At 49.8% G+C, this 117,807-nt stretch overlaps 2 protein-coding genes across 4 annotated transcripts; both read left to right on the forward strand.

The window, feature by feature from the left end:
- The first annotated feature begins 6,905 nt into the window (after window positions 1-6,905).
- LOC122392263 (C-factor-like) lies at window positions 6,906-34,619 on the forward strand. Of its 3 annotated transcripts, XM_043386935.1 has the most exons (7): window positions 6,906-6,922; window positions 29,761-29,845; window positions 30,663-30,775; window positions 31,241-31,415; window positions 31,743-31,923; window positions 32,205-32,288; window positions 33,465-34,619. In XM_043386935.1, exons 3-7 carry the CDS (start codon window positions 30,680-30,682, stop codon window positions 33,664-33,666), a joined length of 738 nt encoding a protein of 245 aa, XP_043242870.1. In that variant the 5' UTR covers window positions 6,906-6,922; window positions 29,761-29,845; window positions 30,663-30,679; the 3' UTR covers window positions 33,667-34,619. The 3 variants fall into 3 exon arrangements, with proteins under 3 accessions (XP_043242870.1, XP_043242891.1, XP_043242881.1); XM_043386956.1 differs by lacking the exon at window positions 6,906-6,922 and having other exon boundaries at window positions 29,533-29,845; XM_043386946.1 differs by lacking the exons at window positions 6,906-6,922; window positions 29,761-29,845 and adding an exon at window positions 30,049-30,113.
- Window positions 34,620-35,575: 956 nt separating this feature from the next.
- LOC122391412 (serine/threonine-protein kinase SMG1-like) lies at window positions 35,576-111,854 on the forward strand. The gene is made up of 60 exons (XM_043385290.1): window positions 35,576-35,678; window positions 43,413-43,671; window positions 47,145-47,234; window positions 47,594-47,694; window positions 48,110-48,282; window positions 48,786-48,867; window positions 49,430-49,600; window positions 50,001-50,171; window positions 50,696-50,811; window positions 62,387-62,532; window positions 64,863-65,014; window positions 65,454-65,555; window positions 66,116-66,214; window positions 66,537-66,705; window positions 67,256-67,412; window positions 67,819-67,954; window positions 68,454-68,675; window positions 69,047-69,160; window positions 69,574-69,722; window positions 70,203-70,389; window positions 70,832-70,984; window positions 71,415-71,530; window positions 71,624-73,088; window positions 73,540-73,848; window positions 74,239-74,386; window positions 74,814-74,914; window positions 75,386-75,613; window positions 75,946-76,030; window positions 76,409-76,576; window positions 77,104-77,242; window positions 77,568-77,666; window positions 78,037-78,182; window positions 78,685-78,862; window positions 79,326-79,479; window positions 81,052-81,172; window positions 81,664-81,798; window positions 82,548-82,674; window positions 83,087-83,239; window positions 83,744-83,864; window positions 87,157-87,291; window positions 87,654-87,847; window positions 88,350-88,485; window positions 88,874-88,921; window positions 89,079-89,253; window positions 90,003-90,199; window positions 90,562-90,703; window positions 91,093-91,227; window positions 91,553-91,686; window positions 92,225-92,342; window positions 92,886-93,056; window positions 93,633-93,807; window positions 96,378-96,539; window positions 101,795-101,897; window positions 102,372-102,536; window positions 103,039-103,186; window positions 104,281-104,441; window positions 107,093-107,255; window positions 109,813-109,935; window positions 110,343-110,449; window positions 111,638-111,854. Exons 6-60 carry the CDS (start codon window positions 48,835-48,837, stop codon window positions 111,713-111,715), a joined length of 9,240 nt encoding a protein of 3,079 aa, XP_043241225.1. The 5' UTR covers window positions 35,576-35,678; window positions 43,413-43,671; window positions 47,145-47,234; window positions 47,594-47,694; window positions 48,110-48,282; window positions 48,786-48,834; the 3' UTR covers window positions 111,716-111,854.
- Window positions 111,855-117,807: the final 5,953 nt, after the last annotated feature.

Genomic DNA, 117,807 nt, shown 5'->3' on the forward strand with positions numbered 1-117,807 from the left:
ATGGCCTTGGTCTGGGAAGCCCTTATATTCACACTAGGCAGAGGAGGCCCCTGAGACTGATGGTATGAGAGGCCCTCATATTCACACCAGTCAGAAGAGGCCCCCGAGGCTGATGGCTGTGAGGCCCTTCTGTTCATATAACTGGCCACTGGAGGCCCCTGAAACCGATGGTCTGGGAGGGCCCTCTATCCACACTAGTCAGAAGAGGCCCCTGAGACCGATGGTCTGAGAGGCTCTTATATTCATACTGGCCACGAGAGGCCCCTGAGACTGGTAGTCAGAGAGGTCCACTCCTAATGAATCTAAGGGGGCCCTCTATCCACATTTACACTTTTCTAGGGAGGCCCCCGAGACTGATGGTCTGAGAGGCCCTTTTATTTATACTGTCCACAGGAGCCCCCAGAGATTAATGGTCTGATAGGCTCTTCCATTTATGCTAACCAGAGGAGGCCCCTAGGATTGATGGTCTAACAGGTCCTTCTATTTATACTAGCCAGAGGAGGCCCATGAGACTGATGGTCTGAGAGGCCCTTCTATTCAAACTAGGCAGATGAGGCCCCTGAGAATGATAGTCCGAAGAGCCATGCGGCGGCAACTGACCGTGGCCATATTTCGGCTCGGTAGGGCCCCACAGAGCTCATGAGAGCACCTCAAGGGCTCCTAAGTAGACACGCTTATCCCCATAAGGGTGGCATAAGGGCTTCTGAAGGCTCCTTGTAGGCATCTAAGGGCCCTTTCCGACCTCTAACGGCTCCACCCGCCTGTGATGGCTCCCCACCAGTGTTTATGAGCGCCACACAGCGGCGCCTTTGAGGGTAATACTATAGTGTCTCCTAGGGCCCTACATCGGTGGCTCTCGGGGCCCCACACCGGCGCCTCTGTGGGCCACCACACCTGTGCAATGTGCATCTCAAGGCTCTACAGGTACAGGTCTCGCGGGTTTTAGCGGTAGGTTTTGCACCTAAAAAAAATTAGTGTACTTCAGGCTATATCTTCGTCGTCTTAAGCTATTAAGTGTTGAAGATGCGATCGACTTGTTGGGTAACAAGCCGGCCATGACCGTGTAAAATGGCTTCATCGTAGATCGATTAGTTTCTGAGATATAACCGGAAATGTGAAAGTGCAAAACCTACCGCTTAATCTCGCGAGACCTGTACATCTGAAGGACCCACACCGACACCTCTGAGGGCCCCACACCAGTGTCTCGGAGCTCTGAAGGCCCCACACCGGTGACTCTGAGGACTCACCGGCTCCTGAGAGCACCATGTTGATGTCTAACGGCTCCACAAGGCCACTGAAGGCACCACACAAGCTCTCACTGAGCCCTAATGTCCATGTACCTACCGGCCTCTGAGGGATTTAAAGGGACCCTCCCACCTTAACATTAGATTTGAGTTGAGATAGCCAAAATGGGGTCCCTGGCTCACAATTACCGGTTTCGGCACTCACAACATCGAGAAATGCCTTAAATCGGAAATATTGAATTTCAAAATTGCAGCATTTTGATTCAGAGGGGCTAATGCTTAGGAATACCCCTCTGAATGTGTGACGTCAGCGCAGATATCTAACGATTTTTAAATGTTTGACTAAAACGTTTTGTAGCACGCGGTTGGTATATGCTATTTGCGCGCAACATCTGCCGCAAACGCCGCACTTCTAAAATAAAGTCGCTAGAAACAGCGGAGATCCCAAAAAAAGTAAACAAAAGTAAAAGTCTAATATCTTGAAAACCGGTGAATATTTTTCGGTGAAATTTGGTAGATACTCGTTTTCGCTCTTTCTGAACCGAGCGACATCACTTTCATGCCAATTCATAAACTTTTTTGAAGGTGGGAGGGTCCCTTTAAGCAAGCGCATTCATAGCTCCACACCAGCAATTGTAAGGGCTTCACACTGAAGTATCTGAGTGTTCCACACCGGTGTCTCTAAGGGCCACCTACCGGCATCTCTGAGGGCCCCTTACCGGCGTCTCCGAGGGTCCACATCTGGCGGGCACCCATCAGCGACTAAAGGTCCCACACTGTCGACTCCGAGAGCCCCATCTGCGTCTGGGAGCACCATGCCGTCTCTAATAAGAACCACAGCGGCTCCTCCGTACGAAAGATGGGCGTCTGCATGCCAAATGGAAGCGGTTCGGAGACAGAAGGGCACCTACGTGCAATAGAGGGGCGCCTATGAAGCCCAAATGCGAAACAGGGGCGGCTCTGAGGCCTACATATATGGGCGTCCACATGCAATAGAGGTCTGCAAGACTGCAACTGATCAATGCCATGGGGGTGCATTCATAAGAAACAGGGGCGCCGGCATGGCAAAGAGAGGCGCCTTCAAGTGTCCATAAAAGAGAGACGCCTATGATAAGCACATATTGTATGCGACAACGGGGACAACGACAACGGACTGTGGGACATATAGGGATGTCTCTGATGACTATACATAGGGCGCTTATATGCCAAAGAGGGCGCCTATGGAGCTAATGGGGGCACCTGGGAAACGAGGAAGACATTTGTGTAAGGGTTTTCAGGGGTTATGCGCCGTTTGCGGCAAATAGATTCTAAAAAAAATCGGAGGGGGGATAAGTTTTAAAAATGGTGCGGACTTTCCGCACTGTTCGCTTAAGCGGTTACGCCCCTGGGTACATCTGCCCGATCTCAGAAGCTAGATTTGGAGGTCATACTTGAAAGCAGCCAGCAGGACGAGGCAAAAGTTGGAGGCCCCTGAAAATAGGAGGCCCCCTGGAAAAGGAGGCCCCTTGACAGGGTGGCCCGCCCACTTTTCATGACGTTCCTACGCCCGTGAGTGTATTGGTGATAATTTTGTTCTTGCGAGACATGTAAGTATGATTTTTGGATTCAGCACGTCAAAATACGTAGGAATGTGAAACAATTATCATTGATATGTGCTTAGGACGTAAACTTGACATATACCCAAAAATCTACTGCCACAACTCACATCTCCTGCCTTAGTTTATCATTGTTGTTTTAACTTGCTTTCAAGAGAAACAGAAGCCAGTATCTGATATCACTTCAGATGATTGTTTCAAGATCTGAGTTCAAATGGAAATAAAAGCAAGATCAAGATGAAACAGGGATTATTGCTGTTAAAGTAGTTTGGCCATGACACAACAAGCACATAAATCCAGGGTTACTTTTACAGGAAAAATTGAGAGGGGGAATTAAGTTCGGGGCAAAGGCGGATCCAGGGGCATCTGAATGGGGGGGGGCGGCAATGCCATTAGGTTTTCGTTAGGATGGAGCCCGCAGAACCTTACCTACCCCCAAATCCTATTCTTTCCCCGGATTTCAGCCACTTTATTTTGGAAGGTTGCCAAAAAATAATTTTGCTAAAAAATATACACACCTACCTTGGCTGTAAGGGGCGGGGGAGGTCCCAACTTGACTGCGCCCTTGCAAATGCCCATCAGTAGTATCAACCTATCAGTAGTATCAATAAGTAGTATACCCCGGCCAAACATTAAGTAACGCCTTTCTAAAGAGAGAGGTTAACCCGCGCCCTGATTGGGGGTCATTTTGGCCCCCACGTGGGTTTTCTTGAAAAGCGAAAAACGGCGGCGCGCGGCGCCGCTAAATTTTTAGTACCTACCTTACCGGGCATCAATTTGAAACCTTCACACAAAATTTCAAGTCTTAGGTCACCTTAGGTCAGGAGTAATTGATGTCAAACTGTTCGAGCAAAAATGAGCAAAAAACATTGAATTTTTAAACGCTCACAAAAGCTACGAGCAATTCCAAACTTCTTTATGTGGTCGGTCGTGATGTAGAGAAACGACGGCGCTACAAAACTGCTATCTCTTCAACTGCAAGGTGGGCAGTGATATCCGAACAAAAACTAATGAAGCACAAAACTTGAATTATTACTATTAGTATTAGTGAGCAGTGAAAATTTCATTGGGAAAGCCGGCCGTGATGAGGTACATTTTTTGCGCCCTGCTCTGCATGCAAAGCAGATTAACGTGAATGCTGCATAAAGAGAAAACAGTTATTTATTACTCAAAGCTTTGATGCCTATGGGACAAAAATAACGTTGTTTTTCCTTCAATGATTCCGGTTTGGAGGATGGTTAAACACGGCCATTGTCATAATGGGACAAAAATTTTGGATGTCTGGCCTTGAAAACGATGAAAAAGTGAAAATAATCATGGATAAACGGGTCGTTTCTGAGAAAGAACACGGATAAAAGGGGGTCCAAAAGATATGTTGGCCCCATCTTTTTGCGTCAAAGGAGGGGCCATGGCCCGTTGCCCTCCCCCCCCCCTGTATCCGCCCTTGGTTCGGAGAGGTCATCCCGTCCCCCGCCGGTTTCTATGCCGACGCCTGTACCGATATGTCAGTGAGTGCGATTGCGACAAGACAAGAGATGGTAGGTACCACCGACCATCCGATCGGTTTCGGATCAAATCTGGAGTTCCCGTTGCACTAAACGTAAAATGGTTGGATGGAACCGAAAATTGAAAATTAATAATTATCTAAGCGCCAGCAACGTTGATTGATGAGAATCTGATTAACGATGACTATAGAATCTGAATAGCGAATTGATTGAAAATGGGCTCAAAAATAAATTTGAAAGGGGGAAATTCACCCTTCCCTCCCTAGCCGTTCAGACACGATTTGAAAGGGGGAGCGAAATTTTCGAAGGGGGGAAATTCCCCTCTTCCCCCCCTTTAAAAGTAACCCTGCATAAATCATTAGCCAAATCAAATACTGGTTGGTTTGTCAAGATGTTTGTTGTCTGTCGTCTGTCGAGCTGCTATGAACACTGAACGCTCTCACTCTTACTTTAAAGAGAGTAGTTTAAGTTGAATGGTAGTGAGCTGTAATTAGACAAAGCAGCTATTCAGTGCTCACATCAAGCCAGGCTAGGAAATGGCATCAACTGTGGTGGGAGGAAGCAGGTTCGGCAGCCCTATGTTGTAAACTTCTGTTATGTCTTGTGTTTGATCAACTGATGTTTTCTGCTCTGTTTTGTGCAGTGATAGTAGCAGGTAACTGCATGCTTGTCAAATTATGTGAATAAACGAATTCATAACATTGCATTTTTCTCTCCATGCAAGGAACAAGTAAGATGTTGTAGAAAATGTAATAGAGGGCTGCATTGCTGATTTTGCACTTTATCAGAGCTTTATTTAGAATTGCTTTCCTGAAAGCTACACACAGGCCACAGTGCTGAAATTCACAATGTCATAGCTTTTGGCAGAAAAAAGAAAAGACTTACCTAGGTAAAATTGGCTGAAAGTATGGCAGAGCAGGTCTTGATGCGTATGCCCATCCGTGTGCTTGCCGAAGCCGAACTGACTGCAGCACATTTAATTCTGACCCACCATGGTGGCTGGCATATCCTGAACTTTCACCACTCTAAACAAGACAACTTTCAGCCCTCAGCATTGTATTAAAACACTGTACAAAACACTCAAAATTTGTTTCAGTGCCATCCACGGACAACATCAGTCGCCATTCACCAGGCCAGTAAAAACAGAATAGATAATAGCTTCAAACCCATGTAGTCAGAGTTACTAGGTCTGCACCTCAAAACAAAATCCAGGTGACATTCACCACGCCAGTAAAAAACAGGTACTTAGGTAACGTAACAGCTTCAAATCTGGTAACATGTTGGTCGGACTTTACACTACCATATTTACATGGAATAATATGATACCAAACAATAGTGCAACCATTCTGGACAACAAAAGTGTATGATAAAATTAATTTAGAATACTCTGGCAGCATGATTTACGAGCACAGGCAGGTGTTACCTACCAGCCTTCTCAATGCTCGTAAAACCAACATTGTAGTTTTGATTTTACCTTACACGATAACACACTTGGCTGCAATGGCACATTTAATTTAATACTGTGAAAAGACCAGTTATAACCACTTCACAAGCACAATTGCACCTCATGCCGACATCCTTTTCCAAAGACAGTCAGCAGCGTCTTTCGTCAAAACTGGAAGATAAATCCCCTTTCAACTGTTAACATCAAAAATATTTCTTCATGGTGTGACTGTGATCTCCATATGGAAACCTTGCAGGAAAAGAATTAATGTCAATTGTCAGCTCTTCAAATTTCTTTGGACTTGAACTTGCAGTACCATATCCAGTTTGCTTTGATATTTTGTTTTTTATTCCATGTTGAAGTTGAACATCAAGCTCCAAATATAGCAGGCAGCTTGATCATCTTCGGCCTTGGTATAATATCAGTCCAAGTTCCAGTGGTGGGTATCTTCTAATATTCAAATTAAAATGAAAAGCAATAGGCTTTCTCAGCGCCGACGACGGATTTCACGTTGATAAAAAAGGGAGCTCAAGGTCAGCAAAACTCGGGTTCAAGGAATGGCGGGCGTTGAAATGACTGCTGACGTCATCAACAAACCGCTAATGGTTAAGAGATCGGGCCCTGTTTCACCGGTGATAGCAGCAAGCTGCTATCACGTTTCGCGAGCTGACGTCATGTCGTGACGCCATACTGTTGTAATGGGTAGTTCCGGCGCACGATTGCCGCGACCTTGGCGGCGGCATTAAGGCCGCGTTCGATGTCTCCTCGGACGAAGAACATTCTACGCAGAATATTCTATTTTGCGTTCGATGAAGCACACAGGCGGACGACGAGACCGGCCATTTTGTGCGCCACTTACACAATGTGCGTCAGTTTCGAATAAGGCCCAAGTTTACGTTTCCATAGAGACCGCGCATAAATGTCAACAACTTCTGCAAACAGCTGCTGCGCCGCTTTTGAAATACGCGCCATCATTGCCTCTCTGCCCACCGTAGTACGCTCAAAAGATTCTGCGCGGACGACGAAGATTCTACGTGACGTCACGTAGAATCTTTGCCGTCCGTGCGACATCGAACGCCATTTCGGGCCCGGACGGCATAGAATCTTTGCCGTCCGGGAGACATCGAACGCGGGGTAAGTGACGTATGAGCCTAAAAGTAAGAGTTTACGCAGTCATGATAGTATATATATTTTTGGTAGGGTAAGGTGCCTAATTAGCGACCCTTTCCTAATTACGACCTACCTCCCTAGAGAATAACTGGCAGGGGAAAACGGGGTAAAAACATTGTCAAAAGGTCGGCTATACTTTGGTTATCAAATTAAATTATTTTCCGGTTGTCGGTGTTTCTGGTGGGACGTTTCAAGTGAGTGTAAATAAAAATGACGAGTTTCTTATCCAAAACGTGTGTATTTCGGCCCTCTCTGATGAAAAGCGATGCACAATAGGATGATGTACCTTTATTATCCTGAATCAACAATCCTTTTTCAATTGATTGCCGTTTTCCCGTAGTGAATTGCTTAGCTGTGCACTGCATGGCGGTTAAAAATGTGTCGCAACTCATGTTTCCTATTTGCGCCCGACATGGTCGCAAATAGCTCAAGAAGGGAAATAAAGGGGAACGGAGAGAAATGAAAATGAGGTGTTGCTGAAGCTTGCAATATGAGGCAGGGGATGCCAAATGTCGTCACCGACTGCAGAGGTGCCGAATCCAGCGCGGACCTCGAATATCATACGAGATAGCCCGTAAAATTTGGGTTTTCGCCTTCTTTTCGCCTTCGTTGCATCACGTGATCAGTTTTTACTTACGTAAACGTGTTGGATAAACGTTCCTGTTCGAGTGATTGAGTGCTTTGCGTATAGGTTACCTTTTTGGGATCATATTTTATCTTTTCAGGCGTCGCATTTTTTGCCATTTTTAATATGGGAAAACCCATAGACTTATTAGCGACCCTCCCCGGTCGCTAATCGGGAAGAGTTCCCTATTAGCGTTTTTTGCAATGGTTTGCCAAAATGCTCACTACAAATAAATAAGTGGATCTTGGGGCAGAAAATGACTATATTTTAATAGAAAAATGAACGATCTCTCCGAAAATCAAGCCAGTAATACAGTGACACCCATAGAGCGTGAGCAATGACGGTTCAAATTAAGGGGGTCGCTAATTAGGCACCTTACCCTATATATTTTTTCAATATGATGTATTTAAAAGAAGTTGGGTTTAGGAAAAATTTTGACATTAACTTCGAACATTTAGCTGATGACGTAAAACAATATTGCGGCAATCGTGCGCCAGAATTGCCCCTTACGTCAGCAGTATGACGTCATCACATTACGTCAGCTCGCGCAATTTGATAGTAGCTTGCTGCTATCACCGGTGAAACAGGGCCCGGGACTAAGCTGGTCCCACCCTGCAAGTATGTAACGGAAGTTGGCACAGATTCAGCACAGATTCAGCACAGCACAGATTCGGTAGGGGGAAAAAAGGCCCATGTAGAGGGAAACCTTTATGACCCGTTTTCCCCTAGAAATGACGTCACAAAGAGGTAAAAATGGGTATCAATCGAAAGCTCTCGTTCACCCAGACACAGTCCTGCAGAAAAATTTCACTTTTTCCCCATAGGAAAGTTTTTACGGGAAAATCAAAATTTTGGGTCAATGGGGGGTCCCCCCCGATTTCGTTCAAAATCGGCACACAGGTGCCCCACCACCAGCCGAGAAACTTTCCCCAAAACGGTCCCCGTTGCATTGACGTTTAAGGCCCGTAAAGCCCCCTAGACTCGTAAAATATCCGTAAAATCGCCTTTGTACGGACAAAAAAGTGGTGCTATGGTAAAAATGGGTATCAATCGAAAGCTCTCGTTTACCCAGACACAGTCCTGCAGGAAAATTCCTATTTTTCCCCATAGGAAAGTTTTTACGGGAAAATCAAAATTTTTGGTCAATGGGGGGTCCCCCCCGATTTCGTTAAAAATCGGCACACAGGTGCCCCACCACCAGCCGAGAAACTTTCCCCAAAACGGTCCCCGTTGCATTGACGTTTAAGGCCCGTAAAGCCCCCTAGACTCGTAAAATATCCGTAAAATCGCCTTTGTACGGACAAAAAAAGTGGTGCTATGGTAAAAATGGGTACCATTCGAAAGCTCTCGTTTACCCAGACACAGTCCTGCAGGAAAATTTCACTTTTTCCCCATAGGAAAGTTTTTACGGGAAAATCAAAATTTTGGGTCAATGGGGGGTCCCCCCCGATTTCGTTCAAAATCGGCACACAGGTGCCCCACCACCAGCCGAGAAACTTTCCCCAAAACGGTCCCCGTTGCATTGACGTTTAAGGCCCGTAAAGCCCCCTAGACTCGTAAAATATCCGTAAAATCGCCTTTGTACGGACAAAAAAGTGGTGCTATGGTAAAAATGGGTATCAATCGAAAGCTCTCGTTTACCCAGACACAGTTCTGCAGAAAAATTTCACTTTTTTCCATAGGAAAGTTTTTACGGGAAAATCAAAATTTTGGGGCACTGGGGGGTCCCCCCCGATTTCGTTCAAAATCGGCACACAGGTGCCCCACCACCAGCCGAGCATGGTGTGTCGTTTCGGGAACTAGCGACCCGCGGCCGGGCGCCGCGGAGACGTGCCCGCCATAGGGTTTTGGGGCTATTTTTTCACGTTTCGGTCTGAATCGTGCAAAGTACTGGTCGAAGCAAATATGTTCCCTGGTTTCTGAATTTTCAGCTCACGTGGAATGCGATAGGACAAAAGTCATTTTCGTACAGACAAAACTGTGCCCGCGTTTTTTGGTCAAAGTAAAAATGTTCAGCAGCTTTTAACACGTGGGCCGCCGCAAAACAGGGTACACCGGAGGACTTACGATTCAATATCTCCTAAGCCATCACAGATAGCAAATATGTTCCCTGGATCTATGTAGATAATACTTTAGAGAACACTTCAGCCCAAAAATTGTTTCTCGACAACTTACACCCAGCCCGCGTTTTTGGCTTAAATGCAATGCAACACGGCAGCCGACCTTGAGGGCTCAGTTAGCGAGTTCATTTTTTAGCGAGCACTTCGCGCATTTCAGCGTTCGATGAAATGACATATCTTTTCAACGCAGTCGTTTCTTCATTTGCATCTAAACGCGACCTATATGATAACGTGACTGTATCGTCACACTAGAAGGTGTAATTCATGGTAATTTATAGGGCTAATTCTCGGCGCACAGCAGCAGACGGACACCGACTGACCCACCATCTAAAGGCAGTTTGGCGAAGCAGTATCGTGAATCACAGCCGCGAGATGTCCTTAGCGTAGAACACCGTCTGTTTGCCCAGTTTAAATACGTGATGTTTGCCCTCTGTCAACCCCTCAGTCATGGGGCTGGGGTCGCGGATGAATGGGCGACCGCCCGCCGCGCGGGGAGGGGGCTGCTCCCCTGACCCGGACCGCCACGGCATGGGGACGGTCCCGCACTTGCGTGCCTCACGTCGCCGCCTCACACCGGTCTGAATTACGCTGGTTTTGAGGAACCGCCCATTGTGGTGGTGGGTGATCCAACGCAGACCATGCCAGAACCCCACTGAGGGGGTGTCACCCGTGTCAGCTGGCTCAGACCCACGATATCCCCATACCGAAAGCGACGTTCCAAAGAGCAATATGCCTTTAGTGGGTATTATTGATGTTTAATTCGAGAATGTATGCATGCATGTAAGCACATACCTACATGGTGTGTTAAAGTACCTACTCCAACTGTACAACTTTGGCCTCTCAGCTCGAGGAATAAACTTTTTTACTTTAAAGACAAATTTGTAGTGACTTAACTCGCACTTACATGTAGCGGGGTCGAACGGACCCACTCCCGGTTTTTCGCGAATAATTCGCGCATAAAGCGGCCGATCGCGACGAAACTTCCAGTACCCTCGATTTAATCAATTTTACACATACTCTTAAGATTTAATGACCCTGACCCCAATGACCTTTGACCTGTGGTCTGATTCTCGAGACCATGTTCGACCGGAATTGCGAATTGGCGTATGTCGGCTGAGGCTCACATTATCCGCGCAATTTCCAATCTTTTTTTTGTGTGGGTTTTAAGGTCCCGTGAAGGTCAGGTCAAAGTCGTTGACCTTTGATGACCTTGCTTCACTATTTCGAGTTTTACATGTTTCTAGGGTAGTTTCTGGGGCTGATTTCGAATTCCCATTTGGAGATTTATGAAATAGTTTTGGTGCCCTCGTATGCTACGAAGCTGTCAATAGTGGTCAACACCTGCTATGGATGGCCGGCAGGTCACCTAATGGTTGACCTGACCTGACCTGACCCGACCTCGCCTAAATACATTATCCCGGCAGTTGCTGGGGTATTTCGCCACCCACCGTTTGCTGGGGGGGGGGGGGGCGTTAAACGCCCCCAGCCGATAACTCGAGAACCTAGGCGCAGCGAAACGCACGAGGAGGCGGCAAACGAAAGAACGCGACAAGACGCTTCAGATGAGTGCTTTAAAGTTGAATTTTGAGGTCACAGGTCGGGTCAAGGTCAGGTCAAACACCTAAAATCGGGCTTTCAGTAGCATGGACTTCAGTACTTCGCAATGGGCGCCTCTCGTCAGTAATTCTGTCAAAACGGTGCACAATCCATCATATAAGGCCTACAAGAGTGTCGGCTTCATGTAGGGGTCAGTCAAGCATAGGTCAGGGTCAAGGTCAGGTCAACCGGGTAGGCACATACCTATCCCCGAAAATCAAAACTGATATTCGCAGCCCGTGACACATGTTATATGGGTAATTTTGTGCGTAGAACACGAATGTGACATTCATTTTATCATATCTGTACGTGTTTGGCTCAAAAAGTTCAATTTAAGAAATGCATGTATCATGGTCGTGAAGAAGTCACGAGAAATTGCCAAGATTTAGTTCAAGATTTTGGAAATGCGGAACGATAATCAATAATCGAAGATAGCCATTTGATTGTTCATGGTATTGGCAGTCTAATGGCGTTTACGGCATGTCTATGTCTATTTTGTGATTTTATATGATTTTTTGAACATATGCCGTTTTTGGTCGAAAGCTCAGAAATCATAACGTCACTAAAACCTCGATATCTAAAACAATTTCCGACCGATTTTTTTAAAAACTTTGTCACAATAAACTTCAATCAATTTCCTACAGGTACCCAAAATTTGGCGCGCCTGCGGCGCGTCGTTTTTATGCTATAGCCCGGCGAAAAAAGTGGGGGCGTTTAACGCCCCCCCCCCCCCCCAGCAACTCGCGGGTTCTAACCCTCGCCAGGCGAGGGCTTTTTCCATAACACGGACGGCGAGGGGGGGTTGGTACGACCCCCCCTCTCGCGATTGGCTCCTATAGCACTTAGAAACGCCAAATTTACAGGGTAGGTGGGTCCATAGAAGATCTCGCCCCTGTGAAAGGTTGGTGACTCTAAGTCAATATTTAGGGGGGTTTTGGGGGGTATGAGTGCAAAAATTTTGCTAAAACATGTTAACCCTCGCCCGACGAGGGGGGGTTGATGCAACCCCCCTAAGGTTTTTCGCAAATAACGTAAAAACGGCGGCGCGTAGCGCCGCCAAATTTGGCATACCGTCTGGGACAACATTTTGGCACCTTCCCTGAAAATTTCAGGTCTCTGCCGTTTCAGGTCAGGTCACCAGGTCAGAAAAACCGGTACAAGGTCATGGTCAAATTTCCATTTTCTTTATGCACCTGTCCAACTCACAGTTTTTGACTGATTTCCTTCAAACTTTCAGGATGTCCTAAGTTCACCGAGTTGTATAACATATATTACGTTTTTTTTTTCATGTCACTGACCTGAGGTCAGTTAGAGGTCATTACGTCGTAATGTTAAGCCTATGGGAAAATATTCAATTAGGAAAATACTGGCGATATCCGCTTCGTTCTATCACTTTAGTGCTTTGAAACAACAGTACTTAACATTATGTCACTTGGTGCTTCTTTGTTTGGTGTACTTATCCATGGGTCAGGTCAAATGAGGTCAACTGAGGTCAAATGACGTTTGTGCCAATAACTTGTCACACAATAAAGATGCAGCTTTCAAAATGGCATCATTCTGTTCCTCTTTAACAGCCGAGTCGAATGATATGCAACATTAAGCATTTCGACCATTCTTAAGACTTAAGATGTACTTAAGATGTGCTGAACTTTTTAAGTACACTTAGGCAAGCAAACAAGTATATCATTCGACGCGCCTTGACGTGCTGAGTTCACTGGTGCTTTTCTTTTTTATCTATCTTGATTAGATCAAAAGTTATAAGCGAAAAATTTTTGGCCTGTTTTAGCAAACATTTTACACTCATACCCCCCCAAAAACCCCCTAAATATTGACCTAGAGCAACCAAATTTGCACAGGGGCGAGACCTCTCATAGACCCATCTACTCTGTAAATTTGGTGTTTCTAAGTGCCATAGGAGCCAATCGCCAGGGGGGTCGTACCAACCAACCCCCCTCGCCGTCCTTGTTATGGAAAAGGCCCTCACCGGGCGAGGGTTAAAAGTTTTTCGCTTATAACTTTTTACCTAGTCAATATAGAGCAAAAATAAAAGCACCAGTGAACTCAGGACGTCCGTGCGCATCGAATGATATACTTTGTTACCAATTTTAGTGAACTCTGGAATTCAGTTGCCGCTAAGCTAGTCCAATTTCCCCCTGACCTTGTACCGGTTTTGTGACCTGGTGACCTGACCTAAAAAGACTGGGACTTCAAATTTTCAGGAAAGGTGCGAAATGTTGCCCCAGAGGGCAACATTTCGCCAAATTTGGCGGCGCTACGCGCCGCCGTTTTTACGTTATTTGCGAAAAACCTTAGGGGGGGTTGCATCAACACCCCCCCCCCTCGTCGGGCGAGGGTTAAGACATCAAAGGTATGTGAGCAAAACTAACATGAACTACGTGTTCAGCACCCCACAAAATCCCTTTTTCAACCTCACTTTACGAACTTCCAGCAAGTCCCGATTTCCCCGATTTTTGGGTCATTGACCTGACCTGGAAGGTCAACCAGTGACATTAAATAAGACCATAAAATTGGGTATCATCGGCTTACTTTCGTTGCGGGCAACGCGCTCGTTTTTTTTTTCTGCGAAGCTCTAGCTCCATCAGAGGCCAAACGGCAAGGAGAATCCAACGGACCCCCCCCCCCCCCCCCATATACGTTAGACGCTGGCAAACACGAATACGGGCGAGGGTTAAAACGAAGGAGAAATATACGAGTGAACGGACCGCGCAAGCGAAGCGAAATCTTTTTAACCCTCGCCGGCACAGGCCATTTTGCGTCCTTCGACGGCACCAGGGGGGGGGGGGTACGACTCCCCTCGCGTTTGCCCCTGATCGAGCTAGAGCTTCGTGGAAAAAAACGAGCGTGTTGCCCGTAACGAGAGGAAGCCGGTGATATCCTATTATAAGGTCCTAGGTCATCGGGCGACCTTCCAGGTCAAGTCAATGACCCGAAAATCGGGAAAATCGGGGCCTGTTAGAAAGTCGTAATGTGTGGCTGCTATGTGGTTTTCCGGGGTGCTAATCACGAATATCGTGTTAGTTTTGATCAGAGATGATGTTTCTAAGCATTTAAACCACGGGGACGGGTATTCGTAATACGTGTCAACCGCCTCTGACAGCTTTGTAACATGTTACGGAGGCACCAACACTACTTCGTAAATGTTCAAATGGTTGCTAAATTCGAATTCAGCTCCAAAAACTAGCCTGGAAACATGTAAAACTCGAAAAAGTGGACCGAGGTCACCAAAGGTCAATGGCCTGACCTGACCTTCAGGTGACCTTGACATCCATCCAAATGCATGGGAGCAACATCAAATAACATGTTTGAACGTTCGAAACCACGAAAAGCTTGCAAACGCGCGTCTAATGCGAGCCGGCATACACCTAATCGCGATTCCGGCCAAACATGGTCTCGGAAAATAGGTCACAGGTCAAAGGTCATTTGGGTCAAGGTCATGAAATTTTCAGGGTAGGTGTAAAATTGATCAATGTGAGGGACTGAAAGTTTCGTCGCGATCGGCCGCTTTTTACGCGAGTTATTCGCGAAAAACCTTAGTGGATAGTTGCATACCCCCCCCCCCCCTGTGGCGGCGTCCGGCGAGGGTTAACCCTCGCCGGCCGAGAGGGGGGGGGGGGGCGGGTGCCGCCCCCCATAGGGTTTTTTCGCGATAGCTCCAAACACGCTGGCGATAGAGAGCTGAAACATGGCATACCTGACATTTGATTCAAGCCGGACCTTTTGACATCAACCGCATTTTTGGGTCAGGTCAGGTCACTGACCTATGACGTCATAAGTGAACCTCTGCACGGTCTTCAGATGTCGCAACTTCGCAACGCCCTCACTGCCAGAGGAGATGTCACAGGGAAATGAAACTTGCAGGCTAGTATCCATTATGAGTCTCACAACTTGTATATCTCGGATTTTTCCTAAAGGTCATATGAGGTCAGGTCATTTTCGTGACCTCACCATTGTCAATGGGGAAAATGAAAACTGCTATTCTGGCGCCGGGAACGATCTCCAAGTATCTCAAGCACACAGAATCGTGATTTGATGCACTCCTTGCAAGGTCATATGCGTCACTTTTGCAATGTTGACCTAGTGTGACGTCATCTATGACGTCATCAAGGTCAGATTAGTTTTTCGTCAATAACTCTTGATCAAATTGAACTAGCGAGTCGGGAAGACCACCAATGGACTCAGGAAGACCTGCCGAATCGAATGATATGCGACATGACCTCTTTCGACCAACTTCGTGACCTGGGGGTGCTGACCTGACCTTGACCTGAGGTCAATACCCCAAGTTGACCTTACCCGGACAAAAAGTATATCATTCGACGCGCCTGAGCGAAACGAACACGATTCTGCCAAAATCGCGGTTCTGCGGCCGTTTTTTTGCGAAGTTATTCACCAAAAACTGAACCGTATCTTGGGCACTTGACCTGACCTCAGAGGTCACCGGTTGACCTAGGACCTTAAAATCGGGTACCAATCTCTGCGTCTCGTAACGGCGCACACGCTCGTTTTTTTCCGCGACACGCTAGCTCCACCAGGGGCGAAACGGCGAGGGGGGGGGGTTCGCACCCGCCCCCTCCCTCGGCCGGCGCGTATGTAGAAAGCCAATAGGTCCGGCGAGGGTTAAGCAGTCGAAACAAGCACTTTTGGACAACTGACATGTGAATGAGACGTGGAAAGGCAGTAAAAACAGCTGCAATGCGTTCAGTTTTACAATAGGCAATCGATTGGGATGCTACATGAGTTTTACCGGTCAGGTCATGAGCTCGACCTTAAAAAATGTTCATCTTTGGATGATGTCGAGGTCAAATTACACACCATTCTATACACCATTGGACGAGAGAGACATGATGCTAGCCGAGCTGATTGTTTTTAATGCCTATGTACCCACAACAATGACAACAATGCACCGCTGGGCTACGTTTCGCTTGCGTTCCAGGACCGTAGTGACGTCACAGGAAGGGACGCGGGCGGACCGCTGATGACCCGCCCGCTGTCAAAGGGCGGGCTGGGTTTGACGGGCGCACAATAGCGGCCGCGCGCGTGTTCCTGAAAGCGATAGCGAAGGCACGGGCGCCGGAAGGGTTGGACGCTTTGACCCTCTCCCAGACCTCCCGCTGTTACTGCCAAGGTTACTGCTACTGAGAAGGAAAATAAGTGACGGTGGTATTCACACAGGCTTTTCACTAACCCATTAATGCCGGAATTTTTATATTTTGATTCTTAACCCTATTCCTGGCGGGGGGGGGGGCCTCAGGAGCCCCCCCCCCTGAGGTTTTTTGGTTATTTCTCCCAAACGCGTTGAGCTAGGAAGCTCAAATTTTCTGACTTTTCCTAAAAGGCTTCTACGCAACATGTCTGAAAATTTTGAGTTGATCTGACCTCAGGTCAGGTCACCAGAGGCGGTTTGGTGACCCTACCTCAGAAAAGTTTGCAATCACGCCAGAGCTAGAGTTTTTGACCGATCAATTTCTTCTCTTCAGGCTTTAGTTAGGGTAACAGTATGTGCAATTTGTATATCTCGGAATTTTGATATCGGTGACCTAAGGTCAGGTCAGTTTCGCGACCTCCCCATTATAAGTCAATGGGGGAAAAATCAACTCCCTGTTTTTACCACTAAAACGGGTCGGAATGGCCCCATATACCATACATGACTTCATATACGATCAACCTTCACTACCTTGAGGTCTGTTTTGCTGTTGGGCAGCTGTGAGGTCATGTGACGTCATCAAAGGTCACCAAAGCTTTTTGGCCAATAACTCCGTACAGGAACAAGATACAGACGCGTGGATGGTCTCATTGTGTTCAGCTCGTCAAGACGCATCGAATGATATACATGATGACCTCGAGGTCACGTGACCTGAGGTCAACCTTTGACCTTGACCTTTCGAGGTCAAAATATATATCATTCGATGCGGATTGACGAGAGGATCACGATGATGCCCTTAGTTTGTTCCTATCTTGACTAATTCGAAAGTTATTCGAGAAAAACTCTCTCCATATCTAGCGCCGCCATTTTGACTTTTTCGACCCCTGTGACGTCATCTTTGACCTGACCTGAAAATGACCTTTGTAAAAATTGTAGACCTTGTCCATGCGTATCCGATGCCGTTTACCGCTTGTTGCTATCTTGCTTCGTTCTCGAGATCTCAGGGGGGGGCCGAATCGCCCCCCCCCCCCCCCCCCCCGCCAGTTTCTTGTCCCGGCGGAGCCCGCCAGGAATAGGGTTAAGTTGTCCTTAACAAATGTTAGCCACACGGGTCCCAGCAAGAAAAATGTGCAAGCTTTAACCCTCGCCCGCACATGCCATTTTCCCATCCTAGAACGCACATGGGGGGGGGGGGGTTGCCACCCCCCGCGCCATTTCGTTCCTGTTGGAGATAAAGCTTAGCGGTATAGACCAAAAAGATTCTTTGGGAAGAGACGAATCCAATGATTTCCAGTTCTACCTTCTCAGGTCAGTCATTGACCTTCCAGGTCAGGTCAAACTAAAAAATGTTGCTGTTTTGGGTCACCGTTTGATATCAAGTGCGCTGCTTATCATATACCGAATTTCTTTGCGCCTATGGGTGACATATGTAATACCTGTTTGGTGTCCATGATCCATTCATTTTTGACGGGCTGGTCCGGGCTGGACGGGCTAGACCGGGCTGGGCTTCAACAATTTTACTATGCATGGGTTCGCGCTGGGCCGGGCTGTCAACCCATGGGCCAGGGTCGGGCTGGACTGGGATTTTGCGGCCCGTGGCGAACACTGTTATATGAACTAAATCTACAAAAATATCTTTAACAGCAAATATGTTCATATCATGACTTTATTATAGTGTTTTAACCCTCGCATGTGGGGCGTTCCACGACAAATCGACAAGAGCCCTGCACCCTCATATTTTATTTTTTGCTTAAAATTGGTCTAATGGGTTGTGATGGTGGGGGGGGGGGAGGAAGCCAGTTGTGGCAAGGATTTTTTTCTTCGAACAACGGTTTCGGAGATATAGGCAATTCCTGGAGGTCGCGCTGCAGCCCTACGTTTGGCGGCCTATAACTCAGAAACTATTGGTTTTCTACGATAAAAACTTGATATGGTTGAACTCACAATCAACCAACAAACATTTTAGCTATCTCGGATTTTCAATTTTTGAAAATTTTGATCACGTGACCTTTTGACCTATTTTTCGAAGAGTGACCTTGATATTTTTCTCACTGAAAGTTGCAATTTCGTCTGATGACGATTAAAGCCTTATCAATTGTCATTCATATGCGATAATAAAAAAGTGGTTATCGCCCTGCGTTGACCTCAGGTCAAGTCATTTTTATGACCTGTCCATTATTACGAGCGGGAGCGACAGCGAGATCTCGAGAATAAAGCAAGATAGCGACAAGCGGTAAACGGTACAGGGTACACACGGATAAGGTCTATAATTTTTACTGAGGTCATTTTCAAGTCAGGTCAAATATGACGTCACAGGAGCAAAAAGGAAGTCAAAATAGCGGCACTACATATATATGAAGTTTTTCTCAAATAACTTTCAAGGTATCCCAGCTAGGAACAAACTAATAGCACCATCGTGATCCTCTCGTCGATCCGCATCGAAACATATGTATGTTGACCTCGAAAGGTCGAAAGGTCAAAAGTTGACCTTGAGTCAAAAATTGAAAATCCGAGATGCCTAAAATGTTTGTTGGTTGATGGTGAGTTGAATCATATAAAGTTTTTATCATAGAAAACCAATAGTTTCTGAGTTATAAGCCGCCAAACATAGGGTTGCAGCGTGACCTCCAGGAATTGCCCGAGGCTATATCTCGGAAACCGTTGTTCGAAGAAAAAATCCTTGCCACAGCTGGCTTCCCCGCCCATCACAACCTCACACACCAGTTTTCAACGAAAAATGAAATATGAGGGTGCAAATTTATTTTTTTTATTTGTCGATTTGTCGTGGAACGCCCCATGTGTAGGGGTAGTTGGATGGACCCGCGTTCCGCCCCCTCAGTTTTTCGCGAATAATTCGCTCAAAAAGCGGACGATCGCGACAAAACTTACAGTACCCCAGAGTTGATCAATTTTACACATACCCTTTTTCTTTCATTATTTTAACCCAAATGACCTTTGACCCCTGGCCTTTTTCTCGAGACCATGTTTGACCGAAATCGCGATTCAGCGTATGTCAGATCACATTATCCGCGCGTTTCCAGTCTTTTTTTGTGTTGTAAACGTCCAAACATGTCAAATGATGTTCGTCCCATGCGGCATGCATTACGGTGGGTGCCAAGGTCACGTAAAGGTCAGGTCAGGGTCATTGATCATTGAGGACCTTGATACACTTTTTCGATTCCTGGCATCCGTTTGAACATTTACTTAGTAGTTACGAGCGAGCGAGCGTAGCGAGCGAAGCGAGTCTTTTCAATATAACGGAAAAATCTCAGTATGAGCGGCCCGGCCCGGCCCGGCCTGTAACGCTTTTGAGAGGCTTATATCTCAGCAGCCGCTAGACCGATTGGCCTGCGGCATTTTTTGCTGGGTAGCCCCATCCCTTTTACCCCGCAAGGCCGTATACTACCCCGTAATTGACTACTTTTGATACATCTCATTGACCGTCGTGGCACGTGCCACGTGAAAAGTCAAGGGTGTTCATTTGTTCAAGCTGTTTTGCAAAAGTAGTGATTTTGAGAGGCTCGTATCTCAGCAGCCGCTTGAGCGATTGTCTTGCGGTAATTTTTGTAGGGTAGCTGCATCCCTTCTACCAAAGGTCGGATACTGTTGATCTATGTGAGTGACCCCCACTGCACGTGCAAAATACAAAAAGAAGAGGTGCCAAATTTGTTCCCATTTCAATAACTCGGTAATTACTGGGGCGATTTCGCTGAAACTTGGCATACAGGTAGGCAGCCACCAGGCTATGCATTCCCACGTGTTGCGGTTAAGGTGCTACTGCACGACGTGCAGTGCACGTGTGCACGTGCAGGGGGCGCTTCCAGATCTCGAGAACGGCTGGGCCGATTATTTCAACATTTTTTCTTCAAAAAGCGGCGCACAACTCGGGAACCAATAGAGCTGCTACCCGACTCAAGAACCAATAGACGCAGCAAAACGGACGAGAAGGTAAACGAAAGAACGCGACGAGACACTTACGATGAGCACCTGAAAGTTGAATTTCAAGGTCACAGGACCGGGTCAAGGTCAGGTCAAACACATGAAATTGGGCTTTCAGTAGCATGGGTCCAAAACACCTCTGGTGACCTGACCTTTGACCTGACCGAAAAAATGACCTAAGTATAAATTTCGTCATAATTCCTTACGCTTTTTCGAACGTCGCTTTCCCCGTATCGCTACATGGCCCAGGAGCCGAGCTAAAAGGGGGGTGTTCAAACACCCCCGCCCACCAGCAGGGCGTGTAATTCCAGGACCCCCAGCGGGGTGCGGGTTATGAAATGCATTCATCATGGTCGTGAAGCAGTCTACAAGAAATTGCCAAGATTCCATTCAAGATTTTGGAAACCGTAGAACGATAGGTAATCAAAAATCGAAGATGGCAATTTGATTGTTCATGGTAGGTATTGGCAGTCCAATGACGTTTACGGCATGTCTGTAGGTATGTCTATTCTGTGATTTTATACCCATGATTTTTTTAAACATGTGTCGTTTTTGTCGAAAACTCAAATCATGACGTCACTAAAACCTTGATATAAAAAATTGGACCGATTTTTTGGAAACTTTGTCACAATAAATTTCTATAAATTCCCTATATGTACCTACCTACACAAAATTTGGCACAAAAAAAAAACATCGTCCCCATTCTTAAATTCTGCACCAGCAACATTCCAAGTGTTCGTGCTTACAAACGAGCCAATTGTCTATATGGAGTCATGGACTCTCAGCTGCTCCCGGGTCATGCGCAGCGCCTCGCCGACTGAGCGTATGCCAGGCTGAGGCGACGAGCCAGCCCCTCACAGCAAGAACGGCGCTGCCTCCCTCCCCCTCCTCCCGACCCCGTCCCCCGACCGGCGCGGCATTCCTCAGGCCACAATAGTGACTCCCCTCCCTCAGCTGACCCGTCCTCAGGTGCGGTGTACACTGGACAAATACCTCTGCCGGGGCTGACGGGGTCCATGTTTGAACAAGGGATTAAGGGAAGCCTTCAAACATCTCAGACGGAGTTTTCGCCGAAACTACCAGCTAGCGCCATCCACCGGTGAACGGCGGTACTAAACTTCATTCGCTAGTTCCCGAAACGACACACCATGGAAACTTTCCCCAAAACGGCCCCCGTTGCATTGACGTTTAAGGCCCGTAAAGCCCCCTAGACTCGTAAAATATCCGTAAAATCGCCTTTGTACGGACAAAAAAGTGGTGCTATGGTAAAAATGGGTATCAATCGAAAGCTCTCGTTTACCCAGACACAGTCCTGCAGGAAAATTTCACTTTTTTCCCATAGGAAAGTTTTTACGATAAAATCAAAATTTTGGGGCAATGGGGGGTCCCCCCCGATTTCGTTCAAAATCGGCACACAGGTGCCCCACCACCAGCCGAGAAACTTTCCCCAAAAAGGCCCCCGTTGCATTGACGTTTAAGGCCCGTAAAGCCCCCTAGACTCGTAAAATATCCGTAAAATCGCCTTTGTACGGACAAAAAAGTGGTGCTATGGTAAAAATGGGTATCAATCGAAAGCTCTCGTTTACCCAGACACAGTCCTGCAGGAAAATTCCTATTTTTCCCCATAGGAAAGTTTTTACGGGAAAATCAAAATTTTTGGTCAATGGGGGGTCCCCCCCGATTTCGTTAAAAATTGGCACACAGGTGCCCCACCACCAGCCGAGAAACTTTCCCCAAAACGGTCCCCGTTGCATTGACGTTTAAGGCCCGTAAAGCCCCCTAGACTCGTAAAATATCCGTAAAATCGCCTTTGTACGGACAAAAAAGTGGTGCTATGGTAAAAATGGGTATCAATCGAAAGCTCTCGTTTACCCAGACACAGTCCTGCAGGAAAATTTCACTTTTTCCCCATAGGAAAGTTTTTACGGGAAAATCAAAATTTTGGGTCAATGGGGGGTCCCCCCGATTTCGTTCAAAATCGGCACACAGGTGCCCCACCACCAGCCGAGAAACTTTTCCCAAAACGGTCCCCGTTGCATTGACGTTTAAGGCCCGTAAAGCCCCCTAGACTCGTGAAATATCCGTAAAATCGCCTTTGTACGGACAAAAAAGTGGTGCTATGGTAAAAATGGGTATCAATCGAAAGCTCTCGTTTACCCAGACACAGTCCTGCAGGAAAATTCCATTTTTTCCCCATAGGAAAGTTTTTACGGGAAAATCAAAATTTTTGGTCAATAGGGGGTCCCCCCCGATTTCGTTCAAAATGGGCACACAGGTGCCCCACCACCAGCCGAGAAACTTTCCCCAAAACGGTCCCCGTTGCATTGACGTTTAAGGCCCGTAAAGCCCCCTAGACTCGTAAAATATCCGTAAAATCGCCTTTGTACGGACAAAAAAGTGGTGCTATGGTAAAAATGGGTATCAATCGAAAGCTCTCGTTTACCCAGACACAGTCCTGCAGAAAAATTTCACTTTTTCCCCATAGGAAAGTTTTTACGGGAAAATCAAAATTTTGGGCCAATGGGGGGTCCCCCCCGATTTCGTTCAAAATCGGCACACAGGTGCCCCACCACCAGCCGAGAAACTTTCCCCAAAACGGTCCCCGTTGCATTGACGTTTAAGGCCCGTAAAGCCCCCTAGACTCGTAAAATATCCGTAAAATCGCCTTTGTACGGACAAAAAAGTGGTGCTATGGTAAAAATGGGTATCAATCGAAAGCTCTCGTTTACCCAGACACAGTCCTGCAGGAAAATTTCACTTTTTCCCCATAGGAAAGTTTTTACGGGAAAATCAAAATTTAGGGTCAATTGGGGGTGCCCCCCGATTTCGTTCAAAATCGGCACACAGGTGCCCCACCACCAGCCGAGAAACTTTCCCCAAAACGGTCCCCGTTGCATTGACGTTTAAGGCCCGTAAAGCCCCCTAGACTCGTAAAATATCCGTAAAATCGCCTTTCTACTGACAAAAAAGTGGTGCTGTGGTAAAAATGGGTATCAATCGAAAGCTCTCGTTTACCCAGACACAGTCCTGCAGGAAAATTTCTTTTTTTTCTCATAGGAAAGTTTTTACGGGAAAATCAAAATTTTTGGTCAATGGGGGGTCCCCCCGATTTCGTTCAAAATCGGCACACAGGTGCCCCACCACCAGCCGAGAAACTTTCCCCAAAACGGTCCCCGTTGCATTGACGTTTAAGGCCCGTAAAGCCCCCCTAGACTCGTAAAATATCCGTAAAATCACCTTTGTACGGACAAAAAAGTGGTGCTATGGTAAAAATGGGTATCAATCGAAAGCTCTCGTTTACCCAGACACAGTCCTGCAGGAAAATTCCACTTTTTCCCCATAGGAAAGTTTTTACGGGAAAATCAAAATTTTTGGTCAATGAAGGTCCCCCCCCGATTTCGTTCAAAATCGGCACACAGGTGCCCCACCACCAGCCGAGAAACTTTCCCCAAAACGGTCCCGTTGCATTGACGTTTAAGGCCCGTAAAGCCCCCTAGACTCGTAAAATATCCGTAAAATCGCCTTTGTACGGACAAAAAAGTGGTGCTGTGGTAAAAATGGGTATCAATCGAAAGCTCTCGTTTACCCAGACACAGTCCTGCAGGAAAATTTCACTTTTTTTCATAGGAAAGTTTTTACGGGAAAATCAAAATTTTGGGTAAATGGCGGGTCCCCCCGATTTCGTTCAAAATCGGCACACAGGTGCCCCACCACCAGCCGAGAAACTTTCCCCAAACGGTCCCCGTTGCATTGACGTTTAAGGCCCGTAAAGCCCCCTAGACTCGTAAAATGTCCGTAAAATCGCCTTTGTACGGACAAAAAAGTGGTGCTATGGTAAAAATGGGTATCAATCGAAAGCTCTCGTTTACCCAGACACAGACCTGCAGGAAAATTTCACTTTTTCCCCATAGGAAAGTTTTTACGGGAAAATCAAAATTTTGGGTCAATGGGGGGTCCCCCCTGATTTCGTTCAAAATCGGCACACAGGTGCCCCACCACCAGCCGAGAAACTTTCCCCAAAACGGTCCCCGTTGAATTGACGTTTAAGGCCCGTAAAGCCCCCTAGACTCGTAAAATATCCGTAAAATTGCCTTTGTACGGACAAAAAAGTGGTGCTATGGTAAAAATGGGTATCAATCGAAAGCTCTCGTTTACCCAGACACAGTCCTGCAGGAAAATTCCACTTTTTCCCCATAGTAAAGTTTTTACGAAAAAATCAAAATTTTGGGTCAATGGGGGTCCCATTGATATTTTACGGATATTTTACGAGTCTAGGGGGCTTTACGGGCCTTAAACGTCAATGCAACGGGGACCGTTTTGGGGAAAGTTTCTCGGCTGGTGGTGGGGCACCTGTGTGCCGATTTTGAACGAAATCGGGGGGACCCCCCATTGACCCAAAATTTTGATTTTCCCGTAAAAACTTTCCTATGTGGAAAAAGTGAAATTTTCCTGCAGGACTGTGTCTGGGTAAACGAGAGCTTTCGATTGATGCCCATTTTTACCATAGCACCACTTTTTTCTCCGTACAAAGGCGATTTTACGGATATTTTTACGAGTCTAGGGGGCTTTACGGGCCTTAAAGGGACCCTCCCACCTTAACATTAGTTTTGAGTTGAGATAGCCAAATTGGTGGCCATGGCCTGCAAATACCGGTTTGGGCACTCACAACATCGAGAAATGCTTTAATTCGAAGATATGGAAGTTCAAACTTGCAGTTTTCGGATTCTAAGGGGCTAATGCATTGGTATGCCCCCTTAGAATTTGTGACGTCAGCGGAGATCTAACAATTTTTAAATCTTAGACTAAAACCATCGTTAACACGTGGTGGTATACGCTGCTTTGCGCGCAACGTCTGCCGCACTTTAAGGCTGCCAAATTATTGCTTCCAAATAAAGTCGCTAGTAACAGGGAGATCCCAAAAAGTAAACAAAAGTAAAAGCCTAATATCTTGAAAACCAGTGAATATTTTTCGGTGAAATTTGGTAGATATTCGTTTTCGCTCTTTCTGAACCAAGGGACATCACTTTCATGCCAATTCATTAACTTTTTGGAAGGTGGGAGGGTCCCTTTAAACGTCAATGCAACGGTGACCGTTTTGGGGAAAGTTTCTCGGCTGGTGGTGGGGCACCTGTGTGCCGATTTTGAACGAAATCGGGGGGAACCCACCATTGACCCAAAATTTTGATTTTCCCGTAAAAACTTTCCTATGGGGAAAAAGTGAAATTTTCCTGCAGGACTGTGTCTGGGTAAACGAGAGCTTTCGATTGATACCCATTTTTACCATAGCACCACTTTTTTGTCCGTACAAAGGCGATTTTACGGATATTTTACGAGTCTAGGGGGCTTTACGGGCCTTAAACGTCAATGCAACGGGGACTGTTTTGGGGAAAGTTTCTCGGCTGGTGGTGGGGCACCTGTGTGCCGATTTTGACCCAAAATTTTGATTTTCCCGTAAAAACTTTCCTATGGGGAAAAAGTGAAATTTTCCTGCAGGACTGTGTCTGGGTAAACGAGAGCTTTCGATTGATACCCATTTTTACCATAGCACCACTTTTTTGTCCGTACAAAGGCGATTTTACGGTTATTTTACGAGTCTAGGTGGCTTTACGAGCCTTAAACGTCAATGCAACGGGGACCGTTTTGGGGAAAGTTTCTCGGCTGGTGGTGGGGCACCTGTGTGCCGATTTTGAACGAAATCGGGGGGGGACCCCCCAGTGCCCAAAAATTTTGATTTTCCCGTAAAAACTTTCCTATGGGAAAAAAGTGAAATTTTTCTGCAGAACTGTGTCTGGGTAAACGAGAGCTTTCGATTGATACCCATTTTTACCATAGCACCACTTTTTTGTCCGTACAAAGGCGATTTTACGGATATTTTACGAGTCTAGGGGGCTTTACGGGCCTTAAACGTCAATGCAACGGGGACCGTTTTGGGGAAAGTTTCTCGGCTGGTGGTGGGGCACCTGTGTGCCGATTTTGAACGAAATCGGGGGGGACCCCCCATTGACCCAAAATTTTGATTTTCCCGTAAAAACTTTCCTATGGGGAAAAAGTGGAATTTTCCTGCAGGACTGTGTCTGGGTAAACGAGAGCTTTCGATTGATACCCATTTTTACCACAGCACCACTTTTTTGTCCGTACAAAGGCGATTTTACGGATATTTTACGAGTCTAGGGGGCTTTACGGGCCTTAAACGTCAATGCAACGGGGACCGTTTTGTGAAAGTTTCTCGGCTGGTGGTGGGGCACCTGTGTGCCGATTTTGAACGAAATCGGGGGGACCCCCCATTGATCCAAAATTTTGATTTTCCCGTAAAAACTTTCCTATGGGGAAAAAGTGTAATTTTCCTGCAGGACTGTGTCTGTGTAAACTAGAGCTTTCGATTGATAACAATTTTTACCATAGCACCACTTTTTTGTCCGTACAAAGGCGATTTTACGGATATTTTACGAGTCTAGGGGGCTTTACGGGCCTTAAACGTCAATGCAACGGGGACCGTTTTGGGGAAAGTTTCTCGGCTGGTGGTGGGGCACCTGTGTACCGATTTTGAACGAAATCGGGGGGACCCCCCATTGACCCAAAATTTTGATTTTCCCGTAAAAACTTTCCTATGGGGAAAAAAGTGGAATTTTCCTGCAGGACTGTGTCTGGGTAAACGAGAGCTTTCGATTGATACCCATTTTTACCATAGCACCACTTTTTTGTCCGTACAAAGGCGATTTTACGGATATTTTACGAGTCTAGGGGGCTTTCTGGGCCTTAAACGTCAATGCAACGGGGACTGTTTTGGGGAAAGTTTCTCGGCTGGTGGTGGGGCACCTGTGTGCCGATTTTGAACGAAATCGGGGGGGACCCCCCATTGACCCAAAATTTTGATTTTCCCGTAAAAACTTTCCTATGGGGAAAAAGTGGAATTTGCCTGCAGGACTGTGTCTGGGTAAACGAGAGCTTTCGATTGATACCCATTTTTACCATAGCACCACTTTTTTGTCCGTACAAAGGCGATTTTACGGATATTTTACGAGTCTAGGGGGCTTTACGGGCCTTAAACGTCAATGCAACGGGGACCGTTTTGGGGAAAGTTTCTCGGCTGGTGGTGAGGCACCTGTGTGCCGATTTTGAACGAAATCGGGGGGGACCCCCCATTGACCCAAAATTTTGATTTTCCCGTAAAAACTTTCCTATGGGGAAAAAGTGAAATTTTCCTGCAGGACTGTGTCTGGGTAAACGAGAGCTTTCGATTGATACCCATTTTTACCACAGCACCACTTTTTTGTCCGTACAAAGGCGATTTTACGGATATTTTACGAGTCTAGAGGGCTTTACGGGCCTTAAACGTCAATGCAACGGGGACCGTTTTGGGGAAAGTTTCTCGGCTGGTGGTGGGGCACCTGTGTGCCGATTTTGAACGAAATCGGGGGGGACCCCCCATTGACCCAAAATTTTGATTTTCCCGTAAAAACTTTCCTATGGGGAAAAAGTGGAATTTTCCTGCAGGACTGTGTCTGGGTAAACGAGAGCTTTCGATTGATAACAATTTTTACCATAGCACCACTTTTTTGTCCGTACAAAGGCGATTTTACGGATATTTTACGAGTCTAGGGGGCTTTACGGGCCTTAAACGTCAATGCAACGGGGACCGTTTTGGGGAAAGTTTCTCGGCTGGTGGTGGGGCACCTGTGTGCCGATTTTGAACGAAATCGGGGGGGACCCCCCATTGACCCAAAATTTTGATTTTCCCGTAAAAACTTTCCTATGGGGAAAAAGTGGAATTTTCCTGCAGGACTGTGTCTGGGTAAACGAGAGCTTTCGATTGATACCCATTTTTACCATAGCACCACTTTTTTGTCCGTACAAAGGCGATTTTACGGATATTTTACGAGTCTAGGGGGCTTTACGGGCCTTAAACGTCAATGCAACGGGGACCGTTTTGGGGAAAGTTTCTCGGCTGGTGGTGGGGCACCTGTGTGCCGATTTTGAACGAAATCGGGGGGGGACCCCCCATTGACCCAAAATTTTGATTTTCCCGTAAAAACTTTCCTATGGGGAAAAAGTGAAATTTTCCTGCAGGACTGTGTCTGGGTAAACGAGAGCTTTCGATTGATACCCATTTTTACCACAGCACCACTTTTTTGTCCGTACAAAGGCGATTTTACGGATATTTTACGAGTCTAGGGGGCTTTACGGGCCTTAAACGTCAATGCAACGGGGACCGTTTTGGGGAAAGTTTCTCGGCTGGTGGTGGGGCACCTGTGTGCCGATTTTGAACGAAATCGGGGGGGACCCCCCATTGACCCAAAATTTTGATTTTCCCGTAAAAACTTTCCTATGGGGAAAAAGTGGAATTTTCCTGCAGGACTGTGTCTGGGTAAACGAGAGCTTTCGATTGATAACAATTTTTACCATAGCACCACTTTTTTGTCCGTACAAAGGCGATTTTACGGATATTTTACGAGTCTAGGGGGCTTTACGGGCCTTAAACGTCAATGCAACGGGGACCGTTTTGGGAATGTTTCTCGGCTGGTGGTGGGGCACCTGTGTGCCGATTTTGAACGAAATCGGGGGGGGACCCCCATTGACCCAAAATTTTGATTTTCCCGTAAAAACTTTCCTATGGGGAAAAAGTGGAATTTTCCTGCAGGACTGTGTCTGGGTAAACGAGAGCTTTCGATTGATACCCATTTTTACCATAGCACCACTTTTTTGTCCGTACAAAGGCGATTTTACGGATATTTTACGAGTCTAGGGGGCTTTACGGGCCTTAAACGTCAATGCAACGGGGACCGTTTTGGGGAAAGTTTCTCGGCTGGTGGTGGGGCACCTGTGTGCCGATTTTGAACGAAATCGGGGGGGACCCCCCATTGACCCAAAATTTTGATTTTCCCGTAAAAACTTTCCTATGGGGAAAAAGTGAAATTTTTCTGCAGGACTGTGTCTGGGTAAACGAGAGCTTTCGATTGATATCCATTTTTACCTCTTTGTGACGTCATTTCTAGGGGAAAACGGGTCATAAAGGTTTCCCTCTACCAGGGCCTTTTTTCCCCCTACCGAATCTGTGCTGTGCTGAATCTGTGCTGAATCTGTGCCAACTTCCGTTACATCCCTGCAAGTAAAGGGAAGAAATTTCTTGAACACCATAAAGCTGCGGGGGTTGCGACCAGGATAAATGGTGGTTTCTGAGCCTGGCCGCAAACTTGGCTATCTCAACTCAAAACTAATGTTAAGGTTGGATGGTCCCTTTAAGTGTCCTCGTTCGGCACTACGCTCGCCTACGAACTTGGCGACATTCTTAATATATTACTCCAACAACACATTTGATGTCAAGGCGATCTTGTGATCCTACTCTTCTTAGTTGATCTTTCAGACGCTAGATCTCAGCTCAGGGGGTCAGGTCAAGACTCAAGAGTCAGGAGAAGTACAATCTGGTATTGCACGTTTCAGTTCGCAAGGTAAGTAGGGGAAGTCTGTAAGAATATTGAGTAGAGGAGGGACCGGGGGCGATCAACGCATTTTGAATTTGATTTTATGTGGAGTTCAAAGGTGTTGTGTCTCATCATTCACCAATGTGTTACATAACTCTCTTTCTGTGAAGCTTATGTAATTTCTTGAACAATATAGGTTTATGCATGACTCATGTTTTTTTGTCAGGTCAAGGTAGTGCCAGAGCATTGTCAATAATTTCAGTATTTTGAAAAAGGCCCCATGGCATATTGCATGGTAATGACTGCTATTCATAACCTAAGAAAGGCAGACCATAAGAATTTTGAACCACATGGGGCATTGAGTAACTGTTTTACCAATACCTAATTTTCTGATAATTATGTCTGTGTCAATAAAGCTTTTTTTCTTAATGCCTTTATGAAGTATTAGGGCAGTCCTAATCTGGATGTTGTTTTCTGCTTCTACTGATTTTAATTGATAACTTGGTGAGCTTCTATCTTACACATGGATGTGCATTTTTGTATTTGGTTCAATGATCTATGGTTCAATTATCAATGTTGTATTGTGAACATATTGATATTAGTACCCATCATTGACCTGTAGCCCCTCGAAAGGCTTCTTTAGATCATTTATTTGTATTATTGAGAACTGAGCATCACAATCAGGCACTAGCAAAAAGATCAAGATGACAACAGAATTAGTTTAGTTACAATGATGCCCTATATTAAGCTGTCCAATTTCCTTTCATTGTGTTAAGCAATTGTGTGTTGCATGTGCTGGATAGGAACTTACCTGTGCTGTATTGACTAATGTTTATGTACATAGTTTCAGGTTGGACTGAGATGTCATCCAAGGGTATGCAGGTTGCAGTGGTGACAGGCTGCTCCAGGGGAATAGGCCTGGCCATGGTATCTGAACTGGTCAAGAACAACTTCAAGGTATGAAAGGGTGTTATGTGCTGACCACATGTTTAATAGAAATGTTGAGCTGTTTTGGGGCCTTGTGTTGAGCGGTGGTTATCAATAATGACCGCAGTCTCTGACTGTGACGAGACAATGGCGTAGTCTCACTGCATAAAGTTGATAGATGGCGCTACCGCTGATAAAGATTGTAGATGGCGCTGTTAACCCCCAAAAGTACGTATCGCCTTCACTCAATATACCCTGCGTATCGCCAATGTTGGTAGAGCCAAAATGTACCAACGTAGATACATAGTAGGTTAGGTAATAGGTTATGGTTTTAATTTTAGGTTATGCTGGGTTAGGTTTTATGGTGCTAGGTTAGGCTGGGTTAGGTTAGGTCAGGTTAGATTTATTTTTAGCAATGCGCACTTTTGCCGTTACGTACTTATTGGTTACGGATCGTGATCGATCCAAGCCCGACCGACCTCTGTAATCCTGCAGGTGTTCGCCACATGCCGTAACCCGGCGTCAGCCAGCCAGCTGAGTGGCCTTCTGACGTCACTGGAGCAGCCGGCCGCCGTGGCGCTCGATGTGACCGACGAGGCGTCCATTCAGGCTGCCTACGGGACTGTGAAAGAGGCGGCCGGCCGCGTGGACCTCCTCATCAACAACGCTGGTCGGTGGAGAGTGGGGTGGAATGGGAGGGAGTGATGCATCACAGGAAATGAATTGAGGTGGTGGGTGGTTAAATTTACAAAGTCAAACCAACCTCAAACCATAGACATCATCTGTGTACCAGATACATACACAAGTACACATGTCTTTGGTCAAACTTATACTTTAGTTTCTTCACTGATAGCCTGAGCATGGGGGCAGTATGCACTCAGCCTCAAAGCATCTCTAAGACCTTCAATGAACACATGTGATCCCTCCCAGCTCCTCACACCAGACAACTCCATCAGAACCCACCCCGTGGACCCCTGTGACTCCCTCTTCTCCCCAGGCATCTCTGTCAAGACGCACCCGGTGGACCCGTGTGAGACGGCGCAGCTGACTGAACTGAACCGGCTGCTGGAAACGAACGTAGGCGGCCTGGTGCGGGTGACCCAGGTGTTTTTACCGCTGCTCCGGGCCAGCCCCAGGCCACGGGTCGTCAACATTTCCTCACTGCTGGGCTCCATCGGGTGAGAGAGGAGGGGAGGGAGAGGCTGATGCCGGGAGATGCCTTGATCAGGTGTTGTGGATTGATCTGGAGCGATACACAATGTAGGTGCCCAAGTGTTTTTGAACGGTGGTTATTTATTTATTTCGTTTTATTCTATGTTACAAAAAATAAATTGAAAATATTTCTTGCTGTCAATATTTTGGACAGCAGTGACAGGACCAGGTCGAGAAAAAGTCGCGAGTGTCACCCTCAACTGTGTGTAACCTGTGCAATGAACTCTCGTGAACGCCTCGTTTTCAGCGTGTGCAAGGAGCGCGGCGCCCTGGCTCCGGACCACTTCTTCTCCTACCGCATCAGCAAGGCGGCCGGCAACATGGCTACAGTGTGAGTAACTTCGTCTGGGTCAGGTCTGGGTCACCTACTAACTGGTCCCCAACCGTGTACCAAATTTGAGCGCAATCGGCCCAGCCGTTCTCGAGATCTGGGAGCGCCCCCTGCACGTGCGCACGTGCTGTAGCACCCCAACCTTAACACATGCAGATGAATTATCTGATGGAGACCTGTGTACCGAGTTTCAATTCAATCGGCCCAACCGTTGTGCCGTTATTGAGGTTGCAATTTTGGGGGTTCTTAAAAAAATGTCCAACTTTATCACGCGCCACGTGCGGTGGTTGGCAAGAACGCATGGTGGCCATCACACCACAGAACTTTTACGTCCAAGTGACATTCAGTAAAGAAGACCGCTTGTCAATCGGATGTCCCGTTCCTAAGATATTAGCTTTTGAACAGCGTCCCCACGGCCGGCCGGCCGCTCATACTCAGGATTTTCCCTTAATTCAGTATGAGACTCCGCTCGCTTCGCTCGCTCCGTAATAACCTCTGGCATTGACTTAGGCAGACAAGGGTGGTGGCGGACGATACTCTTTATGACTGTAACATTGTCAGCCGCTATAGGCCATATGTCAGAGCTTGTACGACCGAGGCGACCCCTACTCGGAGTCGTCGACTGCGCCGGCCGCCGCCGGGTGGGCAGTCTCCGTCTGAGTCTCAGTCGTGGTCGGTCTTTAGTCTTGGTCAGTCTCTGCCGAGTCTCGGCAGCCCACCGACGATTCACGCTCGGTCACTCGCTATGTGACCCAGTCTCTCTTGCTCTCGGTCACTCTCCTGGACTGTCTCTATCTCTCTATCTCTCGTCTGTCTCGAGTCAAGAAATACAGTGAGGTGCCGAACTGAACTCTTTTTATCAAGAAAATTCCACGGCGAACATTTTAATTTGTTACGATGACGGAGCTAGGATGTTTTAGCGTTGACATAACAGCAACGTTGTGTGACATAAATATAAACAATCGTAAATCTACAAGATTATTGTTCATTGTTCGAAACATTGGTTCGCATGACTGATGTTTTGTTTTCGTCCTTGGCTGAATATTGCTACGCCTTTCTTTAATGGAAAATGGGAGGTCTAGGAACTGCTAACGACATCGGCCCTGGTAACATCTCTTCCAGCGCTGTATCACCTCCCTCACACAATATCCCCCCCCCCCCCGTCTCCGTCCACAGGGCCATGTCCACGGCGATCACCGAGGTGGAATTCCTGGCCATTCACCCGGGCTGGGTGGCCACCGACATGGGTAACTCGGGCGGTCGAACGGCCGATATCACGGTGGAGGAGAGCGCCGAGGGCGTGGTGCGCGAGGCACTGCGACCCCAGCGCCGAACCGGGGAGTTTGTCGACTGGCGCGGCAACCCAGTGCCCTGGTGAGGCGGCGGTGTGTCGGAACTCAGCGTTCGTAAGGAGCAACTCGGCAGTCTGTGTGTCAGGGGCGGTAATCGCCTTAGTCGGAAGGCTTTCTGTGTAGTGTGGGTTGTTGGGTTAGTTGGCAAGGATAGTGTTCGTTATCCAGGGTGTGATTCGGAGCGATTCTGACCATTCATCTTTTTTCGAACGTTTGACAGCACACATTGTAACGTTAAACCACTAACTGTGCAATGAATCGGTTGCATATGAGCATGTATTTTTATGACCATCTATCTTTCTCACTCTAGTGCGAAGGTGGTGCATATAGCCATTGTTTGCGTCTACATAATGCTCCCAGGGAGTATTTTGTGGCAGCATATATGATATCGTACGTAAGTTGGCGCCGCCCTGAAGTACGATCCTGTATGCCGGATCACATGGAGAATGTTGCTGGACCGTGCCGTAATGTGTTACAATCGTGAATGCTCGGCGTTTGGCAGAGACGTATTTTACGGCTAACCGTACCATTACGTAACTTCCTATATCCGTTTTCAATATGCGCATGTGTGATGTGTCTTTCTGGGAACATTAGTCTGGTAGCCATTGACTTATCACTGGTGACTGCAATCGCTCCTTATTATTGATCATGGCATCTGTTATTTTATATGTTTCAATATGACGCCTTATGATTCTCGATAGGGCGCCTGATGTATCTCGATGAGGTGCCTGGCATTGCTTGATACGGGCACTATAGTAGACAAAAAAGCGAGGGTCTATGTCACGAAATAACGGCAGTGTTTGACGGCGCGAATCGTGTGTTTATCTGCGTTTGGGTTGAGATTGTTGCTAGAATATGAATTGGGACCAAATGTATGTATGCTGTCTATGCCATGAATAATGTGTTAGGGCATTATGCATTATGTAATATGTATCCAGGAAACCTTCAGAGTAATGAATAAACCAACGTCAATGCGAACGCTCACTGTATCTTTGTCTGAGGCCCCACCCCTTGCGGGAGGAGGCCGGGCTGCTGGATGATGTGAGGGTTGACACATGTGGAGTTGAAAGGAGTAGGAGTAAGTAAACGTCATACGACGGTAAACGGATGGTGCCTGATGCGTGGGCGAACGTGGTTACGCTTACTTATTATCCCTCTATCAATAGTCCGAGCTGGGCCAGCATAAGAACCCTTAGACGGTCTTGAATCAACTGACCCGGTTGAAAGTGCCTGTATCAGTCAGTGCCCTTACCAAGTCGACTTTTGACATGGACACTGCCTCACGGCACACCGCTACCCGCTGCAGTTTTTTTTTTTATTCTACCCTGCTCTTTTATTCTACCATTTTTTATTCTACCCTGTTGATTTTTGCATGGAGACCCAATGGCCAATGCGACGATACGAGTAGTGCATTGCCGTGCCGTGAAACAGGGCGCAGGTAGCGACGGGAAGCGGCTGCTGTGGACTAGGGCAAAGATCTCTGTTAGGATTCGATTTAGACTCATTTAGCAGCATTTTAGTGATTGCAGGACACTGGAGTCTTCAAGTACGCCTCGTAACACGTCGCAGCCTTGTGTTAGCCCAACATAAAATTTTTGAAGATGTAGGAAGGTGGGGGATTTTTCCGATTACGTTTTATAGCAGCGTTTTAGCAGGCATTTGACAATGATGAAAATGACGCATGTTCAAAATTGACGCGATTTTATAAAAGTTGTTTTACACCGAATTTAAAATTATGCTTGAATACGGTTTCTTTTCTTTTTTATTTTGGTAATAATAGTGCAAACTTGAGGATTAAAAACTCATGGCTGATTTGAATAAAAATTTCTGTTTAAAAAAGGTTAAAAACCAAACATAGAATGGAAAAAAACGAAATATGATATGCAACTTGGTAGCTCTTCTCAAATGAGCGATGTAGTGGAATCGGGCCTTTACTGCTATCTTATCGAGGCTGGGTGAAAATTGTAATTGTTTTTGTGGATTTGTTGCAAGTGGTTGGTGGTCTTTCGGGCGTTCTTAAGATTACGAATACTCACCAGTAAGTTGAAAGGCTCTGTTTAAGCTGGTCTGTTTAAATGGCCCAGATACAAGTTGTGGGATTTGAGGTAAAGTTCGATCAAATTTTGAACTGACGATGATAAACATTATGTACCACGACAAATCCTCGTATGGCTTTTCTTCGTAACACACTTTTTGTCTGTGCATTTCCTCGTATCGCATTACTTCATCCCACATTTCATCATAAGCTCAAACAATTGATTTGTGTCGCATTTCTTCTGTCTTCGTATCTGTGTTGTTTCATCGTCATGTCACAGTTCCTCAATTCAGTTGGGGAAACTACGAGGAGCCAAACAAAAATTGGATTCGCCAATCAGCGGCTGGAGTGGGCGGGGTGATGACCATATATGGTCATAAAATCAGACAACTTCATCTTTTCAATGAATATTAGCATTCAAATGAAAAAAGAAGGCATAAGAATGTTTTTTAACCACACAAGACCTACACTCACCCGGTGCATAATTAACTGGCGGCTCTAAATCGCAGAGTTACAACGCAAGGTCAAACCGTGATTGGCAAACATGGCGGATTGAAACAGACGCGCCAAAAAATGTAAGCAGTACCGTGGGTTAAAAATGTCATTTTTATTATTTTGTTTATGGTTTTTCTAATTGTGGTTAAGTTATTATTTTTGAATTAAATATGTTTGTTTATTGTAGTTAAATTAAATCTTTTAACAAATTTCTTTCATAAAACCAATCCATTTATTGAATGGCCAGCTGATTGTGACGCCCAGAACCTGCAGAAAAGCTGTTTTCCTAACGCCATTTTCGAGTCAATTCGCCGAATTTAATCAAATCACGCTAATTCCTAGTGAAAAATGGAAGCCTTTTCTCTCCAATAAGTGGACACGATACCGCAAGTACCGGCTTGTTATACCGTTTTTCACCCTTAGTAGCGGGGGCTGCATTTATGCCCATATATGGTCATCAAAAGTCCATTTATTGACCAATCAATTTTTTGACATTCGCCTCGTAGTTTCCCCAACTGAATTCACATTTTTCATCCCTGGATTTCTTTTTAGTTCATCTCTGCAAATCTTCACAAATTTTTGTTTGCAAATCCCCGTTTAGTCAAATTGGTATTTATTTACAAAAGGTTTGATTGTCAAATGTCAATTGTGGCGTGGTTACGGCGAATGTGCAATGACAGAAGTTGTTGGTTGTAGGTTGTGTTTTAGGCCAGGGACTTGGTAGGCTTTAGACTCATAGGTTGTAGGTTAGTAGGTAGGTGATAATCAAGGTTAGGTCATGTTAGATTGTTTATTTTTTTCCTTTTGCACCACATGTAAGCATCATATTTGGATTCAGAATTTCAAATAATGTAATGTGTGTAAAAGTGAAATGAAGAAATGCACTGCCAAAAAATGCAGACACAACAAATTTCTCTAAGAGTATTTGCATTTTGCATATACCATGCAATGCAAGACAAATAAATGCACTGATGAAGCTTGGAGCACAAATAAATGCGGAGAAATAACTGCGTGACGAATAAAGGTTTTACAAAGATTTGTCCTGAAATCCTGATAGTCACAATCACTTCAGGGGCTTGGCTTTGCTCCCAGAGCCTTTCCCCATATCCACATTTGAAGATAATAGGGCAAGACTGAAAATACATGCCTATGTGATATACTGATAAGACCAGTATAGCGCCTTTTGGGGCGACTAACGGAGCGAGCGAGAGGGTGAGCCTTGCACGTGCGAAATTTCGAGGGGGTACCTCCAACTGACTTGTGCACGGCACCCTACTAACCGGTCTCTAGCGATGTGCCAAATTTGAGCACAATCGGCCCAGCCGTTCTCGAGATCTGGAAGCGGCACCCTGCACGTGCGCACGTGCAGAATGGGTCCCAACTGACTTGTGCACGGCACCCTACTAACTGGTCCCTAACCGTGTACCAAATTTGAGCGCCATCGGTCCAGCCGTTCTCGAGATCTGGAAACGACCCCTGCACGTGCGCACGTGCAGCAGCACCCCAACTCTGGCACATGGATATGCACTGCCTAGTGGGTGCCTACCTACATGCCAACTTTCAGCGCAATCGGCCAAGTAGTTACCGAGATATTGCAACAATTACAAAACTGACACCTCTTAGTTTTGCGCGTGGCACGTGCATAAGGGGTCACCCACATGCATCGGCAATAGTCCAATACTTGGTAGAAGGAATGAAGCTAGCCTACAAAAATTACCCCGTGTAAATCGGTCAAGTGGTTGCTGAGATATAAGCCTCGCAAAAGCGTCCGCACGGCCGGCCGGCCGGCCGCTCATACTCAGAAATTTCCGTTAATACCTTACCTTACCTTACCTTCGTGGTGATCGGGATTGAAAAGGCCACTTGGCCTGGGGATCCCGCTCTCATCGAGCTCGTGTCGGGATACAGGCTAGGCTCTCAGGGATAGGGGGTGTCGTACATGATGCCACCCCAGTGCTTGTCCAGCTGGGCCTTGAACTGGTTGACGGACTGTGCCGTGACCACCGCACTTGGTAGGGAGTTCCAGTCGTTGATGACCCTGAAGCTGAACGCGTTTCTGCGCACGAGTTTGGTGGCCCTCGGTTTCTCGAGCTTCCACTCGTGGCCCCTGGTTCGAGCTGAGTTGCTCCGGGTCAAGAAGCTTTCTGGCGATATGGCCAACCCTCCGTGCAGCAGCTGATATACGGTCACCATGTCGCCTCTGCGCCTCCGGTAGTAGAGTGATGGTAGTCCCAGTCGACGGAGTCGTTCAGGGTACGGGAGGTGCTTGATTTGTGCGACCATTCTTGTTGCACGACGTTGCACGCGTTCAAGCCTCTTCTGGTCCTCTTTCCCAAAAGGTCCCCAGATTGTGTTCCCATATTCTAGGAGGGGCCGAACCATGGTCTTGTAGAGAAGCGGCAGCGTGTGTTCGTCAATGTTGGCGAATGAGCGTCTCACGACGGCCAGAATCTGTGAGGCTTTAGCGACGGCTGACGCGGTCTGCTTGTGAAAACTGAGTTGGTTGTCGATTTCGATGCCGAGGTCTTTCTCCTCTTCAGCGTTCTGGATCAGGATGCCGTTCAAATAGTACGCGTGTTCCGGGTTCCGGTGGCCGAGGTGCATCGCCTTGCACTTTTGGGCATTGAAAGGGAGCAGCCACTTCTCAGACCAGCGGACGAGCGCATCGATGTCAGTCTGGAGGTCATTGCTGCTACCCAGGACGCGGCGGTATAGTTTCGTGTCGTCGGCGAACAGTTTGACCGAACCAGTGACCTCCGAGGGAAGATCGTTGACAAATATTGTGAACAGTACAGGTCCGAGAACCGATCCCTGTGGAATACCACTGGTCACAGGGGCCCATGAGGACTTGCATCCGTGGACCACAACCCTCTGTCGGCGATCGATCAGAAAGGCTGCGATCCAGTTGAGAAGCGGGCCCCGGACGCCGTATGCAAACAACTTGCGGATCAAACGTTGGTGCGGCACAGAGTCGAACGCCTTGGCGAAGTCCAGGTAGATGATGTCGATGTTGTCTCCGTTTTCGATGGCGGTGCTCCAGTCCTCGATTGCCTCCATCAGTTGTGTCGTACACGACCTCTTTGGGAGGAAGCCGTGCTGGGCGCTGGAGAGCAGACCGTTTTCGCGGAAATGTTGGAGGAGGGCGTCTCGGACAATTGATTCGAGGACTTTGACAGGGATGGCAGTCAGAGTGATTGGACGATAGCTCGAGGGGCGTTGGCGGTCACCCTTCTTGAAGATCGGGGTGATCTCGCCTGTCCTCCAGTCCGAGGGAAGCGACCCAGTGTCCAAGGACTTGCGGAACAGTATGCTCAGAGGGGAGGAGAGGGCCAGTGCTGACTCGCGAAGGGTTCGGGGGTGTATCCCGTCAGGCCCCGGCGCGCTGGTTGTCTTGAGGGACAGCAGCTTTCCTTCCACTTTCTGGGGAGATACTTCAACATTATCGAGGAAGGGGCCCTGCCAATCAAGGTCCGTATCCGGTGCTTCAGTATCTTCATGGGTAAAGATGCTGCTGAAGTACTTGCCCAACATGTCAGCTTTGTCTTGGTCACATGATGTCAGGTCTCCCCGTTCGTTTAGCAGGTTGTCAACTCTGCTCCTGGTGCGAAGCCTCGTGTTGGCATACCTCCAAAAGGCCTTTGGGTTCTGTTTCAGATTGCCAGCTAGCTTGGACTCGTATTCCTTGCGTAGAGTTCTGGTGAGCTTCCTGAGTTCATTTTTGCAGCGTGTGAACCTGGCGTAGTCGATGGGGTCAAGCGTGTATCGGTATGTAGTCCAGAGCGACTTCTTTTTCTTCCTCAGTTGCATGGCTCTGCAGTTCATGTAGATGTTTTTCTTATGACGCGATCTCCTCTTCCTGGAGCTTTCGGTCAGGGCCTCCGAGAGCCGCGCTTTGAACGTCTGGTATGCCTCATCCAGGTTCATGCTGTGCATATCGGACCAGTTTTGTTCACCAAGGGCAGTGGAGAGGTGTTCGTAGTCAGTTATGGTGTGATACTCGGGGAGTGAGGCGGGAGCTTCAGTGTAGCAGGAGAGAGTAAACCGAATGACCACATGGTCACTGTTTCCTAGTGGAGATTGGTACTGCATGTCTTTCACCATGCCCTCCTCGTTGGTAAAGATCAGGTCCAGCACTGACGGTGTCTCGCCCGATCGGTATCGAGTCGGGCGCTTGATGTGCTGAGAGAGAAGACAGTCATGTACCATATCTAAGAACAGGTGTGAGCAATGAGATGCAGGTGCAGATGATGTTTCAGACTCCCAGTCAATGTGGGGGAAGTTGAAATCGCCAACAATGATCAGGTGTGAAGCATGCAGTGAGCAGGCCTTCTGGAAGAGTTCTCCAAGTTGCTTTGTGCTTTCCTGCATTGCACCAGATGGGCTACGGTAGACACAGCCCACCAGAAGGCTATCACTTCCTGCGAGGCACAATCTTACCCAGGTGTTCTCCACAGATGCTTTTTCTAGATGAACCTCTGTTACCTTCAGGTGTATTGCCGTGTAAATGCATACGCCTCTAGTTCCACTCTGGCCTAGGTTTGGGGTGGATAGATCGAAACTGGAATGCATTACATAACCTGGGATATTTAACAGTGCAGGAGCAATGGGGTTTCTCTGGGCTTTGGGAATTACCTCAGAGATGAGGATAACGTCAGGCTCATCACCGCAAATCAGCAGGCACAGTTCATCTCGTTTGTTAATAAACTGGTCAGCATTTGTGTATAAAACCGTGAGATTCTTCTTGTTGCGAGAGGTTGGGTGGTTTAGTCACAAACCATTTGCTGGGTGGGCTTCTGAGCTAGGTGCTGGGGTTTGCAAAGGTGTGCCACCATTGCCATCCACTGCACCAGGTTTCTGTGCTGTGCCACTACCCTCCTGGCTGGCGGATGCCATGCCAACAGCTGGAGGCACAGCGGTTGTCTGGGCAGGTACAGGCGCGCCAGGGGCGATGTTTCCAGCCTGACGAGTTTGAGAAGGCACAGTGGTGCCACCAGGGTTCCTGCTCGTGCTGGAGGCATCGTTACTTGTTTCCTGATTGACACAGATTATCTTTCCCCCCTTGATTCTCAGGTTGTCCTCACCAGATCTCCGTCTGGATGCCAGCTCTTCCCTCAGCTTTCTGTTTGCCTCTCGTTCCTGTTGGGTCAGGTCAGGTGTGATGTAAATGTTGCCGTGCTGTGCAGAGTGGCGCAGTTGGGGAGCACCCAGCACGTCCTGCCTACAAGCTGGGTTGTCCAGGGTGACAATAAGAAGCCTTGGTTTCCCAGGAATGGCCTTTCCAACTCGGAATGACTTTGATGCTGTGATGTTTATTTTCATCACCTCCCTGATCATGGATGTGACTGCAGACTGGTCGCGTGTTGATCTCTCGTGCAGAGTGCCCTCTCCTTGTTCGGGTAGGTTATGAATGACTATGTTGGCCTTCCTCCTTTCCTTGTCCAGGTGGTTGTCAAGAACTCTAGACAGCTCAGCAGTGGTAGAAGTAGTGGTTCTCTGCTCATTTTGGTTTGGTTTAGGTAGCTGCGCAAGCTGGGTTTTTACAACATGAGCGACCTCTGAGCATGTGCTCTTTACCGCCTCAGCGTATGATGCCTTGTGTTGCTGAGCAGTTAGTTCAAGCATCTGTGATTGTTTTGACGTCTGCATCTCGAGGGATTTCACTGATTTCTCTATGAGGGATACGTGGTCTTGAACCGTTTGCTTTTGGGTCTTGATTGAGTCAGCCAAGAGCTCAGCATTTTTCTTCACTGCCTGCTCTAGTTGTTGAAGCCTTTTTTCTACGGTTTCCGATGACGAGGGATCCTTCCCTTTTTTGCTTTTGAGGTCCGATTTACACTTCACGCACATCCATGCGAGACTCTGGAATCTATCCAGTGCTCTGACTGCTGCTTTGGGCGTCCCTTGGCAGCCCGGATGAAACCACCCATGGCATCTGTCACAACAAATTCCGGGTTCCCCATCTTTCACTGGATTGCCACATACCTTACCGGGTCCCCCCAGGCAGATCGCCTCGGCGCTGCTTGTATCGCTCGAGGAGCGGGAAAGTGAGCCCACGGATTCCTGCCCAAACGCTCTGTACACACTTTGGTCAAGTTTACCAACCTGATTTTGTTTGGAAGTAGACTTATCGGACTTATCCATACCTGTGTCGAAGATTCCAGTTCCACTGGCACTTATCTCGTCGTCAACATCGGCCTCACCGACGCCGTTGCCGCCAAGGTCACCACGAACGCCGCCGACATTATCGTTGGCCGTTGGTTTTCCGACGCCGCGATCAGCTGACGCCGCCGTTTGGTTTCGGCGGGAAAGCGGAGGCGACCGATCCAGAGGCATGTTTCGAATTTTCCACTCGATTTCCTTGTCGAAGTTAATCTTTAGACGTCCAGGCGAGAGATTTTATGGTTAACTTGCACAATTCTCCCAAAAGAATGTTGGAAAAAGGAATGGAATTTGGCCTTGACCAATCACGTCGGATCCTGGAGCCTATCAGCTGGTGGGCTGGCAGGCAAGGAGGAGCTCGATGCGCACGTCCGATCGCCACGGAATCCCGACACCGAATGTTAATCTAAGGAAAGACTACGCTCGCTTCGCTCGCTCCGTAATAATTGGAAGCAAAATAATGGAAGCTGCACCTTATACCTATCTTTACAATATTATCTCAGAAAAAATATTTGTGTCCAAGAAAATTGTGTATGGCAGGCACAAGATGCCTTTTTGCAGCTTTTCATGTTAAAAAAATGCAGATATCAATATAATGTGAAAATTGTAGTAAGTACCTAGTAGGTATGGTAGTGCGGATCTGGTTGGTGTGGGCCAGTTTGTTTTTGTCATCCCAGCATCTAACAGATGGGTAAGGATCCATAGGACCTCCATAGCTGGGATCCCAGCTGTCTGACATCTGATTGAGCCAGATCTTTGTAGAAAAGGAGGGTGTCACTTATGCAAAGAGAAAGCCAATGGCACCAAATTTTAAGGTTTTAGGTCATTAGATGACCTTAGGTCAATGACCCAAATGTCTGGAAAATCAGGACCTGCTTGAAGTTTGCATGGTCCATCAGTCACCCAACCACCAAGTCCTTGCAGTACCTACCTACGCCATGTCGACAGTTGATAGCCTAGTTGCATAGCCAAGTGGTTGAATCAGGCCAGGATGGTAGTTTTCACATTTCCAGTGGATAGGTATTCCTGTTTCGCTGCGTTTGCCTTAATGTTTGCTCTAACCTCTCTCCCCTCCATTTTCAGTTTGCTGGATGACCGCCCACTCTGGCTTCCAAATCGGATGAGAGCGGCCGGCCGCCGCCGCCTTACGGCCGCGGCGGCGGGCTCAAGTTCCGAAAGCGGACAACAGGCGGCAGCACGGTCGCGGCGGCTGACTCGGGCAGGCCAGTGCGTCGCGAAAATGGCAGAAAGTATGAGGGCGAGCGGCCGGCACGGGGCAAGTTTCGGCCCGAGAGGCGCGGCGCCGGTCGCGGCAGCGCTGCTCGCGAGCTGCGAGAGCCAGGTGTGTTCCACCATCTGTGTAAACAGCGTTTTATTCCAGAGCAGGGTAGCTGAATCAATAGTGGCTTTTTCTAATTCAGTGTTGTAAGGTGTATTGAATCCGAAGCGGAATGGGTGGCGTTTGACTAATGAACGAACTCACACATTGTGTGTCTGTATTTGTTCAATCCCTGTCAAACAGAGGCGTCGTGAGTCCGGGCGTCCTAGAATTACAAATCACACACAAACAGAGAGGCTACCTTCCCCTCTATCGTTGCTATTGACACTGGAAAGCCGACACTCGAACGGGTGGACGGAAGCGTGACGTCACTGCCATTCTGCACAACGTCCAGAGCCTCCGCAGGAAGTTTGGGTGTCTCCGAGCCAGCGCCGAGGAGCTCAGGTCACATCACCTGATCGCCTTAACAGAGACGTGGCTGGATGACAGCGTGGATGACGCCGAGCTGGGTGCGTCGTTTCCTGACCATGTCTGGTTCCGTCGCGACAGGGGAGCTGTTGGAGGCGGTGTCGCATGTGGCGTGCTTGCATCGATGCTACCAACGAGACGCACGGAGCCGGACCATGGATCCGAGACACTAGTCCTGCAGCTCGGCCGTCCGAACCTAATGGTGGCTGTGTGCTACCGGCCGCCCACTGATGACGCCTCGTTGGATAAACTGTTCGACTGTATGACGTCACTCCCCGGCACCAGGCCGCTCCTGCTGCTGGGCGACTTCAATCTGCCGGAGGTTCAGTGGGAGCCGTCGCCGGGTGGGGACGGTCGGCCAGTGCTGACACGTAATTCAGCAAGAGCGTGCAAATTTGTTGACCAGTGCGATCTGCTAGGGCTGAAACAATATGTGACGTCAGCGACCAGGGTTAACAACGCATTGGATCTTGTGCTGGCTCGTGGACTGTCAGAGGTCTGTGCGGTGCCCAGGCCAAGTTCTCTGGCCTCAGACCACGACGAGGTGATCATCTCGTTTATGTGTAGTCACATGCCGGCTGTTCTGGCTACGCGCACCACTGCACTCTGTTACCGTCGAGCCGATTTTGACGGACTTAGACAAGCGCTTAGAGCAGTACCGTGGTCAATGTTAGATGGTATGCATCCGGATGAAGCCGTGTCCTTGTTTTATACGATTGTCGATGGTGCTGTACGCGATTTCATCCCTACTGTCACGATGAAAAAGCGATTTCCACCCTGGTTTGATGCTGGTGTCAGGCGAGCTCTCAAACTCAAGCAGGCTGCGTTTGAGAGACTCAAACGTCACCCGGGTGATGTTCAGATCAAAGAAGATTTTGTCAGGAAGCGATCGGAATTTAAGAGACTGTCTGGTGATGGACATGACCGATATCTGTCTAGTCTTGTTCGAGACTTTGCGACTAACCCGAAGCGTTTTTGGACATTTTTGAAGTGTTTCAGGCAGAACAGGGGCATGGCAGTGTTAGATGACCATGGCGTGAAGGTCGCGGATGACGTAGGCAGAGCCAACCTTCTAAACTCTACCTTTTCAAAAAAGTTTTCCAACCCACGCATCACCCATTTTCCAGTCATCTCGCAGGCCAGTCAGGACAATATCATGTCCTTCAACGTCTCGATGGAGACGGTGCGCGATCTCCTGAGAAACGTCCCAGTAGGTAAAGCATGTGGACCAGATGGCCTGAGTGCCCGCCTACTGCGTGAGTGCTCCGACGAGCTTGCTGTCCCCCTATGTAAAATTTTCTCGTCTTCTCTGTCTTCCGGTATTTTCCCTGAACAGTGGGCTGAGGCAAACATTGTTCCGATATTCAAAAAAGGTTCTCGCAGTTCACCCGAAAATTATCGTTCAGTATCACTTCTCCCAATTTGTGCCAAAATCTTCGAAAAGGTAGTCGGTCAGCAACTCATGCATCATGTTCAGCCACTACTTTCGTCCTATCAGCATGGCTTTATGCCGGGCCGATCTTGCGCCACAAATCTGGCTACCTTTCTGTCCAGTGGATATGACGCAATATCTGAGGGTGTCCAACTTGATGCGGTATACACAGATTTTTCAAGTGCATTCCAGAGCGTTAACCATCGTCTTTTACTGTACAAACTGGAACACATGTATGGAGTGAGAGGGTTGGCTCTGAAGTGGCTGTCGTCATATTTAGGAAGGCGGAAGCAACGAGTTGTTTTAAACGGCAAGGTGTCAGAGTGGGCCCCAGTCGTCTCAGGAACGCCGGAGGGCGGTTTGCTCAGTCCGATGCTTTTTTCGCTCCTTGTGAACGACCTGCCATCTGTCGTCAAGACAGATTGCTTGATGTTTGCCGATGATTTGAAGATTTTTCAGAAAGTTAGAAATCACGATGATGTACAAAGGCTCCAGAACGATATTGATGCTGTAACGGAATGGGCGGCGGTCTGGGGGCTCAAGCTGAATCCCTCGAAGTGTAAAACTTTTAAAATCACGCTCAAAAGAGACATATATCCATCTGTGTATCAAATCAGTGGTAGCACTCTGCAGGAAGTGACTTCGATTCGTGATTTGGGTGTGGTACTTGACCGAAAACTTACTTTTGCAGACCATACAAATGTGATTGTTTCAAAGGCAAATCGGGCACTAGGGCTACTCATGCGGAGCCTCCAGGCGACCTCTCCGCGGTGCAAACTGGACAGGAGAGCAGTGTTCGCGGCATTCAATGCAAATGTTAGGGCCATCCTAGAGTACTGTTCTGTAGTTTGGGCCGGTGCTTCCAAGTGTCATCTCGTGCGTTTGGAATGTGTCCAACACAAGTTTTTGATTTGGCTGGCAAACATGACGAACGTTCACCATGACTCGATTGAATATCATTACCTGCTGAAGCTGTTCGACGTGAGATCGCTACATGCCAGGCGCATTGAGAGTGACATTATATTTTTGTGCAAGGTATTCAAAGGTTCGGTGTCATCCTCTCATCTTCTACGGTCGTTCTCGTTACACGCTCCGCTCAGAGCGACACGCAGCGCTGTGTCGACATTGTTCCATGTGCCGCGTGGGCGAGTGAACTGCATTGCAAACGGCCTGTTTACGCGCTGTCCTCGTGCCACCAACAAATTTCTGGAAGCCCAGCCTCAAACTGATGTGTTATGTGATCCTGTTGGAAGCATCAAGAGGCGCCTCGTCCTCTATACCGGATCCGTGAGACTCTAGGGCAATGTACATGAGAATACTGTTTTTATTATGATAGTTTATTGTGCATGTTTTTTTTCGTATTTTATCTTTTGACTTCACCTATCATAGGGATCATGCCTGTTGGTGATATTATGCAATACAAGAATACAAGATACCTGTACATCGAAAGTAGGTAACAGTTTGTTTTCGCATTGTTTCAGATGTCTTCAGTTCAAGGCAAACCATGTCTATTAAACCAACTGTCAAGGAAAATAATTAGTGTGCGCTTGCACTAAAATTTGATATGGTAGTCTGTGAGAGCTGCTATAGCTTTTATGACTGTTGACTCGCACTGGCTCTGACTCTGTGTCGGCAGACGGCCGAGCCGGACAGCGGGCCGACTCTGACTCCGACTCTGGAGAGGCCGGGACGGGTGCCGAGTCGGAGCGTCCGCGGCGCACGACTGGTGAGTCGGGAGGCTGCGGTGCTCCTAGGGTCCATCGCGGGACCTTAGCGTGGCGTGCAGCATCGGACGCGGCTCGCTCCAGCGCACCTATACCTATACGAGTACCTATACGAGTGCCGCTCGTACAGGGATGTCATAACACGAGCTGGTTTGTCTGGTATTTATTACATTTATAATTTATGTAAAGGCCGTGAACAAGGATTAGACCTTTGCTTGAATCTAGTCATTGGCGATGTATTGGAGACAAGCTTTCAAACTGGACAGATGTTTTATTTCAATGTTTCTGTGTGTGAATCAGCACCCTCCTGCCCCTGTGATGCTGGTAGAGCGCTGACGTGGCGCCCCCTGGGCTCCGGCAGAGTACAGTCGCAGTGACGATAACCGGATCTCGAACCTGCTGAAGCGGCTATACCGAGACGAGGTACCCGAGAGACACCAGGCCACCGCGCGCTCACTGCAGGTATGTACCAGGGGAGGGCTGTTGTGGTCGCTGTGGGCACGTGGCTGCCCCTTGCTCACTTTAGCTACATGCCCGGTGGGAGTGCTAATACACGCTCACTGTGGCTGTACCAGGGGAGGACCACACAGACCCACGTCTACTGCAGGAGGATAGCTGATGCAGGAGGATACATCAGGGCAGCATGACAGTTTTGAGATACCAATGATTCAGTAAGTGTTAATGCAGACTTAATGGATGGAGGTGATGGCAAAGCAAATAGTGACATTCTAGACATGGTAGACTGATGGGCATAAAAGTAGACATATTTTGATATTCCTAACAAAACACGATCTTCATGCTGGCATCAGAGCTTAAATGTTATATCGTGGCGACGACTTTTGACGACTTCTGACGACCTTCCTTCTCCCGCCGCCAGGAGGCGGTGCTGGCGCCGGAGAACGCGCGCTACGTGCGCCGGGCGGCCGACTACCTGCTCAGCTGGCTACAGGATGCTCTGAAGGCGGCGCCGGGCGCCTCCGGACGCCAGCAGGTGGCCGCCGTGATAGCTCGCCTCGGGCTGGTGCTGGCCGGAGGCAATGACGCCAAACGGTGAGAGGGTAGGAGGGAGGGGGATGAACGGGGAGAGGGACCAGGAGGGAACGGAGGCAGTAAACGAGGAAAAGACGAGGACGGGAAGATGGTTGATGGGGATGAGTAGACGTGAGTGGTTGGAGGATGGGAATGAGGAGTTGAGGTGGTAAACGGGAGAGGGGTGCGCACGATGAATGGGGAAATAGAAGTACGGGATGGGATGTCCGGATGGTCGAGTGACTCGTGATGAACCTATAGCAAATGGGTTTGATAGTTGTTGCGAATTCTAGAGTGGAAACACAATGGTAATTGAGAGTACCTATATGTCTGACGATTTGCTTGATGAGTGTAGTAGTAGCTATTAGCTACCATCGAATGGGGACAATATAGAGTAGACCCAGACAAGACTTTACAATTTTCAGTGCAGATTTGTACTCGTGACTTTACAGCGGTAGCAGCGCGCGACTGTGCCCACGGCCGCTCTGTAAGCTCCGCTGACACCCATTGCTCTGTTGCGTCAGGTTTGTGACCTGGGTGCTGGACAGATACAAACAGACCGGCTCCAACAACATGAAGAAAAACTACCTGTTTGCGCTGGAAGAGGTAAGATATTGGGTCTGCGGAGATACACACACCAATTACTTAACCGTGATGGATGGTAACCTGTTCCCTGCCGATTTATAAAGCGTAATAAGAGCTACTATATCGAGATGATATGATCTAAGGTGGCTATGTGATTTCTCAGCATATGTTATAGCATTGACTTCCATGAGGAAACCTGAGTGAGGCGGTTTATTTTATATATCACTCAACATTTTTTTTTTACATGATTATGTGATTTACTTTAGCTCCTACAATAAGTCCACATTACTTTAGACCACATATGTTTAAGGATTTGCAGTTGTCATTCATAGTTCTTCATCATTCATAAGCTTATCATGTGTAATAAGTGAATGAGGACTTTACTCCACAAGAAATCGTTCGGGTCGGAGTTTTCGAATTGTATTTACAAAACTTCGTCAGCGAATCGTAATCGGGTTCGGGGGTATCGGTCGCAAAATTAGGTGTGTCAGTTTGCCATAATTTCCTCTCTGGCCCCATCTCCCAGTTTCTTTAGCCACCTTCCCATCCACCCGTGTACGCTAACACCCCTTCCCTCCGGCAGGCCTACCGTCTGGACTCTGGCCGCAGTCTGTCCACCGTCTCCGAGCTCACGGTGTCGCAGCTGCAGCTGGCCCTGGAGACGCAGGACTCTGCCGAGCTGATGCAGGCTACCGTGGCCTGTCTGACGGCTGTGCTGCAGCGCTACCCGACCGCCTTCCAGCGGCACTTCAGGGTGCGTGCTGGGAGCGGGGTTTTCTAGTATGTGTTTCGATAGGATGGGGGAGTTCCTAGTCAGGATCGGTGTTGAATAATCCAACTAGTCGCGATGCATATATAGTTAGTTACATCTGGAAAGTTTCAGGTATATTTTAATTAATGAAAAATCTTGGTGATGCAGATAAGTACATAAGAGTGATAGAGATTTACCACCACAGAAAAGATGTAGGGCCTTCATCTTTTTGTGGCATGGCTCGATATTCGTCTCTTCTCTCATCTGCCATCACCTCTCGCCAAGAAGTGACGACACTGACTCCTCTAAAGCCCAACCACCTCTGACATTCTAGAATTCCCCTCAACCCTTTAACTCCTCTGATGATACCCTTTCTGACATGCCCCTCTCCTCCCGCCGACAGGACACTGTGGACATTCTAGTGGGGTGGCATATCGACCCCACGCAGCCGGCTTGGGTCGGACAGCTCGCCTCGCGCTCCCTGTGCGACCTCAAACAGTTCTGGGCGGCCGATGCCGACTTCGGGTCGCTGCTCACCGGGCAGTTTGTCGAGGATATGGATAGCTACGCTATGGTGAGAATGGGAGGGGAGAGAGCTACGCTGTGGTGAAAATAAGGGCGAGAGCTATGCTATGATGAGAATAAGGGAGAGAGCTACGTTATTGTGGTGAGAATAAGAGAGAGCTATGTGGTGGGGAGAACAGGGGAGAGCTACGTGATTATGAGAACAGGGAGAGGGCTACGTTACGGTTAGGATGGGGGGAGCTACGTTGCGGTGAGAAAAGAGGAGATCTATGGTATGGTGACAATGGATGGCCTGAACGTTACCTGACCCAACCCGAATTGACCCGACCTGCATTGCCTTCCCTGGTGTATGGTCTTGTCCCTCTGGATGACCCATCCCAGGTCCCTGCATCTGACTTGGCCTCTCACTGACCTGTCTCTCGCTGACCTGACCTGTGCTGTTAAAACTCAGTATCAGGCCATGACCCTGTTCTCACAAGTGCTCACCTACGTTGTGGATCTGAGGAGTTGTAGCTGCAGGGTTGTAGTTGTAGTTGACGTACCTGACCTAATCTGATCCGTCTCACCCCTCAGGAGCTGGCGGAGCTGCAGGAGCGGACAGCGGGCAGGGCGGGCGCCGCTCCCGACCCCGGCGACGACCGCCAACAGCTCACCGAAGAGGCCTGCTCCAAGATCGTGGAGCTCATCAAGTAAGTCGCTCCGTCTCTCTGCTGTCTGTTCCCCACACACCGGTTGCGTGTGGCGGTAGCGGACCCCGCTGGTGTGTCGGCCTCGGTGTTGTTGGCGCTAATCTCTGCATGATCAAATCAACACCACGATGAGCTGAGTTTGCGCTGCAGGCGGGAAAACGACTGGTGTTATGTGCTGAACAGGGCTGCGGAGTCGGAGTCGAGGTCGGCCAAAGTCGACAGTTCTGCCCGGAGTCGGGGTCGGAGTCGGAGTCGATTGTTGGAAGCCGGAGTCGTAGTCGGAGTAGGAGTCACTGAAGGTCTATGCCTCTATGGACTCCGCAGCCCTGGTACTGAATGCTCTCTCCCCCGCAAAATTTCAAACATACCCAACTTGAAGGCTTCAATGAAGCCGGTGACATCAATGTTGAAAGTACCTGTTTTAAACTTCTGCGAGTAGCAGGTATCATCCCATTTGTGTTTGTTCCACTACAAAATTTGACCTACCCTTTTGACCTGACCATGACCTGACCTTGACCTGACGGTTATATCGAGGGAAAGCTGCAGTCACAGCCAAACACCGGCAAAATAATCACAACCGACTACGAAGCCCGGGCCTTTCAAGCTTGAGGAACGGTGCGGCCAACTATGAGCCAGTCGATAAAACTAGATAAACGGCGCGATCTGCGAATATTGTCGACTCCTGGCTGAATGGATTGGGCTGGGCGGCTCAGTTTGACGACATTGTAATGCCTTTTTTTAACCTTTATGTGATCGGGTTAGCTAACAAAAGCAAATAACAATTGCACTTATTTATCAATTACGCAGCGTTTAACGCCACGGCACTCCATCAGTGTTCAAAAATATTTTGCCGATATTATTCATCTCCCCAATGCCTGCACTGTGCGGTAACCAGTTTTCCCAGTCATTCTATCAGCAAATCTCATGTCCGAAAAAAGATGTTTACAGTGAAAATCAAACTCGAGAGAAACGTACGTTAGTCCTTTTATTCCCCTTTGTCAGATTTTGCAGAGGCGCGGACAGGCTATGTCCAATGATACACCACCGACCAATATTTGCCTTACCTCCCCTACCTACATTTGATAGTTGATACATACTGTCACCTTGTGATGCGCTAGAAGTTTCAACACAGTGGTTTAGTCGGTGTATCTGGGGTGAGCCTGTTTGTATGAGGTGATGCTACTTGCGTGCTGCTTTTCTCACTTGACCTAGAGTGAAACTTTTGCAGCCTGTGCGAAAAGGTTTGATAAGGTGCGTAAAAAAGGCGGGCGTCGTTTTTTAGTATTTTTAAATTTTAATGCCATGCACCGCAAATGCTAATGAACAGGCGTTCCATGCTCTCGTGACTTACCCATTTCAGCTATGTTTTTTTTTTTTTGCCCTGAGCACACCATATTGGTCCATCAAACCTGGCATTTACAAGCTGTCAGCCCCTTATTCGTGCGGCTATGCCATTGTAGCTTGGAGAAGGAACCACCTCTTTCGTAACCGGCAACGGTGCAGGGCGCGTTCCCGTGTCATCGTGAAGTCACCCGCGAGTACAACGGGTTTTGATAGTGCATGACAACATTTTTTTTTGCTGGACATTTACATAATCATATTACGTATTCGCGTCGTAGGGTTCATGGGGAATACAGGAAACGGGAAAGCGATTGCAACGATAATAGGGAATGCACCATGCGGATATGAAGTTTGAATAATTATTTGTTTATGGATCAGAATTGGGAACCACTCTTTATAATGAAGCTTTGGGATTCTTGTGGATGAAGGTTCGTCTTTTTATTTCCATGTGAAATTTTAAGGCATGATTTGTTCACTGACACATCGTGTGGTCTATTTTAGCCATATATTTCAAAAATGGCTCCCGGTCCCGTAGCTCAGTGCCGGTCCCGTAGCTCAGTTGGTAGAGCGTTGGACTCCGCTTGGTGAGAGCACGAGTTCTCGGTTACAACAGTCCGGGTTCGAAGCCCGACGGGCGCTTGACGTTTATGGGCCTCCTGACAGGTATGGTTGCGGTTGGTGGCAGGCCATAGCCAGGCGAAGTCAGTGAGTGGACCGGCCGTGCGCGGCGATGTGCGCACGTTAACCCGCGCGGGGCTGGCGTCTCCAGCCGAACGCGCGGGGCTGGGGGGTGTAAATTTTACCCCCCTGTTATCTCCCGAACTAATGGTCCGATTTGGAAAATTCAAACGCCAATCGAAAGATCTCATCACGAACAACTAAAAACATGTACTTAATTTAAAGTTTGAGGTCAAGGTCAAGGTCAGGTCAAGGGTACAAATTGCAAGTTCCTACAGTATCGGCCTTGCACCGTAGTTGCCGAAGAATGGAGTCATGGACTGAGACTGATTGCCCAAAACGTGTTCTTAGGCTACCAAGACAATATTCGTTGCATACAATACCATTCAGAGGTCAAGGTCAAGGTCAGGTCAGGTCATGTCAGGTCACCAAAAACAAAATATAGAAAAGGGCATGTGCGACACATGTTTTATGGGTGATTTTACTCATAGAATTCAATAGGCACACTCAATAAGTGATATGGACCACCTCTGGATGAATTTCAGGTCGAGGTTAGGTCAAGGCCAGGTCAAGTGAGGTCAAATTTCAAAGTTGTTAGTTAAGGCCTAAAAAGGTGTCTATCTGATGCAGTTTTCAACGGCAAATCGAATGGTGCTATTTTTGTTTCCGTACGAGGTCTAGAACTTCCAAAAAAAATCATTTTTCAAATTTTTTTGTGTGTCGTGACGTCATAAAATGTTTAATAACTCCCACATTTTTGAACCGATTCTTCTAAAAATTGGTATGTAGGTCCACATAGAACACTCATGGGCGGCGCCACCGGGGGGGACGGGGGGGACAGGTCCCCCGCTATCGAAAGTTAGGGGGGTACAGTACCCCCCTATCGGCGAGGCCCTTTCAATAGTTGATAATAATGCATTATAGAGCTATCCGTCGCATTTAATGCATCGTTGGTTAATCAAGGCAGGTTCTGAATAAAGATTGCTGTTGGGATGCATCGCAAGGGGTCCTGGCCATCTGCAAAAGGTGTGGAGCTGTGATGCCTGTAGTTATAAGGTGATCGGCAGGGCCTCGGGGATCGTGCCCCCTTTTTGGGGCGCCAGGCAGGGTTATTACTTATTACCTCCCCACCCCACTGCCAGACCCCATTGCCGATAAAACCAAGCTCACTGAAATTCCATAGATTTCCGTTACTATATGAAAATTTTCCATTCCTAATTAGTCAAATTCAAGCATGGCAGTTCTACCACAGGAACCATTTGAAATCTATGCCATTTAACCCCAGCACTTGTGGGGAGAAGTGTTCGGATAGATCACAGGCAGGACCAAAAAAGCACGCAGTAGCCCAAGACCTTATAATTGGATATAGCATCGGCTCCCTCTCGTCAAGGGGTTCGATAGCACTCGTTTTTTTTTTCTGCAAAACTAAGTTCGGTCGGCGGCCGAACGGCTGGGGGTCTTATCGAGCCCCCCATCCCTCCCCTTCTTACGTCAGCGGCTGTGAAAATGCCATTACCAGCGGTTGAAACATGGCAGTTGCTTTTGCATGAGTGCACGAAAGGGTTTTAGGTCCGTGATACGTGAAAGGTTCTACATGAAAATTGAGATACACCAGCTTATCAAATTGTGCTCACTGTGGTGCGCTCGGTTTTACCTTGGCTAGTCTTTGAATTCTGGGGTGAAACAGACCAGTCAAGAAACCTGTTCCATAAGGAGAGACACTAATGCTAAAGAGATGTGGGATGAGGTTTCCAGAGACCTTCATTACCTCCCAAAGGGGGTGCCCCGCCATTTGCCAATCCCTGCTGTAGTTGTTACGATTGGAGGGTGAATATGAGAACGATGCAGGTCGTGCCAGCTCGGTCATGACGAACACAATGGTGCCGACATCACAGCTCTACTGCCATTTTTGACGAAGTTAATCAACAAGCACCGGAATCCTACCCTGGGGCATTTCACCTGCAGAGGTCGCCGGACCTGAGACCCTTTCACTCAATTTTTTCAACGGTGCATGCGCTCGTTTTTCCCGCGAAGCTCTTGGCAAGTAAAATCCATCAGAAAGTGTGATCAAATAACGGCTGGTGACCTTCCATGACCTAGCATGACCTTTTGAGTGACCACCGATGACATGACCACTGACGGCTAGCCATTAGCTTCACCCTGCCCGTTGCATATGGATCAGGTGGTGATGTCATGATTCTGAAATTATATTGCAGTTTTGGCGCACTTGTCAGAGCAGAAGACATTCCCACTTTTCCTCCATGACTATATGATGGTGAAGCCCTGAAGCTGACCAGACGTAAGATCGAAAATTTGAAAGTACGAAACGTAAGAATAGCTGGCACTGCTACTCATACCTAAGCAATTCGTAGCTTGTAGGAAACCAGCTTTGAGTTGGCAAGACTGCAAAATTTGATTTAGAGGCAAGGATGCTTGAAAAGGTGATCGATCCTAGGTGTCCTGGATAAGTTTGGAAACGGGATGCACCATTCGATGTGTTTTGGGCCTTGCCAAGTTTCGCGGCGTTACGTGCCTCGTTTTTTTTTTTTTTTTTTTTGCATACACGATCAGTATCTACTTTTGGGATTTTCGATTTTCGGTCCCCGTCCCCCCCTATCGAAAACCCGTGGCGCCGCCCCTGAGAACACTTCTCTGACATATATTTTGTTTTTTTCGATACACTCAAAATTTTGGATTTTATTATTATTTTCCCAAAAAAGTCAGTTTTTTTGAAAATTTTGGCCAAAATCCAAAATTTTCAAAAAAAAAAACGAGATAGCCATTTGATAGAAAAAGTAGAATTACGTATAACCTTTTTTGTTACGTCTTGATTCCTTAAAAAATGAAGATGTTAACGGCGTTTGAAATTTTGCCGTTTTTGAGGCGAAAATGGCGAACATGACGTCACTAAAACGTCAATTTCTCAAAAATTTTCCGACGGATTTCGCTCAAATTTTCAGGGAACGTGTCAAATTGATGTAAGAAAAGGTACTGAAAGTTTGGCGGCGCTGCGCGCCGCCGTTTTTGAGATATTGCAAAAATTCGCGAGGGGGGGTAAAATTTACCCCCCTCCAGCCCCGCGCGGGTTAACCCGCGCGGGGCTGGGGTATCCAGCCGAACGCGCGGGGCTGGGGGGGGGGGGTGGTGTAAATTTTACCCCCCCCCCTGTTATCTCCCGACCTAATGGTCCGATTTGGAAAATTCAAACGCCAATCGAAAGATCTGATCACGAACAACTAAAAACATGTACTTAATTTAAAGTTTGAGGTCAAGGTCAAGGTCAGGTCAAGGGTACAAGTTGCAAGTTCCTACAGTATCGGCCTTGCACCGTATTTGCCGAAGAATGGAGACATGGACTGAGACTGATTGCCCAAAACGTGTTCTTAGGCTACCAAGACAATATTCGTCGCATACAATATCATTCAGAGGTCAAGGTCAAGGTCAGGTCAGGTCAGGTCAGGTCACCGAAAACAAAATATAGAAAAGGGCATGTGCGACACATGTTTTATGGGTCATTTTACTCATAGAATTCAATAGGCACACTCAATAAGTGATATGGACCACCTCTGGATGAATTTCAGGTCGAGGTCAGGTCAAGGTCAGGTCATGTGAGGTCAAATTTTGAAGTTGGTTGTTAAGGCATAAACAGGTGTCTATCTGATGCAATTACGGCGAATCGAATGGTGCTATTTTTGTTTCCGTACGAGGTCTAGAACTTAAAAAAAAATCATTTTTCAAATTTTTTGTGTGTCGTGACGTCATAATTTTTTAATAACTCCCACAATTTTGAACCGATTCTTCTAAAAATTGGTATGTAGGTGCACATAGACCACTTCTTTGACATATATTCCGGTTTTTTCGATACATTCAAAATTTTGGATTTTATAATAATTTTCCCAAAAAAAGTCATTTTTTGAGAAAAAAATGGGCCAAAATCCAAAATTTTCAAAATAAAAACGAGATAGCCATTTGATAGACAAAGTAGAATTACGTATAACCTTTTTTGCTACGTCTTGATTCCTTTAAAAATGAAGATGTTAGCGGCGTTTGAAATTTTGCCGTTTTTGAGGCGAAAATGGCGAACATGACGTCACTAAAACGTCAATTTCTCAAAAAATTTCCGACGGATTTCGCTAAAATTTTCAGGGAACGTGTCAAATTGATGTAAGAAAAGGTACTGAAAGTTTGGCCGCCGTTTTTTAGATATTGCAAAAATTCGCGAGGGTGGGTAAAATTTACCCCCCCCCCCCCAGCCCCGCGCGGGTTAAACTTTGGACTCCATTTCAGCATACACAATACACATTGCATGCCTACATATTTCTGCGACCGGTACAGCATTCACCTCGGCACACTCACACATCGGATCAAGCGGGAAAACCGTGGTGTAGGGGCAGTATTGGAACGTCAAGTTGTGATGCGTATCATATAAGACGGTGTTGTAAATATATGCGGGGCTTCGTCATGGCTGCGCGCGCAGAGGTTACCATACAGGGTGTCCCATAAGTTCGTTCTCACCTTATATTTGCATGTAAAGCAGAGTACATTGCGTTTTGATATGTTTATAATCCCTCAATGTGCTCCCCATTTCATAGGCAAACACATGAATACATGCTGCGACATGCCAACCGGCATGTTTGGCAGCATAGCAGGCTTGAAGTTAGCCCAGACTGACTTGGCATGGGCCGTGAGCTCCTCAATGCTGGAACACCGCTTCGCTTCGACGAGCCTCGATTTCAATATTCCCAACACATTTTTATGAAATTTGGATCCGATGAGTTGCCTGGGATGTGAACTTGCCACAGACGCCTATCACAGTCTCCTGGCACTGCTTCTAAGCTTTGCTTGACCTGTGCACTGATGCACTGTCTTGCTTGAAGATGGGCCTACGACCTCCCGGATGCCATTTTCTCCTCAAAAAATGTGGTCATACTTGCGGTTCGAGTTAAGCTAGAAAGCTGAAACTCCTCCTAGATCTTCTTGGAGAAGCATTCTGCGTCCCAAGACTGTTTCTGGAGTATCAATCGCAACGTGATCAGTGTCTGGACGCATATTACCCCACATTACCGTGACCATGGCCTTTTGTATAGGAATAAAGCGGGATGACACAAAGGCCTTTTCCGTCGCCCATATGGGACCGTTTTGGGATTTGGACGGGTGTTTTATCTCGAGCACGGACTAGGTAGTCCAGATGACCACATTGATGTCATCGGCCCTCCAGTTTTGTTAGCCTCAGGCATAACGAAACACATGTTTGGCCATTTTAAGACGTTTTTGACTGTTTTGAGCCCTCCGGTAAGTAGAGCTTAAGTCACCTTGAGTTAGGTACCCTGAAATGATACTCTTAGACAGCTGGTAATGCATCCTGAAAAGCATGTTTACCAATTTTCTAACGCTAAGACCCTTTTGACGGCCATTTTAGCGCCACACAGTTTTGGCCACATGGCTCACTCGTGAAAGCTGACAAAAAAAAAAAGCATAAACTTGCAGCGATTGACTCCCGACAAATCATCGACGTCACTTGTTGACTGTGCGTCCAGTTAGCGACAGACATTAAGGCTACATACTGGATGGTCTCAATCACCCTCAGCCGTTGAGAATGGCCCAGTGCGGACTAAATACCGAGACGTTCCCGTATCGGAGACCTCTATGTTGCGGCGTAAGCCGTCTCCACAGGAAGTGAACTCTGGCAAAAAATATTTTGTCTAGACGAATTAGTTACCGTGGAGCACATTCACAGTTGCCATGGCAACCCCAAAAGCTCAGTTACAAAATAAATTAAGCGTGGCTTTAAATAAGAGAGCCTCTAAAAGAAAAATTTAGGTGAGAAGGAACTTATGGGACACCCTGTACGTACAGGTGAATCGTGAAAGCCGGTGTCCTCGCGCCGCCGTACTCAGGCTAGGCACGGTAGAGCGCCGCGGAGGGTCATATCATATCGCGCTCAGCTCCCTCTGACGACGGACCAGAGGCGTTCGGTGCTCCGAGCGGCGCAGTCGGCGGCTCGGCCGGCGGTGTGGACGCCCGGGCCGGCTCCGATACCGTGCGGCGTGTAGTGCGCAGGTCGGAGACTGGACGAGTCATGGCATACGGGGCTGCTGCCGCTGCCACGACAGACGATGCGTCGTTCGAGACTCTGCTGTCGCGCGTGGCCGGTGACGAAGGCCCGTGGCAGCGGCGCACACTGGCGCGCGTCTCACTGGCCTCTCTGCTGATGGGCGCACACAGTCTGGTGGCCGTGGTACAAACAGCCACGCCGCCGTTCCACTGCGCCACGCTGCCTGACGCCCTCATCTCCACCGAGGTCACTGCCGACGGCCAGGACTCGTGCTTCATGTTCAACGCCAGTCTCACCTTCGCCGGCGGAGAAGAGGCGAATGCCAGCGGGGCCATGCCCTGCGAGCAGTTCGTCTTTGACCGAGATCGGTACGGCCAGACTGTGGTCGTTGAGTGGGAGCTGGTGTGCGAGCGCGAGCCGCTCGTTACCACCGTGCAGTTCACGTTCATGCTGTCGGTGCTGGTCGGCTATCTTCTGACAGGAGTGCTCAGTGACCTTTTTGGCCGGCGCGCCGTCGCCTGGCGTTGCAGTGTGGTGATACCGATGGCCAGTATGGCTGTAAATAGCGCGTCGTCGATAGAGTCATTCTTAGTGCTGCGAGCGCTGCTCGGTCTTCTGCTGCCGGGCACGTTTGTCTGTCTGCTAGTGCTGAGCATGGAGACGGTCGGCCCGCCGACCCGCGGCATGTACGGCATCCTCTACCAGCTGCCGTTCGACGTCGGGCTCATCCTGACGGCGCTGGCCGCCCTGGTGACGCGCACGTGGCGCGAGCTGCAGCTGCTGCTCTCGGTGCCGGCACTGCTGCTGCCGCTGCTGCTGCGCTCGCTGCCCGAGTCACCGCGCTGGCTGCTGAGTCGCGGTCGGCTGGACGAGGCTGCTGACGTGCTGGAGACGATCGCGAAGTGGAACGGCCGGCCCGCGCCGGACCGGGGTGATCTATTGCACCAGCTCGCCGTTTGTCAGAAAGCAGAGCACCTGCTCCTCGGTGGCGAACGGTCCGCCAAGACGTGGCGCAACTGCTGCGCGGCCGCGTGCGGCGACTTCCGGCAGCTGTTCGCCACGCCGCGGATGCGCACCATCAGCCTGGCGTGCTTCTGGTGCCTACTCGTGGACGGCTTGATATCCTACGGGATCGCCGAGGATGCGCCTCACCTGGGCGGTGGCGCGTACACGGCGCTACTGCTCTCTGGTGGGGTCGGCCTGCTGGCCATCGGCTGTGCGCTGCTGCTCGAATGTCGCCTGGGGCGCCGGCCGATTGTGATAGTGGCCAGCCTGTTGACGGCTCTGCCGTGCGCGGCACTGCTGGCCCTACCAGTCGATCGACACTGGGAGCGGCTGACACTCGCCATGGTCGCGCGACTGGCCATCTCGGTCGGAGAGAAAATGCAGAACCTGTACTCAACCGAACTCTTCCCGACGACTCTGCGCAGCATAGGACTGGGTGTGGGCGCCACGTGCACGCGGCTGGGCGCCGTGCTGGCGCCGCCGGTAATCACAACCGCCGGAGACTTTTACTGGGCTGTGTTCGCTGCGTGCGCCCTGCTGGCTGCCGTGGCCGGCTACCGGCTGCCCGAGATCCGCAACAGGCAGCTGCCCAACACAGTTGATGACGTGGAGTCGTGGTGATTGTGGGGAAAGAGCAGCAGAAGACAAATATTCACCGTCACAATTGACTAGAACTGCTGTGGTTATTGAAATGGGTCGCATTTTCGCGAGTGTATTTGATGATCGTTCAAAAATGTATTGTCCATATTTATGAATGCTCTGAACGTTGACCTTGTCACAAGGTCACCTGTGTCATTCAGAGACCGGTGTTTTGTTGATTACATGGCTGGCGCCGTGTTCTATCTGTTTACAACCCTCATCATCTCTGATCGACGATAGGTATCGACGACGATAGGACATGACGATAGGTGATATGAGATGATCTGACCGCATAACGAAAGGTGACTAACCCGATCCCTTCCAGCTTCTATACCGGTGAATGTGTGAGGAACAGCCACGAGGAACAGTATTTTAGAGATCATTCGATACGGCGGGGCTGCCACTCTGACATGCCCCGGTCCTTCACTGTGCCGGTCAGTCAGCCGACAGTGGTATAATCGATGTGTGGCCAAGGTCAGCCAGCGTCACCGGTCACGGGTGGCGGCTGATGGAAGCAGCGGTTAGTACAACTTTCATCCCAGCAGTATCCATCGGTGGTCACAGGGTGTCCGGAAGTTTAAAGGCAGGCAATAGCCATGCTTTCCCGTCGATATTTCTGGAGCGGATGGAAGTTTTATAAGTCTCGCACGTTTGTCGCCCCCAACAGGCGTCTCACGGTCACGGGTATGAATATTGCTATCAGTTCAATAGTCCATAGTCCATAGGTAAACAACAAGAATTGCTGATAGGCATAAACGGGGTGCCGAGGCTGCTTTTCGTCAGGCAAGTCGTAAAAACGTTTTTTTCAAAACTGGTAGACAATTTTGGTTAAAATAGGAAATATTCCTTAATGATGGTTTTCAATGTAGGCAATAGGCATAGTACATGATAGCTGATTGACTTTTTTCATGTGGGACAGACCCTTTAGAGGAGTTCTGCATTTTCAAAAGGAAGTCTCAACTCCATGTAGAAGTTCATTACGTGGTGTCGAAACATCTCTTGTCCGCTTTTCTCAATGCACTCTCATAAACGGCTTTCCTACTCCTTTGCCATTATTAGTGTAGCACCTTCTCGCACTCCCGATGTAGGCCCTTATTTGCGTTTTGGTCAGGACACGTCTGTTCCCCTTTTTCACTGTCTGCCTTTTCTACCGTTTTTTTTTCTGTCTGGGGTGCCAAACGGCTGTCGTCGCGAGAATCCCGGTCCTCTATAACTGCTTGTCAAACCGGTCACGTTTCTGAGCCATGACACCCACCATAAAACCAAGCGTTTTCGCCTCAGACAATATAGGCTTGGTCAAGGCTCCTCAGTTTGGGCTGATTGATGATTCTTCCGTCTGCCGAGTTGCTCACAGTGCCGTAAACCTCCGACGAGGGTAGCCGAAAAAGACGTGCGACAAACCTGTTATTTGAAAAGGAGCCTCTTCCATTTGTTTATCAGACAACTGGTAAACCGCTGAGGAATAATAAACATCTCAGGGGCATTCAACGAAACATCTAAAGGTGGCCATAAAGCACATGGCGCGTTCGCCATTCACAGGTAGCTAGCTCGCCCAAAATGGACAAAATCAGCGCCGAGCTGGCATAAAGAATCTGCTTTTGAAAGGCATAGCTTTATCTGAAATTGATTAGGATACGGAACGGAAATTGATGGTTGAATCATGAATGGTATTTTCAGATCAGCCGTTCGAGCCGGCTCAGGCTGGTAACGAGTTGCTCGGTGCTTTTCTTCACAACCTACAATATTTTTTTTCAATTGTGTTTAGGTTGAGAAATCGCTAGTCGTTGTCCCAAATCCTTTAAAAAATTGTCTCGTGCTTCATTTTTTTTTTTACTGTGCTGTACGCTGTGCCCCCAGGGTGTACTCTTCTGTGATGGTGGCCCGCGCGGAGGCCGGTGACTCGGAAAAGGACAGCAGCACGTGCGCGGCCCATCTGCGAGTGATTGCCGAGTGCCTCCTATCGGTGGGACGCTGCCAACATTCGGACCTCCTGGTCACCACAGGTCAGTGTGCCGCGCAGAGCACTCCCGGTCATCATCAGCATCATCGTCATCATCAACATTAACATCATCGTTATCAATCTTCATTCCAAGTTACAAGCCAGGTTTTTGTGGATGAGTAAAAATCATCTACAAAAACCTGGCTTGTCTCCTTCAACCCCAATGCGTTTATCCTTCATCGGCTTTTTGTCTTTGTCGGCCAGTTAATTGATTCTCACTTCTCAGTAAATCATATCACCGATCTACTGGAGTCAGGCGATGAAGCTTGGTTACACAAGCTTACTGAATCAGTGCTTGAGACATTAGGCCTATCGAGCGCGACAGGGCACTCCAACATGTCGGAGCGATCGCATCTGATCGTCGAGGGCTGGTGTGGACTGTAAAGTTTGACAGCGTAATGGAGGGACATGGACAAAAAGTACTCTCCGAGGCCGCCCGAGTGCGTGACGTTCGTGACTCTGCCTTTCCAGTAGTCACTGACATGGTTGTCTGTGCTGGCTTTACTGGTTCTGCTAATGTTCAGAGCCGAAACAGTTTTACTTGCACGTGTCTAGCCCATGGTTTTACATAATCCAGTCATACAGCACAGGCCACAGAGAGTTGTTATTGAGTGGCTGGAAGTACTGAAGTTTTGAAAACTGTGAACTTTTAAATGGGGGGGGGGGGGAGGATGGAGGCTGAAGCTAACGGCACTCACAATAGCTTTTACTAAGCGGCATTCATTAAGTTTAGTGAAAAGTTTCATAGTTGTGAAATTTCATTTCACATAAGTTTCATACATGTGGATTTCATACGTGTATGCTGTATAACCGAAAATGGCTAAAGAATAGCGTTTTGGGTACGTGAGCGGACAGTCTGGCACCCTTCATTAATCCGCACAGTGTTATGACCTGTCTGTATAAGTGGTGGCACTGTGTCTTATCACATTCAACCCTTGTCAATGTGGAAAGATGAGCATTTTTTTCTGCATATTTTTTAGGAGCTCCTGCAGCTTGCTTGTTATTTTTCATTTTTTTAATTTCTTTTGTTATATTTTCGTTTTTTTACAGTTGCCCGATTGTGGCATCACAGAGCCTAATGATACCGACAACAATTAACGAATTCCCTACATAATTCTAGCAGGTGCAGTCCCGTTACCAGTCTAAGTCATGCGCAGCATCCCAAAGGTATTCATCAACTCCATACGCGTTGGCCGTTTGGTATTCGCCAAAGGCTGTCGACAGTTGACGTAGGGTCGCGGGACTGACCTTGGGTGCACTGCCGACCACGGGACAGGCTGGGCGGCAGCCGGCTCACCCGTCTCCAGGCCATCCACCATTCCGGACCCCCTCTCGCTGTTAGATCTTCCCCACGTCTGCATGATGTGCTTCCAAACTACGGCATCTTGTTTTCCCGATCTGAGGCCACGCTTTGGCCGAATTCCGTCAAACATCTTGTGGAGGGGACGGGGATTTCAGCCGCTCTGTTGTACTGTTTTCTGACCGGTGTTTGGGTGAGCAGCGGTTGGCGGTCACTCCAGCTGCTGGGTACAACTCGGAGGCAGGTGACCTTATCCGACGATCCCACAACCATGTGGTCAATTAGCGATCCGTACTCGGGGCGAGTGGGACTGGCGACCAGTTGTTCCTGCTGATATCGTGTAAAACATGCAAGTTACGCTACAGCTCCGGTCAGGTTGTATGGGTTACCATCAGGGGTCAGTTACGGACAGAAAACCACCGGCTGCGGCTATTTGAGCCAAAAGTCTCCTTACCAATTCCGCCAGTAACGCGAAGTGAATATCCGCTCATGTGCAATTTTGGTATGTGAAATTTTTAAATTTGGAAATATGATGATGATGATGATGTGCTGCATAACGGATGCATATAAATTTATTTTACATGCTTTCCAATAATTCTTTTTGCGTTTCGTATATTGTTATTAAATCTGTCACATTTTTATTTCACTTATCTATTGTATATCGTAAGTTGATTGTCACAAAGATCACATGAACCTTTGCAAACAGCATAATTGATGTGGCAGTGACGTGGCCGGTGCTGTGAGATGACGGGCGTCTCTTCAGGGGTGGGTGATGGTGGTATGGGGGGGGGGGGGGGTCATGTAGAAGGGAGGAGTCATCTCGGGAGGGTCATCTGGGAGGGATAGGTAGGGTCTTCCGCCATCTAATGGTATCGCACCATTGCCCCCTGCTCCGGAGTGTCCCTAAAGTGGGCCACTAGGACCGCCACCAGACAGACTCCATCCGATCCGGGCCCGTCAGCAGGACGTACCGGGGGCGCCGCTCTCCTCAAAGTACCCTTCCTTGACATACTCCCGTGCTGCTGTGCCCCCAGGTTGCGCGGCGCTGGGTCATCTGGTCACCCTGCTCGGCCAGCGTCTGGGCGCCGACGTGCAGTACCTGTTGTCGTTTGTGACGCAGGTGTGGCCGGAAGTGGCGCACCTCTCCGACCTCAGTCTGGTGGCCGTCTGTAGACTTCTGGAGACGGTGAGTGAGGTCCGATAGCCGACCCGGCCTGCTGGCCGGGACTGAGGACTGCTCCGGTGGTTCCTGTGAGCAATATGTCAGCTTTAGAGACTGAGAGTGCTGTAGATGGGAGCTGGAATCGGTTAGATGGCGGGGACCTGCCTTGGTATTAGGCCCAGGAACGGACCTGAGGTTACATTGAACATCAACTAGGCCTTTGATCAGGTCCTAGTGGGGAGTTGATAGAGGACCTAACCTGAGATCTGATGAGTCAAGTCACGGATCAATTGCTTATCAGTTGACCGTAAGGCACCTGTAGCCTATGTATAAGATGCGTCAAACGAACTGTACTCATGGGTCTAGGAGGACTATATGCCCCTTCAGCTGTGGCCTCTGTCTTGACCTGTGACCTTAGCTGCGCCCTCTGACCTATAACCTGACCTCGGACCCCTGCCGACAGATGCTGCGCCACGGCGGCACGGTTCTGCCGTCAGACCTGATGGACCAGCTGTTTGGTCGTAACTCGCCGCTGAGACCGCTGAGACTCTCCTACTCTGAGCAGGTCAGTGACCTCTACTGAGCACCGGTCAGTGATCTGGGCTCCTCAGATCAGCTGGACAGCAGGGGAAAACAGTAGCCTGCATCAACGCCGCATACCTTATGAACCTGTGTCACGTGGGCGTGGATTATTGATGAGAGTGAATCATTCAGATTCGTTTACCTTGCAGCGTCGAGGCTGAAGCTTTGTAGTGAAATTATGCTTATGTGATAACTTCGAATGCATCTATGAATAGGGACCTGTTGAGTACTGCTCACTCTGGCCATTTATGGCCCACCGTGCAGTGCAACTGCACTGCATTGCACTGCAGCTGTTGACGTGCACTGTAACTTACCTGCGTTTGGTCATGGTTGCAGAGCTGGGCATCCAGCGTCTGATTGAACAACTGAACAGCTTCCCCCCCCCCCCCCCCGGCTCCTCGGGTCCCAACTGGCTCCTATACCCGAACTGGGTCGACCCCCACCTCTACCTCAGAGTCTGTCCCTCCCTTCCAATTACTGAGCCGATATCTCCCATCTGGCTGTGTATCTAACCCTGCCCGACCGCCCGTGTACGTTTTTCAGGTGCGCTCGGCGGTGCTGGCCACCTACCGCGCGGCGCTCGGACTTAAGAACGTGCCGCTCCTGCAGGACGTCTACCGGCACGTGCTGGCCGACCTGCACGTACGTGGCACGTGGCGCGCGCGGGGACACGGGACGCAGGCCCATATACAGCGAAGCAGCACTTGAAGCACGGGACTCAAGAGTTTTTCAATTTCTAGTCTTGAGTAACCCCAACTAAGTTTGCTAGACTGTGTTACATGTGGTGCAATATTTCAGGTGTTTCCTCTTACCAGCTACCAGTCTTTGAACTATACCGTGAAATTGATATGAGAATGGATTTCAAAATATCTTCAGTAACCCAAAAAACCAAGATCGACATCAATGACTGCAACATCATCGACAACAGCAACAACAGTCTAATTCGCTCCTTCCCTCTGCTCAGGAGAGTTTTCTAGCGGCCACCGGGGTCAATCCCGCCCTGGAATCGACCGCCTCGACCGCTGCTGCTCCTGAGGACACCTCTAAGACCTCACCGGGAACCTCTGACGTCATCGGACCAAACGACGGCCGCCAGCTGGTGGCCTTCTGTCTTCAGGCGCTGGCCGAGCTCGGTATGATGGGGGTGACGTCATTTGAGCTGGGTGATGACACCGGAGGGGTAGTGATGCCTCTTATGATGGGGGTGGTGTATCTGATAGGTGAATTGCTCCCGAAAGCTTCCTGACTAAATAAGTGAAAGTACAGCCCACCGCTAAAGTAATGTAGGGTTTTACCAATCTCAACGGTTGGCTTTGACTGGCGATTGTTTAATGCGGAGTGATCGAAAAGAAGATGTCAATAGCTAAAGTTGCAGCTGCAAGGGTGACGATGCATATAAGCTACATTCAAAGTTTCATTGTAGTCTGGTTAACAGTTCCTAAGCTTCAGAAGCAGAACATACCCATGACTGAAACCGCACATTACTTCTGCTGTGGACTGTACGTGCAGGGAAATCGCTAAGCAGAACCTAATTCCCATAAGAACTGATGATGATATTCATTTCACTTCTGTTGGAATTTGTCAACGAATTATGCCACCCTGCTGTCTGTTTCGCTCCATTTAACACCCGTCTGATGCCTCATTTCGTGTTGCTAACAATATTATAACCATGTCTGCCCGCAGCGAGCACCCGTAACTCGATAATCGGCCTGTGGGCTCTGAGTCCGAGCATCGTCGACCTTCTGGCGGTGTCGCTGCGTCCGGACGATCGTCGGGTGGCGGCCAGCCAGCCGCTCATCAAACATATGACGCTGAGCCTGCTCTACACACATTGTGACAGGTTAGGAAGGGAGGGACGGCGACTCTACCTTCACTGCGACATGTTCGAGGGTTGAGCTTTAGAGGGAAAGAATGATAGAGCACACGCCGAGTCGGAGAGGTCATGATCTGCACACATTCTTTTGAGCAGTCATTGAATCTGACGAAGTGATGGCGGGATCAACTCGTGCCATTTTCCGCGTTGCACGTAACACAGTTAAAACATCATAAAAACGAAAAATATACGTTAACCGCTTCCTATTCTACATAGTGCGAATGGATTGTCATTTGCACAGCTCACACGTTTCACAGTACCTGCACTGTCCTAACTATGTGTGCACTTATCGACGTCATATCATTGTCTGTCTCATCTCGTCCCCTGCTCACTACGGTACGACATTTGACACCGCTCGCCGTCTGTGTTTCAGGCACCGCCACTTTCTGAGCACCAGTCGCCTGACCCGCTCTGAGCGGACCACGCCGGCCCTGGTGCCGTCCGTGGCGCCGTCCACCGGCCACAACCTCACCACACTGCTGGCACTCATCACACGGCTGCTGACGCAGGTCTGTGTGTCGGCCTTTCGGTCTGTGCGCCGATGACCACAGCAGTCCGGGCGCCCTAAACCCCCAAATCATCATCTGTCTACCCGTTGTACAATTTATATCTCCTTGTCACCTTTGCGCCTTTCTCATCTTTTCTTGACTGTTATCTGAGTTGCCGCAATGATTTTTCCTGTCAGTGTTTGATGATGATGATTGGAGGATGTGCAGTTTCCAACTTGGGAGAAAGGGTAGCATTGTCCATAGATACCGAATCGAACCTTTAGCACGACTTGTTTCTTGCTTTATTAATGATCATTTTTCTCGTCTAGAAACATGTGGCTTCCTTTACTGACAGTCATTCAGTTATTCATTTTAGTTATATGTGAGACCCTAGATAGTGTCGTGCTATCCACAACTTGACACATCATGTTATGTTATGTGTTGCACCGCTGTCCAGTTGTTGTCATCACCGTTGACGTATTCTGCTCCCACCGCGGTCCCGTGTTTGTGCCCGCCGCAGCCGGAGGGTCTGTCCGACACGGAGCGGCTGCTGCTGCTGTGGGCCGGCCAGCTGGCAGAGGCAGCTGCCGCCGGCGGCTACACCGAGCAGCTGCTGCGCTCCGGCGAGCTGGCGCAGCTGGCAGCTGCTGCGGCGGAGCGGGCGCGCTCGCCGAGCCGGCAGCTGGCGCGCTGTGCCGCCGAGACGTGCCGGCGGCTGGTGGTGGCTCTCGGATGGGACACGGTGAGGGGGAGGGGGTTGAGGGATGGGGAGAGAGAGAGTAGATGAGGATGAGAGGGAGATCAGGAGGGGAGTGTGCTGAAGGTGGTGAAGGCCGGGATAGGAGCACGATGGAAGGAGATGGGAAAAGGAGTGTTGAACGGTGCTGTGGTAATTGGAAAGTGTAGAGAAGCCGGGTCTGGTATCAGAGTTAAAGCCTTACTGGGGTGTGTGATGAACAAATAGAGCTGTAATGCCGGTGCTGAGCTCTTGTATCTACTTGGCGGAGCCCCGTGTTCGGCCTCTAACACCTGCGTGTAGCCGGTGTCCCTCGGCGGAGCCCCCAGCAGCCGTGTTCCGTCCCTAACTACTCTGATCGCCCCCTGTCCCCGCAGCTACCGGCGCCGCTGCGTCAGCAGCTCTGTGAGGTGTGTGCTGTCCGCCTGGACGGTCCGAGGCCGCTGGAGGTGGACGGTGCGCCGCTTCTCACCTGCCTGCCGCCAGACCAGGTGAGGAGCGAAAAGCACGGATCATCTGAAGGCCGGAACACGATGTAGAGGGTCACCTCAGGTCACATGAGGTCAGGAAACCCGATCACGTGAGGTCATCCGAGGTCACGGTCCAGAGTGCATGGTAACTTGCTACCGCGAAGCTACGAAACGCGGTCTTGTGAGGTCACATGGGGTCACGGGAGCCGATCCCGAATTTTAGAGCATTTCGGTACGTAAGTTCATTGTTCAATGTTGTGGAAAGGATGTACAAATATGCATTTCAGGAATGTTAGCATTTTGAAATGATTATACTGAGTAGTTTTCCCCAGTCACTCTGAAGTTACCTCACGATTATGTCCATGTCCTTCTGTGGGCTGTAGTCTCCTCGTAAGTCCCTCTCTGACGTCCCTTCTCACCTCTCTCACCGGCAGCTTCTATCAGCGCTGCACGCGCAGGCCACCGACGTCACGCTGGGCCGCCAGACTGTGGTGCGCGCCCGACGGCACCTGCGCACCCGGCAGGTGGCCGTTCCCGCGCGGCCCGTCACTTGGCGACGCTTCGTCGACGGACTCGCTGACAGGTGTGAAAACAGAGGAGGAAATGGGAGGTGGCGATGGCAGGGGTTGCCGTCGTCTTCAGGCGACCAATGGTCATTAGACTGAAGGCTCTTTACAGGCTGCGGGATAGATATGCTATTGACATTAATTGTTTGCTGTTGAGACATTGCTATTCTCTCAGCTTTGTCCATAGTTTTCAGGCGAGCTTGCTATGAAAACTGTGAAATGGTGTTGACACAATAAGATATTGGTGTTCGGCGAGATTGAGCCCTACCGCAGGACTTTTTGCCTTTTGTCCCGATAACATGAAGATGAAGAGGAGATAGATCTATGACATTATGCTTAACAGTGACATTGCGGGCCCACTTCTATATGTTCTTTTCATGTCCGATTGCTCAGTGCTCATGCTAACACCTATGCTATAATTGAACTGAAGATTAACTGGGATGGTGTCTAGCTGAACCTTCGTCATCTGACCCCCCCCCCCCCGTCCCCCCCTCCAGCTCTTCCCCACTGGACTGGGTACCAGAGGCGTTCCGGTCCTGCCAGGACGCCTCGGTCGCGCACAAGGCCGACGACGCGTGGATGCTACCAGCTCGCGGCAACCTTCTGAAACTCTGGTGCGACCTGTCGGCCGCAGAGTTTTGCGTTCAGAACCGGCTCAAGACGCCGCCGCATAAGAAACCCGAGGTGAGCTGGCTAGGTGAAGCCGCGTGGTCTTGGGGCTTGCGTGTGACCGGAGCAACTGAGCGATAAGGAAACTTACGTTCAATTCTATCTCCAGAACGATAAATATGTTGTTTTTTAATCCTATATCAACAGTTCGATACATCATGATCTGAAGGTTTGATAGTAGAATGTATGTACACTTACTAGACCGAATTTACATAATAGTGACGAAAGCAAGCTTCTTGCTATTTGCCTAGCCCAGCATGTACGAGATCTAAATTCTGAGCTACGAATAACACAGTATGTAGACAGCTGTGTAGACCTACAAACCATATATGACATCCATCTCCATCGCCAGCGTCGTACCTATCCCGGGCACCGTGCTATGGCTTCCTCTCACCGTACCCACTCAGTCTCCACTCGTAACGCCCTGCCCCACCGCGCTCACCCCGCCCGCCTACAGAGGACTCTGACCGAGCTCGACGACAAAATCCGCGAGTGTGTGGCGTCCAACGGATCCGGGTTGGCGCGGCTGGTCGCCTTCCTCGAGACGTTCGACAAGTGCATCTACCTGGCCAGCGAGGGATCGGCGCTGATGCCGGCTGTCTTTAGCAAGGTGAGCGAGTGTGCGACTGCTCCCGCGGAGAGATGGGTTTAGTGTCATGTCAGTGGGGATCTGTGAACCGGATAAGACAGATATTGTTGTTACGAATGAGATGAGGACGTGCCGGAGCTCAGAGAACTTTGCGGAGGTGTCCTTTTTGTTATTCTACAAGTTGCAGAAGTTGAAGAAACATCTATGTTTCTTTGATCGTTGTCGGCGTCGTTTCATTTGATGATCATTTCGTTTCTCTAATTTGTGACACATCTTGATTTATCATAAATCGATCTAGATATCAATATTATCCATGATTGTCAGTTTCCGTGCTGCAGTTTTTACCATACGCGAACTTTGATTGCTCGCACTGACCAAAACTGTTTTGTTTTTGCCAAGCACACTGGCCGACGTGCCCGCTGACCACTCTCCCTTCCCCCACCCCCTGCAGGCGGTGCGCTCGTTTTTCCGCGCCAACGCCGCCACGTGCCGCGAGTGGCTGCTGCGCGCTCGGCGCCACCTGTTGCGCGCGCCGGCTGCGCTGGCTCGTCTGCCGGCGGCCGGCGGGCTGGCGGCCGTGGCGCCGCTTCTGGCGGTCGCCCGCGGCCGGCCGCCGGGCGCGCTGGCCGCGGCGGTGCTGGCCGCGGCGGCGGCGGGGAGTGTGCAGCTGGTGCGCGGTCTCAGGAGACTTGAGCCGGCCGGAGCTGAGGATGGCTGGATGGAGGCGGCGGAGCTGCTGGCTGCCGGGAGGCACGGCCAGGCTGCTGACGCTCTGAAGGAGTACGTACTGGAGCGAACGGCGGGTGAGACTCTCTCAGCGCAGGCGGTGGATCAAGAGCTCCTATCAGCCCTCGGAGACCGAGTCCTGGACAGCTACCTGGCCGTCGGACGGTACGACGAGGCCATCGCCTGGAGGGAGACGATGACGAAGCACCAGCTGCCCTGCTCGGACCAGGTGCTGGATAATCTGGACAACATCCGTCTATTGGCCAAGTTCGCGGACGGTGACTACAGCGGGGCGGCGGCACTGGCAGTGGACTCCCCACCGGCCGCTGGGGGACTGACGTCCGTGGTTGGGTGTCAGCTGGAGACAGCGGCGGCAGCAGCAGCGCTCTGCGCCGGCGGGGAACACTGGAAGGCCGCCGGAGAGAGACTGACTGCGGCCACAGAGCGAGTGGCTCGTGTCGTTCACGAAGGCGCGACGGAGCACCCTCCTGCAGTGGCGCCCGCAGCGCTGCTCAGTCTACAGACCCTCCATCGACTGCTGAAGGTTCGCGGTGGTGCATCGGCCAACCGCATACCACTACCTGAGCTGGCCGAGCCGGGCTGGCGGGCTCGCAGCCTCGACACACCGGCGCTGCTGCAGCTCACTCACTGGAGCCAGTGTCTGCAGACGCTCGGAGCTGTCCAACCGACCGACCCGGCCGCCGCGCGTATCCGTCTCACCGCTGTGAAGAGGCTCCGCCGCTCCGGGGACGCGGAGCCGGCGGCGCGACTGCTACTGTGCCGCTCTGTTGGGAAAGGGGACGGCGCTGCCACAGACCTAGCTGCCCGCCTGCGCCGGCTGGTGACTGATCCCGCCGAGAGCGCCGCCCTGCCGGAGGTGCGGCGAGAAGCTGCCAAACTCCTGCACGGCCTGGGTGATCCAGATTCAGCGGCGGAGGCGCTGCTTGGCACACCGGTCGGGGATATCACCTCACGCACGGACCTCCTCCTGGCCCGCTGGTTGTCTACTGCTGACGGAGGAACCCCCGTCTCACCGGATCCTACCCTCCTGGAGCGGTACCTCTCCGCCGCGCCGACGGGCGAGCTCGGTGGTGTGGACAGCCGCGTGGTGCCCCCGCAGGAGCTCCCCATCGGGAGGCTCCTCGAGGCGGGCGTCCACCGGTGTCCTGAGGACGCCAAAGCCTGGTTCCAGCTGGCCGCTTGGTGTTACACCTGGGGAAAACAGGCGGTGACGGAGTCGCAGAGCCGCAGTGCCGAGCAGCTGGACGCCGCCGGGAGCAGGGAGGCGGTCCGCGCGCTGCTGCCGGCTGCCGCCCCGGAGCTGGTGGACAGGGTGACTGATATCGTGGAGAGGAGTCACGTCTCGGCAGAGAGTCTAGACCAGGAGGACGATATCGAGGTGAGCGATAGCGCGGGTGGGAAGGACGGGTGGTAGAAGGGACTTGGCCGACATAGCTGAATGAACTATTTCGTGACGGCATTCTTCTTTTTTGTTTAGCTGATTATTTCAGCGATGTCGTCATTATGGTTTGTGTGACGCTCAATGAAATGACCAGTTCATAATGCAGACTTTTCTTTCTAGCGTATTGTAATCGCTTAGAATTTAGACAAGTTTTATCTAATTCATTTTATGGTCGCTCTTTGAATTGATGTCTCGCGCCTTCGCCGTTGTTTCGTCGCAATCTATCCATGGGTCTTGTTCTGTGCGTGCAATAGCTTTGAGAACCGTGTTTTCGTTCGGCCATCATCTCGGACCTACCCTTCCTCCATTTCCTTCAGGGGAATGTGGTGTCATTGGGTGTCTACGCAGACAGTGCCCCTCTCTGACCACCCTCCCTCTCCCCCGTCAGGAGGACATTGTATCCTCGGCGGCGTGGGCGCGCTCCCAGCTATCCGCCGTCGCTCCATCTCCGGACTGCGTGGAGCCTCTGCTGGCTCTGTGGCGGGCCGCGCAGCGTCGTGTCTACGGCCACCTCGGCCTGGCCGCTGCCGGCTACCTCCGCTTCCTGCGGCTCCAGCCGAGCGCCTGCGAGCGCAGCACTCTGGCCGCCCTGCGGCTGCTGAGGCTGATCGTCAAACACGCGGCTGAGCTCCGCGAGTCGCTGGTGGAGGGACTGGCTGATACGCCAGCCGGGCCCTGGAAGGCCATCATACCGCAGGTGAGGGACCGTGGAGCGTCATAATAGTGCTGCAGATGGGGAGCTACTGCAGAAAGGGGATTGCCATACCGCAGGTCATAGGGAAGGATCATTCATCATCAGTCGGCTATGACTGATATGCACTGTGTAGGTCATGATAACGCGTTACATTCATTCGCGCGAGTCTGACATGAAATGTAATGAATTAGCAAAGTTCCTTCTCAGGCGATGTTGAACTGCTCTCGACTTCCAGGTCCTCTCCCCTTACCCTTGGCCCGTCTCATAAGCCCTCCATCTGGCATGTGACCCTGATTCCTGACCCTTGTCCTCTGCCCCTTGACCCTGACCCTTGACCTTCCTCACCGCCCCCTGACCCGGCCTGACCTCTCCCTCTGACCCCTCTTTCCGCAGCTGTTCTCCCGTCTGGACCACCCGGAGCCGGCAGTGCGCGCCGCCATCGGCAGCCTACTCTGCGCCGTGGCCGACGACGACCCGCCTCTGATCGTCTTCCCGGCGGTGGTGGGCAGCGACACGGCACGTGCCGACGCAACGGAAACAGGTGGGACGACAGGAAGGGAGGGAGAGAGGGAGGGGATTGGAGAGAGAGAGAGAGAGAGAGAGAGAGAGAGAGAGAGAGAGAGAGAGAGAGAGAGAGAGAGAGAGAGAGAGAGAGAGAGAGAGAGAGAGAGACAGAGAGACAGAGAGACAGAGAGACAGAGAGACAGAGAGACAGAGAGACAGATAAATAAATGGATAAAGAGTGAGTGAGTGAGGAGGCAGAAAGAGGGAGTAAGGGGAGAGAGGATGATTGGTGCCTGCTTAGGTGGCCTTTAAAGGTGATTTTCGCCGCCACGGCCTCAGCCATGCCTTCCAAACCTGTCTGTACCATACCCTGGGCTTGATTCCTCCTGAGACGCGTTGACTATCGTTCTCGGCTCAGTACACAGCCGTTCGCTCTCTGACGGCCCTTCCTCGCTGTGCCGCAGCTGATGGGGAGGACCGGGACGGTGAGGAGGCAGAGGAGGACCCGGAGACGGCCCGTCGAGCCGACAGCTACTCGGCGCTGGTGGACACACTCCGAAAACGGGTCAGTGGCGCGGCCAGAGGGCTGGTCAGCCGACAGGTGCTCAGCTTTGGATCGACGGCCCAGAGGCTGGAAACTGGGGAGGGTGACGACTGCCAGGCAGCGGGGAGGGCGTTCCTCGCATAGATATCGCAACGTTTAAGATTTCTATGGATCCTCAGAGCTTGGAGACATGGGTGGACTGATGGACTCTGAAGGAACTTTTTTACTGACGGGCTAGTTTTGGCGATCGTTGGATGTTTTCGCGTTCCCTTGAAAAGGCTCCTGTATAATTATTCATTTTAAGATATTCTTTCTAACGCATTTAGGGATTACTTCGAAACTTCCGACGTTAGAACAGCTTTCGCAACATAAATCACCAGTTTCCGAAACATTACGACTATAAACATCAGCCCCCTCACTCTGAGTGCCTCCTCACATCACCTTTACATCCCGTCACGGCATCCCTAACCGTCACACCCGTCCCTCTCTCAGACTCCGGCGGCCATCGACGACGTGACGGTCCTAGTCCGAGAACTACGCCGCGTCACCCTGCTCTGGGACGAGTTGTGGGCCGGCGCGCTGGCGCAGCACCAGGCTGAGGCGACCCGTCGGCTGGCCGGGCTGGCCTCTGAGCTACAGAAGGTGGCCGAGAGGGACACGTTGACTGAACAGGAGAGGACGGCCATCGCTACCGACAAGTACAGCATCGCAGTGCGGCCGGTGAGTGAGCGATACGGGATGGAGAGAGGGAGCGAGTGGAAGGGGATTGGGGTTGGAGGGATGGGACTAGCTGATGCGACAGGACAGGACGCGTCTGTATACTCCTTGGTGCCGCCGTAACAAGTGTTTGAGGTCGACCCCAGAGTTGTACCGTCTCCATCGTGATGTGCCTGTATCCGGTATAAGTGAAGTATCTGAGTCCGGTGTCAGTCTTTCATTTTCTTTATTTATTTCCTTTATTCCACTTTTATTTCCTCTATTGCACGTTATTGTTTTACCCTCGTGGTGAAGCCAAGAGTGAGACTTAGCCACGCCTGATGCGTGCTCGGCAGATCTTGTACATGCTGGAAAAGCTGCACACCATCACTTCGGCGCCGCCGGAGACACCACATGAGAAGATGTTCCAGAAACTGTACCGTGAGTAGAGTGCGGCCACCGCTTAATTATTGCCTCCCAAATCCCGCCTAGTCTTATCTGCCTCGGTTCACGTATAGGAGCCGTTTGATTGTTCATGTTTGGATTACGTAACCATATACTTCTGCATCAACATATACTTAAATAATCATTTAGGAGACAGTAGCATTTGCCACTTGCTAGTTACGCAAAACGTATCGTGTGAAGAGATAAAGGGACGCACATATTGTATTACAAACCAGCCTCAGTTATGGTCTTAGTTCACTAATTGTAACCGTCCGTGACATTTCGGACAATATGTGCTCAGCAGAGAGGGCCGCCCGTTACCCACTCCCCTATACTCACCCCCTCTGCTCACTCTCCGCTCTCTTTCCCCACCAGAGTCCGACATTGAGGCAGCTCTGGCGGAGCTGCGCCAGCCCTCGGAGCTGTGGGCTCCGCGCTCCGCCTGGGAGCCGTTCCGACGACTGGCCGGCTCCCTGCAGCAGCGACTGAGCGGCAGGGCGGCGCAGACACTCAGTTTGCCGAGCATATCGCCCGTACTGGCAGGTAAGGGTAGTAGCTCAGCCTGCCGGAAATATCGCCCGTACTGGCAGGTAAGGGTAGTAGCTCAGCCTGCCGAGCATATCATTCGTACTAGCAGGTGAGGGACCGAGCATATCACCCGTACTGGCAGGTAAGCGGCCGCTGAGCGTTACAGATAAAATCGAGCATATCGCTCGTACTGGCAGTTAAGGGGCAAATGCTTGGCCCACGTAACACATCGCCAGCACTGTGGCAGGTAAGAATGAATTACATCTATCGCCCGTACTGGCAGGTATAGCCTGCCGAGCATACTGTCCATATTAGGAGGTAAGGGCAGCGAGGCTCAGGCTACGAAGTATATCACCAATACCGGCAGGTTAACTACTTTTTATGATTCATGGCATGCAGCATACCCCCACCACGTTATATTTCATAGGTACCCGGAGTTGAAATTATCTATTTTTTCATTTTGAAATTAACAATGGCCTGACCCTCCAGCTACACACACCCCGCTCCTCCCTATTGTGACGCGTGACGCCTCCTCCCGTCAGAGCTGCGTGACACGGCCGTTACGATGCCGGGCGTAACGGAGACGAGTCTGACGGTGACGGGTATCGATCATGCCGTCACCATCCTGCCCACCAAGACGCGGCCCAAGAAACTACACCTGCGTGGCTCGGATGGACGCAGGTGCGCGCGCAGGAGATGTGAAGGGTGTAGTGGGGGAGCGGTGGGATGGGAGATGTCTGCCGGGCAGGAGAGAATGCCATAGGCTGCTAACGCTTAAAATTGTGATGATCTTGGAGTGTTGGTGCTGTCCTAAACAAAAATGCCATGTTAATCATCGTTATTGATTCTCTCACCTCTCCCTCGCCTTTCATCCAATCCCCTGCTTGTTACCTTACCTCTCGGCCGAACGCAACTCCACGCAACGCAACTCTTGGTCGTGAGGCGTGCCCTTTCCCCCTGCAGTCGTCCGCTCGCCTTTGTTGACCTTATCTTCTCTCCCCGGCAGCTACCCATACCTGTTCAAGGGTCTGGAGGACCTTCACTTGGACGAACGGATCATGCAGCTGCTGGCCATCACTAACCAGATGCTGGCCAAGCCGACAGAGTGAGTGGAGCGCCGTCACTGCCCCGATCCTTATAGTGGGAGGAGTTCGCGATGCAGGATTGGCGTTAAACCTGAAGATCAGTGAGCCTTTGATACGCAAAGCAGCGCTGTGATCTGCTAATACCCAGAACTTAGTCATAACTGAGTCATTTAGGCAGGGATTTTCCATACTAATGGCCAAGACTTCATGTGCTGCCATAGCACACCTACCTGCGTAATATAACATTGCAAACATTTAGTGCTAAAATCATTGCGTTTGAGCGCTAAAACCATTGCGTTTGATACGCTTGTGTGAGATGGCAGCCTTGGCCTCTCCCCGTTGTACTTGGGCACCCATGTGACAGTGTCTGTACCCCGGTACCCTCTGCAGGGAGGGGCAGCGGTACCGCGCGCGCCGGTACGCCGTGGTACCTCTCGGCCCACGCTCCGGTCTCATCCAGTGGCTTGAGGGGAGCACGCCCGTGTTCGGACTGTACAAACGGTGGCAGCAGCGGGCAGCCACTGCTAACGGTACCGGTACGTATCAGAGATGCTAGTATGGGGTACGCATCGAAACACGACGTGTACCCGTGTGTTACAGTCATGTGGTGAGGGTGTTTCCGTAGGTTGTCGCTTGTATTATTGTTGGCGTACGCATTGCATTTATTTTTGCCATTGAATCAGTAGTTTATCTATTTGACGCGTCAGCTTCGTTGTCTGCGGAATCGACTCTCTCTCTCTCTCTCTCTCTCTCTCTCTCTCTCTCTCTCTCTCTCTCTCTCTCTCTCTCTCTCTCTCTCTCTCTCTCTCTCTCTCTCTCTCTCTCTCTTTCTCTCTCTCTCTCTCTCTCTCTCTCTCTCTCTCTCTCTCTCTCTCTCTCTCTCTCTCTCTCTCTCTCCCTCTCTCCCTCTCTCTCTCTATCTCTCTATCTCTCTCTCCCTCTCTCCCTCACTCCCTCTCTCCCTCTCTCCCTCTCTCTCTCTCTCTCTCTCTCTCTCTCTCTCTCTCCCTCCCTCACCCCCCCCCCTCCCGTTCTCAGCCGGCCCAGTATCAGCCTCCGTGCCGCGTCCATCGGACCTGTTCACGGCCCGTCTGCAGCCGCTGCTGCGCTCCGCCGGCCTGTCGGCCGACTCTTCCCGCCGAGACTGGCCCACGGACGTGCTGGTCACCGTGCTGGAGCAGCTGCAGGAGGACACGCCGCCCGATATACTGGCCAGGTGGGTCCTTATACCGTGGGAGATGTAACGGATTCATGATGGCGTGGATATGGGCCCTAGGGGCTGCATATAATCTTGGGTGTCGTTATCCCTGTTTCTGAGTTTGGAGACTCGGTGGATGCTATAGCTGAAAGCGTTGGCTTGATTTTATGTCTTCGTCATAGATTTGTTATATTATGTACAAGAGGAAGCCGTTTCTAGCCAGATCTTCACTGTTGAAACCGAGGTCGATGGTATCTTTTACCAAGCATTATCACGGTTCCAATAAAGGAGGCTAGGTAGTGAACGAAACCAAAGTGCAGGCTGACTGTGTAAGACTAAGTAACTGAATAATTTGCTATCAATGCCAAGGAAAACTATCAAACAATAGCCAGCTTGTGTACCATAACACACCAGTCACCACCCCTACTACATATATGAATCCTCCGTCGGCTGGATTTGAACCCGCTACCGCCGCTCCCAGGGAGCTGTGGCTGGGCGCCAGCAGCGCCGGCGCCTGGTGGTCGGCCACCCAGGCCTACACCCGCTCCATGGCCGTCATGTCGATGGCTGGCTACCTGATCGGTCTGGGGGACCGGCATCTGGACAACCTGCTGCTGGATGTCAGCACAGGAGAGGTAGGTCGGGGGAGGGGGGACTGTGGGGGCGGAGGTATAAACACGGGGAGATGGGACAGGGAAGCTGTGGTCGCTGTGGAACTGAGACACTGTGACCTGAGCACAGTGATGCAAATGGGGTTCACGAGTGGCCATAAATACCCAAAAGTCAAGTTTACCAAATCGAGTTAATTGCGATATGGCCGAGTAGACAAATGTTTGGGGCATCTGAAATCACATGGTTTTCATGTTTTTGTCAAAACCGGCCTCGTGTATAATCGTCAGAAGTCGTGACATTTTCTAGGTCGTAAAATGACGGTCAGACACTCGCAAGTTCAAACGCCGCTGGTTTGCGTTCATTTCGTACAAATTGAAAAAATTATGCATGGGAATGATCCCCAAAACCTTCTGCTTCTAATGCCGGGTCACAAAAAGCCGTATCTCATTCGCTTTGGCGGTAATCTGACTATTTATCATCATGTTGCAATCGCAGTTTTTTACTAAGAAAAAAAAGAATGATTTCGTTTCACCTACAGCACTTAACACAGTGTGTGCCCGTTAGTCCACCATACCATAGCCTTCCCTAATCATTTCTGAGTCGCATCGTGAAAAAATTAAGGTGCTAGCACAGGGCTGACCGGCGCTACAGAGGTTTTTGTCCGGGCGGTCGGGCGCTGCAGTGGGCGCGCAGTGGGCGGGTGGGTGCCGCCGCGCGGCGTCCGGGCGGAGCGGCGGCGCGGCCGCCCGGGCCGCCCGCTGCGCCGCGGCACCCGACCGTGCCGGACGAAAACTTCTGTAGCGCCGGTCAGCCCTGTGCTAGCGCCTTAATTCTTTCATTATGCGACTCAGAAATGATTAGGGAATGTCATGATATGGTGCACTAACGGACACACACTGTGTGAAGTGCTGTAGGTGAATTGAAAGCAAATATTTTTGGTTAAAAAACTGCGGTTGCAACATGATTACAAATAGTTAGCTCACCGCCAAACCAAAATAGATACGGCTTTTTATGACGTGGCATTAGAAGCAGCAGGTTTCGTGGATCATTTTTATGTATAATTTTTGCAGTTTGTACTCGTATGACATGAGCGCACGCTAGCGGCGCTTGAATTTCAAGTACCTGACAGTCATTTTACGACATCGAAAATGTCTCGACTTCTGACAATCATACACGAGGCCGGTTTTGACAAAAACATTAAAATCATACTTTTTCAGACACCTCAAACATTTGCCTACCTGACCATATTACGATTTATTCGATTAAGTGAACTTGAATTTTGGGCCTTTTTCGTATTTATGGCCACTCGTGAACCCCATTTGCATCACTCTGCTGAGGGATGGGACTGAGAAGATAAATGCGGAATTAGGACATGGCTAATTCATTTTTATAATTTCAACCGCAGCGACATAGGGAGGGTTAAAAACATTTGCTATGGCGCTTTCCTCTACATATTATTGCTGAAAAGAAATAAAAATATTTTTATTCGATTAGCAAATTTTCGAACGAGCTTTGTCAGAACAAGCATGTCAGACCTTCAATCTCATGTAGCCACACCGTGTTTACTAACCTCTTTCATCCCGCCTCCCCCTCAGGTGGTCCACATCGACTACAACGTGTGTTTCGAGAAGGGGCGCAGCCTGCGGATACCCGAGCGGGTGCCCTACAGGATGACCCAGAACTTGCGAACCGCGCTCGGCGTCACGGGGCTCGAAGGTGGGTGTTTGGGCCCTGGGTCTGCCGGGTTGGAAAGCTGGGAGCTGGTGGGTAGCGTGGTGAGACGTATATTACGTTGACGCTCTGTGTCACGAAGCCCTAAGGTAGGAGTTTGACGATGGGCCTCACGGGGTCGTAAGGTAGGGCATACACTCGGCGTCACAAGACTCCCAAAGGTTAGGACTCAGTTGCTGACGTACGAATATCTCAGCAGATTGTCAGGCTAGTATCTTCCACGTCAGTTAAAAAGTAGTTAAAGCAACTAGTTTATAATTTCTAAAGATCGAAGACTGTTCAAGACCTTAGCGCTGTTTGTCCGTTTCTCCTTGTCCGTGATCTTATGCTGTGCTTATCTCCCCGGGTTCTTCCCTCCGTTTTGTGTGATTTGTGAGCACGTACTGTACTAATCTCCCCTAATCTTCCATCAGGACCATTCTGACTGAACTGTGAACTGACATATTGTACTAATCTCCCCTATTCTTCCCCGTCAGGACCATTCCGTCTGGGCTGTGAGCACGTACTGGCCACCCTGCGCGCCGGCAGTGAGACGCTGCTGACCCTCCTAGAGGCGTTTGTGTACGACCCGCTGGTCGACTGGACGCCCGCTCACGACGCCGGCTTCACAGGTCAGTGGGGGAGCGTGTGGGATTGCAGCCCTGGTAAAATGATCTCGGAAGCAAAATGACATCAGTAGTCGACGCGCCCTAAAGCTTCAATAAACAAACAAGGATCCCTGGTATAACTGCACGCCTGGTGTGCCTTAATCGTCAGTATCTCCTACACTCTCCCTAGGTGAGGTTTACGTAGGCCGGAGGCTGGAGCTGCTTCCGTAGCTGCTCTAACACTCTCCCCCTTCCCTTGAGGTGCAGTGAACGGAGGCCAGTGGGCCGCCCAGGGCAGGCCGCCTCGCGCTAACCCCCCCCCCCCCCCCATCCCCTCCCCCTCGCTTTAAGGCTGAAACAGACTCTTTCCGCGTTCAGGAAATCGCATGCGAGAGCCTATTCAAATACATTGAAATTATTCTCGCATCAATCGATTGCGGGAGGTGCGTGCGATTGATGCGAGCGTGCTTCCATGTATTTGAATAGTCTCTCGCATGCGATTTTCTGACCTCGGAAAGAGTCTGTTTCAGGCTTTAGGTGCTATGTACGACGGCCGGCATTCCGCCCAGGACAGTCTGCTCTTCCTGCCTGTTGTAACCCCTTCATCCCCCTTCATTCAGGTCCCGCCCAGGTTCAGGACAGTCGGCTCTAACTCTAACCCCTCCCGTCTCGTCCATATAGGTGCGATGTACGGGGGGCCGACGTGCGGCCCAGGACAGGTTGCCCTTCCTGCCCGCTCTAACTCAAACCCCTCCCGTCTCTCGCCCCTTTAGGTGCCGTGTACGGAGGCCGACGAGCGGCCCAGGACAGCTCCGGTCGTCGCCGCGTGGAGCGAGCCATGACCGTCTCTCTGTTCTGTGTACAAGTGGCGGAGATGAAACCCGAGTGGACAGAGAACAAGTGAGGGTCGCAATGGGCGGAGAGGGTCCATAGAGAAACGCTGTATTGTGAAGGTGGATGTGACAAATTATTGCCCATTGGATGAGTGGCTATATCGAATATGGTATGCAACTGCATGTCCTTCCATATTTTATTCATTACAGCATATTGCAAATCCTAGCGGAGTATGCATCGATTATTCGGGTAGTAGCCTCTAGGACGACTTGGGTGTCTTTTTATGACATGATGCTTCATCAAGTGAAATTTTAGTATGACTGCTCCTCGTGGAGCGTTCAAATTCAGTATGATCGTGCTCTATAGCGCGGCCTCTTCGCAACGTATGTGCTCTAACGTGACCTTGTCATTACCCATCTTTGACTCCTCCGCGACCCCTGTGTGACCTCGGGTAACCCTGCTCTCCCTGTGCGCTCAGACGGTCGCTGACGGCCGCGCTGGAGAAGCTGCGAGACCAGTTTACCCAGTACCTGAGTCTGCACGGCGCCTTCAGTTCGCTGGAGGACAGCGGACGGTCCCTCTCAGAGCAGCAGGCACTGCTGACGGAGGCGCTCAGCAACCAGCTCAGCAGGTGGGTGCTGCGCTCAGCAATCAGCTCAGCAGGTAGGCAGTGGGCTCAGCAAGCTCAGATAAACTCAGCCGTGCTGTCACGCTCAGCAAACTCAGCGAACTCAGCGGACAATTTTGCGCCAAAGAGGTCGGTATTTAGCCTAACAGGTAACTCAGGAGGTCGCTTCTGATTTGAAATGTTCACATGCAGTTCAGCGTTTTAGTGCGGGATCTCTTTTCAATGCTGAGTGCTTGACCTGCTTGATCTGACTTTCAGTCTGTATAAGTCACTATGTAGTGTGTAGTCCCCAAGTATGTTGCTCTTCGATAATCTCTGTCCCCTACATGCCTCCATAACCCATCTCCCTACTGTGTGTCCTTATCCCCCTTTCTGAGAGATGTTTGCCATCCCCACTGGGAGCTCGTCCCTCACGTAGGGACGTGTCCCTCCCACTGGCTGCCCCATCTCCCACTAACCCCCACCCCCGCTCGTCTCTCGCTGACCGTCCCTGTCCTGTCTCTGCAGCGTATGGAGTCTGCCGGAGCGGTGGGCGCGTCACCGGAGCGTCTCTATGGCTGTGTCGGCCGCTCACAGTCGGCTGGAGGAGGGCATCAAACAGTGGACAGTGTGGGACACCGCCTACCAGGTCAGGAGGGGAACAGCGGGGTAAGGGGTGGGGGTACCAGGCCAGGTCGATAACGACTTGCTGTTGTGTGCTCACTGTAGAGTGTATCGATAACCGAAATTGGCAAGGAAACTGGCATATTATTTGGCGCAAGGACATAAAAATAATATCTGGGCGCAACATTTTCCTCAAAACTCAAAATTGACTGACCCGGAACGGTTTTTGTAAACCCCATTCCAACTGCTGCGGACGTAGGATGAAGCTTTAGTTCTCCCCTTTTGACGCTAGATGGCAGTGATTCCAGACTGTCTCTAACTTAATTTCAGACATCTGTAAACGTAAAAAAGCCATTCGGATTAAATTTTGCACATTTTTTACATCATTGGTGTTGGTATATTGCTGTTTTTTTCCATTGCAAGTGTTTTTCCATTGCAAACGCATAGCTTTCCACACATTATCACACATAACACAATACACATTACCTATGCATTAGCGCCCTGAGCTCTTAAACACGAACAAGTAAGTAGCAGATTAGGCAACTATTAGCAACTGAGCTCCTGCCGCATCGTACTTTAAGGACTACATATAGCCGGTACAATTGTGTTACCAGCGACCAAATGTCAAAGTGGACACTGGTCAGGTGCTCGGTAACTGGTGACTGGTGAGCCAGTTTGCTTTCTGTCCTATCTTACGACTAATTCACCATCATCCTTGCTTGCACTTCTCCGTGTTCCGGATTAACGGTCCGCCTAGCAGACAACCGATGGAAGTCAGCTTCGGAGTGACCATTTCAACAAATGTATGCTCTAGTCTGTCCCGTTGTGACTTGCCGTCAAAACAGTATGTCCCGACGCTGAAATGCCGTCCCAGCGGTACAGCGGACTAGTCGTCAGTGGTTGATTGAACCGATTGAGCCTTGGTTGATTGAACCTTACATTGCCCTCCCCCTCTCGTGTTTTATCATCCCAGCATAGCCTGACTCAGAGCATTGCAGCCATTATGGTGTCTTTTGACTGAGACGCTGCGGCACACAGCCGGTGCCCGATGGTCGACTTTATTCTGATATTGCTCTCTCCCCGCTAATTCATTTATTCATCATACCACGGCCCTAAAATGTTCTCGAATAGACTAACCCATAGGCTCAAACCAAGCATAACGAACAACTACCCACTTAGCAGTCTCCGAACGTCTGCTGTTAAAATTAGTAGCCAGTTGGTGAAACCGAAACCGACGAGTGGCCACGTCAAGCGGTCCCTCAGTGCCCCAAAGGTGGTCACTTTCGGGGTAGAACTTGTCACAACTCAGCCTATCCTACCGGACTGCCGTGGGCTCCTCTCTTACCGCGCGGCGAAGACGGTGAATATCGTGCGCTGGTAGTATTACATACAGCTCGCATCCCAAATAAACAGTTACTGCCGGCGAAGGCCCAACCATTCACCGCACTATGGTGCAGGTCCCGTGACTTTCCTGCCGCCCGTGTCACCGCGACCAACGGCGGCGACAGTGCCGTCGCCTGTCACCGTCCCCTCGAGACCCGGCGCGCGGCCAGCGAGTGATGCCGTCTGTATTTGTTTGTTTGTTTGTTTTGTTGGGTTAGGCTCTTTCGGTCCGACAAGACCATTTCAGAGCCGGAAGGATGATAGGAATTAGGGGGTGACATTGGTCTGGGCAGGCACCCTAGTGAGTCACCGGGGCTGATCCCGTCCAGAGAACAGGCCACCCATCCCCAAAGTACTCACTGCACCCGGCTACGGTGTGAGCTCCCTCGGGAGCCGCGGTGCCGCTCCAAGGGAGCAGCCCGCATGAGATAAAGTTGCCTGTCCAGCCCGGAGGGGGTTTCGGCGTGCAGGAGAAGGATTTCAGTATCCTGAGGATGGAAGCACGGAACGGGTGCCGTCTGTACCGGAACAGCGCACTATCTGTACCCGAACAGGTGCGTCTATGTAGGTGGAATAGGCATACTACCAAACTGAACTGCCGCATGCGAGAGATGGCTAGTCAACCAGGACTCGTGAGTCTGCGGTGTTTTAATACAGGATCACATGCAAGAGCCCGGTCACCGGCACAGATTGACTGTCAACCAGTCCGTGATATGACCCCTGCTGTAGCTAGCTCACGTTCGGGCCCTGCTCGGCGCACTTGTCGAGGCCAATGACGAGACCGACTTTTACGTCGGTCCTTCTCCGCCGCGCCAACCGAGTTAATAAAATACCTTTCACCATTGCTTTCATACATAATCCAGAATCCTATTATTTGACTCATGTGCCGTACACACTTTGCCTCTGTTGCCGCTCAGCCGTTTCAAGCGTCACAGGCACTAAATGAAGAGCTCTTTGCTAACTGACGGTGAACTGGGCTGGTGCGCGATAGGCACTGGTGTACACAATGCACTTTAGTTTTTAGGGTATTTCTATTACTTTGCTCAAAAGCAATGGCCATTTGTGACCCAGACAAACATACAGTGATCATAGAACAGGAGACATGAGAACAGCACGAAAACATAGCGTAGGAGAAAAGTGCATAGATGCGGTTTGATACTGTTAATGATAATGATACAGATATGGGCATTCAAAGTCCATTCAACTCATTCAAGCCTTCCAACGCATGTAACGCTCTCCTATACACACCAAGGTATAAGATAGGTTTCGATCTGCCCCAGACAGAACAGGACCTAGGCCGAGAGCCGAGAGCAAAACTAGGGCAAAATAGGCACATGTGTAGCTAAAACTCCACACTCCCTGTATGTTTTGTTATTTTATACTATGAAGTATGTCAAAGGAACCTCTAACTGTCATTTGAAGTTGTTGAACTAGACGTCTGAAACAAATTATTATGGGCAATTAAGAAAAACAAACGCTATTGAGTGAGTAAGATCAGCATCAGACACCACAAACTGTGTTAAAACGCCATGCCGACGCTAGCGCCACCTACAATTCTAGATGTTGCTAGTAGGTTATCCCATAGGAGCCCGTGTTACGGCGAAATGGTCTCAAAGAAGTGGGCGCGGACCAGAGAATACTGACCGCAGGACACCGATTTTGTGTTTTTCTTACTTACAAGAATATAGCGCCACTTTATCCGACAGTTTCCTCTCAATCTGGAATAAAAACCCTCAAATCGATACACTCTAGACTGCTCAGTCATACTGAGTAATGTGTCCGCACTCTGCCAGTCACTGTCTCGTTGCTGAACTGTGTCCCATGTGTCCTGTGTCCGCACAGACGGCGGACTCTGTGCTGCTCAGCGGACAGTAATGTGTCCGGCTGTCCGCGTGTCTGTGACGGCTGAACTGTGTCCCTATGTGTCCGCGCAGACGGCGGACTCTGTGCTGCTCAGCGGACAGCTGCTGGAGTGGAGTGACGCGGTGTCCGGACACGGTCTGTCGCCGTGTCCGCCGGCTGTCCTCGAGTTCCTGGTGTCCGCCGGACAGCAGCAGCTCGCTCAGCAGGTAACCATTGTTTTCGTCGGCACTAAAATAGGCTGACACCATGCGGTGGATTTTTTTTTTTTTTTGCTCGGTCATAGGATAGTTTTTCTGGTCCCATTGCTTCTGCTCATTATGCAACGCAAAAATATGTTTTGAATAATGTGTTTTGTTGTTGATCTTTGATGTTTTTATTTCCGTCGCTTGTTTCTTACCAGAAGCTTATAGATTATTACCTTCCTATACCTTTCCTACAGTAATTCACACCATTGTCGACAATGACCCGTCCTGATCTGGGGTGACTTTCAACTATGACCCGCCCCGACCTATTGACTATGACCCGTCCCGACCCTATGACTCTGACCCGCCCCCCCCCCCCCCCCCAGTGTACCGAGATGGACGACCTGCTCCGGGAGCGTTCGGAGCGTCTGCTGCGTCCGCTACAGTCGGCGGTATCGGCCCTGCGCCAGATGGCCGCCCTGCTGCCCTATCTGCCGCCCTCGCAGCTGCGGGGGACGCACCGGGTGCGGTGCTACCTGGCCTGGCTGACCGCGCTGAGACAGCAACTGAATACTGAGAGGTGAGAGAGTGGGAGGGAGAATAAGAGGAAGAAGGAAAGAAAGAGAATAATAGAGAAAATCTGGTGCGAACCCAAATCAGTGTGCCTGTATCGTCGTATATGACGTATGTGTATATTTCTTGGCATATTATGCTTTGTGGCATTTGTGGATTAGTCTGTATTGGTTATGGGTGTTACAAATGTTTGCGGTCAGACCGGTATTTCCAGCTGAGTGGATTATCTGTATCTGCCTGTCCATATCTACTCGTCTTCTGCATGCTGGACGAGGTTCGCGGCCAGTTTATGTATCGGCTGGCCGCGAACCTGAGGCTAGGAATAGCCATGTTTCATGAATTTGCCTCGTGAAGTCTAATAAATAAATAAATAAATCGGCGTATCTGACTATCTGTTATCTGTTATCTGTTTATATGAGTGTCTCTGCATCTCATCTGAAGGCTGGACGAGGCTCGCGGTCATTCGTGCATTATCTGTTTATCTGACTATCTGAATCTCTGTTCTGCAGACTGGACGAGGTTCGCGGCCAGTTCCGTTCCGTGTTCGGCTCGGAGCCTTACACGGCCACCCGGGCGAGACTTCTGACAGAGGTGCGCGCTCAGTACCAGCACATCCAGACGGCCAACAACTACCGAATCCAGGAGGTGAGTGATTTAGGGGTAGTTGATGATTACTTTATTGGTCAGTGACTGTTTTTATGTTATAATTTCGACCTGCCTTTATCCTGTTTGAAGCAAGGTGTTCCAACATAAGAAAATATTTGTCATACTTTATGTCATTTTCCCTTTTTAATGTATCCTTTTCTCATGACATGACTCCTACCCCCTCTCCCTCTGACTCCCTCTCCCTCTGACTCCTCCCTCCCCCCCCCCCCCCCCAGCTGGAGTCCGGCGTTGGCAGCGCGGACCCGGCCCAGCTCCCTCCCTCTCCCTCTGACTCTCTCTCTCTCTCCTCAGCTCGAGTCGGGAGTGGGCAGCGCGGACCCCGCCCAGCTCCCTCCCTCTCCCTCTGACTCCCCCTCTATCCCCTCAGCTCGAGTCCGGAGTGGGCAGCGCGGACCCGGCCCAGCTCTCTCTGACTGTATCCCTCCCCCTCAGCTCGAGTCTGGAGTGGGCAGCGCGAACCCGGCCCAGCTCCCTCCCTCTCCCTCTGACTCCCTCTCTCTCCTCAGCTCGAGTCCGGGGTGGGCAGCGCCGACCCGGCCCAGCTCTCTCTGACTGTATCCCTCTCCCCCCAGCTCGAGTCCGGGGTGGGCAGCGCCGACCCGGCCCAGCTGCGCACCGAACTGGAGCGTCTGTTTGAGCTGGCCCAGGCGGGTCCAGAGGAGGAGGCCGCTGCCCGCCGCTGTACCCTGCTGTCGGCTCTGTACACGGCCGGACGGCAGCTGCTGAGGCTAGAGACCACCGCGCATGGTGGGTGGAACTCTGCTCATTATATCTCTCTGTAAATTAACCTCCCCTCACCACACCTCTCTTGAGTGTAAACTGCCCTCACTACACCTCTTTTGAGTGTAAACTGTCCCCACTACACCTCTCTGTGGTGTACACATCCCTCAGATGGAGACCACCGCGCACGTTGAGCTTAATTTTCTCATCTCCACCCCGCATGAGGACTCAAGGCGTCAAGGAAAAGAGTGGATGCATAGGTATTAGATTTAATTTGTGGTGTCTGTCGTCAATTCCTAACAACTGGGGCTTTCTTACCATGATGCTTCAAATGTAACTACTAAATTCGATGTGGCATATGGTGTCAACCATTATATTCCACTTGATGCAGTTGATTTCACTTAACTGACGGTATCTGTGAAATGTGAATGTTAAGATTAGGGTCTATCAATCTTTTCGCGGGCTAAGGCTACGCCTTCTGGTTGTCTGGGTTCGAACTGACCTGGCCTGACTTAACCTCCACGTCAGGCTTTGGGGACCCGCCTCTGATCTTACCTGACCTGCCTGACGTGACGTTTTACCTCCCCTCCCCCCCCCTATTCTACAGGCGCCGGGGACCGTCTGGTCGAGATGACCTCCCAGGAAGGCCGCTGGTGACCTGTCTGACCTGACCTATCCCTCTATACAGGCGCCGGGGACCGTCTGGTCGAGATGACCTCCCAGGAGGGCCGCTGGTCACCTGTCTGACCTGACCTGCCCTCCCCTCTATACACTAGGCGCCGGGGACCGTCTGGTCGAGATGACCTCCCAAGAGGGCCGCTGGTTTGTCGATGAGCTGGCCGCCGCCCAGTGCTGGCTGGAGCGGCTCGGTCGTCTGGTAACCGCTGGCTGGTCAAAGCAGGAGGTGCCCTCAGCAGTTAAAGAGGCGCTGGATGACCTGGCCGCGGCCCAGGATGTGATGCAGGCTCTGCAGGTGAGGGAAGAGGGGTGGAGGGAAGGGGAGAGAGGAGGTAAAGAGGGAGAGAGAAAGGGAGGGGGAGGGAGGGGCGGACAGGGGAAATGGTAGGGGACGGGTGGATGGTAATTTGACATGCTGATTGAAAGCCATCGTGAGAGGTTTGCAGTTGAAAATGTGGCGGAGGGCATCGGCTTATATTGATATATAAAGTTGAAGATGTGCAGTGTTACAAACTTTCGGGGAAGATTCTAATTATTCCTGTTCTGAATCACCCGCCCAAAACAGCCTGCGCATTTTGTTGAGTAAACTTCTTCACTGTTTCGATGTATACGAGTATATCCGTCTTCGCACTCACGACATCGGTTTTCGCCTGGCAGGACCTGAAGACCAAGTTCACGAGCATCATCCTGCCGGAGGGGCTGCGGTACTCTCAGCAGGAGGAGCCCTCGGTGCTGACGACCATCACCAGTGTCAGTGACATCATCAGCGCCGCCGGAGTGCCGCTCCATCAGCTTATGGGTGAGATAGATGGTAATGGGAGAAAATGGGAGGACATGTAGGTGGATTGGTTTGATAGAGGGAGAAAAGAAGAGACTTTGCTATGCTAGTGGGTGGTTAGAGACTTATAAATTGAAGAAATATATTAAAGAACAGCTTTGAGGTTAAAGCTATTGATTGGTGATAGAATAGAGGAATAGCGACTATTCTTCGTTTGCTGTTGAGGAAAGGACGGTTTAGTGGCAGCTGTTTGCAGCACCTATAACACTTATATCTCACCATATAGCATTCAATAAGAGGATGCCGAAATGTCGGAAGTCATGACTGCCGACGATACTGCCTCTATCCTGCCGTCCCTAAGTCCAAATCCTGAGCGCCGCCTGACCCTCCCCCCCCCCTCCCCCCGGCAGGCTCTCTGGAGCAGCACGTGCGCCACTTAGTGCTGGGCGTACCCTCGCAGCACGAGCCGGCCGTGGCTACGGCACGAGCCCTGCTCGCTCAGTTCCAGGCGCAGGTCAACCGACGCGACGGACAGATGACGCAAGGTGGGTGAATCTCTATTTATATCGTATTCATGTGAGTTAGGATTGAGTAAAGTTATAGCATATTAGCCTTGCAGCTTGACTCTTGTTCCAAGCATTTTGTGTTTGGGTAGAGCTGTCAGTTACTTAGGGGCATTGATTACTGGAGCTATTCATGATTCGGGTTAGATGCATCAAGGATTCAGCAGCTGGATTTAAATTTGTCAAGGAAAACAGTAGTGTATCATGTTTTTTATGTTCTTTTTTTCATTTATTGGGTATAATCCAGCGGCAAGCATAGACACCGAGTGTTTGGATCGACTGACGGCTCCACTGTCCCCACCCTCAGGTCAGATGCTGCTGATGGGCTTCAACATCCTGTTCGAGACAGTGGAGCGCAAGGTGGAGACGCTGGTGGCGCGCCTGCCGCAGCTGCGGGAGTGGGCCAGTGTCGACTGCATACGAGACGCCGCCGCCATCATGGTGGGTGACTGGGGGAGGGGAGGGTTGAGGGAAGGGGAATGGAGGGGTCAGTGCGGGGAGAGAGGTTTCTGTTGGGAATGGGAGGGAGGTCAACGCGATAGGAAAGGGCTCACTGCAGACGATGGAATGGAGGGACCAATGCTGCAGGTTGCAGATGAGAGGGATCACAATTATGATAGGAGGGATTGTTCACTGACAGATGCAGGAATGGAGGAGGGATGCAGAGGAAAATGTTGCTGCGGAAGGAGAGTAGTGGAGGGGTATTGGAGAGGCGCTTTGGGCGTGTGGGTTGACGAGGTGAATGTAATGACTGAGTCATACATTCGCCCTCAGTCAACGTCTTCAAGAACAGGCTGGATGAGCACTGGGAGTCGATCTGGTACTCCACTCCTGTAACAGACTGAGTACTAAGTGAAGTAATGGAAATCGGCGAGAACGGCCCTACAGAACATTATGCCTCTTGCCCCGATAACACGAAGATGAAGATATAATGATGTCGGTCCAACTGAAGCCCCTGCCGCCCCCGCTGATGTTACAGGCGCCGCTGCGCAGTGCCGCCACCCGCGAGGTCCTCCAGCTGATGACGTTCCTGCTGCGACTGGAGCTGCTGCAGAACTTCTTCACCAAGTGCCTCCAGAACGCCGCCGCCTACACAGGTAAGAACGGGCGGTGGATGGTAAATAGTTGGATTGGTGGACTGGACTGATCGGTATGTGCGGATTAGGTAGATCAGGTTATGTACTTGCAGGCTCGGAAGATCGTTGGGAGCTACCTAGGTGAACTGATGGATTGGGGGGCCGGTACGACTACACTGACATGGTGCCACTGCCTTTGTCATGCTCGCGCCTTGCTTCTCGATTACTGCTGCTGTCATCACTGCTTCAGTGTTTTGGATGAAAATCTCGCCGCTAGTGTTCGGCACCCATCACTCTGTAAGTTCCTCTGAATCCCAACTGTCTGTAGTCCTCACTGACCCTCTAGGTATCTTTCCTTTCCCCAGGTGTTTGATATCGCGGCTGCCTGAAGACATATCTGTCTGTTATCTACTCTATTTCCCTACTGTCTATATTTATCATTAACCCCTCGCTGACTGTCTATATTCATTCTCAGGACGTGTTGAGATGCCGCAGCTGTCTATAGTTAGTCCTGCTGACTCGTGTATAGTCCCGCTGACTCCCTGCTATCCTTCTGCTCGTCAGGTGTTGAGATGCCGCAGCTGCAGCTCTCTGTATGTTCGGACGGACAGCTGACAGCACCACTCCGTCAGTGTATCAGTGGGTACCTGAGACGCACTGTACTGGGGCTACCTTCGCTACTGGCGGCGCGACTGACCTGCCGCCTGGCCGACACATGCGGAATCAGCGTCACTGGTACGGGTGGGAGAGGAGAGGAGATGATAGCGAAGGAAATGTTAGGGACTGACTGATTGAGTGAGTGAGTGAGTGAGTGAGTGAGTGAGTGAGTGAGTGAGTGAGTGAGTGAGTGAGTGAGTGAGTGAGAAAGTGAGCGAGGCTCGTTCGAAGGGACATTGTCGGCTGGGTATCCAATATGTGGTGCACACTGCACGTCCTACCATTCTTTTTTTCCCATCAACCCGTTAGGTCATGTCTGATCTTTCCTTTCATCCATCACGGTCTCTTTGTTCTCTTTGCCTTCCCATACAGTCTCCGCTCAGTACCCGTATAGCCCTGTGTACACCACCCTTTCCGTCTCGTTTCTCCCTCGGTAACAGCGCCTCTCCCGTCTCGTTTCTCGCTATGTAACGTCCCGGTTCTCCCCTGGTAACTTCTCGTTTCTCCCTTTGTAAACGTCTCGTTTCTCCTTTGTAACGTCTCCTTTCCCCCTTTGTAACGTCTCGTTTCTCCTTTGTAACGTCTGTTTCTCCCTTGTATCGTCTCATTTCTCCTGTGTAACATCCCGTCTCTCTCTCTCGCGCGCGCGCGCAGCGGAGGTTGCCCAGCGTGAGGTGGGTGCCGACAGCCGCGTACCCCTGGAGGAGCTGGTACGCGCCGCCCTGGAGCGAGCGCTGGCAGACGGGACGGCCACCTCCGGTCAGCTGGCGCGCTGTCAGCAGCGGGTCACACAGCTGGAGACGGCCTGGAGACAGCACTCGCTACTGAGGTGAGACGCGGAGGCAGGCTGAGGTGAGACACTGAGACAGTCGTAGATGAGACACTGAGGCAACACTCGATGATATGAGACTGCACTCGCATTTATGTTAGACAAGATACTCTGGGATAGATTTATCACTGCGCTCTCGTAAGGGCGGAAAATTCTTTTTCTCTCGTTCTTTTCTTAACCCGCGCCGGGCCGGTGCTCTAAAATTCCGCGCCGGGCCGCGGGGGTGTTTGAACACCCCCCCTTCTAACTCGGCTCCTGGGCCACGTAGCGACACGCGGTAAGCGGCAGTCGAAAGAACGTCCAAAATAAGGACGAAAACACTTCGGTCATTTTTTGGGTCAGGTCAAAGGTCAGGTCACCAGAGGTCACCAAAGGTCAAATGTTCACTATTTCAACATTTTGGAAACTGCCAACGGCTATCTCGGGAACCGATAGAGCTACAGCGCCGCAAAAAGCGCATTCGATAGCCCTTTTACAGACCTTTCTGAGTAATGTTCTCAGATTTGACCTCAGGTCAACGGTTTAGCCTCCAGAAGGCAAAAACTCCAAAAATAGCCGTTTTTACGAAAAACGTTTTTTCGGCAATAACTTTTGACTCAAAAGAGCTATGACATTACTTTTGCCAGCATCGTGTTTCTCTCGTCGAGACGCGTCGAATGAACTATAATTTGACCTTGAAAGGTCAACTTGAAAATTTGACCTCGGGTCAAGGTCATGACCTGACCGGAAAAGGTCATGTTGCATATCAGTCGATCCGCAACGTCGAGCCGAACACATCTAAGGCGTTTTCAGCGCTCTAGCACGCCTCTATCAGAAGTTATCATCGAAAAACTGTTAGATTCTGTTCGTGACCTGAGATGACCTCGGGGACATAACGAGGGGTCACAGTTGCCATTTTCTGGTTCAGTGTGTCTATTTTACCTACATCTCGATGTTTGAGAGTGTCTAGAATAGCGTTCGTGCAAAACAGGCGCTTTTCAATTTTCTCCCATTGACTTATAATGGAGAGGCCGCAAAATTGACCTGACCTTAGGTCAACGATATCAAAATTCCGAGATATACATTTTATAGATAGTGTTGCTCTAATCAATCGCTGAAAGTTTCAAGGCAATCGTTCAGTCGGTGTAGCTATGACGAACATTCTTATTTTTTCTGAGGTGAGGTCACTTGGCGTGACCTGGTGACCTGACCTAAGGTGACCTGGGTCTGAAATTTTCACAACATGTGCGGAAAAGATGCACGAACAGGTGTGCCAAAAACGGCGGCGCTACGCGCCGCCGTTTTTGAGATATCTGCGAAAAACTGCAAGGGGGGGTGTTCAAACACCCCCCGGCCCGGCGCGGGTTAATTGCTCGAGCGGAGTCGATTATTCGTCAACGAGGCTTAGGGTAAGGGCGGGTAAGAGTACGCGGGCGATAAGAGTACGCATCAGCTGTTTCGGTTGCTTAGCAACGCGGGTTTGTCGAGTTCATGAAGTGACATGAAGCCGCCAGTGCGTGCATGTCACCAACGGAACGTGGGCGTTGAGCGGCGACGCTGTTGAGTTTAAGGCGATGAATATTATTTTCGAGCGTTATGATATTATTATGATATGGTACAATAATTTTGATACTTGGCAGTTGAGATAAGGAACATTTCCGTGATTGTTGTGGGAAACTTGTGAGGTTATCTGGGGAAATACTGTACAGTGCAATATTCTGTTTGCGAAGTTTTGCACAACGTTTCGGGGTTGTTTTGTGCGCGAATTGCATGTACGGTAAGAGGACGCACTGTTCAGGAGGGTAAGAGTACGCAGAATTATACATTAAATCGAATATACAGAAATATAGAATTATTAATCTATCGCTCAATGACGATTGTTTTGTAGGTATATCATCAATGTAGCACTGTGATGCAGATGCGTACCCGAAATTCTTCCAAATACGAGTTATTCTCCTTTTTGATTGTGCATTTTTTTTTAAGAAACACACGACATGATTATTTCCTGATTTATAGACTTGAAAGATTTATTTTATGTTTTTCTTTTTGGATACTAGAATTAACTTAAATGCCTTCTCAGTTTGAAGTTAAGCATTTGGACAGTGCAAGCTGCATAGGTGTGTGATCATATGCTTGCGTACTCCACCCGCCTGGCGTGCGTACTCTTACACACCCCATATGGTAAGAGTACGCAAGTGCAACGGTTCAGAAAATGTCAGTTTTAGACCACTTCCATTTACGCTGAAGGATCGTTGCCCCATGGGTTGATGGCTAATTCAATGAACTTTAATATTCCCTATTTGCGATTTCTTTCCTTCAAATATTAAACAAATGAGAGCAAGAAATCCACTAAGTGCGTACTCTTATACGACTTCACCCTAATTGAGCTGGGTATTGTCTCCCTGGACCAAACCTTATCTCCGGCTCCTCTGATCTTACCAGCAACGCAGTCAGTAGTGCTCCGAGAATGTCGCCGCCCCCTTTCTGTCTCACCTGCCCCCCTCCCCATATGACCTGCCCCCTCCCATCTGACGTCCTGCCCCTCCCTCCCCATTTTCTGACCTCCCCCTCCCTCCCTCCCTCCCCCGCAGCGCGTGTCAGGAGGAGCTGGCCCAGTGCCAGCGCGCCGCCGAGCGTTACCAGCTGTCTGAGGCGGCCCACCTGTGGCTGTACCATGACCTGACCGGCACGGCCGGCACCGGCCGAGACCTGGTGCTGGACCAGCTGAACCGCGCCATCAGCGCCGCCCATCGGTGAGTGGGGGAACTAACCACGACGGCAGCGCCGCTCAGCGGGGAGTGGGCGAACCAGTGTGACAGCAGCGCCGCTCAGCGGGGAACAGGGGAACTAACGAGCTGGCCATCCGCATTAGAGTTGCAAAATTTCCCCCAAAGGCTGCTACCGGCACCGCCCCGCCCCACAAAAATTTTCTGGGATACCGGCATGCTACCACGACCCAAGCAAAAACACCACCAAATTACCAGCATACTAAAAAAAACTGCAATGTTGATTCTAGCTTACCCCTACAAGAGATGCCACACTTTGGCAATTTTAGTACCCATCCCAGTTCCCACCCAGCAGCCACCCAATGTCCAACCTAACTACGAACAGGATGATTTTGGCTCAGTTGGCCCCACAAATACCCACAATTTTGAAACTCAGTTCCAGTCTATAACTGTTAAAATATCACGTGTAATCAAAGAGGTATTGCCTACAAAAAGCAGTAAGAAAAAAGCATCAAAAAAGCAATGACAAAAAGAACTTAAATTACTGAATTGTTTCTGAAGACTGGACAGTTCAAGTTAGCAGTAATCACATTAACATTTCAGAGGTGTTCTACTATTCCACATTCTCCTAAAATGTTGCAGGAACCTACCAACCAAAATCAAATTTTGAAATCTAGATGGCCACAACATAAAAAGTACCACAGATTCGGCCATGTGCCTGAGGAAGCGAGATCAACACCTTTTTTCCTTTTCGCCATGGCTTGCTGGCTCATGAATAAGATACGAATTATTTGAAAATGTGAAAAACTCACTTGTCCTGAGAACAGTCACCAAATAATATGCATAAAAACGATATATTACCCGCTTTCTCAAAGCATCTTCCTCTCCAAAGACAAGGTTATCAACTATCAAAGATTTCGAAACAGATGCGCCATAATAACAGAGACTTTTAACCAGCTGATTAAATTGCTGCAAAAAAAAGTTTCTGAACTGTAGCAGACTGCCTCATAAATGATTTGTAGATGTGAATGATCCAAAACGATATTGAATTCTAATGTAATCAACATTGTGAGTTTAGTTCACTACAAGAAAATGCATTCCCTTTCAGGAATTAAACCAAAAAGGCATACGAATAAATATTACGTCATCATCTTACATCCTTCCATCAGGGGAGAGAAGATCTAAAAAGTCAATCCTTGGAGTTGGTTCCCCTGTTATTCTGCGCCACTTTGTTTATTTTGTATGCTTATGCATATTGTGTTTTCTTGTAAAGATGAGACAAAATGCCAGTTTATTTGATTTTCATTTCATTTTTGGGACCAAAGTCAGGCTCAGGGCTACCTAATACCTGCCTTTTCAGCTGGATTTTCAGTGTCAAATACTTTGTAGAGTATCTCAGAACACATCTCAGGACTCAAGGCCAGTTTCCAAACAATGTGTTTTGTGGTGTTTTGATTCTGCCTTTTCCTCTAGGGAACGTTGTCATGAACATTTATTTATTTTGTTGTATTTTACCTATTACATACCATTAGACTTACTGATTGATCGAGCTTTTGCAGCATGAATAAATATTCTTCCATTTATTGACCACAGTAGATTCTTGACAATCCTAATTATAACGAAACCTGTGAATCGCTGAGGTCCATGTGTTATCCCTACCCTGAGCAATGTAACTTCTACCACAAAATGTATTTTGCAGTGGCTAATATTGCTATAATTATAATTTGACAGCCTCTTAGTGCCCAAAGTTTAAACCATATGCTGATATTTTCTATTTTTGTGCAAAATCAAAAATACCGGCATGCTACCGGCAAGACATGCCAGATACCACGAAAAAGCCTGCGGTAGTGAAAATTTACCGGCATGCCGGTAGTGCGGTAGGGAAACTTTGCAACTCTAATCCGCATCGTTAAGATGGAACTGAGGCGTGGCTTAGAAAACTGGTCATTGTTGCTTTATGGGATGGCTACTGGTCTGTAGCGTAACATTTGGGAAACGTATTTTATAGTGCATCATGACACGTCATGTGACTTAACCCGCGCGGGGCTGGGGTCTCCAGCCGAACGCGCGGGGCTGGGGGGGGGTAAATTTACCCCCCCCCCCTGTTATCTCCCGAACTAATGGTCCGATTTGGAAAAATCAAACGCCAATCGAAAGATCTCATCACGAACAACTAAAAACATGTACTTAATTTAAAGTTTGAGGTCAAGGTCAAGGTCAGGTCAAGGGTACAAATTGCAAGTTTCTACAGTATCGGCCTTGCACCGTAGTTGCCGAAGAATGGAGTCATCGACTGAGACTGATTGCCCAAAACGTGTTCTTAGGCTACCAAGACAATATTCGTTGCATACAATATCATTCAGAGGTCAAGGTCAAGGTCAGGTCAGGTCAGGTCACCAAAAAACAAAATATAGAAAAGGGCATGTGCGACACATGTTTTATGGGTCATTTTACTCATAGAATTCAATAGGCAAACTCAATAAGTGATATGGACCACCTCTGGATGAATTTCAGGTCGAGGTCAGGTCAAGGTCGGGTCAAGTGAGGTCAAATTTTGAAGTTGGTTGTTAAGGCCTAAAAAGGTGTCTATCTGATGCAGTTTTTCACGGCGAATCGAATGGTGCTATTTTTCTTTCCGAACGAGGTCTAGAACTTCCAAAAAAATCTTTTTTTTCAATTTTTTTTTGTGTCGTGACGTCATAAAATCTTGAATAACTCCCACATTTTTGAACCGATTCTTCTAAAAAGTGCTATGTAGGTGCACATAGACCAATTCTCTGACATAAATTCCGGTTTTTTCGATACACTCAAAATTTTGGATTTTATAATCATTTTCCCAAAAAAATTAGTTTTTTAAAAAATTTGGGCCGAAATCCAAAATTTTCAAAAAACTGAGATAGCCATTTGATAGACAAAGTAGAATTACGTATAACCTTTTTGTTACGTCTTGATTCCTTTAAAAATGAAGATGTTAGCGGCGTTTGAACTTTTGCCGTTTTTGAGGCGAAAATGGCGAACATACGTCACTAAAACGTCAATTTCTCAAAAAAAAATCCGACGGATTTCGCTCAAATTTTCAGGGAACGTGTCAAATTGATGTAAGAAAAGGTACTGAAAGTTTTGCGGCGCTGCGCGCCGCCGTTTTCGAGATATTGCAAAAATTCGCGAGGGGGGGTAAAATTTACCCCCCCCAGCCCCGCGCGGGTTAACCTTCCAGGCGGTGGGGGGGGGGGCGCATTTTTATGCCCCCCTTTAGTTTTTTCGATATATCTCGAGAACCGCTGCGCCGATCGTCACCAAACTTTCAGTACCCTCCCGTGAATAGCTATTGCACATTGTGACCAAAAATTTCTCCAAAGGCTATGATAGGTTGGCCGCTAATGGCGTCAGAGTGACGCCATTTTTGTAATTTTCGACCCCAAAAAAAGGTTTCGCGGGAAGAGCTGTCAGGCCTACAGCTTTAGAGATACAGAAAAATGTTTCAAATATAAGAGGTATAGAATTAGGAGGGCTACAAAACTGCTATCTCGGATTTGTGAAATTTTTGGATTTTGACCCCCAAAAATAAAAAAATAGATTTTTTGAATATAATAGCTGAAAAATAAAAAAATGAATTTCGAAAAAACGGAATATATGTGATGGTCCGTACTACGTTCTATCTACATACCAAATTTGAGATCGATACCTCTTTTTTTGGCCAAGTTATAGCGAAAAAAAAAACTGGTCAAAATTGATGACGTCAAATTTTCAAACTCAATTTTTAGCAATTCTAGACCTCGTAGCGCAAAACAAAGACCACCATTAGACTCCCCGTGACGAGCTGCATCGAATCAATACCCATTTTATGCAAAAACATCAGCTTTGAAATTTGACCTTTTTTGACCTGACCTTGACCTGACCTCCACCACAAAGTGACCTAAACCGTACCTGATGGTCTTATAACCAGGGCTGCGGAGTCGATGGATTTACGGCGACTCCGACTCCGACTCCGACTCCGGCTTTCAAAAATCAACTCCGACTCCGACTCCCACTCCGGGCAGAAATGTCGACTCCGATCGACTCCAACTCCCGACTCGGACTCCGCACACCTCGCAGGGCTGCGGAGTCGACAGATTTTCGGTGACTCCGACTCCGACTCCGGCTGGGGTTTCCAATATCGACTCCTACTCCGACTCCTGTCACAACTGTCGATTCCGACCGACTCCGACTCTGACTCCGACTCCGACTCCGCAGCCCTGCTTATAACCAACACCATTGAGTTGGAAATGAAAAACTGGCCATAAAACATGCATCGCACAACCTTAGTAAAGTTGGGTTCATGTGGTGACCCTTGGTGACCTTCGGTGACCTGACCTGTGACCTGACCTGGTATGACCAGTGATCTGTAATAGCAACATATGTACTAGAAAACTGACGCCCTATCGCTGATTTTCGACAAAATGCGTTTTACTCGGTATTATAGAGCTTTCCCTAGAAGCCCTGTGAACGGTGAAACATTTTATCTTTGACCTGACCTGTGACGTCATCGGTGACCCCGAGGTCAAAGAAATTTGGTTTCCTTCGACAAATTTGACAGGGCTATCGAACGCGGTTTGAATTTTCAGGATCCGTCCAGTAGTTACGGAGATACGGGGGGGGGGCAAAAAAATGCCCCCCCCCCCCACCGCGCGGAAGGTGGCCGGGAGGCCCACCGCCTGCCGGGTTAATCTCTCAGTGATCCGCCATGCCTTCTCCCTGCTCGCCCTCGACAGATTTCCGCCCCTACGTGACCCCTTATACCCCTTAATCTCCCCCCCCCCCCCCACCCACCCGCCCCACCGTTCCGTGCTTCTATCCTCAGGATACAGAAATCCTTCTTCTCCACGCCGCAACCCCACTCCGGGCTGGACAGGCACCTTTATCTCATGCGGGCTGCTCCCTTGGAGCGGCATCGCTGCTCCCGAGGGAGCGCACCCCGTAGCCGGGTGCAGAGAGTGCTTGGGGGGCTGGTCGGCCTGTCCATTCGGACGGGCTCAGCCCCGGCGACTCTCTAGGGTGCTGCCCAGACCAATGTCTCCCCCTAATTCCTATCATCCTTCCGGCTCTGCAATGGTCTTGTCAGACCGAAAGGGCCTGACCCAACAAAACAAAAACAACAAAAACCCCTTCTCCCCTGGACAGATGTCCCTTTATTTGTAACCTCTCCGGCTCCTTCCCCTTCTCGACACATGTCCCCCTATATGTGACCCCCTGTGACCCCCCGTCAGATGTCCTGACCCAGTGACCCCCCCCCCTTTGGACAGATGCCCGCCGCTCTGGGACCTCTGTGACGAGTTCAGTCAGCTGGCGCAGAGCGTGGAGCAGCGGCTGCGCTGGGCGGCCGGAGCCAATGCCGAGGTCACACAGGTAGGTCACCTCGTGTTGGGATCTGTGGACTTGTGGAGGGTAACGGTAGACTGAGGACTAAGGGTGGGTTGGGTTCAGTTCAGTGGCTGGTGGCTATGGGCGTGACACCGGGGGTCAGGCTTAGATGTTTTGACTCAATGTTCATAGTTGGGTGTATCAACTGCAATGGGGAGGATGCTCCGTAATAATGCTCCTGCTTATCTCGAAAATTTTGTAACAAATGTAGTTTCATGATGCATAGTTGCCGCTTTTATACACTTAAACATCAGGTATTTGACGTTGATCTCTAACATGTCAACACATATATTTACTTAGGCAACTGTCCAACTGCTTTCCGATATTACCGCAATCGAACGGTAAAAGTGTCGGCGGAGTCTGGCGGAGATTCCATCATTCCCTTTCTAAAGCCCACTGACCCCTCCGCCGGCCGCCCTCTGTGTGTCTCCCCCCCCCCCCCCCCCGCCTCTCCCGTAGCTGCTGGAGTCACACACGAGCAGCGTTCAGCGGTGCCAGGCGCGCGTGGCCGACCTCCGTCAGCTGCTGGCCGCCGTGGCCGAGCTCGGCAGGAGCGTGCTGCACTCGGAGAGACTGAGAGGACGCGGAGCCGATCCGGCCGCCGAGGACTCCAGGTTCATACAGGTATGGAAGGGGTGATGCTTGTCATGGTGTGGGACTGTGAGTATGGAGATATGGGGCCGTGAATACGTGTTATGGGGCGCGTAATTAGCTGAGGTAATGGACTGTAATTAAGGTGGTACGGAATCGCGAATGCCCTAGACAGGGGGGGGGGGGGGGGGTCACCCGAAGAAGGGGTGGATCATACTTACTGGCTAGGCGTATGACGTGAAAGCCGTCCTCTGACGGAGCGTGGCTGGTGATCTGACCCGTGTCCGCCGACCTGACCTGCCGAGTCCCCAGCTGCTAGGAGAGGCGCCTCTTGAACGTCGACCCAACCTGACCTGCCCTGACCTGCCGCGTCCCCAACTGTGTGGCGAGATGCAGGAGGATTACGCTTTTCAAACGTTGACCTGACATGATCTGAACTCTCCTCAGCTGCTGGGCGAGGTACAGGAGGCGGCCCGGCTCTCCTCAGTTATTGACCTGACCTGACCTGACCTCTCCCCCCCCCCCACACACACAGCTACTGGGCGAGGTGCAGGAGGCGGCCCGTCTCTCCTCGGACGCCGGTCAGTCGGTGACCCCCTCAGAGGCGGCGCTGTGTGCCTCCGTGCCGCCCCCGGACAGGATGACGGCAGGCTGGATCGCCCAGGCGGCATCGGCTCTGCAGGGTAAGTCGGCAGGCGCGGGGAGGGTAGCGTGGAGTGAATCAGCCCTGGAATGACGAGAGCGCAAGAACTGACTGAGGGGGCTGAGGGGCAAACACTGAGGGGCCGAAATGTTGGGCGCCGATGACCACTGTAGTCCGGGCGCCCAAAAACCCCAATCATCATCATCATCATCCAGTGCGGAAATGTAGAAGGTAACTACACTTTTACTTGTGAGGCAAATTGCGTAAATTGAGACCACTGAAAAAAAAATGTTCGTTATTGAAAACTCACTCAGCATTTATATTGTGACTTAAGTTATTACTGTAATTAGAGTGGTTTTGTACTTCCTGCATTTGTCGTTGTAAATTTATGCTTAAAGCTTCAGTCAGGACGTTTAATGTTGTAATTGCGCGCAGTTTCGCTAATGTTGATTGTGCAAATGCAATTTATCAATTATTGTGAGTGCTTTTAGATATTTTCTATGTAATTCTTGTGACTGCACGCTAGGATCAGCAGTGACTGCGATTTCTGCTCGTCCGCACTGCCCCCCCCCCCCCCCCATGTCCTGTACATAAATGCGGCCGAGCTGTCTGGATTTTCTGACGCGCCATTTGTCCTAAGCCTGACACTGTTGTTCGCTGCACGACTCGTCTTTATAAGCCTCTGTAAGCGGCGCCATTTCACGGCCAATAAAGCAGAGCGCCTGGACCAAATTTAGAGGAACACGTGGGTTAATGCTCGGAGCTACTTGACACAAACACTGAGGAATGGGACATCAAACGTCATCTGACCTTAACTGACATGGTCTTTAGGAGCTTCTGCAGGACAGCACAGCAGAGCTAGGGAGTGATATGGTCTGACGTGACCCTGCCTGACCCCTGGAGGAGTCACTGACCAAATCGGAGGAGTCATCTGACCTAACCTGACTTGACGTGATCCGACCTTACCTGACCCCCAGAGCCACAGCAGACTAGCACGGATGAGGCATCTGAACTGACCTGACCTGACCTGACCCGACCTGACCTGGCCTGACCTTTCACAGATCTACAGCAGATCAGCATGGATGTATCTAAACCGGCCTAACCTGACCCGACCTGACCCGACCAAACCCCCAGAGCTGCAGCAGACCAACACGGAGGAGGTGTCTGAGCGTCAATCTGAGATGTTTGTCTGCTGGGACGAGATACGCGGACAGGTGGGGCGGGTCAGAGACCTGCTAACCGCCCACCACAAACTGATCTCAGATGTCCGCCTGTTACTTAAGGCCATAGCCAAGGTCAGTTGAACGCGGCGGGTGTGACGGCTGGGTAGGAGGAGGGGGCAGTGAGACGTGCTTCGTATGGAGTAGAGTCATGTGAATTGTGTCAGATGAGGCCATTTTGATTTACACCAACGTTGGCTCTGTTTCAGTACTGGGTGCGATGAATTGATATTAACCCGCGCCCGGCTGGGGGTCCTGGATTTCCACGCCCTGCTGGGAGGGGGGTGTCTGAACACCCCCCCTTCTAACTCGGCTCCTGGGCCACGTAGCGATACGCGGAAGGCGGCGTTCGAAAGAGCGCCAAAAATAATGACGAAATCACTTCGGTCAATTTTTTGGTCAGGTCAAAGGTCAGGTCACCAGAGGTCATTGAAGGCAAAATTTCGCCGATTTCCAGGTCGAATGTCGACAATTTCCAAGATACCAACGCATAACTCGGGAACCAATAGAGCTACAGCGCCGCGGAAAAGCGCATTCGATAGCCCTATTAACGCCCTTTCTGAGTAATTCTCTCAGATTTGACCTAACGTCAACGATTTTGCCTGCAGGGGGCAAAAACTGCAAAAATAGCCGATTTTTTCGGAAACAGTTTTTCTGCAATAACTTTTGATCCAAGCCTTGCACGAGCTTACTTTTACCGGCATCGTGTTCCTCTCGTCAAGACGCATCGAATGAACTATAACTTGACCTTGAAAGGTCAACTTGAAAATTTGACCTCAGGTCAAGGTCATGACCTGACCTGAAAGGGTCATGTTGCATATCAGTCGATCCGTATCGTCGAGCTGAACACATCTAATGCGTTTTCATCGCTCTAGCATGCCTCTATCAAAAGTTATTTGCGAAAAACTGTTCGATACCATTCGTGACCTAAGATGACCTCAGGGCATAAACAGGGGTCACGGACACCATTTTCATGTTCAGTGTGTCTAAACCACTTGTAATTCAGTGTTTGGGAGTGTTTACAACGTATTTCGTCCAAAAGAGGCGCATTTCAATTTTCTCCCATTGACTTATAATGGGGAGGTCGCAAAATTGACCTGACCTTAGGTCATCGATATCAAAATTCTGAGATATACATTTTGTACGTGCTATTGCTCTTAGCAATCGCTGAAAGTTTCAAAGCGATCGGTCACTCGGTGTAGCTATGACAGACATTGAAACTTTTTATGAGGTGAGGTCACTTCAAGTGACCTGGTGACCTGACCTTGAATGACCTTGGTCTGAAATTTTCACAACACGTGTAGAATTGATGTATGATAAGGTGTACCAAAAACGGCGGCGCTCCGCGCCGCCGTTTTTGAGATATTCGCGAAAAACCACAAGGGTTCAAACACCCCCCCCCCCCAGCAGGGCGCGGGTTAACCATCGTAGGTATCATTCGGAAGAAACCTTGTTTATAGTGTTGCTAGGCAACAATAGCGGCGGAACACCTTCGATTAGGGGGGGGGGTGGCACCGCCGACTTTTGGTCCCATTCTTTCCATGCAACACCCATAGGGCTAATTACGAGAGAGCGAGCGAAGCGAGTCTTTTCAATATAACGGAAAAATCTCAGTATGAGCGGCCCGGCCCGGCCCGGCCCGGCCTGTAACGCTTTTGAGAGGCTTATATCTCAGCAACCGCTGGACCGATTGGCCTGCGGTCTTTTTTGCTGGGTAGCGCCATCCCTTCTACCCCGTAATTGACTACTTTTGATACATCTCAGTGACCGTCGTGGCACGTGCCACGTGAAAAGTCAGGGGTGTTCAAGCTGTTTGCAAAAGTAGTGATTTTGAGAGGCCCATATCTCAGCAGCCGCTTGGGCGATTGTCTTCCGGTAATTTTTATAGCGTAGCTGCATCCCTTCTACCAAAAATAGGATACTCTCGATGCATGTGGGTCACCCCCAGTGCACGTGCAAAATACAACAATAAGAGGTGTCAAATTTGTTCCCATTTTAATAACTCGGTAAATACTGGGGCGATTTCGCTGAAACTTGGCATACAGGTAGGCACCCACCAGGCAATGCATTCCCATGTGCTGCGGTTAAGGTGCTACTGCACGTGCGCACGTGCAGGGGGCGCTTCCAGATATCGAGAACGACTGGGCCGATTGCGCTCAAATTTGGTACACGGTTGGGGACCAGTTAGTAGGGTGCCGTGCAAAAGTCAGTTTGGACCCCGTTTGCACGTGTGCACGTGCAGAGTGCCGCTTCCAGATCTCAGGAACGGCTGGGCCGATTGCGTTCAAATTTGGTACACCGCTAGCGACCAGTTAGAAGGGTGCTTTGCGCAAGCCCGTTGGAAGTACCCTCTCGCCCTTCCGCACGTGCAGGGCTCACTATCTCGCTCGCTCGTTCTTCGCCCAAAAGGCGTTTTACTGGTGTTAAAATTCTAAAATCAAAGGGGGGCACGGTGCTCCGGTGCCCTCCCCGTTCCGCCGCCTATGCTAACCAACTCTTGTGTTATTAAAATCAGCAGAACCTCCATCAACGCTAGGAAATGATGACTCTTGAAAAATATGACAATGCCCGATTGTTTTTAACTGATATGACTTTAAATCGGTGACTACTTAACCTAGTACGTACGTCCCGTGTTCCTCGATGAATCCGTGATTAACCCGTATTAACCCGTGCGGCTCTGTTTCCTTTAACTCTCAACGAATAATTTATTAATTACCTCTCTGCAGGGCTCCGGCGATGAACTACCTGCAGTGGAGACGTACATGACGCAGCACCGCGGCTTCTCCGAGCCTCTGACTACGCTGATACGCAGCGTCCTCAACGAGCCGGTCAGCCGAGACCACGTGACCGAGTACCTGACCGGGCTGGAGGCTATACTGCAGAGCACTGGTGAGGGGAGGGGCAGGGACCACGTGACCGAGTACCTGACCGGGCTGGAGGCTATATTGCAGAGCACTGGTGAGGGGAGGGGCAGGGACCACGTGACCGAGTACCTGGCCGGGTTGGAGGCTATACTGCAGAACACTGGTGAGGGGAGGCAGGGACCACGTGACCGAGTACCTGACCGGGCTGGAGGCTATACTGCAGAGCACTGGTGAGGGGAGGGGCAGGGACCACGTGACCGAGTACCTGACCGGGCTGGGGGCTATACTGCAGAACACTGGTGAGGGGAGGCAAGGACCACGTGACAGGGTACCTGACCGGGCTGCAGGCTATACTGCAGAGCACTGGTGAGGGGAGGGGCAGGGACCACGTGACCGAGTACCTGATCGGGCTGGAGGCTACACTGCAATGAATATGTGGGAGATTGGTGAGAGGAGAGGAAAGAGAGAGAGAGAGAGAGAGAGAGAGAGAGAGAGAGAGAGAGAGAGAGAGAGGGGGGGAGGGGGAGGGAGAGAGAGAGAGAGAGAGAGAGAGAGAGAGAGAGAGAGAGAGAGAGAGAGAGAGAGAGAGAGAGAGAGAGAGAGAGAGAGAGAGAGAGGACGACCTCTTCTTTCGCAATATAATTCGGGAGCTTTGGTGTTAAATGACGATGAAAACTCGTCACGCTTTGTATGCATGTGATTTCTGTCCGATTTTCCTGAAGCTTTCGAGTGTTTTTGTCTGTTTAGTGGGTTCCGGTAGTCGTTGATTAGATCTCATTAATATGCATTGAATGTCCCCGGTGGAAGAGGAATTTAGAGTCGAACGGTTGCGTCCGCACGGCTGAATAGTCGTGCCGCTTTCACCGACACAACTCTGCCTGCCGGCGGCCGCGGTCCCTGTCCGTCGTAGCTCCCTCAGGAGAACACAGAACGTCGAGTCACTTCGCACAGCTCAGAGTGATGTTGCAACTCTCTCGCCACTTTGAGACGGAGTCGCCCTGCCGGACAGGACATGGCTGTAGCTCTGATTAGGAGCTTCCTGCGCACTTGTCTTCCCGTGCGCTGCAGTCTGCTCAGCGCGTCACTGACCTGGGAACAGCACCTCGCCAATGTCGCCGCTGGGTAGCTCAGTGTAGTCCGCTCTCCTTCTCGGTGCCGTCACTGTCACTCTGTGTACTGCCGGGACGGTGCAGCGCCGGCGACACGGCATTTCCATTTAAATGACGTGTATTCAAAGCAGTGACGGTGACAGCCCCGTGCCTCGCTGGGCTGCGCAGCTGGCGAGGGCGGGTTCCCGCTCTGCTTGCGCCAGGCAGCGGTAATTAATGACACAGCCGTGGAAATAATGTCTGACCTGACCTGGCCTGCCGTGTCCCGAACTGCTGGGAGCTGAGTTCCAGGAGGATTATGTATTTCAGACTATCTATCAACAGATCATGTATCAACGGACGGCTCTTCGTTGTTATTCCTGTCGTCAGGACTATGTCAATCTTCCACAGAGTGTGTTCGGCTGCCACTGCACTATCTGAAGAGTTGTTGCCTGTTCTTAGCATAGCCGAGACTACATAGTCTCTCCTGTATGATGGCTGTGTAGTTTGTTGGACTTGTTTTAATATGGGAGATATTGTTGAACTTCTGTGTCTCGTAGCTGTCATCTTTCACCGTAGTTTATTCGCTGCTTTGATGACAATTGGCAATGTAAGAAGTTCATACTGGAATTTTAATTTTACTGACCGTGCAGCCGGGTTTTACGTGTCGGGCGGGCGAGATTCTGCAATACCCGTCGTTGTGATACCTGTCTTGGCTGGTGTTTACCGGTCTTCGTTGGGGATTTTCCCGATCTTGGTTGACATTTTACCGCCACTGGCCTCCACCAGGGCCCATGTTTTCTTTTCGTCCGGTGTCGATGGTGGGTGTCGCAGGGCTTGTATTTGGTCGGCGTTCGCTGCGAATTCAGACTAGCAGTAGGTGATAGCTCCCACACAATAAATAAAGTAGCCCGCCGGTAAAGAGCTGGGTAAGTGGCCGGGCCGCGTCCGCTGAATCCAGCGACCAAGTTCAAGTCGCCTCAGGGTCCGTGTTTTGTGCTGCTGATGGGAGGAATGGCACTCAATGGATGAGATCGCTTCCAGGACAAACTGATTCAGTTGATTGGTGTTCCTGTTCTTTACACTCCTCTGATTTACGAGTCTACCATTTCCGTCGTCCATTCGAGATTGTTTGATTTCCTGTTGGCTTTCGGACCTGTATAACAGTCTACTAATAGCCTAGGCTGAACTGTCATTTACTTTGATTACATAAGGCCCTATTGCTGTCAGAGCGAACACTGATTTTTAATAGACGTTTTCGAAAAATTGCTCATTACGTACTATCCATGTTCCGCAAACGATGCAAATAACTCAGCTGGCGCGACATGTATGTTCTAATTTGTCCCGTCCCGGATGTGTTTCATGTTTCATGGATACATATTGCGTTATATATCCTCCCCTCTCTCGTGTCAAACGTGTGACTCAAGCTCTGCTCTGCAAGCTCTGCAAGCTCTGTCAGTATGATAGCTCATCGTCTCCCACTCACTCTTACAGGCGCTGTGTATGATACGCTGGTGGCCCTGGCCGGACAGCTATCGTCCGCCCCAGCGGAGGACACCAAACCGCTGACACCGAGAGAGAAGCCCAGCACGCAGCGAGACCCGCGTACTGGCAGAGGTGGGTCCACACCGCGACTGATTCACATAAGAGGATTTTTTCCGGTCAATGGTCGCATCGTGTGAGATTTCTCTCGTCCATGTGCTTTCACAGGCCGCTGGTAAGCAACGTTGTTCGGGTATCTCCACAACTCGAGCGCCATCATTATCATTTGTGTTTCAGAATACCCGCTTACAGTGTACAGGTATCATATACACATTCCTGATTGGACTTCGGCCTCGTGCCAATGCGTCATTCACAGTCCAATCGTACCGTACAGCACATGGATGAGGCTCAGAGCTTGTAGCCAGCTGGTTCGTCCTCTGACTCTGACTCGCCCTGGCCCCTGTCTGGCCCGTGTGGCCCGCGCTCTGACCCGTGTGGTTCGCCTTGACCCGTAGCTGACCCGTATGTGACCCGTGCCACAGGTATCCAGGGCTGTAACCAGTACGCCCTGGCCGTGTGGCGTCGAGTCCGACAGAAACTCGAGGGAAGAGATCCGGACCCCAACAGAACAGCCACAGTGGAAGAACAGGTACGAGAATGACCTGACCTGACCTGACCTGACCGGACCCCAACAGAAGGGTCACAGGTGGAAGAACAGATAAAACTGACCTCAATTGAAAAGCTGAGCCAGAAACGTTGGCGTGGAGCGCCGCCGTTTTTAGATACTTGCGAAAAGCCGCAAGACGGGGTGTTCAAACCTCCCCTCCCCCCTTCCCTTCTCCAGGTAGAGCGCGGGTAAGTACCAGCGCTATCATCCCGTATGAATGGCATGCTTATACGCCCACGTGTAATGGAATACAGGTTAGGTTGGCCTCCCCGTTATCATACCCATCCCGCCCTTCCCTTATCCCTTCCCCGTCCTGCCCTGCGAGCCGCCAGTTTCAGGCTGCTTTGTACCGCTGGGCGCCCCCTCCCCGCCCCGGGGACGGGGAGCGGTCGCTGTCTGCCCGTCGGCGCGGGTCGGGCAATCTGAGACAGAATGAACGAATGGATGAGTGAATAAACGAACGAATGGATCACTGAATGAATGGTTGGATGAATGATCGACTGGGGCTGCTTGGCTGCGACGTTAAAAAAAAAAATCTCGGTGGCATTGCTGGCGGATTATTCTTTCCAGCGATGTGTTGCATTGCATTTCATTAGTCATCCTCCCACTGTTTCTGCTGAATGTTTGTAACATTATCCAGTTTTTGCTTGGAGCTTTGACGTCTGTGAATTAACATGAAGTCCAGTCCGAACTGGGTTATATCTAGCGCTTTTGTAAATCCGTCATTGGTTGGCTGATCTCTGAATTGTCTTATTTGGAGTTTGCTGCACTGTTGTCTGCTCTTTGACTGGTCTCGTAGTGACCTTTCTACGCTCTATGACCTATGTCAAACTGGACTCTGTAAGTGACATTTGAGTAATTGTAAAATTTATATCCTTTGTCTGAATTAATATGATTCTGGGTAAGCTCCGCCGTCGATCTAGACATATGCCTGGTCTGTGGTCTGGTCTGGTGGATCTGGTGAGACATGCTCTGGTCTAGTCTGGTCTGGCTCGGTTCTGGTCTGTTGTATGGTGTGGGCTGTTGTGCTTTGCTCTGCTCTGGTCTGGTGACGTGTAGACTGCTATGCACCGCTGTTCTCTGGTCTGGTGTGGTCTGCTCTGGTCTGATGCAGTCTGCTCTGTCCTGGTCTGGTGTGGCGCACCTCTGACCGCCGCCCGGCTCCTCCAGGTGGATTTCACCATCCGCGAGGCGACCAGCACCACCAACCTGGCGCTGCTGTACGAGGGATGGACGCCCTGGGTGTGAGCGCCGGCCGCCGCAGGCCACCGGCCACCTCCGTCCTCCGACTCCTCACCGAGTCGCCCGCTCGTCTCAGCCGCCGCGCTGAGCCATCGCCGGCGAGCGGCGCGCCGCCGAGCCGCCGCCGCCGCCGCCGCGCCCGGGCCGGCCGGTCGCCGCGCCGGGCGGGGCCGCCCAGAGGGCGCCGGTCACCGCACCGGCCGCCGCGCGCGCGCCCCGCCCCGCCGACGACCCCTCAGGGTCGACCACCGGCGCCCTGACAAAGTCTGAAAGCAACACCACCGCCTCAACGGAGCGGACGGACCAGCGCGCGAGACGCACCGCCGCCGTCCGCCCGCGCGCGCGCCAATCCGGAGAGAGAGAGAGAGAGAGAGAGAGAGAGAGAGAGAGAGAGAGAGAGAGAGAGAGAGAGAGAGAGAGAGAGAGAGAGAGAGAGAGAGAGAGAGAGAGAGAGAGAGAGAGAGAGAGAGAGAGAGAGAGAGAGAGAGAGAGAGAGAGAGAGAGAGAGAGAGAGAGAGAGAGAGAGAGAGAGAGAGAGAGAGAGAGAGAGAGAGAGAGAGAGAGAGAGAGAGAGAGAGAGAGAGAGAGAGAGAGAGAGAGAGAGAGAGAGAGAGAGAGAGAGAGAGAGAGAGAGAGAGAGAGAGAGAGAGAGAGAGAGAGAGAGAGAGAGAGAGAGAGAGAGAGAGAGAGAGAGAGAGAGAGAGAGAGAGAGAGAGAGAGAGAGAGAGAGAGAGAGAGAGAGAGAGAGAGAGAGAGAGAGAGAGAGAGAGAGAGAGAGAGAGAGAGAGAGAGAGAGAGAGAGAGAGAGAGAGAGAGAGAGAGAGAGAGAGAGAGAGAGAGAGAGAGAGAGAGAGAGAGAGAGAGAGAGAGAGAGAGAGAGAGAGAGAGAGAGAGAGAGAGAGAGAGAGAGAGAGAGAGAGAGAGAGAGAGAGAGAGAGAGAGAGAGAGAGAGAGAGAGAGAGAGAGGAGAGAGAGAGAGAGAGAGAGAGAGAGAGGCGTGTATGATGCATGAGAGGCAGGCCGGGGTTGGGGAGCCGTCGCCGGTCAGGTAAGTCCGGGGTCAGGTAAGTCCGGTTAATTTTGACACCATTTATCACCAACTCTGAGGTCAGATGGCACCGACGGTTGATTATTCTTCCCGGCCGGTGACGGCTCCCTTCATCGGCTGTGCGAAGTGAGAAAGTGAGAAAGAGAGAGAGAGAGGGAAGAAAAAGAGGAGAGAGAGAGAGAGAGAGAGGGGGGGGGAGAGAGAGAGAGAGAGATAGCATGATGATGAAGTGAAATAGCGTGAATGAGTGACTGAATGTGTGAGCTTGTGTGTTTGAGTGAGTGAGTCAGCGGGGGAGATTATATGACGTCACCCGTCGTATGACGTCACTTAGACCCGGAGGTGCTGCGTCACCGAATGCGGCCGCTCGAAAATCCAGGAGCAAACGGAATGCCAGTCGGGCGTCCCACCGCTTGTGTTAATGCTAAGACGCGATCGAGCTAAGTGAATCGAAAATTTTCAGCGTAAAATCAGTGGCTTGTCGAAAATTTGTTGTTCTTGCGGTTTGACTGTTTGTTGTGAAATTTCAACATTTTTTATCAAAATGCTTCTCAATTGTTGTTTGACAGAGTATCGCTTTGTGGGATTCGCTTTGTGGGGTATCATTCTCTGGTCGGCCGATTTCGCCTGCTGAGATATTTTGTCGGCTGGTTGTGAGGCCGACTACGGAAATCATCCTTCGGCTTCTTTAAACAGATATTCGCGGACTCTGAATAGCCCAGCAGAGAGCACCAGCCTCGAGTTTGGTCTTTTCACTGCCGCCTTCTGCCTTGTGTACTTGGGAAATCCGGCATGCCCAGGGCGTCAGGGCTGTCTAACAGTAATAACTCAATAAGGTGTCGAATGGCACACTGAAAAGAAACGACTTTCCCGGCGATCGGATTGCTTTTGGTCGTCAGACGGGTGATTTGACCGTCGACGTCCGTTTGGGGTGAGTGGTGCTTTGTTGTTGGGTTCAATAAACGTTCGGCAGAGAGCAGCCGAAACGGCTGACGTGTTGATGTGAGCCTGGCGACAGCTGGACGGGACGACCGAGCCAGGCGGCGGACGGGAAGCGTGGAGCGCTGCTGTCGACATGGCGACCGCTTGGGATAGGCGAGGGGATGCGCTGTCTGGGTATCGGTTTATAAAGTTGGGACAGGCTATGTTAGTGCATACCGCTGGATATAGGTGGGACACTGTCTGGGTACAACTGGATATAGGTTGGACCAAGGCGGTTGGACACACTATCTGGGTACCGCTGGGCTTAGGCGGAACACTGTCTGGATACCGCTGGATTTAGGTTGGACATGCTGCGGAGAATGTGAGAATACTGTGGTCACGGAAGTGAGACGCGCTGTGGGGGGTGTTAGTTATCTGGGGTTGCTGCAACACGTCATGGCGACTGGCGAGGACGAACGCTGTACGGATGCATAGCTCGGGGGAATTCACACCAGAGCATATCCATATACAATAAATAAACATTGTTTCTATGTATCACAGACAATAATATATATGTAATAGCAGTAGGCCTTGTAAGTTGTAATTGTCTGTGATACATCAAAGAACATACCGTTGTTCTGAGCTACAGCTATTTCTCTGGGACCGGTATCTCAAAGTTCGAGCTGATTAATCATCTAGCTCACTCACAGTATCCGTCTCCTAAGTATGTAGGAGCAGAGCAATAAACGCCCTGCTATGTGGTGCCAGCAATTGCCTGGTTACGGCCTTTCTTCATTGAGTCATTTGGCCCGTTCCCTGTGTAAATTGCCACTGCTGTAGGCCCGTGCCGTCCAGTCCCATTGTGGCCATGAGTTGTAACCTTAATCAGCCGCTCGGGTGGCGAATTTACGCGTCGCTCTGAATTGGAGACCGGCTCCGTGTGGGGACACTGCCGGAGTCATTGCAAATTGGAGGCCGGGCTCGCACGTACAGTAGGCGGAACGGTGAGACATGCTAGAGCGATGAAAACACTGTCAGGAAGTGAGATCGCGTTCGGTTTTGGTGAATAACTCCGCCAAAAAAGTCTCAGAGCCGCGATGTTAGCACCATCGTGATCGTCATACTCAAGCGTGCCGAACAGTAGGTCTTTTGTTTGGCTGAAGTCAAGTAAGGGTCTTAACCCGCGCCCCACTGGGGGGGGGGGCTATTTATAGCCCCCCCTCCCGTTTTTCTGCAATAACTTCCAAACCGCTTGACGTATCGACGGCAAACTTTCAGTACCTTCGGCTGCATCAATTTGACACCTTGTGTCAAAATTTGAACTTCGTAGCTACCATAGGTCGGCCGGAAATGACGTCAGAGTGACGTAATGTTCGGCCGATTTCCACGCAAAACATTGAACCACGGCAATCGCTCCCAAGGGCTCAGTTTTTAAGCTAGATCCAATTTCTTTGCATGAGAAGACTCAGAATAGACTGCGCTATCAAACTGCCATCTCGGATTTTCGAAATTTTGAAAATTTTGAAAATTTCATACAATAAAGTTCAATGTTTACATTTTTACATTTTTTTCAAAAAGTTTTTGACTTTTCGAAAAAACCGGAATATATGTGATAGAATGCGTTATTATGACTAACTCTAGCAAGTTTTAGCTAAATATCTTCAAAAATGGCCAAGTTATACGCATTATTGCAAAAAATTCACAATTATTAATTTTTCAAATCAATTTTTTACCACGTATTTGACATCGTACGCCAATATAAATAGCACCATCGTGTTCCTGAGCTCAAACTGCATCCAATAGACACCTTTTCTGTTGACAAATTATAACTTCAAAATTTGACCTTTTTTGACCTGAAAGTGACCTGACCTAAGCTAAATTCGACTCAAAATGACCTCGAATGACACAGACGACATCAAATTCGAAATCTTTGGCCTACATGGACCATAAAACATGTGTCACGTGGCCGACGCATGATATAATATTTTCGTGACCTGTGATGACCTGACCTTGACCTGAAAATCAAAGTACAAGTTTGGTACCCTCAGGGTATCTAGAGCATCTGTTCACGAGTGTGGACCAAAAATGAGCCTGATCTGACTTGTAAGACGGCGGCCAGAGCCCAAAACGTGAAGAAGCCAAAATGGTAATAATTTTTACTTTGACCTGACCTGTGACGTCATCGGTGACCTCGAGGTCAATGAAATTAGGTTTCGTTCGACAGTTTTTCCGGGGCTATCAGACGCCGTTTGAATTTTGACGATCGGCCCAGTAGTTTCGGAGTTACGAGGGGGGCTATGAATAGCCCCCCCCCCAGTAGGGCGTGTTATACGCAGACCCCAGTGGGGCGCGGGTTAACCCTCGCCGGCACAAGGGGGTTGATGCAACCCCCCTAAGGTTTTTCGCGAATAACTCGCGTAAAAAGCGGTCGATCGCGACAAAACTTTCAGTACCCTCGCATTGATCAATTTTACACCTACCTTGAAAATTTCATGACCCTGACCCAAATGACCTTTGACCTGTGACCTCTTTTCCGAGACCATGTTTGGCCGGAATCGCGATTCGGCGTATGTCGGCTCGCATTAGCCGCGCGTTTGCAAACTTTTCGTGGTTTCAAACGTTCAAACATGTGATGTGATTTGATGTTGCTCCCATGCATCAGGGTGGGTGTCAAGGTCACCTGAAGGTCAGGTCAGGTCTTTGGCCTTTGGTGACCTTGGTTCACTTTTTCGAGTTTTACATGTTTCTAGGCTAGTTTTTGAAGCTGAATTCGAATTTAGCAACCATTTGAACATTTACGAAGTAGTTTTGGTGCCTTCGTAACATGTTACAAAGCTGTCAGAGGCGGTTGACACGTATTACAAATAGGTACCCGCCACGACCCCTACCGGTTGACCTGACCTGACCTGACCCGACTTGGTCTAAATGCTTAAAGACATCATCTCTGATCAAAACTAACACGATAATCGGGATCAGTACCCCGGAAAACCCCATATCAGCCACACTTTACGACTTTCTAACAGGTCCCGATTTTCCCAATTTTCGGGTCATTGACCTGACCTCGAAGGTCACCCGATGACCTAGGACTAGTGATGTCAGTTACGGAAAATCGGAATACCGATACGAAACCAAATACCAACCAAAACTGTGGAGAAATACCGAAACCAAACCAACTTGGGAACATGAGGGAAATACCAACTTTTTACCGATTTCTTAGCCTCTTATACCGACATTAGTGGGGTTCATGATACCAACAAAATAACAAACACATTACGATTCAAATACCAAATGCCAAGTTGGTATCGGTTTGGTATCTGTATACCAAAAAGAAAGGCATGTTATTGAAAATCATCGATGGGGAATTGTCCGTAAAACACAGACTTTATTTTTTGAGGTCATTGATACCAGGTCAGGTCACAGAGGCTAGGTCACTGAGGGTCACAATAAGAAAGTGTCGTGTGATACATGTTTTGTGGTCCATTTTTTTGACAAATGCGATTATGTTAGTCAGTTAACCTTTTGGGCCAGTTTACGTTCTGGTGAAGGTCAGGCCAAGGTCAGGTTAAAAAAGGTCAAATTTTAAAGTCGATATTTTTGTATAAAATGGGTACCAATTCGATGTAGCTCGTCTCGGGGAGCCTAATAGTGGTCTTTGTTTTGCGCTACGTTGTCTAGAATTGCTAAAAATTGAGTTTGAAAATTTTACGTCATCAATTTTGAAGTGTTTTTGCTGCAACTTGGCCAAAAAAGAGGTATCAATCTCAAATTTGGTGTGTGAATAGGTGTTTGGGACTTTCATATTTATCTCGTTTTTTTATTCGATTTTTTTTTGGGGGGGGGGATTTTTGGGCATCAAAAAATTACTTTTTTATTTTTGGAGGCCAAAATGCATTTTTTTTTTAATCCGAGATAAAAGTTGTACCTATAGCCCTTTTACTTCTAAACCTTTTATATTTGGAAATTTTTCTCTATCTTCACAGCTGTAGGCCTGACAGTTCTTCTCGCGAAACCTGTTTTTGGGTCGAAAATGGCGGAACATGACGTCATTCTGACGTCATTTGCGGTCAACCTATTATGGCCTCTGGAAAATGTTTGGTCACCATAGGCATGGGTGTAGGAGCGCCAAAAA

Source organism: Amphibalanus amphitrite, unplaced genomic scaffold, assembly GCF_019059575.1.
Source record: "Amphibalanus amphitrite isolate SeventyFive unplaced genomic scaffold, NRLGWU_Aamphi_draft 000022F_arrow, whole genome shotgun sequence".
Taxonomy (NCBI): Eukaryota; Metazoa; Arthropoda; class Thecostraca; order Balanomorpha; family Balanidae; genus Amphibalanus; species Amphibalanus amphitrite.

Bases quoted from the DNA above. Each gene is read 5' to 3' on its own strand.
- LOC122391412 (XM_043385290.1), top strand. From the start codon at position 48,835: ATGAAGAAAAACTACCTGTTTGCGCTGGAAGAG. The intron at 81,799-82,547 runs GTCAGTGGGGGA...TCGCCCCTTTAG, and splicing joins TCACGACGCCGGCTTCACAG to GTGCCGTGTACGGAGGCCGA. The intron at 93,057-93,632 runs GTACGGGTGGGA...GCGCGCGCGCAG, and splicing joins ATGCGGAATCAGCGTCACTG to CGGAGGTTGCCCAGCGTGAG.
- LOC122392263 (XM_043386935.1), top strand. From the start codon at position 30,680: ATGTCATCCAAGGGTATGCAGGTTGCAGTGGTGACAGGCTGCTCCAGG. The intron at 31,924-32,204 runs GTGAGAGAGGAG...CCTCGTTTTCAG, and splicing joins TCACTGCTGGGCTCCATCGG to CGTGTGCAAGGAGCGCGGCG. The intron at 32,289-33,464 runs GTGAGTAACTTC...CTCCGTCCACAG, and splicing joins GCCGGCAACATGGCTACAGT to GGCCATGTCCACGGCGATCA.